Genomic DNA, 144,179 nt, shown 5'->3' with positions numbered 1-144,179 from the left:
GTTCAATGCAACCCACAAAAGCGTTAATGCAGCTGTACCGATGAAAGCTTCAATTGATTTTTTTTTTTTTTATCGAATTTCGAAATACACAATGAACACTTAATTCAATAGCTCCGCCGAACAAAGTTGCTGGCGGCAATTTCTGCCACATTGAGATTTTAATTTAACAAAGGTACTATAATAGAAGTTCCAATTCTATGTAACATCATTAGATATAGAGGCATAGTTTGAAACTGAAAAAGTAAATTTAAAGCCTATACATAATCAGCATATAGTTTTTTTTTTCGATTTCTTTAAACTTGGATTGTTGTCACCTGCAACGTTGTTCGGCGGAGCTATTCAATTAAAAATAACTGAAACTGTGTTTCAGCCTTTTCGAAAATCCCACTGCTAAAGGGAGGGGGTAAATGAGACAATTTCTCTGATATTCAAAATTACCTTTTTACAAGCGGTCTCGGTGGAGACATTCGGTCGAAAAGGTGTAAAAGTTTTCCAGGCCAGGCATCCTGAATGAGACTTTCCTGGGTTTTCCTCATTCACACCAGGCAAATGCGGGAATGGTAACTAACAAATAGGTTCCAATCCGCTTCCTTCACTTTCCTCGGATAGTGTGATTACCGAGGGACGTTATAACTCATAAGTGACGGGTTAACGTGGCCACAGATACCGAAAGCCCAGAAATCTAATTCTTAAATCCACTACAAAATTACCTTTCTTCACTCAGGAAGTGCTCAGTGTAAGGATCCACTTAATTTGGAGATGTGAAACTTGATTTACAAATTTTTCATTACGAATAAGTAAACACGTATTGCAACGTCTCCGAAAATTCAGCTTCAAAAGGGGGAAAGAGTAAGTTCTACACTATTCAAATTTCCAGTTTTATATTTATTAATCATTATTTTTCCCGTACGAAGAACAGGCATTTCTGCTGGTTCCCCATATCTAACTAACTCTATGGCCTATGAAACCCCGGAGGTTCAATGTCGCGTTCACAATAGCTCTGCATTGACTTCTATCCTTAGCCAACTGGATCCAGTTTCTACTTTGTATTCTTATTTCTGCGAGATCCATCTTAATATTGTCCTCCCACCTGTGTCTCGATCTTCCTTATAGTCGTTTTCCGATTGTACTCCAGTTAAAACTTTGAGAGCGTTCTTACTTTCTTTCTTTCTGGCTATATGACCTGTTAATTTGAGTCTCCTAGATTTGATAGCCCTAACAATATTTGGTAAACGGTATAAATTATGTAGTTCCTCGTTATGAAGTTTCCGCCATTCTCCGTTCCGGTTCCACTATATTTCCATTAATCCAACATTTCAGCTACTGTAAGTTTATGAGTTCAGCATATCATAATACTTACGTTAGTGAAAGCAAAAAGTATATGGAAAGGCAGTTTGCTAGAACTTTTGTAGTATATTTACGAACCTGTTCAATACTTTGAACACATTAGCAACTTCTAAAATAGTATACGATTTGCCTACATGTAATAAACAAACATAAATGTGTGTTTTTCGTAATTTCAGAAAAAAATACTCCTACTTCCTTACAGTCAAGATTTATTATTACTTTTAACAAACTTGAGAGATTGCAACAAAATTCACTCCTAATAAGTTGTACTGGTTGAAAAATGCTATTTTGCAACAGCTAAATAGTTTCAGTACAAAAACATAATATATGACAAAAGTCTCTGAGTATATATAATACATAGATGAATTACTTTTCTTTTTATTTTAGTTAACGAGAACAAAACAACTCTTGAACGCCACACACAGGCTAACTTCTACAAAACTACCCAAAAACTTTCCGACTTCTGTTGCAACAATATATTCTAGTTTCTGTCGCCTACATATATATCATCTGTTAGACAAGAAGACCAATAAACAGAACATATGGTAGGCAGACTACATGTTGTATGGTATACGGTCTCTGTCCTTTCCCCCCCTGTCTCTTCTCTTCTACCACCCAAGACAGTCAACTTCTCAAAAAATTAACTAATTTTCTTTTCTGTCTCTGGAGTCTGTACGCTACCAAAAGAACATTTCTTTCTCATCTGTATGATTAGGTGGAAGATTGTCCAACAGATGTTAAACAAGTGCAAAACTATGTATGGACATTCCTATCTTTGAAATATCATGTAAAAAGATCACTGTTTCTTGCTCTAGAATCTCATCATTAGATGTGTTTTAAAATTTATCTTTTTTTTTTTTTTCCTCTGTGCGTCATGTGGTAGAACGTTTTTTGTTTATTTTTTTCAAAATTTCTCACCAAATATTTCTTTTCTCATATAACTTCTATGAATTTTCTACTCGTAATCGTAGTGGTGTGCAGTGTGGAAGGGAAGAAGGTATGTTTATAGAAGATAGAGTTTACTTCTTATGTTCTATCAATTTCCCTCCAATGGAATAGAGATGATTGGGAAAGTTTACAAGAAAACACGCACTCTCTTCCACTAAAATCAGATAACTTTTACGGAAGCTGAAATGAAACCAAGGACTCCACACACCAGAGATAAGCCCTCTACCGCTAAGATACAACATACAGTGGTATTAGCGTGGGGTCCATTAAAAAAGTGTTCAAAGATGAGATAATCTCGTTGAGCTGAACAAAATGGCAATTACGTAGTTTTCGGGAAATTCAAATTTAAAAAATGTTTGCCGCAAAAATTATGTAATTCGTAACTAATAAGGACCGGTTCAATAACACGCCAACTATTAAAGCGAAACTAATTCTAAAACATAATCAATCAAACCTTTCATTATGATACTAGCAAGAGTAGGATATAAACTATGATTAATAAGAAACAATAATCTAAATTATCATGGACTTTCAAACCTTAATTTTAAATATATTTCAATTAATGTTTTGAGAGTTGTACGAGTTTTTTTTATATATATATATATATATATAACACTAGAGTGTGCTACTAAAAGGGTAGTTTGATAAAGAGGATCAGTTATTCTAGTAAAAGTTTCTGGTAGGGAGTTCAACGATTTTATTTGTATCTTATACATGATCATTTCAGTATTACCTTTACGATATGACATAAATCATTTCTATCGGTGAGTAGTTCACAGGTGAGGTGACTTTTACTCAGAAGATTTTCTCAGCAATGACCTCAACGATCTTCACAAATCTTTCACAAATGAATATTTATTTAATAACTTTGAAATAATTTGTTTCTCTTGGGGAAAAATCTAGAAGAGAAATGATATTTTTCCAGATGATTTTCTAGAAGACTACTATAATGATTTTGCTCATAATGATTTTGCTCAAACAGTCCTCTTGAAGAAATCCAGAAGGGATATGTAGGATGTTCAGAGCATAAGGGATTTATGTGTAATTACCAAAAGTGTGAAGAAAAGAGACATAAAGTTTGCACACTTCGTATAAATATATGGAAAAGTGAACGCTTTGTTTAATATTGTGAGAGTTATTTACAATAACTGGTCATAAACGTTTTAAGGACTGAAACAAACTTCAGGTAGAGACCATAAATATGAATACGTCCAAAATGACTAAAATCGGTCTTAAATCGCTTGTGCACTGGACGTCCCATTTTATTGATAAGAATATTTTTTTCTTTTAAGATTCTGAGTGCTCTAATGATTTTGTTTATATTGTGTAAATAATATTTCAGTCCCAACAGTAAATACAAAATATCTAGTAGGTCAACTTTTTAATCCATTAAGAGTATGGAATAACGAACTTCTAAATTATGCAAGAATATCTAAGACACTGGCCAATTTATTTTCTGTTATTTGTTCTAACAAGTATACTATGTTAATAAGATCATGTTGAAATGTACTTTTCAATTTTGCACATAGGTTAGTGTTTTAGTTAGGTTAGCTAAATATATAATAGATATGCTTTAAAAATAATTGCAAGGTTAATTGGAAAATATGCAATTTCGGAGATAATGTAGTTAATAAAATTTTCTAATGTTAGTTATTCTGTTTGCCACAAATAACAATATTAATAGTAATAATTTAAAATAATGCTATGTAATGTCATTTTGAATGCAGAGATACGTGACCTTTCTATCCATCAAGACTTATTCAAAAATACTTACGAAAGATTAAACGGGACTTTCCAAATGACTATCCAAGTAGCTAGGTTGGTAGATTGGTTTTGAATTTAATATCTCTTTTCAACATTAAGGTCTCTAACATGTTGATATTTATTTCTTGTCTGCTCTTTACAACGCTGACAATATTATTCTCAATCAAACTCGTATGGTGATACTTGTAAAATGAAATTGAATATGACACATACACACACACACACACACACACACATATATATATATATATATATATATATATATATATATATATATATATATATATATATATATATATATATATATATATATAAGACGTGTTTCTAGCGTAAGACACAAATTTTAACGTTTTGTTAACATTCTTACTCATAAATTTACTTGAAAGGTATTGTGCATGTTTTAAAAAGTAATATTTCGGTATTACTAATATAAAAGTATTATTTTGATAGTAATACTTTGATACTTTGTACTACTTCATACGAAAGATTTTATACGTGTTATAAAAAGAACATTTTCAGACTTTTGATAGTTGTTTGTGGGTAATGAAAAAGTTTTATGGAACAGTAAAATAGTCTAAACTAAAATTTTTGATCGAAACTAAGAAAAATATATTAAAACTTCAAAATTTTAAAATTCTACGGTGTTACTAAAGTTTAACGAAAGTTGTCCAAGGATGAAACATATACCAATTGATAGATGTTAATCAGCTGAACCAAATGATACCGCTGCGTGTAATGTTTTCGAGAGTAATTCTCGGGAAAATCGAGAAAAGTTTCTTTTTTATATTGTAAATCTATAAGTTGATGCTACACATAATCAAGCAACATTCTAAAGATAAAACTGATGCTGAAGTATACAATAATCCTACCAAAAACTATAAATGTGAAAAATAGAACCAAGCTCTTGAACATTTATAACTTCATTTGGCCAGAAGAAGAATAGCAATTCGAAACGATTATAAGTTCTATTGAAATTAGAAAAATCAGAATATGAAGTTTGCAGCTTTAGTGATGACAACAACTTCAAAGGCAAAACCTTCTCAAAGCGATACTGTATAGAACTTGTTCCCAGATTAAAGTTACAAATTTCATTTTCTAATTTTCTGTCTTAAATGTAACTGCATCGTCTCAGAATATTTATACAGAAAAGTACTGTACTGAAAATCTATAGATTTTGAGTACATAAGAGACCAACAAAATGTAATTTTACAATTTAGCTCCTAAATTTCCTTCATGAAGGATAAAGTTTTGAGGCTTTGAGCTTTTCCTTTTAGTTGTACCACAAACTTACATTTGTGTCAAATCTCAAGTTTACATATCTACAGAAAGTATCCTATAGGTTTCAAATCGTTGTCAAAAGTGAGATGATAATCCCCTTAATTTTCCTCCTTTCAAGAAGAAATTTCGAGTTTTCCGATTTTTCACCCTTTACTTGTGAATCATACATTTGTGCCAATTAACAAATTTCAGTGTTTACTAGAAGTACCCTAGAAGTTTTCAATCGTTTTCGTAAGTAATACAACGCAATCTTCTTTTTTTTTTCCTTTAGTCCCCTAATTTTCCTACATGGGGGAGGAAATTTCTACTTTCCAGATTCTTGTTCCTACATTTGTACAACAAATCCTACACTTATGACAAATTTTATCGCAAGCACTCTATATAATCGCAAGCACTCTAATAGGTTTTGAATTGTTGTCATAAGTGATATACCTTATGTAATATTCTCATTGTCCCAATATTTTTCCAATTTTCGGATTTTTTCTTGCGGATCTTTTTCCATTGATAACTTGTGTATCAATGGGAAGTGCTCTATGAGTTTTGAATCAAGTGATGTACCTATATGCAATTTTGCTTTTGCCCCCTAATTTTCCTCCCTGGAGGTGGAAATTTTCGATTGTAGAGTTTTCTCCTTCATTTGCATACAGTACCTACATTATGTCAAATTTGAAGTTTCCATACCAACTGAAAGTACCTCATAGGATTTTAATCAAGTAATGTAACTATACATGCGCGCCGACTACGTGGGGGCTCCGAGGCTCCAACACCCACACAAATAATCTTGTGGGTGCGCTGCACACACAAGACTTTTATTTTGGACCTGGATTTGAACCCGTTTCTCTTGCGTTTAAGTCAGCCATGTTACCGACTGAGCTAGGGTAGCCCCAACTTATCCTTATATTACCGGCATATTTTACTTTATCACAGTACGGCTATTTATGACAGTGTTCATAAAGATTTTAACTAAACCTCAACCAATCAAATATCAAAACTTCCTCGAAAACATATAGGCTAACACTTCCCGCCATTGATATGCACCTACATAAATTTTGGAAAGTCGACGCCGTTGTAACTATATAATAAATTTGTCCTACCGGCTAGTTTTCCTTCTTAGAGGGATAAATTTCTAGTTTTTGATATATTTCCTTTGCTTTACCACAGATCCTACATTTGTATCAAATTTCAAGTTTTCAGGTTTACAAGAAGTATTCTACAGGTTTTGAATCAAATCACGTAACTATAAGTAATAATTTAGCCCTTGCCCACTTATTTTTCTCGTTGGAAATGAAAATTTCCAGTTTTCGGATTTTTTTCCTTTATTGCCATCACAGATATTACGTTTCTGCCAAATATTAAGTTTTTATGTCTACAGGAAGTACCTATAGATTTTAAGTAAAGTGACGTAACTATGTGTAATTTTGCCCTTACCCCTAATTTGCCTCCTTGGAGGAAGAGGAAAATTCCATTTTTCGGACTTTTTTCTTCATTCGTAATACAGTACCTACGTTTGTGATATTTTGAAGTTTACATGTCTACAAGAAGTAACCTATACGTTTTGAATTAAGTGATGTAACTGCATGGAATTTTACTCCTCTTCCCTAATTTTGGAAGTCACAGTTGGCTTGGAAAATTGTGAACCTGCCCAGACCTAATTCGGGATATGTGCTTCAATGTAAAATGTACATATACCACCAAGTTCATCCAATGTAGATACACGTATAAATGCATGTATTATGCTTTTAATCGTTATCACAGGAGCTAATCGTACCTGCAGAACAAATAAACGTTTTACGCGCGTTTCAGTGCAGCAAAAATAAATACGGTACATTTTGAAAAATACATTTTGGCCACGTTTCCCCAAATCATTGATATGTTCCCTTTTCCTTTTTGTCTTTCTTTCTCAACATCTTATTTTGAGGACATATAATGATTTGGCAGACAGAGAGAACGTGTAGACAATAGATGGACAAGATAAGGTAAGGCCTGACTTTTTCAAAAGATTTTAATCTGAATGACTTTCCGTTTACTTATGCTTTGGTCTCCCATCAACAAAGAAAGAGAAAGATGAAGAGGACTCAAGAAAGAAATGTTTAAGAAAAGACTTTTGAAATTTTTAAATTGAATTTTCCTTTTGTCTTCCACGACAGAGATCGTTTCTTTCAATCTTCCTCGATACCCTTTTCCTCATTAATGTCTTTCCAGTTTTTCAACGACCATAGGCCAATCAATACAATGGAACGAGGCATTTTGAACAAATTTCACTGTTTAGTATGTCTGCAATTCATTTTCCTCTTTCTCTTTGGTTTAAAGAAAATAACAGTACTTAATCTTGTAATAGTATAGTAGTTGTATATAACGACATTACTTACACAATTTTACCTTGAAATAAAATTTTCGTTCTTTGGGATTCTTAAATACACTGCTCCACAAAACTTAAGCAACCCGAGAGAACGTGGTATAAGCGATGTGTGGGGCCCATTCAGCACTGGTTAGTGGCATGCACATACACAGAGACGCGTCAGAGACACACAGACAAGGCAAGAACACGTTCTATCGCATAAGCAGCACCGTTACAAGCGCGGTGAACAAATTATGCCATGAGGCGTACACTACAGCCCAGTAGTGTCCGAGGCTCCAGCATTGGGTTAGTGGTTCTTGTGTGGGGTACACACCTTGCAATGACTGATAGACGACATTTGAGTGACTTTGACCGCAGGCGAATAATTGGGCGGTTGGAATTGGGTCGATCACAAGTGGAAGTGGCGCAGGAATTCAACGTGAACAAAAGCGTTGTGTCAAGGTTGTGGAGTCGCTTCCAAAATGGAGGTGAAGTCAGTAGACGTCATGGAGGAGGCCGTCCGAAGAAGACGTCGGCCGTCGATGACGAATTTCTCACAATTTCTGCCAAACGTAACCGTCAAGAGTCACGCTCTCAACTGGCCAATGAGTTGTTTCAGGCTACAGAACAACGCGTGAGTCGTGAAACTGTTCGTCGTCGGCTCAACAGAGCAGGACTGTATGCAGGAAGGCCTAAGCTGTGTGCGCCATTGAAAGTGGAGCACAAACGTGCGCGTTACACATGGTGTCAGGAACATGTTGCATGGGGGAACACCAGTGGGCGCGTGTCATGTTCTCCGATGAGTCGAGATTCAGTTTGTCGTCTGATTCTGGTCGGACTTTAGTGTGGAGAGAGCCAGAAACACGCTATCATCCAAACTTCATTGCTGAACGGCCGTCTATGGCGGTGGTTCCATTATGGTGTGGGGTGGAATTATGCTGAATGGGAAAATGGACCTCCATATTGTGCAACATGGCACTTTGACAGCACAACGGTACCGGGATGAAATTCTGAATACACATGTGCGCAATTTCCGCGGAGCATTTGGCCCAGACTTCCTGTTCATGGATGACAATGCCCGCCCACACCGTGCACATCTTGTTTCCGACTATCTGGAGAGCGAAGACACTACGCGTATTGCATAACCTGCATATTCCCTGGACTTGAATCCCATCGAGCATGTGTGGGATGCTCTTGGACGGCGAATAGCGCAGCACAGTCCACCACCACGCACTCTCCCTGACCTGGCAACAGCTCTCCTCGAGGAGTGGCAACATCTGCCGCAAGACTTGATTAACACTCTGAATTGCAGCATGGAGGCCAGATGTCGTGCCTGTATAGCTGTTCGTGGTGGTCACACGTCATATTGACTGCCTATGCCCTCGCACAATCCAGCTTCACCTGTTGAGGTATTGTTGTGCTGAACTTTTTGGTCACTCTGTACATCCTAACTGTATTGTTCGTCTTCACTTGTGTTGCATTGTGCATCTGAACCATCGGTTTGTTCATTATACTTGGTGCAGTGATGGTGTCGTTTTATTTTCTGCCACTTTCTTCGAGTTGCTTAAGTTTTGTGGAGCAGTGTAGTTGTAGATTAAGATTATTCGGTAATTCTCATTACGCTCATGAGGTCATTCTCAGTGAATAAAGACAATAGAGAATTGTCACGGATTATGTTAAACTCATTTATTAAACTTTTGTCTGTGATTGTACTTTTAGTTCAATACTGCCTGCTGACAGTTCATTGAATTGGAAATTCAATAACCGATGTCTTCGAACAAAACTAGAAGGAAGAGGACACGTCGAGAGAAAGTAGACAAAGTCAAGCTACAACAAGGATATAAAGGGAAACGCTCCTCGACTTTTAATTCCGAATTCTAGAATTTGCCCAAGTCTGTATGGGTAACACATTAATTTGCGTATTCTTAAACGAACAACGAGAATTATATCGTTATTCGGAAGCGTTAATGGTATATACAGGTTGGCCCAAAAGTAGGTATACACCGTTGCATTGATCAAGTATAACATTCTAGTTTATGGATTGATTTGCGTCAACTGTTCCGGGCTTAAGTTATAAGTAAAAAGACGTTAAGAACAAATGATAAAATAAACTAGATCTACCTGTTTGATAACAATAAGAAATGACATAAAATACGGGACGGACTGTATACCTATTTTTGGGCCACAAGTTTACGATATAAGTGTGTTGCTTCCATGCCGAGCTTCTATTCGAGCCATCTGGCCGTCCATCACCTAGTTCCATGTTTCTGAAGGAGGACGACAAGACATCGTGAGAATCATCGACAGAGGATTGCGGAATGTTCCAGGCAAGTGCTGTGTAGACTTTTACCTATCCTAAATTCATTCGTATATCTTTTACCCTCTTTTCATTCTCTCACACATCACTATCTGTTTCCGATTGGAAAGCACTCAGTTTCATTTTTTAAGCAACCCACGTCACGAACTCACTACCTTTGCTCTAAAGATTTTAGTTTACAAAATCTTCGGGGTGGTTTGTCAGTTTTAAATCGTCCAACTTCTTAATTTTATTTATGTTATGTCGAGCTACGAGAATTGTCTAGAAAATTCTGCCTACAACATGTACTGATTGCTGCATTTAGTTCATCAAAAATTTAGAAAGTAAACTAATTAGTATCTAGAAAAACGAGTGTGAACTTAGCAGGACCACTTTTGAAAATTATAGATATTTTCACCCCATACGTTCGTACTGCGTTTGTACCGATATTCCGATTTTTTCGAATTTGTGACCAGTACAAACGAAAATGTTTACGGTACAATCCGGTACAAACGCAACACAAACGATTCGTAGAAAAAAATCATCAAATTTGTAGAAATTTATCAGTGGTCCAGCTAAGTTCACCTGAACTTAGTAGGACCACTTTATTTTTTTTTATTTTTTCGAATTTGAGACCGGTACAAACGACACTTTTTACGGTACAATCCGGTACAAACGTAGAACATACGATTCGTAGTGAGAAATCTTAAGATTTGTAGAAATTTGTATTCTGGTCCTGCTATGTTCACGTGAACTTAGCAGGACCACCTTATTTTTCAATTTTTACGAATTTGAGACCGGTACAAACGAAAATTTTTACGGTACTAACCGGTACAAACGCAGTACAAACGTATGGGGTGAAAATATTTATAATTTTCAGAAGTGGTCCTGCTAAGTTCACACTCGTTCTAGAAAACGGTATTTAACGAGCTAATAACTGTTTTCAAATTTCTTGTTGTAGACTAGAACTTTGAGCGTGTAGTTCATATCGTCAAAATTGTTGGACACCCAAATTTATACACTACATGAAAGGTCTTGGTAAACAATTATTATTTCATGTAACAGCATTTTGTTTTCGCTACTTGGTTACTTTATATATATTTTTTATACTCTTCCTTATGCACTAAAATTCAGAAAAGTGGAGGTGAGCTTAGGAAGAGCCTTATACCTCTTCCTTAGCTACGTTCTACCAAACAGTAATTTCTTCAAACTAAACAGAAGAACACACTGAGCAAAAATTGAAAGTCTGATGAAGACACAGTTAGTGTGTTGAAACTGTTACGCGTTTGTGTTTTTATATATTTTCATTTCATAGCCTTGCTCAGTGTGTTGTTCTGTTAAGCTTCACAATATGCAAACAAGGTCTGAGAGAATAGTCAATTTCTTCAAAAACTTGAATATTGTTCACCCATCTGGACAATGATAGCTGCTACAAATCTCTTTGGGTAAGTTCATGTTTCAGCTTCTGTCTTTCAATAGTACACTTTCACACAAGTAAATATTTCACACAAGCAAAAATGAAAACACTAACACTTGCTAACACTGTATATTCAACCTGACATATGCATGTTTCAAAACAATTGATCTTAAATATATATTCGACCTTACAAAATGTAAACTCAGTTCTGAACCTTTCTCTTGCAAGTACATTTCCAAATTCCTTCCAGATGAGTACGAAACAATCTTGTTGTACCTAGTATACTAATCGTCGTACGTGTTTTATATGACAGGCCTCCAAAGCTAGATAATAAGGTATGTTGTTCACCTATTGACATAAGCAGTTTTGCAGCTGCATACTGTATGGCATTATGTCATTACATTAATGCAAAAATTTCTCTTTGAATGTTACTTGCTGACGTTATGTTTCTTAGTATTGTAGTATCAGTTACTAATATTATGTGATATTAAAATAGTTGTTAGTAGTAGAAATGGTGGTTATTAATATACATGGAGTAAAACTATAAACTCTTTTATGCTTTCGCCAGAAGATAATAATCGATTTATTATGCTGATATGCAGTGGCGGCGATTGAACGTTAAAAGTGGGGGGGGGGGCAAGACATGATCTGAATATTTGTATATCAATGTTATTTTTCCTGGTTGTTTCTAACACTTTGTTTGACGAAAGGTTGTATAACTAATAGGATACTATTTTTTTAGTTAAAATACCATATATCATATTTAATATCTCATTAAGTAAATTGACAAGAGCAATAGAAGTAGGTACTAGCTCTTTGTACTCTTAAACAACTAAGTGTATGAAGAAATTTGATTCCTTGCTCATCAACATCTTAACATTCTGCCTGGAAAATTGTTTGATCAGAATTATTTAATAACAAATTTGCAAAACATATAAATAGAAAGGACAATATTAATCATAGTAATGAATAATGAGGCTTGTTTCGGAGAAGTTACATTGAAACTGGGATTAATGCACAACTTTATTTTTAATTCCACACATACTATTAAATGTATGTTATTACTCTTAGAAAATGAAAGACAGTGAATACTACAAGCATATGCTACATTAAAAAAATATATTTACTTTTTCAGCTTCCCGAATCATGTTCTTTGCTATTAGGTGCAGTTTTCACTTTTTTTGGACCACATCAAAACACGACATTATTTAGAATCACTCCACACTCGAATTATACAAAATAATCATAAAACCTAGAATTATGTTGAATTCACTAAATTTAATTGTATATAACTCGTACACGCCTAAACACAACACTTCACTCATATGCTACACTGCAAAACAAGCTGGAAAAGCTGGTTGTTTCATATTACTCTCTTTTTAATCAATATTCCTTACTATTAGAAGGAAGAAAATACATTTTAGGAACCATCAATTTCTGCGCAATTAAAGAATAACTTGTGAAAATTTTCTTTTTTTGCGAAATGTTCTCTCAATTAGTTTCAAAGCGGCTGACTAACATATCGAGCCCTTGTAAGAAGAAGTGAAAGTATGCTGGAATTGTTGTGCTCCAAAAAGCTAATTTTTGGATTTTCGGTGGCAATTGAAACCCAATTCTTGTTGCTTTCTTAACTCCATGGGAAGACAACCGACGCACTCACGCAACGGCAAATACTATATGGCAAGATTTCTTCGATGAACCAGTAATATATACAAAAAATTTACATTTCTAAATGAAACTATAAAACTTAATTGGTTACTTCAAAAAAGTGGGGGAAAACTGCCCCCTTTGCCCCTCTAATCGCCGTCTATGATGATATGTATGATAAATAGTTATCCTTCATAATAAAACATTTATAAACTACTAGATGTGTGTCATTAGGACTATGTATGTCATAGTTAAGTGTCTACGCTTCACTTTTAGGAATACAAGTGTTTCCATTAGAAATAGAAAACAACAATAGAAAGAATGGAGAGAGTTAGCTGGGTCGAGTGATAAACGAAGGAAAAGGTGTTAGAAATGGTAGTGGAAAAAAGAACAATTTTAAATATTATTAAAAAGATTAAGATAAACTGGTTGGAACATTGGCTAAGAAGAAACTGTACTAGAGGGTATGGTGGCAGGAAAGAGAGGGAAGGGTCGGAGAAGACTACAATTGATAGGCAGTATCAAAACAAAAACAAAGAACATACGTGAAGATGAAGAGGTTGGTTAAAGACTGCAGAGCATTTGAGCTTCTCAATTGTGTCATGTGACATACTAACAATGACAGAATACATGTGATGATGATGATGATGATGATGTACATGAATAACCAATCTGTTTCAGAAGAATTAAATTTATAAATTATTATTGTTGTCGCGAACAACGTATGTTTTACCATCATAAAAATGAGTTCCCCCCGATTTCTCAGAAACCACGCATAAGAATTCACCCTCAAAGCATGGCATTTCTTTCAACACGATATGATATATCGATTGCTAGATGTCCCATTTTTAGCTATTTTATTATTATTATTATTATTATTATTATTATTATTATTATTATTATTATTATTATTATTATTATTATTATTATTATTATTATTATTATTATTATTCTACCCTATAGATGTCAGGAGGGGTGATAAGATACAATCTTCACTTGCTAAATAAGTGCATGTTTACGATCTCCCTCATATAGTGTAATAAAAAATATCGACAAACTTTCCAACAGTTATGCACCAGCTTTTTTATTTCTAATCAATAATAATTTTTGAAAGAGAGATTTCTAAACAGCCGCATATATTACAAACAAATATCGAAATTGATGACGTATTTAAATTTATAATACGTCAAAATTATTACAGAAATTGAATCTTTACTTTCTCTAAAATTAAATGCATGAATCCTTATTTTCTTCACTGAATGACATTTATTAATGAGCATTTTAAAGTAAGATTTGCTGCTTCAACTGGCAATATTTGTTAACTCGTTTAATTAAATTACAATGTATTAAGATGTTGAAGTTGTAGTGCTTGTTTTTCACTTCATAAGGACCAATGGAAATTATGATAGTAGAATATTCCATTTGGTTGGTTGATTGCAGTTCGACATCAGTTTTTGAGCATCGAGGATATAGAAGATGTTTATTCACTGCTTAACATGGAATTCAAACCATGTAAGTTCCTGCCAGTAGTCGAACGCTATGCGCTAGAATCTTCAGCGCTGAGGGAGCTATGCTAACAATATAATCACAAGGGAGTTGTAGAATGTGCCAAAAACGAGGAATTACAAATATCTTCTCCATTTATCTTATAAATAATAAGGAATAATTATCAGGTGTGAAATAACAAGTTCAGGAGATCTTGTACACAATACATGTTATGATCAAAACCATTAAGTTGTTGCTGCCAGTGCCGGATTTACGGGGGGGTGCAAAGGTGCACGTACACCCCCCTTCGTTGTAGACACTACCTAAAGTAAGAAGCTAGCAGTGAAAATAGCAGTACTTTCCGAAAATTTTCTGCTGTCATGTTTCCGTTTGGGCTTAAAACAAAGGGAAGTTTTGCAAAATCGATAATTTAAGTCAATTTTCTAAAAGTTGAAAGAAAAGGATTCACCGAGAACAGACACTTAACATTTCCAGAGTATTTCCTCATTCACACAACAAATGCTTGAAGACATTTCTAAAAAATCCAATTCAATTCAAATGTACTGGTAGTTATTGGTGTACCCCCTCAGAAAATCCTGGATCGGATCCTGGTTGCTGCAGTAAACATTTTAAGTATAATATTGAATTATGCTAAAGTAGGAGAAACTAGAGTATTCTCTAATGGGAGAAAACTCACAAAAATATATACAAAATCAGCTTGCGATTTCTCTGTTGAAATCCAAAACTTAACAGAGGTGATAATTATTACCTATTTAGTACTGTTCAGGTGCGGATCTAGGATTTCGTCAACAAGATGATCTGATAGGCACTTTCATTTACAATTTTCTCTATTGTAAGATAAGGCCCTTTGTTAAGTACAATTTTATCCCGGGTAAATTTGAAGCTCAAAGGCAATATAGTTTCTTAGTCCTTCTTGCATTCACTTCTAATACAGCCTAGTTGTGAAAGTTGATCTCATCATCTAACGTTGCATAATCAAAACGCTAGTTCATGTTATAAACATTTACAATACAAGTTTATCTCACAGATTACTATCAGTAAAACTAACGCTGTAACTTACAAACAAACGTTACTGAAGCTCGTATATAAAGATGTTACTTTTTTTTCTTGAGATGACATATCTTGCACGCAAACAAACAGATGATGAAAAAAATCCTTCTTAGTTCAGGCCTTCATCAGCATCTATACTCGTCTTCCTTCAGATCAAAACAACCTCACTAGCTCTCACGTGAAAGGTAGGACATCAAAGCCTATTCTTTGCAGAAGTAAAAGAAAATAATATAGAATTCCTCCCCCAACTGCTTCTCTTCCTTTTTTCAACTGTTTTTCAACTTTCCAGAGGGAAAAACCAGAAATAGACCGAAAATGACGGAAACATGATGTGAAAAAGGATTGTGAAGCAAAGAGGAAAAAGGGTAAAGGGTTATGATTGAAAGGGGTAGCAGAGAATGATTTTTTGAAGCCATTTTTTTTTTCAAAATGAAAGAGGCCACACACTTTAGTAGAAACTGGACGTATGGAAGGGTTGAGTTGAAGAACTCAATAGCTTCCATAACGTTGACTGTCCTAATAGAAGGGTTGGTGGTCGTTTATAGAATTGTACGTTTCCTACAGGAAATGGTGTGTTTGCGTGAATATGGGGGGAAAAGAGGTGAAAAGAGAGGAAGATTGTAGGAAGGTTGTGTCAAAACAGGATTCTGTCATTATGTCGTCTCCAATATACCTCTTCAGAATTTGCGTTTTTCGAAATATGGAAAGAAAATCCATCTTTCCCCCATAAGATCCACGCTATTGTGTTCTTTTTCCAACACCTCTTCAGTACGAGTCGATTCATATATTGTCCAGAGCATAACATTGTATACAAGAAAGAAGAAGAAGAAAATGAATCAGAGAATATGTTTCTGTTCTTTGAAATCTTCCTTCTTTCACACAACAGCTTATTCAAGATCTGTAGAGTGCCAAAGCAATAAACAAGTTTCGATTGGTTGAACCCTTTCCTTTTCGCATCACTACCTGTTAAAATTACCAAAAGTTCAGAAAAAGGGTTGAAAATATACGCATACACACATATACAGAGACCTGAGAAAAATTTCACCCACGAAAAATACGGTAGCACACTAACCTGATTATCGATCAGCTTTGCAAGAGCTTTTTTCAACTGAAAAGAATTAGGTTAAGTTAGCTTCTTATTCCAGCGTTGAAATTTCCGCGTTTTTGATTTCTTGGAGATTGAATGTGTATCTGAAAAACATGTTTGTGCGCTTTTCATAAGTAGAACGAAAGAAAGATTCTTCTAAGCACTGCAGCTCGAGGACTTTCCTTTGCTGATCCGATTGGAAATGGTTATGCCAATGAATATTATGAAAGGGGAGGACTTTGATTTTTTTTTTCTTTTTGACAGGAAGTTACTCGATTTAGGGGCAGGCACAACATAATAAATTGTCGAGAGGAAAGAAGGGATGAAAACGTTTTGTCAAGAGTTTCTGCTCCAGATTTCCTGTAGTACCTTCTGTTACCAAAGCAACTCAAACAATTGGAAGTAGCCCTCGATTTTAGTGCTGGAAGAACAATTTTTAGAGAAATGAAAATATCAGTTGTACACCTAAAACTCCACCTTGAATTACCAACGTAAGTAGATTGAATATGTAACAGCACGGACAGATGAACTAGTTCAAAACACTAGAGAAACAGTAAATGTGATCATTGTTGATTTAATCAAATTCACGTGAGAACACAATTATAATACGTATTACTACAATTGTTTGATTCAGTCAGATAAAAAGAAATTGGCTTTTTTATTTCGTAGAGTTAGTTTATACCCAAGCAAATAAGTTTAAATAAGGGTTCCATTAGGCTAACCAAAAGTCTAAATGGTTGATTTATTCAAGTAGTAATTGAATTGGGTTTCTTTAGCACAAAGATGGAAGTATTTGACAAATGTTCGATAAGAATAATTGATTCAAACTTGTTTAAGAATTCGTGGACCTGGCTCGAAGTTAGAACAAAAGAATAAGGTGACAGTAAATGGTAGTTATAAGCGTAGCTATAGGGTGTGCCGCGTGTGATTGTGCACACTCTAATAAAATTGTTTAATTGTTCCCTTTACTTCTGTTGTGATTCATTCTAAAATTTTGTTATCCATAAATCTTCAATGCATTTACAAAATATTTTGTCTGATTTTCAATGCACTTAGAATTTAAGAAAATGATCACATGAGAATGCAATAGTGATGATAGGAGAGATATCTCTGTGTACGTACACTTAGACGCAAAGTTCTTGTTTAATCGTTTTTGTGCACACCCACTGAGAAGTTCTACTTTAATTGCCTTTGTCCACCTTGCATAATAAGTTCTGTATAAACTAATTATACAGCAGCAAGCCAATAGCCAATCAGAAGAAAGATATCTTAGCTATTGTATGTATATACGATTGTACAGTTATCCTGTATCACATAGTGTCTGATGAAGCCAAAGAGTTAGTTGACGAAACTGTAAAACGTGTTGAATTTTAACGAAAATATATAGTTTTGCTCAGCAAATAATTAGTTTATATTTAATTATAACAAAGCAAAGCTTCTACTTATGGAAAATATCACAATAAGTTCTGGTTTAATTGATTTTGTGCACACCCACATAAAAAGTTCCGGTTGCGCTTATGGTTGTAATAATCCAAACATGATGCTCTTGGCCATCCCGAATACGTTATGGAGATTGTTGAGAATAAATAGTGTGTTTACTTTAATGTCATGTGTAATCATTCCAAACCCCACACAACCAACTGTTCAGGATAATAGAGTTGGACTGCAGATGTTAAATGTCTGTCTCAAGCATTGCAACCCACGGTCGTTGTAGTTCATCAATGATTGTTGCCGAATCCTCACTAGAAATCAGACACCATCCTACCATGTCCACAGGTGCTTAATAAGACTTAGGTCTGTAGACCTGAGAGGCCACGGTAGAAGGTATATACAAATTAAAGTAAGCTGTACTTTCCTGCCAGTAAGGATTGTGTCTTCTTTATGATCACACCCTCAAATATTTTAATGGATTTTAAAATTGAGTATACATGGTAACTCCAAACAGTTTGTGGATTTTTTTTTTTTTTTTTTTTTTTAGACAAGGAGAAGTGATGAAGGGTGATCTCTATGGGCAGGGACATGGAGATAATGTCATTTATATGATACGAGTAGGACTCGGTTCAGTTGTCTCTAAGCCTTTGCAAATTGTGGATCGCGTCCGGAGTGAGTAGTCGTTTTGTTATGTCGTCGGAATCCAGGTGTCAGACAATTTGTAGAAGAGGAAAGTTTGTTCCAAATCGGTTTCATAGGTCTTGTCCGGACATCAGAAGGATACCTGTGTGTAAATGTTTAAACTGTTGAAACGTGTGAACCTTGAACCTGACTTTTTGAACAATGCGATAACTAACAAAGCACAAAGTAACAACGCTGCCTCATCCTTCCTACAGTCTAGACCTGACTCCTCCCGACTTCTTTCTCTCCTCTCGGATCAAACTGAGCCAGACAGGATATCATTATGAGGCGGTACGTGCTTGAAGGAGATCTCGGTTACAGTTACTAGGGGAGCGTGGCGAAGGCTGGGAGTGATGTACGGATATACAAAAGGATCGTAGTTTGAAGAACTCATTGTACAAAAATCTGCAATAGATTTCTTTTCCTGAATGAAGTCCCTATACTTTGTTTGGATAGATCATGTATATTATGTGATCATGTTCACGATTTTCAAATGTTTCGTTTACTCTATCAGCAACTATTCCAATATCGGTATATTTGTACATTAAAAATGAAATGAAATCTTTGAGTTTTACGTCCCACGGTTATGCCGGTTAGGCTAAAGGATACGGTGATGATGAGTAATGAATGAAATGGTGGAATGAAGAAAGTGGGAGGAAACGGGATAACCCCGAGAAAACCCACGCACACGGTGTTTGTCCACCACAAAGTTCACTTGGCGGGGGCTGGGTATTTGTACATTAGTATAAGTGTGTTTGTTTGAACCATATAAAATTTTGTTACTATATTTCGAGAAGAAGGAATCTCAATAGTTTAATTAATACAAATAATAACTGGTTATGTTAAACAAATCCTTTCATCCGTACAAATACTTTTACAGATTATGAAAGATTGGGTGATGCCTTCTTTTCTGAACGATTCATAAGTATATTCGTGATTTAATTGATCAATTTATACTTGGTGTTATACTTGGTGTTTATACTGGTGTTCATTTCTCACTAAGGATCTTTTCTAGGGCTAATATCTTAAATTCTATTTCATTTTTTGAGTTTAGTATTCTTCTTAGGCACCAAGACTATACAGATATTTATCTGGAACTTAATTTGTGATCCAAAATACATCAAATTTCACAAGGTATCCAACTCTATCCATCATGACTCTGGAACTTACTAAAAGAATAATAAACACTTCTGACCAGAATATATACACTTATTTATTAAAAAACTAAATTACAATGAGTTAGATGAAGATAACGTTAAGTTGTCGAAACTGTTACACTGTAATTTAATTTTTAACAAATAAGTACACATACTCTGGTTAGAAGTGTTTATTATTCGTTTAAGGAACCGAACATAGTTATCTGCACCAAAAGCTACGACACTAGCCATTTCGTCATGAATTTCCAGGGTGCTAAGTGGCCTAAGTCCAAAATTGAAATTTTTCAGGAGAGAAATTTGAAGTTCAGAGCTTCATGAAAAATTCATATTTCTGTTATATTGACAACCAAACCATAATTACGAAGCTTATGATCTATTAATATACTGATTATAAAAATAGTTAAAAAAAAATACACATGTATTAATGATGGCATTAGCCTATTTCTCCATTTCGGGCTTGGCATCCAAGTGCCTCAAATGTGAAACTCTTCTGATATGAAATATTTATAATATAGATTTAATAGGCAGTAACAGTTCGAAGTAGTAATGCTAATATAGCTTTAAATCTAACATTACGTTCAATTATAAGCAGGCTCGCAGCCAACAGCAAAACCTTTGAGAAGACTGTAAGAAGTTTAGAGTGGATTATATCGTTTCAATGATTACATGATATAGTTTTAAAATATGATAAATCAACAGAAGCCATGTTTCTGGTTTCTCCTGTTTGTCGACTTGACCGTCTAAGCTACTGAGATGGTTGAGCAACTTTAGGCGAGATGCTGGAAGTACAGTAAATGTAAAATGCTTAAGGGTCTTCACTACAGCGAAATTAAACTACCGGTAATTTTAGAGTTTTTCTGTAATAACTTCAAAACAAATGAAAATATTCTAAAAGCAGAAACGTAGTAAACTAGACAATATGATTTTTCAAGTGATATAGTTATCACAATTCATCTATCTGCTTTCAATTTGTAACTGTAGATAAATTTAGCATTTTTTGCAGGTTCTGTAAATAGCGGCATACCAAAAGCAGATAGGTGAATTGTGGTAAAGATATCACATGCAAAATCGTGTTGCCTAGTTCACTACATTTCTGTCTTTCGAATATTTTTTTTTCTATTTGTTTTGAAGATATCACAGAAAAACTTTAAAATTAAAGGTAGTTTAATTTCGGTGTAGTGAAGACCCTTAATAAATGTATGTAAAAGGAAAGTTGCAACCAAGTTCACAGCCATTGTACTGTATTTTCAATGTAATTTCTGATTATTCCCACACGGCGAAGCATAATTTTTTTTTTTTTTAATACACGAACCAGTATCAATGTAAGTATATGAAGAAATAATAAGGACACTCTTCTTCTGATATATTTTGTGTATCTCTTTCTGGTACACCAATAATGAAGAGAAATGATCTTTGGTGAAAAGTACGTAAAATATCCTTTTTAAATATTTCGTAAAACGGATGCTGATGCAAATACATTCACAAAAGATAAACTTTACTCTTCTGAAAGTATCTTCAAGATAATTCAAGATAATAAAAATTGTTAAAACCAGTTCTTAATTCACATTATTAACAAAATTATAAAGACACGAAGTTTATGGCTGGTGTAGTGACAATGTACACAGAAATATGTCCAAAAATACAAATCTATAGATCTTATTGAGCTGAAAAAAATGATATGGGTAAATGTAAAATTTCGTGTATAGTTTTCGAGAAAATCGAGTAAAACGTTTTTGTAAACCTAAAAATTGATACTGTACGACAACCACGCCACCTATCAAAGTAATACTGATGATGAAGGTCTTATGATAATAAAACAGTTACAAATAATATAAGTTCAACATTTGTGTAAAAGCGTACACTTCTCAAGTTTGTCAGTAGGAAAGGAGCAAGACAACAATACACAGTATGGTTAATTATGTATGTATTTTATATATATATATATATATATATATATATATATATATATATATATATATATATATATATATATATATATATATATATATCAAGTATTCTAAACGGACAACAAACAACGGCACCAACTGACAACAGACCGCTATTCTACATTTCAAAATAAAGCAAAAATTCTATTACGAACCCATCAAACAGTTACATCGATTATTATGCTAATAGATGGTGCTAGTGTCAACTTTTATCGAATTTAACTGCCAACTGGAAATAATCGATGTAACTATTCGACTGGTTGGTAGATCTATTTTATTGTCTCTCTTGAACTCTATTTTTTAAGTACAAACTAATTATTTGCTGAGCAAAACTATATATTTTCATTAAAATTCAACACGTGTTACAGTTTCACCAACTAACTCTTTGGCTTCACCAGACACTATGTGATACAGGATAACTGTACAATCTATTTTTTTTTTATTATTTTTTTTTTTTTTTGTTTAACTATAATATTATTCAAAGATGGGACAGATATCAATCAGTAGATGACATTAAGCTCAACAAAATTACATACATGAGTTTAAGTCTCATATGTAGTTTTCGAAAAAATCGATAAAAACAATTTTTTTAGAGCTAAAAGAGTATGTCGTTCCCTGCTACAAATAAGCTATTGTGTTTATTCTTCTGGATTAGATTGGTTATTTATCAATGTACTGTATAAATGAAAACAATACAGTGTTAAGTAGCATATCGCATGTTGTTTATCTTCTAATGGGTGACACACATGCTCTAGCAGTGGCAGACATACTGCTAACAGTGACGCACGCATTATAGGTAATAATAAAGTGCGAATCATGGTTCCGAAACAATCATGCTCTGATCACTATTATTATTGGTCGAGATCTTTTTTTTTTTTTTTTTTTTTTTTAAGAATAGGATGAAGTCGTTGACAAGATAGAGATCTGTTGGAGGATTGTTGACGTATGAAGTGTCTCTGTCAAATTGGTTTGAAAATAAAAGCTCAGTTGCTTCCCATGTATTACCCCCTTTTCGTATTTGTTTCGTTCTGAATTTCCCTCCTTTTGTAAAGACCACCCTCTTTTTCTCTTCAACCCTTACTGAATATCCTTCACCCATTAGTTGGTTGGTTGTCCCCTTTTAGTCAGCCTTGGCCTTTTTCCCACACGAAACTATTTTTTTTTATTTAGTTTGTCCGAGCTTACATTATATACATACATGACGTGACGGAACGATGATTTTTTACAAATATCTTCTTTACAAAATACCCCATTAGTTCCCAATCCCTCTTAAATAATAACCAACCACTCACACATCAATGCACTCCCAAATAACAGGACTATTCTTTTTATTTCATTCTTTCATTCTCGCTTTGATGTTCCTAAATGTCATCAAGCACATAACTTGGGTGAAAAGTATTGTCATCTTCATAGGGAACATGATGCTAATTTCACATATCAAACCATCCATTCACTCTCTCTTTCGTCCTCTTATTACCATCTTTTCCTTTGTTATACTTCATAGTTATTGATTCTCTATAGTCGGCTTCCTGACCTACATATATGATGACATGAAACTATTGTTCTCCCAAATCGTGTTTACTTTTATTTTTTATTTATATATATATATATATATATATATATATATATATATATATATATATATATATATATAAGCACTTAGTATTGTTTCGTTTTATTTAATCTTACTCATAAAAGCAATGAATTATGTCCTTTTCTTCCTAATTCTGTCAAGTCATGGGGTTCATAATGGAATTTTGAAAAACAATTTATTGGTAGATGACAATAAAGCAGTTTTGTTTGCTTGAAGATTGTTGTAATTAATTCAGTAATATTTTAACAAAAAATGATGTTTAGTCTTAATTAAAAGTTCTACAACGTAAGAAACTAACGAAATTCATCGCCACAGAAGTAAGACGTACTGGAATTCTGTCCATGCCAATCTATTCCTATTAGGTATTTTGGTAAGAATACGTTAGTAACGGTAGTTTTATGTGTATGTGTGCAGAAATGTCTATCAATTGAGAAACTAACCTTTGTTTCATACATTCATTTCTATAATTTTGTAGTTGAGCAAGTGTGCTCAAGATAAAATGGAGAAAGGGTCATGTGGGTATAATAGGCATAGTCACCAATCCATCCAACCCCACCCCCAAAGTTTATTAAGGTGCCCAGAATTTAGATATCTCTGCTTAGATTGTTGCTTGGATACCTAACCACGAAACGAGCGTACCTGAATATACCTCTCCCCGCAAAAAACTGTTATACAGAAATCGGCACTGCTGGAAGTAGGTGTAACTTTTAGTATTTTTATTTGGTTTTTGATCTCTTTTTTAGTCAATTTGTTGATAACTCATCACATCAGTAGTAAATTTCAATACAAGTAATGTAATATAATAACGAGGGTAACTTACAATCAGGAAATAACTAAAAAGCTGAAACATCCAAGCTAGAAGCATTTGAAATGTGGTGTTGGCATAGAATGCTGCGCATATCATGGACCGAAAAGAAACGGAATGAAGACGTACTAAAGGAAGCAAATGAAGGACGACAGATCATGAAGATAATAGGAGAAAGAACAAACAGCATGTTTGGCCATCTTATTCGACACTCCGATTGGATCACTGTGCTAATAGAGGGAAAGGCAGAAGAAAAACCAGGAAGAGGAAGACCAAGGGTAGAACATCTAGATGCAGTTACGAAGAAGAGACGTTATCAAAGTGTAAAACAGCTCTCCCAAGCGAGAGAAAAGTTTTAAAGTTTCCATGTTGCTCACCAACCTATGGTTAAGGTGAACGAGAAGAAGAACTACGTAAATAAGTAAAACTTTCTATATCATTAAGTTTTTAATTTAGGAATAAAATACTAGCATGTTAATACATACATTTTAATTTCCCTTGTGCTCTTATTGTAATTCTCAAACCTCGCAGAAACTTTCTCTATTTATAATTCCTACTAAAAATTTTCCGTTCTTAAAGTGGCTGTGCATTACAGTTCAAGAGAAAATTTCAGCAAGCAGGCTTCTTGAGCCTGTCAAAAACAATTTTAACAACAAATCTTATAAGACGCTTCTTTTTCTTAACCCCTTCTAATCCGGATTTTCATGGTTTTCCTTTCACATTCCCTGCTTTTCAATGCCTTCCTTCCTTGCAGAATATTCTTGACAAGAAGCACTGTCTATGGATTCCTTAAAGACGGAAAAAGCACTGTACAAATCAGTTTAGTGACCCTGCTAAATTTGATTTTTCAGTGTAGAAAGAAATAATATTGCTCTGTGCTAAAATTCTTATGCACAAAACATTATAATACTCTTGTGTTAAGTTAGTATTTTTGATTTGAATGGTATTAAACACATTAGGCTTGTTTACTGGAGCCAGTAAAAGAGCAACAATTTCACCATTACTAAAAACTATCTTTCAAACTCTTTATTTTTTATTTTTTTATTTATTTATTTATTTATTTATTTATTTATTTATTTATTTTTTGGAATATATACTTAAGTTTTTGTACTGGGTACAATTTCCAAGGAAGTTCACAGCGAGATCGACGAATTATAACATTATCACAGGTATTACAAGATGCTACTAATTGATTAACGTCTGTCGAAGGTATAAGCTCATCCGTGGCTAAGTGGTTAGTATACATGCATTCGATACAGAAAACGGCGGCTCGATTTCCAGTGGGAGTTCACGTGATTTGAATCTCACAGTAGTCCGTAGGCCCAAGTCATTCTCGGTAATGAAAAAGGGTGCTAAATTTTAAACCAAGCAAGCAGTCTGTCAGTTTTTCTTTTTATTATAAGAAACTAAATTTCCTTACATCGGAATAGTAAGTCTCGTACTGAAACGAATGTCTATAATGAATAAATAATTACATGTAATTGTAAACGCCATATTACGCGTATATAAGAATTACGGTGCGATTATATCATTTGAAGCATTAACATGCGTTATACTTTCGAACTATTTTGTAATTACAAAGGCCTGTTTTATATATATATGTATGTATGTATGTACGTATGCATGTCCCCGTATGACCTGAATTATGATCTTAATTGGCAAAAAAAATAACGAGTTGGTTTAGCTATAATGAGATGCAGTAATACAAAAATTGTTCAATTTTTAAGAATAATGTATTTTCCTTAGAGATATAGATATGTTGTTCTGAGGCAACAATAGGCATTTACAGTAATACATATTATTAGTATGTACATAGTTGAAAGTAAGTAGTAATTTGACGCTCATTGGACAAAATTAACAGTACGTTTACATTTTTTAATTATTTACCAGGAATGCATATTTTATGTTGGAGAAAGCAATATTTTCCAAGATATATGCAAACACAGTGTTTAATGTGAGAAAACGATTCCTTTACGGTATAAAACATAGAGTTATGTTACATTTTAGACATTAAACTTTTGTGATGATACATTTTGGATTCTTACACCGTCGTTTCTTTTACACAAATGATGGCCAATGACCAATGTTGTCAATTCTTACACCGGCAACAGGAATAGACATAGTTGGTCTTTTCTTTGTTTTCTCCTCTTGATAGAGAACCTCACTTGTACAGTAGATGAACTTGGTCTTCCTCTTTTCCTCGTAAGGTCTCTCCGTTCCTTGCATAAACTTTGGGCAACTTTTGATTTGAATTCAAGAAGTGGCATTTGCTTTTTTTTTATATGCCCATAATATTAGCATCCCTTCTGTATAGCTATGCATTGACACATACAAAATCCAACATGTGAGGGAATATGCTCAGGAACACTTCTTTGACCGAATATCATTACGGTACAAGCCAATTAGCGAGTCAATCAAATCTACATCCTCATAAAGTATGTAGTAATCATTGGATTGCAAAGGACATTTTTTTTGTTTGTTTCTGAGATTTATCATATCTCTTTACAGTACCGATGGGTTGTGCAGAACAGAATGAAGACAACAGTGTAACGCAGCGGTTGTTGTACCATTTGAGGGCACGTAAAAGTAACTCCATCCAACACTGCTTCCTGTTCATCATATGAACCTCGAAAATTTTGTTCAAACGCTTTGAGTCTTTGAGTCTATTCTCTCTGACTCTCCCAAGAGAGAATATAGCGAATTTAGCAAGTTCAACTTCTAGAGCTATTAGAGTAAATCAATTTTCAAAGAACACAAGGTAGTTTTTGTACGAGGCACAGATTAACACATCTTGAGAACAACATTATCACTGGCACCTACATCAGGCATACCAGGTGGAGTATCAATTTTGCCTGTGTATATGCAAAAACCATACAATTCCATTTGTGTCGTATAGCAAAATTTCTTTGTAACCTCATCGTTTTGTTTTTTTAAGGAACATACTTTTCAAATTATGTCTGTCTTTGAATGGTATTATCTGTTGCAGAGACTTCGGAATTTCTTTTTCAGTAAACTAGTGACGGATCCATGTTTAACCTGTGAACAATAATTTACTATAAATATGAGTGTGACATAATAGGATAACAAAGTAAATGCAGAAGGTTTTCAAAACTGAAAATGTATTAGTCCCCAGTGAAACTTTGGTAAGTCTTACAATGAATTATGTACACGAAAAGAAAACGTAACTTCAAAATTGGCATCTTTCTTTGGAAGCAACATGAAAAGAATGTTGCATGTTTTAGCCTTCTACTAAAATGTCACACGATTGTCGTGAGATATCATGTTTTATGAAGAACTTCAGCACCTATAGTAGGAGACCAGGCAGACTCCTACTCTGACTCGCATCTGACTCGCAATTACCTAATGTTGCTTTGAGGCAACATAATAAATATTACAATTTCCCTACAAGCTGTTTCTTGTAGTTATAAAACACGGATATCTCTATGTTCCAAAAGTACATACCCCTCCTAAATATATTTACGTAATGATTCCGTCTTCAAAATATCTCGTTCAATGGCATTCAAATACATAACATGTACCGAAACGCGCGAATACACAGAACAAAATTTTGCACCTCGTGTCAAGCCTCTATACTTGGAATAAAGTCCACTAGAGACGCTCTAATTCATGAAGGCTCTTTCTACACTTCAAGTAACAACAGGCCGTTACGATTCGAGTGATGCTATACTGAATCGAGGGGGATGACGTATTGCTTCAGGTTAACAATAGGTCATACAGGGATAGATAGATAGATAGATAGATAGATAGATAGATAGATAGATAGATAGATAGATAGATAGATAGATAGATAGAGAGAGAGAGAGAGAGAGAGAGAGAGAGAGAGTACAAGTTTGCTTTTCAAAAATTCGAAATGTTTATATCCGTTTGAAATTTCATAGTTTGAGTTAGTTTATGACAAATTATTATTAAATAGTGCCAATATATTTTTGTCTAAGTGTTCTCTGATGTTAGAGTAAAATCCACATAGTCCTTAGATCACGGGTAGGTTGCCTAGCTTCTGTTCTGGTTTAAAGAGTATGTGGAAGTTTGGAACGGCTGAAGCAATTTTAACAGAAATTGGTACACAGATTACTTACAGTCTGGAAAACAGTACTGGAAAGGACTCTTAGCACACCAAGGACGAGTAGAGTAAGAAACATATTAAAACAATCGATATGTCGAATAAATAGTTTTCGCGGTCCATGCGTTGATTGATGACAGTCAAGATGTTCTTTAAATCCAAGTCCCCAGTAAGGATAAGATCTCCTACTGCTAATAGGAGACATAAGAAGTAAGGAACGTGTAAAAATAATGAAAAAATGACCTATGTGAGCAATGAGCATGCAATCTATAATTTTCGGGGTATTTAAGACAAGCACACCCCCAGTGTGGTGGAAAATATTACAAAACGACCGTCGAATCCATAGTTCCCCATTTCGCAGAGATTACTGTGGATAGTGTTAAAGTCCAAATTAACTCCCCCCCCCCCATCGGAATTGGGATGAGAAAAGATTTTAAAAAATTAATTGTCTCAAATGACCGGAATTAGTGTCGAATCCATAGTTTTCGGGTTCGTTATGGTACTAGCTTACAATCACGATGACATTTAATCCCAAGTTTAATTATGAACGAGTATGTCAGTCACCCGGATTGGGAATTCACAGGAACACATAATATAGACCTATATATTAGAATCTCTGTATGTTTTCTAATGTATAATAAACAGTACAATGTACCTTATTTCATTGTGTATTATAGATCCTGTTATATATATATAACAGGATCTAGGATCTATACTACACAGTCCAATCAGGTACATTGTACTCTTTATTTTATATATATATAACGGTTATTACCCTTGTACTGAAAAGATGGGGTTGAGTGTTTGAACCTCCCTTGATGAATTTTTGGGCGCACCACTGATCCCAACACTCCAGATGAAATCGAACCATGCGAACTCTGTACACTATGCGACAACACCCCTGAATTATGGCGTATGTATGTGAACTGGCTTTATAATTCATAATAACCATAAGATGTCGGGCAATTACGTGCCGAGGCCGTTTGATCATTTACGTCGACGTTTTCATCTTTCCACGAGCCACCGATTTCAGATTCACACCACTGTGGCAATAACACCGTCCAATCAATTTTGCAAAGGATATCTCCAATCTTGATATGTCACTATCATTTCTTGATTAAAGTCTAAGACCTCCTGCTTTGGTTGTTGCATTTGCTAACTAAAAATATTTCAAGCAAGCATACCTCCATTTCGTAACTGTGCCAGGTAGTCCCTTGCATACTCCCATCGGCAGGCATGCCTGACATATCTTGTGTTAATTATGTCATTGTTATTCTCTACTCTATATATTCTGCATACGTTGGGTCTATTGGAAATATTTCTTGCTGTTACAGTTTTAATGACAAGCAACTCATATAGCATCTGGTGGCACTAGAATCCCTGCACTGCGGGATCTACAGGGCTCCGTCTCTATAAACACACTACTAGGCTTAAATTTTCTAGTTATTTTCACTTTTGTACTTAGTTTTCTGCAGCAGCATAGATGGATATTGTTATGAAAATCACAAGAAATTTGAGAGATCTGTTGTCCAGTGAAGCATGGTTTACTGCTACAGAAAGATCCAGTGAAGCTTGCATAGCCGCTGACAGACAATAAGGTTCTGCTTACATAGCCATGAATTAGGCAAAACGAAGTTGAAGAAAGAGCGACTGATAAAGAATAGAAGAATTATCTACTGTATTACAAAGTATATTATATAGCATTATCCGCCAGAAGGAAAGAATAGAAATGAAGAAAAGAATAAAAGATAGGGATAAGAAGGGAAAAAATCCTTTTTTTGTAAAAGTAATAGAAATAAAAAGAATAACTTAAGAAAGGACTTACGTCAAGTCTAGATGTTAAGGAACAAGATATCTTGGTGTGCAGAACTTAAGGACGTAAGTTAAGTTTCGCTCACTTACTACCGTCTAAGTCTTCATTTAGCTTCCAGTAGTCTAACTAGCCTTAGGAATGAGATAGACATTTGAAAATTTCTTCCAAAGATAAAGTATTTTATGGATTTTTATAATTACTTTTATTGCAATACTTATTATAAGAGGGAAAGGAAGCATAATATTTTGTATAAACCTAATTCCCCGTGCAAGAAACGGACATTTCAGCTGGTTATTAAATTTAAAAAATAAATCTTTCAGTTTAACATCAGATTATTATTATTATTATTATTATTATTATTATTATTATTATTATTATTATTATTATTATTATTATTATTATATTGATCATAAGGATAAACTACATCATTACTTTCATTGGTAATGCAAATGGTGCTTAAGACATGCTATGAATTTGAAGGCAAGATAAGTATTTCTTAATGCACTAATAAAATATAGCAAGTTCATAAGTGTAAAATATATTGAGAATGCATTTTATATATATATATAAGGCGGATCCAGGATTTTCTGAGGGAGTGCACCAAATAACTGCCAGTACATTTGAATTAAATTTGAGTTTTTTAAATGCCTTTAGGCATCTGTGGTGTCAATGAGGAACTGCCCTGGAAGTGCTAAATATCTGCTCTCGATGAATCCTTTTCCTTCAACCTTCAGAAAATTGACTGAAACTGTTGATTTTGCAAAACTCACTGCTAACTTCTCACTTTAGGTAGTGTAAATTTACAACGAAAGGGGGTGCACGTGCACCTTTGTACCGCCTAAATCCGGCGATATATATATATATATATATATATGTGTGTGTGTGTGTGTGTGTGTGTGTGTCTGTGTGTGTGTGTGTTTTTGTGTGCGAATTTAAAAATCTACATAAGAACTTTGTTTCTTCGTTAGTAGCAGTAGAGCAGTAAATTTTAGTATTTTGTTGCCAACCATTTGACATTCTCTTCCGAAAAAAGATATGAACTATCAAAGCATGGTGCGAATTACGTGGTACGGAAATGGCAAGTTTTGTTTGCTTAGGGCCTTATGGAAGGTTTATGCACTGCAATCCCCGTTTCCCCGTGCATTTCATGTCCCCAGCTGGACGAATTTTCCAATTCGTACGATGCCTAGAAATTAAATTGCTAATAGACCTATAAACTTAGCACCAATATTGCCTGCCTCGCTTTACTGGTTAATGAAAAATATCTAGCCATTTGGCAAAATGTTCCAGAAAATAATTATTTAATTTTATTTAATACAATTATTTAATTTAAATAACAAGCGTTTGAAAAATTAAAATAGATAGAAATTATAAAGTGTTTCAGTATAGGTTTGGAGATAAAGAGGAAAATAATACCGTGAATATCCAAAGGTGTATACACAGTTTATTCCGCAAGGAATCCAATGACCTTTATACACATGCTTCTTATATCGAAACAATATGAAAGGTTTTATCTTGCAGCTTTCTAACGTAAGAGCGTAAGAGATGCATAGTTACGGAGACATGTACTTACGAAAGTTGTGAGGTAAAGTTCATTCCTCAAAAACAAACTGGAGGGAACTTTTTTTTTTCCCTAAGGACTCTATGGGACGGGTACTGAGAATTTCTGACTTCACTTTCATAAAATTATGGAAGCACACGAATCCGAATAAATACATTCAAGTTTATCACTACATGAGTAGCGATTATAAATATCCACAGAATATTGAATACTGTTTTTTTAATGCATTCTACAAAATCATAAGAAGTCTACAATGCTATTAGTGTTTAATTTTAAAAAAAAAATAATGTTCAAAGATCAGACATATACGAATCGATATAACTCATGCTGCTAGCAGTAAGTAGTATGGGTGAATGTCAATCCTCATAGTAGAAAATCTAGAAAGACGATTTTTTTTTTTTTTTTTTTGTAAAGTTAGAAATTACATTAAATATTTCAGTTTAACGTCCAACAATCATGTCCTTTTAGACTAAGGGAAATAATGATTAAGACAAGTGAATGATGATAGGAGAATTGGTGGAATGAGAAAGTGGGAGGAAAGGGGGTAACCTGAAAAATCCACGGACACGAAGTTGTTCACCAGAAACTTATTGGGCCGGGTATCGAACCAAAGACTAAAGGCACCAGTAGTGAGCGCTCTACCACTGAGCTGCTATAGGCCCTTGGCAAATCTAGAAAGTTGATGATATGCATAATAAACACGTGACCTATTTAGATTAAACTGCCACTAAAGTAGAAACTAATCAAGCATTTCATTATGACACTAACAAGATAACGGCATATATTATGGTTAATGACATAACCTAAAGTTATGATTAACTTTTAATTTTTGTATAAGTCAAATGTTGGATAAGGCATATATAAATTGATCTATCTCTTCATGCTAAATAAAAATTACATACATGAATGTATAAATTCAGATGCGTATTTTTCGAGAAACCGTATTGGCTTTATAATATAGGACTATGTCATTCATTATCAATAGAATGCAGTTGATAGATTTTGTTCTGTTAGAATATATTAATTGTTTATTTATTTATTTATTTATTTATGAGCTGCATATGAAAATTGTACATTGTTAAGTACCAGATTGTATCTATTCTTGTTTTGATTTGTCCTCACAGTAACATGTATGCTCAGAACAGTGAATCATATATTACTTGTAAATAAAATTAAGAAACTGGTTAATTCTATTCAAGAAATTTAATTTTCTCATATTCATTAATTGCAATTTAATATAGAAATAAGAACATAAATAAAATAAAAATGCAGTAAATGAGCGATATCTTCATTCAATTCGCGATTACTTCTAAAACAATACTGTTGGAAATTAGTGCAGGCGAATTCGAAATGAAAATTAAATGAAATATTTAAGTTTTACGTCCTCCCACGGTTATGCCGGTTAAGCTAAAGGAGACGGTGATAATGAGAAATAAGTGAAATGGTGGAAGGAAGGAAGTGGGAGGAAACGGGAGAACCCCGAGAAAACCCACGAGCACGGTGTTTGTTCACCACAAAGTCCACACGGCGCGAGCTGGGATCGAACCAGGGACCCCAAGCACCGGAGGTGAACGCTCCACCACTGAGCCATCGCGCCCCCCACAGGCGAGTTCGAGATGAAATTGTTTAGTAAAAGAGAATACGTCAATTTGGAAATGAAATGAAATATTTCAGTTTAATTTCCTATGGTTACCTATATCCTTTAGGCTAAAGGGAGACGGCTAATTAAGGCAAATGAGTGATAATGGAAGAAAAATCGGTGGAATAAGAATGTTTGAGGAAAGGGAAGTAACCCGACAAAACCCATTGACACCATGTTGTCCACCACAAACTTAGTTGGCAGGTAATCGACCTGAGGCAAACGCTCTACCACTGAGCCATCGTACCCGCCTAATATGCTGATTTGGATTGACTATGTAGATAGTAGGTGGAAAGGAGATTGAGAAGTATAAGAAAATATTATTTAAGATCTTTTGCTAGAAGTTCTTAAGTAGGATATCGTTTTAGTTAACAAAGAATATTGATAAACTATGATCGATAAAGAGTGTATTCTGCAGGCAATAAAGCACAAAGTCAAATAAGGGTAATAAAGCCTCAGGTATGAGTGAAAAGAAATTAAATAATGAAGAAAGTAAGTCATTATCTGTATAGATACCAAGTAACTGACATAAAACGTAATGGCCGATCAGTTTGGGACTGTATACCTAGTTTTGGGCCACTCTGTGTTATATCAAAAACTGTTACGTTTATTGATAAAGGGGGGCGCGGTGGCTCAGTGGTAGAGCGTTCACCTCCGGTGCTTGGGGTCCCTGATTCTACCCCAGCCCCCGCCAAGTGAACTTTGTGGTGGACAAACACCGTGTGCGTGGGTTCCCTCGGGGTTCTCCCGTTTCCTCCCACTTTCTTCATTCCACCATTTTACTCTTTTCTCATTATCACCGTCTCCTTTAGCCTAACCGGCATAACCGTAGGACGTTAAACCTAAAGATTTAATTTCATTTCATTTTTATTGATTAAGATATACATAATAAAGAATTATGGAACTAATTACGACTATTATGTATAGTTATATATTATAAAATAATAACTACTACTACAACAAATAAATAACACGAATATTCAAGAAACAACAAAAACTAACCTGTTGACGAAGTTAAAAAGTACAAATGTATTATATAAAATTGAATCACCGCAAGACATAAACTATTCGAATTTAAATTTGCATGAGTAGATTCACTTCTGTCAAACGTCTAACACTAATGTCATTCTAGTCAATAAAAATTACCAAATGAAGAAGATAGGTGAAAGGACACTTTGAATGATCAACACTATACTTGTGGTGAAAAATTCATCTATCTCATGGTTTATTTTTACAGTTCTTAATTTCATTTTTCACAGAGTTCAGTGGTATTATATATTATAAAAATTCAATCGAACTAATTCGACTGAGATCAAACTTGGCATTGTGGTAGACCTTTCCTATTATATAATAGTGTGAAATATTATGTTGTGCAGACTTTGGTTCCTGAGTTGTGGGCGGTAAAATTTTCAGTTATATTTTCAAATTAGAAAACAAATCAACGGAAATCATTTGATCAGAATCAAACTTGTAATGGTAATTGAACTTGTTTTATTAGTATGTGAAATATTATGTTGTGCAGACTTTTGGTTCCTGAGTTATGGGCGGTAAAATTTTCAGTCCTATTTTCAAATTAGAAAACAAATCAACAGAAATCATTTGACATGGAACTTGTTCTATAAGCATGTAAAATTTTTGTTCGCGAGGGCGGTCATATCTTGAGAAAGATTTTCGAAAGTAAAAAACATCAACGGAATTCATTCGATCGAGATCAAACTGGGTAGACCTTGCCCTGCTATATAAACTTATAAAATATGGAATGTAGTCTTTTGGTTTCTAAATTATGCACAATGCAAGTTCTAAATAAGTTCACTGGACATAATAAAAACGTAATAAATGCTCTATAAACAGTAATTAAAGATCAATCTTCGACATAATAATAATAATAATAATAATAATAATAATAATAATAATAATAATAATAATAATAATAATAATAATAATAATAATAATAATAATAAAACGGTACACTTGCCGAATCATATCAAACGAAACTCTGTGGCGGATTTGCCGAGCTTCAGACAGAATTTTATGTTCGCTTGTCGTTCTAATTTACTGTCCATGATGAAATCGCAGACGTGGTGCACACGTGGTCAGAAGAGCACCAGTTACACAGCTCCCGATGCACACAGGACGATGTCTCTTGGTACACTGACTTATGAAAATTGGCGCTTTCTATGTCTATGCGCATAGCCTTGTGCTGCCAACTGTTGGTGTGTTACAAAACTAGTCCCGAAACTTTTTGAAACCACCTCGTAATAATAATAATAATAATAATAATAATAATAATAATAATAATAATAATAATAATAATAATAATAATAATAATAATAATAATAATAAATAATAATAATAATAATAATAATAAAATGAAGGACGATTTTACCACTATGTGTATTTCATTTGTAATGCAAATTTAAGGATAGCTAAAATTATCATACCAATATAGGAATTTCGTTTCTAGGGATGGGCACGACCAAGTTCGAGTGAGTTTTCATTGAGACTGGACTGGACTCGAAACATACATCTTTGAGCTCGACTCGTGAACTCGGCTCGAAAACTTTCCTCTAACTCGAATCAAAACTCGACTCGAATTTGACTCGAGTTCCGAGTCGAGTCGAGATAAAACGAGCCATATGCTGCGTGTAGTTTCGAGTACTTTCTTCAAGTATCCTACATAGGCAATATAATTATTATCAATGATATTTACTACAATATTACAACTTATTATTGTTATTATTATTATAACAACACCGTGTGTAAACATGAAAGGTTTATATCTAAATACTACAAAATGGTTGACTGCTGATCTCGGTAGTCGTGAAATCTAGGAGGCAAGGACATCGTTCACAGTTCCGGAGAAGCAAGTATTCGGGGTCGAGCCAAAATTTGTTAAAAGTTAGAGGGCGCCGGCCAAACATGTTCAAAACTGCTCGGCCCGGGATTAGAGTTGTCAACGACTGCGACTCGAGCGGCTCGGTTCACAGCTCATTCATTATCGAGCCGAGCCAACAGCTCCTCAACCGAACCGAAACGAACTGAGCTGATGGTTCACCTCAACCGAGCCGGTTCGAGCCAATGGCTCACCTGAGCCGAGTCAGTGCCTCATCTCAACCGAGCCGGCTCGAGGTGTTCACTCAGTTGAACCGAGCTGAGCCGATTGATATCACTACCCGGGTTGAGTTTAGGCTTGGGCTCTAAACTTCGACCATGTAGGTCACAGCCATCGTAGTGAGAACTACAGTATATACTTATATCGGTGCTCACGGCATTTGATGCTGTCTTGTTATGAAAATCAATTGTCGCCTTGTTAATCAAGACGAGGCGAAATGCGAGTAGTGTCCCATCTGGTGAGCAACAGTAAAAATATTCCTCATTACTGCTTACATTTCTCATAGCTTTCGCTTTCCAGTCTAATCAAGCAATGATTTCAAAACGAGCTAAATGATCGAGCCATTTATCAAACTCGATTCTGCTCGAAACTCGACCTGAAAACAGTGACTCGACTCGAGAAAATTACCTTTGACTCGACTCCAAATTCGACTCGAATTCGCTTCTAGTTTCGAGTCGAGTCGAATTTTAGCTTGACTCGTGGCCATCCCTATTTTTTTTTCTAATAATGCCGAAAAACTAATTTTTATAAAAATGTGGCTGTTACATTAGCATAAACTGTTATTTCTTATTCTACTCAATATATTATATTCAATTTTGGTTGATTTGTAGGTTAGAGTTTAGCGTCCCATTTTAGCATCGAGGCTGTTTGACACATGGACCTACAGCTGGAGGTCGAATCAGAAACTGTAATGTATTCAAATTTAAAGTGGGAAATCAAACCCAGTACCTCCTGCACCAAACGTGCATACACTAGCCACTAGACTAGAGGGGGAAGTCTAGTTAATTTTATTCTTTCATAATCCTGTATGCACTGGCCGTAAATGTATTTATTCGTACTAACTGAAATAGTTTCTCTACTTAAGTAATATTTGATCATATGAGTTCTAACCAATTTACATAGCGTAATTATGCAGTCTAATAAACCAGCAAAACATTAAGCAGTTCCTTTCTCCTATGATTCAAAAGGCTTATATTAAATATTTGAATTTAGGGAACTGGACTAAAGAACATTTGTTAAATATTACTGATAAAAATATCACATCACATATCTAATAAACACACTGAATAAAAATAGCTTCATTACACGGATATTTACTTGTTTAGAATTAACATGATTCTGATAAAAGGCATTCTGGGAGCTCTCTTGTGACTGGCTACTATGTGGATAACGTACAGGTCTTCGGAGTGGGAGACGCGGGTTCGATTCCAGGCGGGACCTCATATGGTTCGGATCTCACGTTAAGCTGTAGCTCCACGCCTTATGTTGCCTTGGTGTTGAACATAACCAATCCAAAAGAAATTCTGTTAATCCTATAGGCTCATCTTTGACAAAAGTTATTCTACTTATACTGAAAAATATAATTGAGTCTGTGTCTTTTTACGGCCTAATTACATTGCATTCTCTCACCTAGTCGTAATACTATATGTTTGTATTTATTATTAACTTTAGAAGGTTATTCATCCTTAATAGTTTTATTTTCTTGACCTTGACCGGGTAAAGAATTAGTGTTTATTTTAAATTAATGCGTTCCCCACCTCAGGCTTCTATAAACAGGTTCGGACTTTATCCGTTATAACTTCAATGGCGCTGATGTCTATTAACTTCAGCAAAGAGCATGGGAATACAACCTCGGTAATAATCTTTCTCATACAGGCGAGAATGTTATTTAATGAAATTTTTAAACAATTTAACGTTCCGGATTCTGCAGTTCAAGTTCAAGGTAAAGTATATTATTCCATATTATCTGTATATTTATTAAGGAATAGTAAATACTTGAGGATTATATAATAATAATAATAATAATAATAATAATAATAATAATAATAATAATAATAATAATAATAATAATAATAATAATAATAATAATAATAAAGATATTTAAAAGGGTTAAGTTTTAAATCTTCTTAAACCTATAAAATTATTACATTAAGAGCAAAAGTTCTATTCATTTCAATTTTTTCTCTAATTTTTTAATGCTTTGTTTAAAGTTTTCCGTACGTTTTTAGTAAGTTATGGTTTTCTATAATACCATAATTGAACTATCACTAATTGTATTCCATATTTGTGCTATATAATTCTTACACATATTGGCCTAAATTTTATTGTAATAATCACTCAAATGATAATTATTAAAACTATAATCAGGCCCAGATTTGTCCACTGGCTTGTGGACTGGTGCATATTTTCAAATATATCTCGCTCTGCGTCCCCAAGCAGCTCTCAAAATGCTGTGACGCTTTCGCACGTGAATATGGTTTGGGAATCTGAAAAAGTTATGCATCAAATGTGCCTATAAATTGATTCACAAGTACAATACTGTATATATTGTGTAATGTATGTGTAATGTACATCGAGCTCAACAAAGCTTATAAATACCTCTTGATAGTTCTTTTTACTCAAGTAAGTTGCAAGAAACCTTTCTTAAAGCTAAAGATAGTGAAAACGAAGCTTAGCTCTTCAATGTTTGGGGGAAACCTAGAGGCATTTTTCATGACGCAGTCCGAGACGGAATCATTTACAGCATTTTATAATAATGTGATCATAACTCTGTCTTGAAAGTAAAGAAATGCAACGCTTGCTCTCTTACTGAATACCAAATTATTAGTTACGTCCATTGTCTTCCACATGATTCTGTCTTCTATTTCTTGTAATATGAATTTATAAATAATATATATATATATATATATATATATATATATATATATATATATATATATATATATATATATATATATATATATATAATTAATTCTAAGATGAAGTCAAAAGTTGTATGTACAATTCGAACGTCTTCTGTTCGCATTGTCAGATATGCGTACTCTAGATTGTTCATAACTTGAGACATGGAGCTAGATTTAAACAGTCTCTAAAATGATATAATTGATCTTTTCACTTGTTAATGATTATGCCGATACTGCATAAGAACCCGAGATCATAACTGTAATTGTATATTTTAAATATATAAGAAGTTGTGGCTTATGTATTATATAGAAAACTGTAGTACACTCACGTCCAAAATGATTGTCGCATATCTATAACTGTCTTCTTGTACAAATATAATTTAATAATGATTTTGCAGGGTACTTTTAATACTTATACTACGTGTATAATCCGGACATGTATATTTTTGGTAAATTTTATCGGAAAAGAATTATAAATACGAAAATTAGAATGAGTGAAACAAAATGTTGCTAAATGGACAACGAAGTTTTATTTCCGTTTTATTGTTCTTATTTACTGCTCTTTTAACATGAAATTTGCTACATACATGTATTTGTCGATTATACACATACTAACATTGTAAGAAAGACCGGGTGAATTCGTTATCAAATTATATTCCTACCACAACATATTTATAGACATGCGACAATAATTCTGAACATGAGTGTACATCCATATGTTTTCCCATGGGTCCAGTTGAGTGCCATTGATTGGTTGAACATTTATTATGTTTTGTAATATTAAAGATCATATTACTGAGTCTTGGAAAAGATTGTTGCAATCAGCTATGGTTCTGTCTTGATAAAGACTGTTTGTATTATGCATTATCAACAAGTATATTATTGTTATTGCCAAATAGCCATTTTATCAGAAGGCTATGTATTCCTAAATGTTAATAGATGTTAAGTAAAACTAGGGATGCGCACGAGACGAGTCGAGACAGGATTTTCCTGACAAAATTCGAGTCTAGACGCGGCTCTTCCAATAAAGAAATATACATTTTTCGAGTCTAGACATCACTTTTACAGCATATTTTCGAGACGAGACAGCCACAAATCTTGTCTCGTGCGCATTCCTAAGTAAAACAATAAATACGTATGTCCATTGATCAGCAGCGTTTATAATTATTGTGTTATATGTGTTATTACTGGAGGAACTATGGTTAATAACGTATTATACACTAAACTGATGTTTGCTAAAAATACTCTTATTAGTCACATTTGTACAATTTTGAATAAATTACAGCTTTAACACACCAATACTGCAGGCTCTAGGTATTGTAAAAAGTTCTTTCTTACTGCTGTTTTTACTTTATTTCTATTTTGCTGTTATATCTACAATCTCCATTGATTTTATTTCCAAGTTAGCAAAATATTAAGTAAGAAGCAATTTAGTAAAGGTTTTATAGCTTGTTTTTGAAATCTAGCTAGACTTGGATCATAACATTTTCTTAAAGTTACAGTTTCCTTACAGATTGAACTTAAAATTTCAGCTGTTATATTTTATAATTTATTGTTAACAAAAATCTGTGTAGAGTGTCTCTTTTACTAGCTTTAATATATTAATTTCAGTATTTTATTTAAAATGCTGGTATGAACTTGTAAGTAACCTTTAATATATCTTGTACCTAGGTACACAAAAATGTAGTGTTACGTTTGACTTTTAAGACATTTTCTTTATGTACAAAGGTATCAATCAAGACTTTGCCTCTATTCAAAAATAATGTTCTATTTTTCTTTCTTTTTGTTGTAGTACAAGCAAACATATGTAGCATATAACATACGTTACTTGATTAAACAAAATTCCTATTTAACAAAAAGCTACATAGAGTAGATTTTTACTTCACTACTTATTATATATTAACTTCGGAGTTTTACTTAAAAGTTTAGAATCGTAAAGTCTTAAAAGTGATATTGATATTTTTTGAGTCTTAAAAAGCATTTTATAAGGCTTCAAATAGTCAACTGTTAATTCAAGGTCACACAAAAATTGTATTTTTTTCCTCCTAAAAGCTTCTTTCGACATTCTTATTCTTTTATTTCACATTCACAGTTTAAATCATCACTAATCATACTACCAAGGTATCAAAAACTAGTCACCTGTTCTATTTTCTCCGCTCCTACTTCTATAGTTGACACCGACCCCTTCGCTAAAATCACCATGGCTTTTGTCTTTCATTTTCATCCCATATTCTTCACAGCAATTGCTCAAGTTTTCTAACATCTTGTTGACAATTTTGTTTAGCTCGATGTAATGTATCAGTTGATATGTCTCTTATCTGTGAACAACGTTACACGTAAACAAAAAGTAAAATTTAGAAAGTTAATCATAATTTAAGTTATATGTAATTAACCAAACTATTTACTGCTGAAACGAAGAGTTTACTAAAGGTATTTTTCAGTTACTAGGTACAGCTGAATAAGTGTCATGGTTTTCATACAAAATTAGTTTTTAGTTTTACGAAGAGAATAATTTTCTTGATTTTCTCGACTACGTACGAGGATTTATCAGTGGCGTATTTAAGTGGGGCTTAAGCCTCCCCCGAAATTTTATTTACTATATTAAATTAAATGAAATATTTTGCGGAATTTTCACATTTCCAGGAATAAAGTTAGCAAAGCCCCCCCGAAACAAAATCGTAAATACGCCACTGCTTATCCATCTCATTTTGTACAACTTAATGAGATCCATTGATTGATATATGTTTCCTCTTTAAACACTCTTTTCTGTTGAATGCTAATAATGTTGAAGAATTTATTTCACCTGACGTTTCAAAGGTGGCTTGACTGTCCTTTAATTAGTGCTACAGTAAACTATGTTATTCTGGAACATCTTTGTAATATTTCTCAGTACGTAAGAATAAGAATAGGGTAATAAGATTTAGCTTAATTCAAGTTTAGAATAATAAGTATTTTGTTATTTCATGTTCATGTTTATTGTAATAGAATATTTCAAATTTCGACTCAATCTTAAACTGTCTTTTCTATTTACAGCCAGGGGCGTCATTTAGGGGGGCAGGAGGGGGCAATTGCCCCCCCCAAGAGTTTGAGGTATACATATACTTTAATCTGTTGTCTACTAATATACTAATACACAACGTGAAAGTCTTATGTCATTTCTGCTCTTGCACCCCTCAAGTGAAGTCTGAAATGACGCGCCCCTGTTTACAGCACTATTGTTTAACATAATTTCTATTGCATTTTTTACAAGCAGTGTTTGTAGGTATCCTTACGAAAATTTCCCTCGACTGACACAAGATTTCCCCCTGTTCTTATCATATTTTCCCTAGTTTGTTGAGTGCCTAATCCTATGATAGAAGTTATGTGATAAGATTAATTTAACTATATTAAAGGAAGTGCCAACCATATTTGTTTAATCAATTTGCCTTTTGCTTCTTCTTCTTTTTTACTTATTGTTTCTTTTTTTAAGCAAAAAAAAATATACACAAATAAACCTATCCAACAATATTATGCTACTTTGAACACGCAAACCATTGCTATTGTATTGCTTCATTTCTGAAGAACAAAGAAAAGTTTAAGCATTTATATTGTTCAATCAGTCAGTGCGAGAATTTCCCTGGATTTTCACGTTTTATTGAAAAATTCCCTATTCCCTATTTTCCAAATTTTCCTCTCTCAAACTACAAACACTATTTACAAGTAATATCCGTTTCACTCTTTAAAAAGAGTAAAACAACAGATACAATTTGATATTTAATAATTCATATTTTTCTTTCATATTATTATTATTATTATTATTATTATTATTATTATTATTATTATTATTATTATTATTATTATATTTAATACAAAGTAATATTAAAACTCTTCCAACAGAGTAAAACCATCAACCGGATCAGATTGACAATGAACAATATAAATTTTAACGCTATTAAAATTTGTTTCTCTCGAAAACTAGCCATAATAATTCACTTTCTAGCATGCCGCTTTGTTCATCTTGATGTGATATATCACTGATATATATATCTTGCCTTTGGACAAAATCGTACTATAACAAAAATAAATAAATAAATAAATAAATAAATAAATAAATAAAATAAATAAAATAAAATAAAATAAAATTTAGGGCTATACCTGTTTAACCATGGACAGTGCCGGATTTACGTGTAAGCTAAACAAGCTATAGCTTAGGGCCTCACTCCCTTGAGGGCCCCAAAAAAGATTAAAGAAAAAGCTAGTGGTAATGTAATTTCAAAATAATAATTTAAAAAAAAAAAAAGCAAATACGTTAAAACCCACACACAACAACGGTGTTTTGTATTATGTACTAGTTTGTTATTTATGGGGCCCCTGTTTACCAGCTCGCCTTGTAATTGGAGCCTGTTTCTCAGTTTTGCTTGTAATGGAATAGGGCCTCGTTAAACTAGCTTCATTTGTAATAGGGCTCCATGAAACTTAAATCCGGACTGACCATGGGTATTGTATACTGTCGCCTTTCCAGTGTCATAGTGAGAATCTTGATTAGTTTATACTTCAGTGTAAGTTTCGTCTTAATGGCATGGGTTATTTTTTTATGTTTACAGAAAAGCTTGAATTTTTAACTTTAGAAAAAAAAAGTATTGTTATCTACTTTCCTGAAAACTATTCGAAGGATTTACACTCACCCACATTACTTTATCCAACTCAGTGAAATGTATCGATTGTATTATATATTTCATCTTTGAACCTTTTTCCGTTAAAGTTTAACAATATTGTAGAGTTTCCAGTGCGATAATTTCATGAGTATAGAATTTCCGTTTGCTTTTATACATACCAAGCAGTTGGGAGTGTTAAGCCCCATCTCGTCCTCTTCTAGAAAATAAACTTGCTGCTTGGAAGCCCTCGTGTATCAGAATCTTAGAAAAAAAGAAAAGAAAGATAAGAAAAGAAAAGAAAGGTAAGAAAAGAAAATCGCATTTCTGCAGTAGCCTACAACTCAGAAATTGGAATAACTGGAGAAACATACAGTGTAAAATATTTTGAGCTTGTTTATTATCCTAAATTTTTATGGTAAACAGATTAAATTTTAACCCATTGTAATTAGACCTCGAAAAACTCAGTTTTGTATTGTGCAGACGTTTCTTGGAACGAATTAACCGTGTTATACATAAGCCTTCCTATACTCCAATTATTATATGTATATTGCATTCTGATTTTTGGACAGAAAAGGATATACTGAATCAAATAAGGAACTAAGGATAAACAGCTTGGCTTATGGAAGGAAAATGGAACAAGTTTGATTAATTATTGATTCACGTATAGTAACCTATGAAACGTTTATCGAAATAAGAGAGGAAGTAAATATTAAGTGTATTGATTTAGAGAAGTCTTTTGATCGACTGAGCTAAAACATTTGCTGAGGGTAGTCCAGAAGTAAAAGGATCGAAAATTAAAATAAACAAACTTACATATTAACCAGAGTAAGAGTTGAAAAAAAAGAACAGGTGATGTAAATGAAAGTGTAATTGAAATTAGAGTTCGACAGGGATGTTGAAATTCTCCAATATTATGCACTTTTTTTTAAGAGTAAATAGTTGAGAAGAATCAACATTTTGAATATGAAGACAGTATTTTGGTACACGGTAGAACTAATTATAAGTAGCTTTGGAGATAAAATGGCTCTTTTTGAGAGATCTGAAACAAAAATTAATATGAAGTTTCGAAACTTCAGGAGAAGCTGTGAAAAATATAATTGAAATTAATATTATAAAAGACCAAAGCAAGACGGAAGCTGTGTCAAGTATAAAAGTTAGCGGAAAGAAAGTAGTTTTGGATACCTAGGTGGCATTATTACTACTGAAGATCTTGAAATCTTAACGGAAATCAGAGGACGAATAGCAAGAGTGAAAGAAATCTCTAGGAAGAAGAAGAACTTCTAGAGAATGGGTCACTAAATAAAGAGTTACGAAAAAGACTTTATCGAATGTTCCATGTGGAACATTGTACTTTATGCAGAAAAAGTAACATTTCAAAACAGTAATGAAAGATTCACGGTGACAGGGACGTTCGAAATGTAGGTATAAAGGAGAATAGAGGAAATTAAATGGGTAGGACGAAAAACCAATGAAGAAGGGCTGTATTAGCAAAATTTGGGGAGGGAAGAGTGATAGCGAAAATAATCAATAAGAGGGAAAAACTGAATAATATATATTTAAAAAAAGAAAGAAATTGTCATGTTAGAGAGAAAATTGAGACTATGACAAATAATAAATTAAGTGGTGGAGGAGAATTGGAATTTATGCACAATTATAGAGAGGGCAATACTCGTACCAAAGCGACGAGATTAATGTTGTACCTATTTCATTGAACTTGTAAATTTGAATACATGATCTAGCATAGGTGATAGAATATCTATGGTGGTGACGATGAATGAGGCTTTCGAATCAATAAATTAGTCAAGAAAAATATATCTTCGTTAGTTAAACGTTTCATTCAAATGTTTCCCGTTGACGTTAGACGACGAAAATTCTCTCTTGAATGTGAAACATTGAGAGTTAACGAGACTTCACTATTTGTCTGAAAAATTTGAACCAATAAATTAGGTACAGAACATTTCTGTTAATGCTCTTCGTGCTGGTACGGTGGCTAGTGCAAATGCCTTTGGTGGATGGGGTCTTAGGTTTGTTGCCCGTTTTAGATTCCACCCTAGACTGTAAGTCGACGTCTCTATAGCCTAGTTACTGAAAAAGAGACGTTAAACTTCAATGAATAAACAAACAATATCTGTTGGTAGCCAATCATTTACTAAATAGATTTGATAATGATGAATTAGTCAATAAATTAGACACGAAATTTACACAAGCATATTTGATTTAATCTCATTCAAACAAAACAAATAAAATAAAACAATCGTACAACACAGTATAACGTATAAGAAGGAAACCGAGCCTCATTAATAACATTGAAGTTAGAAATTTCATAATAATCCATTTACATTAACGGAACAGAAAATGGTCTAATTGCCACACTAGCCATATTCTCCTTTACCGAGAGATTGAAGGTAAATGATTAAGGTTCTCACTTTCTCACTTAGAGGTCCAAGTTTCAATCACAGTTTTTCTGTATTTTTCTGGGGGTTATTCTTAAGTGCAAATAAGTATTGTTACGAGAACGCTCGTATAAAACATATAATATATGTGTATCCACAACCTTGCATTATCTCCAGTTTAGAATAATAGCCATAGCTGAAATTGGTCGTTAATTTATAATAGTATATCTAGTCTGCAACAAGCCAATGGATCGTAACAATTGCTTATTTACATCAAGTTAGATATTTATGTACTTAAAAATAAAAGTTTTTATATTTGGGTCTATGGTGACACTGAAAAAGAAAGAAAAAATGGCAATAGGATGAAGAAACCAAATTAAATGATGAAGAAGACGAATTAAGCAAAGAAAAAATATAGAAGGCCGAAACTAGTAGTAATAATTGTACTTGCCACGCGAGTAAAGCGTGCCCAGGACTGCACTTTCCTAGTTTTCCTCGTTGCTGTTGTGATTAAAAAAAAAAAAGTATCAAAACAAGTGTTTAAGATAAGAGTTTAGCAATATTCATATACACGAAGGCCAATGAGCTGTGGTTATTAACTTTTTTTCTTCTTTTTAGAACATACTTACACCTGTTGGAATGCTACTGCTACTGACAAAATATGTCAGATCACATTCAACCTCGAGTATATAGAAAACTCGCCGTCCCTGAAATTAAAGATCTTATTAAATATTGTTTGAATATAAAAATAAAGATGATTAAAAAAATATTTAGGATAAATAAAAATCATCTGCTAAAAGAACTTGCAAGAGGAAACACATGAGCGAATACTTTGGTCATCTTGTAACAACTGACTAGTTGTTGAACCTGATTGTAATAATTTCTTTAAGTATTTTTTTTTTCGTCTTTTTCCCTCTTGTGGTTACTTTCAAAAAAAAAAAACTATTTGTAGTATCTGTTACAAGTATCTTGTTGCTTGTCGCAAGATGAAAGATTGATGTCTGTTTCAGAAGTAGAGTTACTACAAAAATTTAAACTTGTAGGAAGAAGTAGATAATCTACAAGGCTGCCATAATGTCGATCTTCAGTGACAAGAAGTTGATGGCCTTTTTGTGCAGAAATAAAGATGGTCAAATCAAAAATTTTCAATATTTGTAATATACACTTAAACAACATAAAAAATTGCAAACAAAGCTTTCCGGAAGAGAATAGAACCTTCCGGTGTTGTCTACATATACTTTTTACTATTATACATACTACTTGTTTTGACACTAATAGTAACCTTGGACTTAGTAGATTCACATGCTTGGTTTAGCATGGTATTTTGCAAATAAGGTTTTAATGCAATTTTATCACCTTAAGAGGACTTATTTTTAATTTCTGTGAAAAATATAACATTTTATCGTTTAAGGAAATTATTCACGACGTAAACAAAATTTGAATCTTCTAAAGCAGTGCTATTCAACCGGGGGTACATGTACCCTTGGGATACGCCAAGAGTTTTCTGGGGGTGCGTAATCCTAAAATAAGCAAATTTTTTCCAATATTTATTGAATGATCATATTTGGAGAATTTACTGAATGATCAGTGCTATCTGACAACTTCTTCCATTTCCATTGACATATTTGTGTGAACAAGGTTTCTCTGCATTAACGAAGAACAGAAACGAAGCACAGAAATTGCTTGAATTCAGAATCATCTCTGATTCCCGCACTCTTGAAGATTCGACCGAATATCGAGGAGTTGACGTCCCGGAAACAAGCTCAGTCATCTCATTAACAGGTTAGTTCTAAAGTTACTTTTAGCTTTGGAATTTTTAACATTGTACTATCAGGGAGGATGAAGAGAAAATCCTCCTCAGTAGAACTGGATATCTCCCGTACGTTTTGAAATTTCCCATGTTAAGTTTTTCGGATATGCATTCTATCCCCCCAGTAAATAGTCTTCTGATTGGCACACTGATTGTCCTTTTTTTGTTGGGTCTCTATTTGCCCATCTTTTTAATCAACAGAACATATGTATTAAGTTCATTTGGATTTAATTTCCTTTAAACAACTTCAGGGGTATACACATTTGGATGGCAAACTGTAACTGTGTCTAGGAGTACGAGAGCAAAAAAAGGTTAAATAGCACTGTTCTAAAGCATGTTATTTCTATCCATAAATTATTTCTTTTGAGTAATGTTTTTTCTTTTTTTTTTCAGAAAGATTGACTATTTATTCATTCATTTAACGATCACTAATACAGCTCAGAGGCCATTTTATACTGGATATCTAACAACAACAATAACATTGGAAAGGATTTGGGAAAGTATAGTCCAGGGCCTGTTTAGCATTTACCATCTAGGCATTTGCCTGGTAAAACTGAGGAGAACCCTGGAACACCCCAGCCAGGATGGTCGGCAGCAGGAATCGAACCCACGCCCTCCGAATGCAAAGCCAACGCTCTACCACTTAAGCTGTTACTCTCGCTCAGACAGTCATTGACCTTAAAATATAAGAAATGAAAATTATGTAATAAAATTAGTTTGTAACGAATATGGGAAACTAATGAAAAACTGTAGACAAAAGACAACAATATTGAAAATAATATTAAAGAAAAGAAGAGAATGGTAAAGATTACTGCTAGTAAAATTATTCTAAGAATTATTCGAATTACAAAAGTTTACTCAAATGTTCATATGAGTATTCGAAGAATCATTTACACGACTATCCGAAAAATGAATTATTTGAGTAGCGAATTTTACTCGAACATTTGAATAGCAGAGTCATCGACTCGAATACTCGAATAATAAATTATTCTAATAACGAATTTTAAGACTAGAATATTCGCATAGTCAGTATTCGAAGAATCAGTTAGTAAAATAGCCAAATAATGAATTATTCGAAGAACAAATTTCTTTTAAATATCGAGTATCGAGTATTCGAATATCGAGTATTCGAAGCATTCATTATTCGAATATTCGATTAATGAGTATTCGGAGAATCCATTGTTCTAATATTCGATTAATGAGTATTAGAAAATATCCATTATATTCTAATATTCGATTAATGAGTATTCCAAGATTCGATTATATTCTAACATCTGATTAATGAGTATTCGAAGAATCAATTATATTATAATATTCGATTAATGAATATTCGATGAAGCAATTATATTATAATATTCGATTAATGAATATTCGAAGAATCCATTATTCTAATATTCGACTAAAGAATTATTCCAAGAATCCATTGTATTCTAATATTCGATTAATCAATATTCGAAGAATCCATTATATTCTAATATTCGATTAATGAGAACTCGAAAAATCCATTATATTCTAATATTCGATTAATTAGTATTCGAAGAATCAATTATATTCTAACATTTGATTAATGAGTATTCGAAGAATCAATTATATTCTAATATTTGATTAATGAATATTCGATGAAGCAATTATATTCTAATATTCGATTAACGAATATTCGAAGAATCCATTATTCTAATATTCGACTAAAGAATTATTCTAATTTCAATAGCACTAACTCTCTGAGAAAGAACTGTAGACGTTGAAAGATATGGTGAAAGGAAACAAAAGGAGATATAAGCAGATTGCAAATAATAATGGACGATATGAAGAAAATAATTTTCATCTGAAAATGAACAGACTCAATCGCTGAGGAAGCATTCATACAGGAAGCCTCTCAATGTGCATCAAGTAATCTATGAACATTATTCCAGAATATTTACTAAAACAAAGGTGATACGTATTTGACATAGTTTTGCAATCAAGGCTTTTTATATTCTATTTTTTTTTAAAAAAAATCAATAGTTTAAAATAAACAAAAAATTAACAATACATTCTAGCAGACGCAGCCCAGCCTTCTGTCCCTTGCGATTATTTTAGCCTAATTTAAAGATAAATAGAAAAATTAATTACCTTGCAATATTTTACCTAATTCTTAAGTCACTTTCCTTGAAAATGAAAGCTGTCGCCAAACTAATAAAATTCAAAAGTGGGTAGATCGGTTTCAAAACTTGTTATTCCCCATCAAACGAGAAATTTGAGAAATCGGTGTGACGATATCACAAAATATAAAGAAGTGATCTGAAGAGAAACTATACATAGTAATACCTGTTTAAAGCAGTGAAATTGGATTAAAATAATTATATATTTATTATATAATATATAATAAAATAATTATATATTTATTATATATTTATTAAACATATAGGTACTAAATTTTCAACTAACAGGTTTCACAATCTTACACTAAAGTTAATTCATTTAATGTTACTCTATGATCACCACTATTGTTATAGAGTGCAAACCGTGTTAAGTAAATATTGAGTAAATTACCTTACTTATTAGAATTTTATTTTTCTTAAATGGAAGTTATAAAGATTTGAAGACCAATACAGCATAAGATCACGTTCATCAAAATCTTTTTATAAATTATTATTGAATAATTTACAAGAAAAATGACCCTTAATAATTAAGCAAGAAATGTTTTCTCTTAATCTTCACCTGGTGGCGGGCGTAGGTCTCGCAGAATCCACCAAGGTATGGAGGATCGATGCCAATATAGATCCGAAAAGAAGATTAAGCCTTATGCCTTATTATGCCTTATTTTGTGCATAAGCCTAAACGAGGAGTTATATTATAGAAATTCTCCAGTTAAGGTTATTTTATAAGCTTTAAAATGACAAAGTCGGTCCATTTCTATGAAGCTGACGTGTATTTACGTTTCCTGATGACTATAGAACACCTAACATAATTAATAGATTAATTTGATGCATGCATTCCAAACAAAAGAAATTAAAGAAAAATACATCTATTCAGGCACGTACACAGGAATTTACTTCGGGGATCCAAAGTTTTTCGAGAGGTAGTCGAAATACAACATAAGAATAAATAACAGAAGGTGTCCGAGAAGTCCTTCCCTGATTACAGAAATTGATAACTCAGGCTAGAAATAAGATAGAAATATGAAACTGGTGTTGAATTGTTTACAAACTATAAAAGTTTTTGTCTGTGTTAGGTTTGTTCTGTTTTACCAAGTCTCAATTTTGTTTGTTTTAGGTTTGTAGTACGTAAGTAAGAAGCCCAAGAAGCCATGCCAATTAACCAGGAGAAGGCACAGTGTGTCCTGTGGTACCATGAGACACGATCACCAACCACGGTGCAGAGACAGTTCCAGACAACATTTGGGAGGACTCCACCTGATGTCAAGAGCATTAAAGCCTGGTATGAGAAGTTCAAGAACACAGGGTCGGTTGCTGACCTTCCGAGGTCTGGTCGACCAAGAACCTCAGCAGACATGGTGGAGGCTGTGCGGCAGTCTTTTCTGAGAAGTCCTAAGAAATCGGTGCGCAGGGCTTCACGTGAATTACAGATGCCAAAATGCTCTATCCATGACATTTTACACAAACGTTTATTGTTTCGTGCTTACAAAGTGCAACTCGTTCAGGCCTTGTTGCCCGACGACGGTACACGTCGATATGACTTTCCGGTCGAAATGCTATCACGTATTGCGGACGATAATGGTTATCTCAAACGAATTGCCTTTTCCGACGAAGCGACATTCTTTGTCAGTGGAGTAGTGAATCGCCATAATGTACGCATTTGAGGTTCAGAACCCCCCAGGGAGGTCAGGGAGTTCACCAGAGGCAGTCCAAAGGTGAATGTTTGGTGCGCGTTATTGCACGATCGAATTATCGGGCCATTCTTCTTCGCTGAGGATACCATCACATCTGCAGTGTACCTGGATATGTTGCAGCTGTATGCTGTTCCTCAGCTGCTTCAGTATTGCCCCGATGTCGTTTTTCAGCAAGACGGTGCACCACCTCATTGGGGTTTGGACGTTCGTGCCTATCTCGATAGGACATTTCCTGGGCGATGGATTGGTCGTGATGGACCAACAGCTTGGTCTCCACGCTCTCCTGACATAACCCCATTAGACTTCTTTTTATGGGGTTATGTCAAGGATGAGATCTACCGAACACGTGTACCAGATCTTGAAACCCTGCTGCAACGAATAACCACAGTCGTTGCATCGATCCCTCCAGTGATGTTGGCTAATGTGTGGATGGAAATTGAATATCGCCTAGATGTGCTACGTGCTACCAAGGGTGCTCATGTGGAAGTGTACTGATGTGACCAAAACTTTTATAGTTTGTAAATAATTCAACACCAGTTTCATATTTCTGTCTTATTTCTAGCCTGAGTTATCAAATTCTGTAATCAGGGAAGGACTTCTCGGACACCCTATATTTTTAAAAAATTGTAAAATTACCGGTAAAACTAGACTAAATTTACAGAAAAGTCGGAATTTCCAAGGAGGTTCGGACACCCAGCACTCATTTTTTGTGTACGGCAGTGCATCTATTGATGTTCTATCTTAACATTAATGAAAGAGTAAATTAACTTTCGATACCTCATTTTAGGTTCTGCGACGGATGCCAAAGGCTCTGAAGCCCTTTCTGCCTAACAAAATAACATATCGTGAGCACAGTGATATCAACCTCGAATCTTATAAAATCCCATCTTGAAAGGCAGAAATTTACATTTTGCTCTTTCATTTCCCACGCGCTACACTACTAATTACAAAATGTTATAAATGTATAAAATATGAAAATTGAAACGAGTGTATTTCACTTATTTTTTTTAACATTTCAGTGAATTCCGATCTTTTAAATTCCTAATTTCCTTAACTATTTTCCTTAATTAAAAGAGACTACTCAAAATAATAATAAAAACAAGTATATTTTCTTGTCAGAATTTAGTATTTCCATCATATTTTTGTGCCATAATGTTGTACCGAACTTAATGAAACTGGACAAACTTCATTCTCCAATTATTTCATATAAAATCTTTTAGAAATTGAATGTTTCTTGTTTGTAAATTTATTCTTTTCTGTTCATGATTTTTTTAAACTCCAGAGTACAATTTGCATTCATTCCCTTTACCCCTTTCCGAAAAATTAATTGCGCAAAAATGAGGTTATTTCCATATGGTTGACATCACTGCGTGAACATTGACAAATTTGAGAAAAGTAGATATTAAAAGTCCGTAATGTTTTTTTTTTTTTTAAAAAAAAGAAAGAAATAAAGTTCCATTCCCGTCAATAGAGGGGCGGACCACAGAAGGTAACGTCTTCTCTTGGGCCAGTGACATCAATTTAAATGTAGAAAAAGATATTAGGAGTGGGTATGAGGAATTATTGATTTGTTCTCATTAATATATAAGAATGCTATGAAAGATGAGATGATGGTAAAAATTAAGTGCTGTTCACTTAACAACACTTCATTGCTACCATCACCTCATCTCTATCACATTCTTATGTATTAATGGCAACAAATCAATAAAGACTGCAAGCAGTATTTCGCTTTATAATCAGAGTTATTAGCGTTTAACGAAAAAACAATTGTCCAAAGATTATATATATATATATATATATATATATATATATATATATATATATATATATATATATATATATATATATATATATATATACTATGACATTAGCAAAAAATACAAATTTATATATACTTCTTATGTATGACACATGTTTAAATAACATGTACATAAACAGAACAATCCTAAAGCAAACCACATAGTAGAGGTAACTTTATATACAAATCAAATTTCTCCTTCTAGTATAAAAAATCGAGTATATATACACTCGATAAATCTCATTGAGTTAAAAAAGATAGATATGTATAAGTACTCATGCGTAGCTTTCGAGAAAATTAAGAAAAGATATTTTTCATAAACCTAAATATTGATACTGGATGATAATCATTAGGAATAGGCACAAGTCGCGCTAAAACTCTACTCGACTCGAAACTCTATTCGAATTGGACTCGGGTATCGAGTCGAGTCAAAGGTAATTTTCTCGAGTCGAGTTCCGAGCAGAGTCATTGTTCTTGAAGTTGAGTTTCGAGTCGAGTCGAGTTTGATAAATTGCTCGCTCGTTCAGCTCGTTTTGAAATCATGGTCTGATTAGACTGGAAAGCGAAAACCATGAGAAATGTAAGCAGTATTTTGGAATATCTTTAGTGTGGCTCACGAGAGGGGACACTGCTCGTATCTCTTCTCGTCTAGATAACGAGACAATATATATATATATATATATTTGTAACGGGACAGCCTCAAATTTCGTGACCATCAATATGAAGTATATACTGTAGTTCTTACCATCAAGGCTGAGACCTGCAGGGTCGAATTTTCGAGCCAACCAGATGTCCAACCCGGGTACTGACATTAACTGGCTCATCTCGATTCAATTTTTGAGCGAACTGCTCAGGTGAGCCATCGGCTCGAGTCAGCTCCGTTGAAACGAGTCCTTCTGTTCGGTTCGACTCGGTTCAACTGAGTCATTGGCTCGAATCGGCTGTGTTTGGTTTGTTTCGGGTGAGCAATCGGCTCAAGCCGGTTCTAATAAATGGGCTGTTGGCTCTGCTACTTCCCGGTTCGGCTCGATAGTGAATGAACTGTGAGCCAAGCCGCTCGACTCGTTGGCAACCCTAAACCCGGGCCGAGCAATTTTGAACATGTTTGGCCGGCGTCCTATAACTTTTTAACAATTTTTGACTCCAGCCCGAATTCTTGCTCCTCCGGAACTCAAACCCAGAATCTCGTGAACAATGTCCTTGCCTCCTGGAGACTTCTCAATGACCCAGATCGGCAGTCAACTAGTTTCTAGTATTCAGACACAAACCGTCTATGTTTCGTAGTTATACACAGTGTTGTTATAATAATAATAATAATAATAATAATAATAATAATAATAATAATAATAATAATAATAATAAGTTGTAGTAGTAGTAGTAGTAGTAGCAGTATCATTGGTAATTGTCTATGTAGAATACTTGAAGAGAGTACTTGAAACTACACACAGCAGTTAGCTCGAATTGGCTCGTTTCGGCTAGACTCGACTCCAAATTCGACCCAAATTAGAGTCCAGTTTGAGGAACTTTTTCGAGCCGAGTTCTCAAGTCGAGCTCAAAGATGTCTGTTTCGAGTCGAGTCAAGCTCCAAAGAAAACTCGCTCGTGCCCAGCCCCAATAATCACACCATCTATTAAGGTGAAACTGATACCTATTTATACACTAAAAGCTTTTCATGACACTGACACTGGCACTGGCAAGACGACAGTGTACTGTTTGTCTAATGGGACATAGCCCAAAATTAGGATTAACTCTTAAACTTTATTTTTATTTATTTTTTTTGAACTGTAATATTGCCTTAAAATAAAACATATATGATATTAGTCGATAGATGGAAGTTTTGAATTTAGTAAAAAGCCAATCATCTTTGGATTATTGTAAATTTAGAATTGGGATCATAGAATAGAGCAAGATAAGTGTAATCAGCGCCGTAACTTAGATTTTTTTCTGGAGGGACAAGCATTACTATTTGGGCCCCCTAGGTAAAGTTGTTTTGGGCCCTGCCGCAAAATTCGAAAATAGGCCCCTTCTTTCCATCTTTATCTTACTCTTTGTGGTCCCCGGAGCCTATGGGCCCTTCCCTCGCCCCTGGACCTTTCAATACATGACAAATTAATTAAGGGAACAATATCGACAAATCTCAAAGCCATACGAAAATATATTATTTCTAGGGCCGCTAATAGTAGTTTTTTTTTCTGAAATGGGCCCACGACTCATGTTTGTTTTATTTATCTTTTGTGTGCTGTTTGGTTTATGTAATGTAGTGAACCTGTTTGATGCTTCATTTATAATTTCATGTTCGTATCGTATATGGAGTAAGAAAATTTTGTCTTAAAGTGGGACTCCCTCGAACGGCGGGGAGCTTCCCTGGAAGAACAGTTGTAACTCCTGCCTCTCCCCACAAGTTACGGCCTTGAGTGTAATACAAATCGAAAATCAAATATGAGGAACAGAGAGTGATTGTTTAATCTGTCATCTATCACTGTACGAAGATGTAAAATATGAACTTGTTTGAGGCGAGTATTGTATGATACTATGTTGAATGTTTTCATGATAGTTTCATTACTTGACTAACGCAGAACAAACCTCTGTGACAAACACTAGCTAGAATGAAGTTAAGAACAATGTCGAACTTCAAAGATGTGCGGCACAGGCTATAGACTAAATAGGTGAGCAGGGGCCTATTTCTCGAAACACCTGTTCTTGCAACACTAGTGTAGGGCTATGTTTAGTTAAAGGGGTCCAGAAGTACGTATAAGAAAAAAGATTTACAAGAGAAATGAGCTGAAGTAACGGAATTGTGATTGATTTCTGTCATTTAAGAATGAAATCATATTACATGTTGTAGAAATGAGAAATGCAAAATGCTATACTTATCGGGCTATATGTACTTACCGGAAGCGCATACAAATATGCAAGTAGTACGCTCTAACCTGACGTAACCAAACCTAACCAACCTAAACTAACCTAATAGTAACAGAAAAAAGCGAAATTTTTATCATTTTTTGAAAAATAAAATTGGACCCTTCTAACTAAACATAGACCTTAGTGTAATATTTTTTCAAATCAAATATTGTACCATGAACCGTGAAATCATGACAAATTAGAGATATCAACCTTAGTATTTAAGAATAACTTTTACTATTATCTAGAACTTTTAGTTCATGATATTTTACGACTTGTAAAAGACATATTACAAGCCTTGTTGCTTTGAAAAACAGACCCCTGTATTCCACTACAAGAGAACTCAAGTTTAATCACTTTACAAGGAATTCTAAATAGGCACCTTTAATTAGGCTTCACTGTATCATGCTTCCACAGATAATAGTTACATTTACCGAGGTCTAAAACTTAGAGATACATATATCATTTTATGTGACAATCTATTTAATAAAATCTTTCCACAGACATGTTTATTTCCCAACCCATTGAACAGCTGACAATCACTTTGGTGGTTTGTTCACCCTCTAACCATTTCTAAAACATTTATAATCCTTTTTAAAAATTGCATTTACTTTCATTCTTAACGATGTACTTTTTTGTAAGGAATTCTTTAAAAGTATGCGATCATATGCCAAAATTTAAATCATAACAGGATAATTGACTGAAAGAAAAAAATTATTATTATAGAAGGAAGAAAAAATCAGGAAATCCTTCACATTTCTTAATGTTGTTCGAATATAATACAACAATTTCCTTGTCAAAAGTTTGCACCTGTTGGTCTTAATTCATTTATCAAGAAGGTACTTCCGTAGCTTAAAGTTTGGCACACGATACTAATGACGTAATATCCTCTTTCTTTCTTACGTAACATATGTCTGCTTTCCACAATTTAAATAGCAAATGTGTACAGTATATGTATACATGTATAATATCCATTCATTCCTTGCTATCATCAAACGCGGATATATATATATATATATATATATATATATATATATATATATATATATATATATATATATATATATATATATATATATATATGTGCATGTGTGTGTAAGATCATTTGTTAATGTGTCTCTTAATAGTGCACCAAGCGCTTCCCCACTCCAATTTACAGGGTGTGACACATGTGAAGAAAGGCGTTGAGGTTTGATCTATAGGCAGGTGTTTCCATTGGCAGCGTCTACCAACAGACGCTATATATAAGCATGCAAATCTTAAATTTTGTTACATCCGATGTTTCTAAGTTTGGTTTATTCTAGCATCACATTTAATAATTAATTAATCTCTAATTAATTTCTAACCGTCTTTATTATTAATATTACTATTATTGTCCACAAAACTGCGGAAAACGCCATACATATGGTTAGGAAAATGGAATGAAATCTTTTAGTTTTACGACACACGTTTATGCTACGTAGGCTAAAGGAAACGGGATGATTAATGAAAATGAATGATTATGAAAGGAATTGATGGAATGTGTATGTGGGAGGAAATTGAAGAAACCAGGAACGTTATGTTGTCCACTAAAATCTCCCGTGGCTCCGAACCGAATGAAGGACTCATCGCACTACTCTACTATTGAGTCACTGTTATCCACTTTGGTTAGGATGCCAGATATGGAAATATCAGTATAAAATAGTACTTATTGATCTTTCAATATTTTTCAATATTACGATATTTTTCGATAGTTTGATACTTTTCTATATTTCAATATTTTTCGATATGGCAGTATATTGATTAAGTTTTGATATTTTAAGGTTATAAATTTTTGATATTCAAAATCCGGATATATATTGCAAAATTCTAATTTTAGTCAAGTAATAAAAAATTTTGAACTTGCGAAATGAGTTGTAGCGCCAGATCTCTATATCAGTAATGTTAATGCTGGGGAACTGGACGATACTACATTTTTTTAATGCCGTGTTACTTAAAACTTAAGAATCGAAAGTGTGGGGAGTAAACTAAAATAATAATAATAATAATAATAATTATTATTATTATTATTATTATTATTATTATTATTATTATTAATAATAATAATAATAATAATAATAATAATATAACAATGGAAAATAAATGTCTCAATCTGTGTGTCACGTCAATCCTAACAGTAAATAATTACAATAATAGCTGTCATTACCTTCACTACTACTTGCCTGTATAAGGAAGTCATAGAATAGCTTCATAAGTATGGTGTGAAATTTGGGATGAATGGTGGAGAAACTATATATATATGCGCGTGTGGGGTGGGGGGCTGGGGATGTTAAATGTAAATAATTAAAGCTCTTAATTAAGCATGATTTTAACTTACGGTGTACAGCGGTCCAAAGGCTTGGACATAACAGTTTTATGAGACACAAAGTATCAATACTATCATATATCATACATGGATATTTTTAAACTATGTGTAATCATGAAAACCTCCCTTAGCCTAAAGTTCATACTCGTGAGACTTTAAACTGAAATACTTCATTTCATTTTTGTTTTTCAATTATGAAAAGATTATTATTTAAAAGAAAGAAGATAGGAATATTTTAATCTAACTACAAATATATGAGTGGTGGATATAAAAATAGGAATTTTCTCTGTTCATACTTGAACAGGGAAAATTGGGAGAATGTTGGAAAAATTCCTTCCAGAAATCTCTCCCATCAAATTTGGACCCCTCTGAAGTGGCCCCGGTTAAAACCACACAATCCAAATGCATCTCAATAAGGGGATAAGAAATGTGTGTACCAAGTTTTGAATTGATAGACGGAATAGATATAAGAGAAAGGCTTTGTATACCAATACACACTTTCCCCTCATACCTATTCTATCAATATAAAACTTGGTTCACACATTTCTTATCCCCTATAGTAATTTTTGAATTGATAGACGGAATAGATATGAGGCAAAGGCTTATATACCAATACACACTTTCCCCTCATACCTATTCTATCAATATAAAACTTGGTTCACACATTTCTTATCCACTATAGTAATTTTTGAGATACATTTGGATTGTGTGCTTTTATCCGGGGCCACTCCAGAGTTAATATCCTCCAGTTGATAGGAGGGATTTCTGGAAGAATTTCCCTGTTCAAGTACGTTACGAGCCCCAATACATAGCACCTCTGGAAAGCTTGTTTCATACTGAAGAGAATGAACTATAAACCATGACTTTCCAATGAACAGTGTTGATGCAATAGCTATTTCACTCCGAGTTTACAATTTTCTTTATACCAACAGGGTTAATGAGCCCCAGGGACTTACTCCGTTGACCATGGCACATAATTTTTTGTACACAAACATATCTTTGTTATGTTTATCGAATGAACGAGACTTGATTCGGATGTTCGGATGATAGGTTCATGTCCGTTCCTTGTAAAAATTTGACACTAATATCCGTTGTTCTGGGTATTTATCATCTCCCTTTATCCATACATTTGACCCTCCGTAATACTTTTTATGCCGATATTCGAGTAAAAGGCTTCCTAGGTGATTTAATCTCGTGAAGGTCTATTCGCGCACCAAATTTGTATTGGTGGCTCTAAGTCCCCTTTCTATGCGAAAAACAGACAACCTTAATATATAACCTTGATAGGTATTAAATGTGGTACTTAACGAATAAAAGACAAATTCGACTGCCATAGATCTCTCTTAGGGTCTATTTGTTACGAATAAATATCGTATTAAATATAGTCATCTGCCATACGATTAATATTGTAATCTAAATGTACAGTAACACATACACAGTAAAACGTGTTAATTTGGCTACATCCCTAACTTGTGCTCATTTCTGTAGAACCTGCATTTTCCTGTAATAAATATCACCTGTAAATTGGACATCTGTCTATTTTGGAACTAGACCTCATTAAAACAATGATATTCCTAAACTGTTAATGTTAAAAAAATATATATATACTTTTGTACACTTCTTTTCTGTGAGTTGGCTACTTTTCAATAGAACCAATAGTGGCAACATCTACAAGTTTCACAGTAGTTTGTCCTTATTCTTTTTAAAAGTATAATACCAGCGTATTAACTTAGATATGTAAATTAATGTACCTGTTTAAGGCTTTTCTAATTGTTTTGTAAAGCTCAACTTTTGCTATTCAATTCTCGCTTAACGCGGTTCATCTTTCTGCGTTCTTTTTATATATTAAACGACATTGTTGTATCTCCTCAACAAATAAAAAAAATAAAATGAAAAGTTGTGTTATCCTGCTGAAACTGTAAATAGATGATGTACTAAATGGACCTCTGTTCAGTTCAGAACGTCTTATCTCTGTAACTCGTAAAAACGAAGCTATCTTCATCTTCCTTAAAGATGTCTACAATGTAACAACTAAGTTCTCTGTCTAAAAGCTTATGCAGTAAAGATCCTTCCTTCTCCTCCATTGAAACCGTCACGTTTCATGTCTCCGTTATCTTAGATAACATACTAACAATAGACATCTTATATACATTAAACTCTTCTATTGTCAATGTTTTATTCAATTTGTGACAAGGACTGGAAATTTAAAGAAAATCCAATAAACGAAAAAGTGTTTGTTAGTCAAAATGGAAGTTCTAAAGAGTTTTCGACAACGAAAATAGTTGTTGTTTCTTCATTTTTTTCTTTGAGATATAGGACAAGAGACGAACTAGCGGAGAAGGAATCCAAAAGAACACAGACCATTGCCGACCTGTTATGTATCAAAGACACCGGACGTCTTGTAAAGATAAAAGCCCTCAGGTGTTTAGCTGGTGGGTAGGAAAGAACAACGTTAGAATAATCTCACATGTCTGTGTCTCTCTGTGTGTGTATATATGTGTAATGTGTGCATATCCAGAACGGAAGTTTACATGTCTCCCAACTTTAAGATCTTCAGCAGAGGTCATAGGGGAAGGAGAGGGGATATGTATCTCTAGATATGAGAAATAACAAGATGATGTATATGTCTTGAGTGTGAGAGTTTGGTGTCACCTACCAAAAAAGAATCATCCATCATATCTTGACTTTTTTCTTTCAATAAAAGGAAAAGTTTCCTGTTTGAAATGAAAGTCTGGAAAAGGTGGTTTCATCCTTCACATGAACAATCTGGCGGATATTTACCCAATTAATATGATTTTAAGAGATATGTTTTCTTCTTTTTGTTGTGGATTGAATTACAACCTTTTGTCTTGTATATGCTAAAGTGGTACTATTGATTAAACAACTTTCGACTAGCATATGGCAAAAGGTTCTCAACCTCTTGACATGAGGCATAAGCATGGTTCCTCATTTTTAAAAACACATTTACTTATTAAAACAAGACATATACATAGCTTAAAGCTTTCGCTTAAAGGTTAATATTTTATACCTTAAAGCTACGCTTTCTATACACGTTCCCAACTCTGATGATATTATAATTTTTCTATTGAAACATTTCTTATTTAAACTACCACACCTTGATTTTTTCTTTTTAATAGCAGCTGAAAATGATCAGTTATGTTAATAGGTTTCAACTTCTTGTATTAACAAAATCGAAAGAAAGTGCGTTTCAACTAAACATGTACCTATTACAGGTACCTCTCTCTAACTTATTTATTTGATTTGTGGGATGATGATAAACTTAACAAACTATTGCATATAAATTTTTAATTTTAAATTTAGAGAATTTGAGGGAAAATTCGTATAGAATATTGAATTAAAAGTAACGCAAAATGATAATCTTAAGGAATTTCCATAAATTTGATTGGAATAATATAAATTTAAAAAATATTAATGAAAAGCTACAAAGAAAAAGTAAAAATCAATAAAATAGCATTTTAAATGTGAACATAAATTATAAAAAAGTAGAACTTAGATGGAAAATCAATGAGTAGAGCTTGGGAAAAGTAAAGAACTTCTCAACAATGTTAGAAATAATTAAAAAGAGAAAATATATTAGCTTGTACAATTATTTAAACGAGAGATGGGATGAAATACATGGTAGAAAAGTATGAAAAGATGGAAGAAAATATTACAGTTGATAAATGTTATTTAAGATGATAATAATCAGATGATTTTGTTTTTCTTCAAATTCTATCATAAACACAAAACATTATTATTATTATTATTATTATTATTATTATTATTATTATTATTATTATTATTATTATTATTATTATTATTATTATTATTATTATTATTATTATTGTAAACTATTCTGCCTTTCGGCAGGTACTAGGACTAATGCGTTTATTTTTCAATTTTAGGTTTGAGCCTGGAAATGTTTCTTCCACGTTTCTCGATTTCAGCTTCCTCTTTAAACTCCCAGTATTTTCTTCTATTTTTCAAATCGTTGATCGAACTGTGTTCTTTTTCTTTCTATTCTTCGCTTTCCTTTCATCTTTTTTTCTAAGGAGGTATGAAAAAGACAATTTCCTCGCAAAATGTGTCCAAAGAGTTGGCCTTTCTAGGAAGGATGCTGACTAGAAGCGTCCTCTTCTCTAATATCCATTTTAAAATATCTTCGTTTATTACTCTCTCTCTTTCTGTCCATTGTATCTTCTCCATCTTCTTCCAACATTCCTTAGTTCAATATAAAGCTTGCAAGTTAAGAGTGGTCTTTTTTTGTTGAATGCTTCTTTGATTATGACAATTCTTGACCTAATCACTGGTGCAGTAACTATCTATCTTCGAAATACTTCCCAGATAATTGAATTGATCCACCTCTTCAAGTTCTCTTTGTTCTACTCTGGCTTGTAAGGGTGCGTTTTCACGGGATATTCTTATGACTTTCGATTTTTTTATGTTGATTTCTATTCCATATTGTTTTCCAGTGTCAACTATTTTGTTAATCATCTCCTGTAGTCCTTCTTCGGTTCTAGCAATAATAACCGTATCATCTGCGTACTTGATCTTGTTAATGTTCTGCCCTCCAATCTTGAAATTCCTAATTCCCATTAATGCCTCCTTCATTAAACATTCACTGTAAATGAATAATTGGGTCTACATACTACATCCTTGTCTGACTCCTCTTCCAATCTCTACACTTCTTCATTCAAGCTAAACTTCATACATTGTCCTATGTACAGGTTACGAATGAGTCGTCGGTCTCTCCAGTTGACAACAATTTCTTTAAGGAATTTTTCCAAGAATTTTGTCCAATCGATCCGGTCGAAAGCTTTTCCCCAATCAATGAAGCACACACACACTACTACTTCCTTTACATCAAGAACTCGTGCTGGTATAATTCTAATCAAACCAATAGTATCTCTGGTGCCTTTTACTTTCCAGAATACAAATTGACCTTCCCCTAATATCTGTTCTGTCTTACTTTCTAGCCGTCTGTTCAGTATGCTCGCAATTATCTTTCCAGTGTGGGAAATAAGGCTAATGGTTCTGTGATCGCTCACTTCTTTACTTGCTTTTTTTAGGTAGTGGAATCATTATAACATTAAGAAAATACTTTAGCCATTCTCCACTCAGGTAGATCTTGTTACTAAATAATGTCAGTACTTTCATTGCATTGTCTCCCAATCTCTTGAGCAAATCTGCTGGTATGTCGTCATCTCCAGTGGCTTTTCTCCTTTGCAAGTCTTCGATGGCTTTCACTACTTCACTTTTCAATATATTGTGTCCTTTTCCTTCATCATCCATCTCTTCCTCTACTTCAATCGCAAAATCTTTGGTTCGGTTCTTCTCATCATACTGATCTTTTATGTACTTCTCCCAAATTCTAAGGATTCTTTGATGGTCAGTGTCTACGTACCTTGTAGTTCTTCGATTCCTTTTTTTTCATTTTTAAGCTTTCCATCCTAATTCTTGAGCTTTCTGATACATCAGATCACATCTGTTCCGAAGTTGCATTATTTCTTCACATATCCGTTCCAGTACTTTTCTTTGGATTTGTTCGTCTCTTTTCTCAATTCATTATTCAGCTTTCTGTATTATTTCATGTCTGTGGTTTTCGCCCTTTTGCATTCCTCCAACTTCTTAAGCATCGCTTTAGTTATCCATGGTTTTCTCGGTGCTCTTTCCGTTCTGCCAATGTTACGGTGGAGTGTGTCAAGTAGAATCTGTTTAACTTTTCCTCAACTATTTTCTATATTGTCTACCATATCGCCCACTGTACAGAATATTTCTTCAATCTCTTCTTTCACATCACTGCTCTTACTTCTTAGGCACAATAAGTTTCATTTTAGATTTCTCCTCCCATTTTTCTTGATCGACTTTAACCAGGTTTGCACTTCCGCCACTAGAAGATTGTAGAGCTTGTTTCTTTTTTTTTTTTTCCTTAAACCACGCGTTCGTCACTACCATATCATGTTGCCTACAAAAGTCGATAAGCATTTGGCCCCCAATAAGTTGTTATTGTTCAAAGCGAACCATATTCTTTATGAATTTTTCCCAGGTAATTAATGTTATTGGGTTTTATATATGTTACTTTTTTAAAGTGGTAGTGGAGAAGGAACATGATGTCAATTGAGTTCGAAATTCTTCAAGACAATGACACAGATATTTTGCAGACAAAAAGGCTCGGAAGGTTATATTGTAATTGTGAGGCGCTATAAACAAATATATTTAAGATTGTTTAATTTGTTGCTAATTTTCAGTAGTAGTTTAACTTAGCTTTTAATTTAGTTTTTCTTAAGTTTTGTTATGCTATTAATTATCATGCCTGACGCCAAAAGTTGCAAAATTAGGAAAACAGCTTGTGTAAATTATTCAAGATATTAAGATACTCTTTTTAAAGAAGAAAAGATATGAACGCTTTCTCATAAAGTTCCCTAAATTTACTAAATGATGATCGATATTGTTTTTGTTTATACATATTGGTACATAAAATTAATAACAATAATAAATAAACACAATGTAATTGATACCATATGTATATTTTAAGTACTAACTATACCTATAAGCTTATCATGTATTTGAGTATTAATTTTTCATTTTGAAAAATCGGTTTAAAATACTAAAATGGCTGATTTAAAATATAGGCTAGGACTAGGGGGATACCAAAAAGTCACTTTGCCCGGGTGAAAATTTTGTCTTGGACCGCCCCTAACACTAATTCTAATAAACACTCGTTGATAATAGATGTAACTATTTACACTATCAGGTGTTAAATTGTGCATGCAATTTGCTAATTTAAAATTACTAGTTATCATTAATATAAAATATGCAATCTATACCAACAAATAAACATTCATTTCATCAAATAAACATTTATTTCATCAAGTAAACATTCATTTCATAACATGTATTAACTGAAAAAATAAATCAAAAGTCATGAATGCTTATTTCTTTCCACATACTCTGGGCAAGTTAACAGTATGGTATTTCGTATGAGTATTTTATGTGAGATATTAACACAGAGACCCTTGTACATAATCATCATTAGGCACTTAAAGAATCATGAAAAAGTTCTCTCTTGTTTTTTCTTGTTTGGTAGTTTTAAATGATTTCTTAAACTTAGAGAAGAACTGACCTCCAATCTGTTCCTTGTAGTAAATTAAGCCTGAAGTAAAAAATGGAGAAAAACAGAAGACAGATGCAACAATGCTTTTACCTGATAAAAATATCTAAATTAAGATGATATATTAAGTAATAATTAAAGGTTTAATCCTTTCTTCAGTCCTTAATATGACTTCCCCAATTTTGCTTCATCTTTGTTCCTTATTATTTTTTTTTCTTTTTTAAAAAAAGCAAAAGAAAAGAAAAATGTAACGGACGTGATTTGTTATTTAAAAGTGTTCGACATTCAAAGAGTTGTTCACTTGGAAAAGAAGAACATATATATTTAACAAAAAAATCAAAAGAAAAAGAATATGTGTATAGTAAAAAGGAATCCAATTTAGCTAAATACGAAATAAATAGCAGTTTAAGAAAGGGAAGATTATGTTAACCATTGGAATATTAAAAGTGGGAGGCCTTCGTGTTACAAACTATTTTTTCCTAACTTTAGACAGCGTTGACACTAAAGATGCAAGCAACATTTTAAGACTAATTATGAACTTGAATCTCCCCAACAAGTTATATTGTTCTCTCTCTGTAACGTTTCTTATTTCGGCAGAAGATAGTGGGAAGGGGTAGAAGATGAGAAAGGGGTGAGCACAATTAATATCATGAATTCTACAAGAATATGAATAGAACTCAAAATTGGTTAGATTTATGTCTTATTTTTCTTGGTTTCCTCCTAGTCTTGGTGCCTATATATTATATATATAACATATATACGGGTCAATTAGAGAAATAACAAAGCAAAACGGGCAGTAGTTTCTACAGTACCAGCTAATTGTAGTGGCAGTAGTTAAGCAAGTAGGACTATATACCTGTCGTCCTTGGCGGGAAACCCCTGCATATAAGTTCACCCTCATCAGCGTCATTGCCAGACACTCTTACCTAGCGCCCTTATTGTTATATTAAAGAAACTTCTTAGCTATAGGTATAAGGGTTATGGATGAGGTAGTTAGCTCACAAGAGAGAAAAAGAGTTATACATATGGAATAAAAAGAAAAAAAATCTGGGGAAGATCTTGAGGTTACGTCGAGAGCTCTTAAAACACACCATCAGGCGATATTTAACCCGTATAAGTTAAGAATTATCATTTCATACGTAAACGATTCAACATCTTGTGGTAAACCCTTTTAAAAACTGCTATACATGAGAAGAGCATATAACCTATTTAGTTCACGTTGTTTGTGGTACGTGTAAGTCTTTATATGGCTTGGATTAATTCGCATAAGAAACGAATGAGGAACACTCTCACATAGAAGTGTTTCAAGCTTTAAAAAGTATAAAATATAGATATGGGTAATTTTGTTTTGTTGTCATATGCACGATTCCCTTCTTAAGTAGAAGTATTCTTCCACTTCTTTCTTCTTGAAGCCATCTTTAAAGAGCGGAAAAAACACTTTTATTCTGTCTTTATATTTATGTATAGGTAAAGTCCTGAGAAATGCTTAGCTACTCGAACTCAAGACGAACGGTTTACTTGTGAACTGGTATTGTTATATCTCTGTTCCTCAAATTACAATTAGAAAGAAATTATATAACGTTCTTACCGTTTAACGAAAACAAAAATTTCCAAAAAAAAGACATATGCTAATCATTGGATCTCATTGAATTGCACAAAATGGTATCATTATCATCATCATCATAGGTAAGCTTCCATTATTGGCAGGTCACTTGCCGCAACTGAGAAGCTTCCATGCTCCACGGTCTTCTGCTAACCTCTTTCTCTACACGTACGAGTTTTCTGTTTTGATACTGTCCATCTATTGAAGCTTCTTTCGCCCCCTCCCTCTCTTTCCTGCTACAATACCCTCTGACAAGTCCCTCATTATATAATTGCTTTTCAACCAATGTCGTAACGAGTTTCTCTTCCTCTTCTCATTAATATCTAAAATTGTTTCTTTTCTCCTCACCATTTCTAACATCCTCTACCCAGCTAATTCTCTCCATTCTTCTTCACACTCACATTTCCAATCGTTTTTCATCACTTTTACGTAATGTGCATGTTTCTGCCTCAAACAGTACAATACACAAGCATTTTATGACTCTTTTTTCTCAATTCTTCATTCAAAGTACCACAAAATACACTTCTCTCCCTCCTAAAGGCTTCTTTAGCCATTTCTATCGTTGTTTTTATTTTACGTTTACACTTCATACTATCACTAATAATACTATCCAGGTATCGAAAACTAGTCACCTGTTCTAATTTCTTCCCTGAGTCCAAATCCTCATGTATAGTTTCCGAGAAAATTGAGAAAAACCTTTTTTTTTCATAAATCTAAAAATGTGATGCTGTAACCACGTCTACTAATACGTATGAAACTGATACTGATACAAGCACTCATTTAGCTTTTTGTTATGATAAAAGCAAGAAGACAGTATATAGTATAGGCCTATAATTAATGAGATATAGGCCAGAATTATGATTCACTTTTACTCTTTGAACTTTGTTTCGCTATAATATTTTTCAAAGATGAGACACGTCCCCATCGAAAGCACACATCAAGCTGAACAAAATGACATATTTGACGGCAAATTCTAATGCGTAGTTTTTGAGAGAAACGAACTTTTAGGACGTTAAAAAATATGTCATTCGTTGCTAATCTGATGCAGTTGATAGTTCTTATTCCCCCACAATTTATTTCTTTATTTATGTACCGTATGTAATAAATATAGAATTAAGTAGTAGATGGTATTTATTGTTGTTCGATTTCTTCTAACAGTTACCCACATAATCTTATCAATGACTCACTCTACTTTACTTTTGTAACAAATTCAGACGATGTGAGTTATGGATTTTACAAGCATTAATCGGTCTAATAGTTCAACAATAAATAACCTATATATCAATAACTTTAAGGCGTAGAATTCAAATATCTGATTCGGGGGCCGCAGTGGCTCAGTAGTAGAGCGTTCACCTCTGGTGCATGGTGTCTCTGGTTCTATCCCTGCTCGCGCCAACTGAACTTTGTGCTGGACAAACGCCGTGTGCGTGGGTTTCCTCGAGGTTCTTCCGTTTCCTCCCACTTTCCTCATTCTACCATTTCATTCATTTCTCATAATCATCGTCTCCTTTAGCCTAACTGGCATAAGCGTGGGACGTGAAACTCAAAGATTTCATTTTCATTTCAAATATCTGAAAATATCAATTATCGCAGAGAAGCCTCTGGTCAAATAATAGCTACAGAATAATGACTAACCACGCGCAAATTATTGTAGGAGCACCTTTCTTCCGAGCTTCCTCGGAAGAACGATGTCCCAGGTTCGATTTCCGCTGGGAGAGAATCAACATATAACAGTGGTTCAGGTCCCACTTTAAACTACAGGAATTATTCTATACAGTTTCTCTGCTGACAAAGAACGCAACTACGGATCAATTAATCAACTATTTAAAGAATGAGGTTATATTCAAAAATTCATTTCAAACGATTTAGCCACTTTCTTGTGATTCGATCACACTCAAAATCAGTTTCATCCGTATACTAGATTATTATTATTACTATTATTTTGAATAGAGCAATATTACTGCAGACTTATGCTGTGAAATTCAAGGAATAGACATAATTGTAAATTAATAATAATAATAATAATAATAATAATAATAATAATAATAATAATAATAATAATAATAATAAAGCAAGTGGCTAACTACTTTACTTTGACTACACTTCACAGCTAAACCAAAGTAGATTTTAATAGAATTCTGAAGAAAACCCTGTTTTCTCGGAAAAGGAAAAGTGGAGAAAGAGTTGACCATTACATTCTTTAGTACGGGTGGGCTAGCCCCACCACCACTTTCTTTCCGCTGTCTTTACCCGCATCTATACAGTTGTGCTGTCGGATCTACGATTGATGATTTTGAAGGCAAGTTGATGCGGGCTGTGGCAAGGTCGACCGACTCCTGCTTCCTCTGCGCTTTTCCTTCTTCAACTTCACCTTTCGGTCGTCTTTATTATGACAAAGTATTTTTCTATCACTTTCCACCATCTTATCTGTCGTCTTACAACAATACGTTGTATTCTATTTGTGGTTTTCTGATACTAACACAAGTTGTAGCGGAGGTAACATAACGACGACCTTGACTTCTGTGTCCTATATAATGAAAAAGAAATAAGATAGTTTACAACGGACTATACGAACAGACAACGATGACTCCGCAATATGCGTGCTTCCCATTTCGATTCCCGGTGAAACCCTGACTTCCAGTAGTGCTTTAAAATTCCAGTAATTTTAACAGTTTAAGTCTTCACTAGTCTGCAAGTTCACAAAATTAGGAACACAAAGAAAAGAAGTCAAACTGACTTCAGATAATTTTGCTACTATCTATGCCTTTTCACTGGTTGCGCACGCCATTGGTGCACAGGATTCCGGATTCGTTTCCATGTGAGAGAGCATTGAACGCAATACAGTGGCGCGCGACTGTAGACTGGTTGGAGGGCATTAGGTTAAAGGAGATGAGAAATAAATAATAATCAAATGAATATGAAAAGACAATATGAAACTCCAACATTGTGAGACTAATTCGCATCAAACATGGGCAAACTATTGCTCGCGGGCTAGGCTATGCCCTTAGAAAGGTTTTATCCGGGCCGCAACTTGATTCCTAATGTGACAAATGGGAAGAAGAATAAAGAAAAAAAATAATTCTAAATTATTTTCTCTTTTTCCCTCTCTTTTGTGTTTTAGCTTACTGACAATTAATTTATTTAGTTATTCAAGATATGGAAATATGTTAGCATTTGAGAATGAAGCATTGACTGTCATCAGTGGCGTATTTACTATTTTGTTTCGGGGAGGGCTTTGCTAACTTTCGGGGAGATTTGCCTGAAAATGTAAAAATTCTGCAAGATATTTCATATACTTTACTATAGTAAGTAAGATTTCGGGGGCTTAAGCCCGGAAGCCCCCCTAAATACGCCACTGACTGTCATTGTTGTTTTTAATAAACTATATTGACCCGTCTATTTGTTTTTTATTCCTCCTGAAAGAATTTGCTTATCACTTTCTTAGACCGCTTGATCATGCCAGCAGGCATTGAATTTGTTGAATAAATGAATTTTTGGAATTTATGTATTAAAATCATGGTAAAGAAAGGCGAAAGGTTAATTTTCTTCATTCTGAGAAAATTGAATTCTAAACTTTGAACCCGCAGCTACTTAGTAAATACCAGGGGGAAAAAGTACTGTAAATGACGTATGTACTTTTGTCTATAATATTGAGATAGAAGATCCTACTTCTCAAGGCGTGCACACTGATATTCATAACTTAATTTCATCCAAAAAGCGACATTTCACCTTGGTTCCCTGCGGTCTTCTTCATATAGCCTACGGAATGTCAAAGTATACCTTGTAATGGAAAGGGTTAGACAAGAAAATTAACGCATAGAGTGGCATTACGGAAATAAAACTGCAACTTTTTTACTATGTGATGTAATAGTCAAGCATGGGCGTCGATCCTGGGAAACCAACGGCCTATCAAATTATTTTGATCCTCCTTATAATCTGAATATTTTAACTTGTATCTTTGCTTGGATACTTGACAATGAAGAATAAAGTAACCTGAAGCACCCCCCCCCACACACACACACACATACAAAATTATGCAGAAAGTGGCGTTAATGGTCTCACATAACAACAGCAGTTGCATTTTCTATGTAATGCATGTTTGATGATAAAATATTTTGATCAAGCTCAGTTATCTATTTTCTAATTTTTTATGTGAACTTATTTACATGTTGCGAGGGCCTTGCAGAAAAAGATGAACATTTTGGTGTGAAACTCAAACAATAAATAATGTGTGCAGAAGATCTGTGATACAGAAATTACATGTCTTACTTAACATTTCAATATTCAAAATATGCTATACATTCTCTTATGTCATGATACTAGTTTTTCTACACCGTTGTTGTGTTCTTTTGCCGCCAACGTAGTCAAACCGTCTTTTAGTTCACCAGCAGGTACTTTCCAGACAAATCTTATCGATTTCTGAGACAAGTGAAAATCAAAAACCTCAACTCCGCGCCTCACAGTTAGCACGATTCTCAATGGTGTTGCACATGTTCAGGCTCACAACTCATTATTGTTCATGTTCCCGTATGAGAACCATCTCGCTGTCCGAGTTAAACTGAAGGGTTTTAGGTGGAGTATGCTCACTGCTGATGAACTCGAAGACGCTGTCGTACATAGTCAAATGGCGGCAGGGCCGTAGCCTGGGATAAGGGAACGAGCGCCCCGGGTACTGATAGCAAGAGGGCGCCGAACGAACACAAAAAAGAAAAAGTGTTGAAAATGAGTAAACCACATGTCGCCCCGAAAATGTATTGGGTCCCTATTAAATCAATATTTTGTTGGTTTCAAAGAAATAGGTTTGTTAAAAATTTTCTTGCTCGCTCCACTCGCAACCCAAATGTTTCAATAAGAGTCATAATAAGTTTTTACTTACTATTACTTAGAGAAAGTTATTATAATGATTTCATAATGACGATGTGATATATATGGCGCCAAGTAATGACTTATAGTGTACGCAGAAGCGTTTTCAAAATCAGAAACGATCAAAAAATGAATGAAATGAAATGAAAGTTTTACTTCCCACGGTTATGCCGGTTAGGCTAAAGGAGACGGTGATGATGAGTAATGAATGAAATGGTGGAATGAAGAAAGTGGGAGACCGCATTATAAGTTGAAATTCTACAAAGAAAGCCTATGAAAATATGAATGAAATCAGAATACAGCTACCAATATTTTTATAACTGTTGAAATATTGTTCGTAACAAAAAAATACTGTAGATATAATGAGTCTGAAAGTATATATTTCTATTTAGTTTTAGTCAGACTCTGCAGAGGCTGTGCATATGTCCTCGCAATCACTGTCAAATGCATCAGTAACAGCTATATGATGCTTGGACAACAGTTGTAAAACATCTCGAGGAATTGCTTTGGATTGTCTTGACCTAATTTCTGGTGATATAAGGATCTGAAGAAATCAAGAGTCTATAGAAAAGATATGTCATTGTATCCTTTCTTGAAGTTTTTCGTGTAAGCAATTCTCTATAACGCCTAATGTCTTGTTTCTTGTCTCTTGTGCTTCCTCAGACAGTTGACCAATTGGTAAAATGCAGTGTTCAATTATTTACTCCCCACGAATCAACAACTTGCGTGAAGTTGCTGGCATATAAATCCACAGTGTACAGGCCAAATGCTTCTTCATTAATGATATATCCACTTGATGTTGGTTCTATTAGTATCCATAAATGTTGTATGAGATCGATATCTATGCTAGTTATCTTGGATGATAGGGAAGCCTCCCTGAAAAATCTCCTAACTGAAGTCTCATCATTGGAGTTTCTATTTCCTTGCTTTGGTAGATCACCATACAGACCCATTTCTTCTCTGAACTGATCCTGCATAGCCTTCTTCCTCGTACTAACTAATGCATTTCCCCTGTCCCCTTTTATTTGCCAGTTACATACGTCTAATCTATACGATATCTGTAGCAGGCATTCAAAACATCGAATCCATACATGCAATGGCGATATCCCAAATTTCAAAGTAGAATGGTCATATTCTTTGAGTCACTTTAGTGACGTTATTCATTTCTTTCGGTGTTGCTTCACATACATAATATCTGTGAGCTGACTGGGAAGACAAGGCACTGCAAAACTTCCCGTCCAACATTGTTAAGTGCAGCTCAAGTTCAACATCAATTTTGAGTTTATCATTCAAACTATCTCTGTTGGCGACAGGATTGGAAAAAATACAGTTTAAAAAAAAAGAACAAAACATGTGTTTAAAACATGAAAAAGATGTTCAAAATGTTTTAAAACATGTTTTAAAACACACACGAAAAAATGTTTTAAACATTTTGAACAGTTTAAAACATGATTTTAAACATATTTCAAAATCATGTAATAAGGTATTTATTACGACGTTTTTGCTTTTGCAACCGATCGTTTCATATATTTTATTCTCGTTAAGACTACACTGCGTTGGGTACAGAATATTTCAGTATAAAGTAGTAATTATCAACTTATTTCATATCACGTCCCCCTTTTATTACACTCTCTTGCCAGTGACTCTCGTAAGTACTTTCTTGGTTGTAATAAGCTTTTGAGGTAGATTTTAAAATCTACCTACTATCGAGATTTCACACAATCTATCAATATACGTGGTGAAATAAAAGTCCTCACCACTCTTGTGCGTTGAGAATGGGTTGAGGAAGAATGATGAAACTTGGAAGTGGTCTGACACATCAGATGGTGCTATCAAGAATCATGGCGGACATCTTTGCTCTGTATTCGAAATTTCAAATGCAAAGGAAGTCATTTTACATGTTTTAAGGCTGGAATTTTACCAGAAATACGGTTGTGTAGTTATTTTTAGCCCTAAAGCAAGTCATGTCGGAATTACCGCTTCTGAAAGTTTTCTAATTATGCCTTCAGGAGCTAAGCTAGCATTTCGTGGAGGTGGGTGAGATTTTAGTTGTAAAATTCGATTACTATTTCAGAACACTGATGTTAGTAAAATTATTTCAAAATAATTAATTTTCGAAAAGTAATGTTTGAAGAACACTTTTCGTTGTGCTAACTTCAGAATATTTTCTGCGCGCCTAGGTAATCGGTTGTTTTTGAGTCAAATTTATTGAAGTAAGGTAACATTTGGGGTGTTCAAAGTACAATGGATCCAAATCCATTTTCAATAAAGTTCAGTTTTTTTTTCAGCAAATGAATTCTATTTCAAAAAGTAATATATTCGAAGTGAAGAGTCCAAAAGAAAATGTAACAAACCATGCGAAAGGACGTGAAATAGTTTCATATGACAGCCGCTAGACGGTGGCGTCAGTGGGACAGGAGGGCAATCGCCCCCATCCCCATCCTGAATTTCAGATTTTGGGGGCATTAAGGCAGTTCTAGAAATCTTTTGATAAGCAAAGTCCAATACAAAAAGGTTGAGGTCCTTACACCGAATAAATACGGAGAACATACAGATGATTAAAACTGGAAAATCGTTTAGGTCCAATTTCCAGAATTTTAAGCAGACCCAAATTCGAAACTAGAGCAACCTTCGGAATCCTTGGGCCAAAAAATATACAAGAAGCAGTATAGGTCAATAGCTCCTTACGGCCAATGGAAATACATTATAACTTATCAAAATCCGTATTTATTCGGTTTAAAGACTTCAAGTTTTTTAAGTTGGACTTTGCTCAGCAAAAGGTTTCTAAATCTGCATTACTGGTCTCAAAATCTGAAATTCAGGGTAGTGGCGAAGGACCTCTAAACGAACGTTCTTCTCTAGCGGCAGTCATCTAAAATTCTAGATTGCATCTTGTTATGTAGTTTTTCTTTCTTTCATCTCGGATACGTGGTTGTGAAAATAGTATTCTTTTGGACACACCCTGCATTTATTTAACGGCATAATTGACTGTGACATTCGGAGCTTGACTTCTTAATCATTCCCACGCTGCAGCGCACACAATAGAGATCTGCACGGGCCGGGCTTGGACGGGCCGACTCTGTTATTTTTTGGGGCCGGGCAGGGCTTGGGCGGGCCGACACTGATTTCTCTTCAGGTCGAGCCGGGCTGGGGCTGATTAACACTTTGGCCGCCATGTGCATAATTCTGATGCACAAATAGTGGGGTGCAAAATACCCCCAAAATATGGCTTGGCGGCTAACTTGAAATTCTTTGATAATTATTGACTTTCGTTAAACGATAATTGGAATAAAGCCAAACGTTGAAGAAATGTGCTCGTGAAAAATGTTACAAAGAATGCAATAGCTATTTACAGTTTGTGTTGCTTAGCGGCTCCACTTTCACCATAGAGGAGTGCAGGCATTGCGTGGTAAATTGAGCTCCTACCTTAACTTTCACTGAACCCACAATATGACAAGAAGGGATGGGAAAGTTTTGCCTGTCGCGTCGCTAAATAATATTGCCATCTTCACTTTATGCTAAAAATCAATTAAGTTAGATTTTTGTTACAGGAAATGGAGTTTTTGTTCTCTTGATGACAGGCAAAGTTCTAGGAGGCAATGGTACCATTCGAGAGGCAAGCGTCAGGTTGTGAACCAGAGTTTAGAAAATGTTTCTGAGGGTTAGGTCAAGTTTAATACTAAATTTTGAGAAAGATTGAGGCTCGAGCTAATTAAAAAAAAATATATATCAGGCCGGGGTCGGGTCAAAAACTTTTAAAATTTATCGGGTCCGGGCCAGGCTTGGTCCAAGAATTTTAAAAAACTTATCGGGCCGGGCTCATGCCAAAAATCTCCAAGACTTTTCTGGCCCGGGCTGGGCAGGGCCTAGGTACATTCGGACTGGATTGGGCTCTAGGTATCTAGCACACAATATAATGTTAATATCTTAAATTTATAAGTAAGGAGGGGGAAATTAGCCCTCGTCCCCATTCCACCAACCCCCTTGTCTAGCGGTTGTCCTAGAAATTCTAGTTCACACCCTTTCACGTGGTTTTTGTTTCATTTATTTCGTACCCTTGGCTACGAAGATACTACGTTAGCTGAGCAAAAGTGAACCTTTCTGAAAATAGACTTGGATCTCTTGTTTTCTGAATGCCCCATATCTAAAAATATTTTATAAAAACTAAGTTAGAGCCAAATTTATCCTGTAACCCAAGTTTGTTCGAAACGCCTAAAATTAGTTTGTTTAGTTTGACTGATTACAGTTTTGCATCAATAGCAAGGCTATATGAGACAGGCCTTTTTGTTTAAAGTGGGATCCGAACCACTAATTTTCAAAGTTTACGATGAATCGCAGTAAAAGTCTATACAGCAAATTCCGACGTCTCGTGCCTCTACACGGAAAAAAGGTTGGTATATTTGTTGTACTCTTTTAAAGTTATAGTTACAAATTTAATCGTAATTTATACAATTTTTAGGTCATTCTTCACAATTCTCTAGGTCATTTTTCCATGTTTTTAAGAACATTTTATAGATCATTTATCTATATTTTTTGGGTCATTAACTTCTGCCCCTATTAATGAGAAATAACCCAAAATCATACATAATTAACTCTTAACATTTAATTTGAAGTACAATTTTGTCCAAAGATAAGTCATATCAATGTATCAATATATGGATCACATTAAGATAAACAAAACTGCATACCTGAGCATATGCACTGTCTTAAGTTTTTCAATGTGTGCTCACACTTCGGTACTTACAGGATAAATTACAACCTCTCTCATTTTATGTTTAGTTTAATAGGTCTAATAAACTAGTGGTGCCCAAGCCTGGGACTTTTCCGTCAGAGTCGTAGAAAACCATCAAGGTGACATAGATTACTGAAATGAAATGAACTGTTAAATTATGTTCAAACTGCAAAGGCGTCAGATTGTTTTATAACTACTTAGTATTCAACGAAACTCAAACTAAGCAAGCCCTGAGATTTTGTATTTCCTACTCAAACGTGTTTACCAATATTGGTCAAAGGAAAGAGACAGAAAAATAATAAAATAATAATGATTACAACCAATCTTCTAAAAAATTCGACAATATTTTGTGTGAAAGCTGAAAAATTAATCTACTGTATTGTAATTTATATCAACTCAATTTAAAGTAAGTGCTAGGGGTCCCGGGTTCGATCCCAGCCCCCGCCAAGTGAACTTTGTGGTGGACAAACACCGTGTGCGTGGGTTTTCTCGGGGCTCTCCCGTTTCCTCCCACTTTCTTCATTCCACCATTTCATTCATTACTCATCATCACCGTCTCCTTTAGCCTAACCGGCATAATCGTGGGACGTAAAACTCAAAGATTTCATTTTCAATTTAAAGTAAACACTTTCCACATTTCTTGAAAACACAAAATCGTGGCGTCAAACTGCGCAAGTTATTTAAACTGATAATTCTACAAAATTACAGGTGCTTATGAATATGAATATGAATATGAATTCTAGACCTCTATTATTATTATTATTATTATTATTATTATTATTATTATTATTATTATTATTATTATTATTATTATTATTATTATTATTATTATTATTATAGTACACAGAGGTGAAAAAGAACTTTCTCGATTAATTGTTATCACAGTTTCAGAGGTTCCGTCGTGTAAATAAATTATATTCATTGATAAAACCCACTTTAAATTACCTAATTTTTGTTTTTCACGGCATGAAACTGTCATTTCAAAATTAATTCCAAAGCAATGAGTGCTAAGTACATATTAAAACTCTCCAATGGGTGCTTCAGCCTGGAGCACCCGTGTAGTCGACGCCTATGTGCCTGAAGGTAAATTTTCATGTAGAGCCTTTCAGAAAAATCGAAAAAAAAGAATGTTTATGACGTTAAATAGTATGTCATCTGTTACCAGCTTGATGTAGTTTATAGTTTTCGGTCTGAATTTATTTATTTATGTACACTATATGAAAAATATACACTGTTAGGTAGCAAATTGCATTTATTATTGCTTGACTTTTCCTAACAGTGACACACATACTTGTTATAGTGATGCACATACTTAAATATATCTTTCTAATTCTATATCTTTCTCCTAATGGAATGTTTTTTTTAAATGATGGGACAGAACGTTGCTAGCATCGTTGTAGAAAACCTTCCAAACAAGGTTATTTTCAAAGAAGTACTTTATTTTCCCGTCCGTCTCGAAGAGAAGGCACAGGAAGAACTATGTGATGATCACAACATGTAAACCTCTAGTGCATCTGTCCTCTATTTAATGTCCGTCACTATCCTGTGTACCATAAATACTGTGAGTTCTGTGACTCGGAAAGGCTACCCTCGGTTAAGGTCAATATGTGGTAAGACTAACATGGATTTTAGACACACTATAGTGGATAGGTGGACAGCCATTTACGCAATAGAACGAGTATTGAAACTTCTCGTTCTCATGCATTTTCTACACTCGCTTACGCAATTGAAGTCAGTATTTACTTTAACTTCTCACTAATAAAGTTGAAGAGATATATGCCATTTGCAACTCAATTATAATTGAAGACTTGATTGAATGAATTTGGTGGCAGGAAACGCGAAAATCCCGAGAAAATCCACACAAAGTGAAGTGCTGTTTCACATAATTTTAGATGGAAATGCAGACTCTTCGGAGCAGATGTTTTATCACTGCACTGAGATAGAAAAAAGACGTGTGTGGCGTACGTATAAACTTAGAAAAAAATGAAATCTTTGAGTTTTACGTCCCACGGTTATGCCGGTTAGGCTAAAGGAGACGGTGATGATGAGTAATGAATGAAATGGTGGAATGAAGAAAGTGGGAGTAAACGGGAGAACCCTGAGGAAACCTACGCACACGGTGTTTGTCCACCACAAAGTTCACTTGGCGGGGGCTGGGATCGAACCCAGGACAACAAGCACCAGAGGTGAACGCTCTACCACTGAGCCACCGCGGCCCCTCGTATAAACTTAGGTTAGATGTATAAATCCTGTAGTTTTTGGACTTAACGTGCAGCAAACGTATAACTGAAAAAGTATATTTTATACGTGCTTTCCGTATAAGTGTTCCGAATAAACGTACTTCCCGTACGAACGAAAGAATTGTATATAGTCGATCAGGGTCTCACGTACAGATGGAATATGTAACATATAACTGACGTATGTAACATACGCAGGCCCTACTGCGTTTTACTTTTAATTTGAAAATTATGGTCTTCAAATACGTGTTCTATGGTTTCAAACTTTTCCTTATATTTCCTGTTCTCACTTCGTATATCAGAAGTGTCATTTATTATTATTTTTTCTGAAGTTTAATGTTTATGACTTAATATTTCAGAAATTACTAGTGTGTGTCCTTCTACTTTCTAAGGAATGCTTTCCATCTCTTAACTACCTATTGATTTCTTCTTGGTCTTTTATTATTGATAATCAAGTTTGTGTCACAAATATGAGTACCTAAATTGAAGTATTAGGAAAATTCTCAGTCACTAATGTCAAATATACATAATAAAGCTGTAAGATTCTTGGTCCACAAATTACCCAAGCACTCCACAGCTTTACCTTCTTTTATCCTCCTTGAATGTTGAAAAACCAGTAAAATAATTAAGCACTATTGTGTTGCTTGTATACAGTAGACAACTTATGTTAAATGTGATGAGCGTAATATAGTATTTAAATCATAAAAGTTACAAATTACACTGACAAGGAAGGATGCTACTTGAATTTCCATCTTTGACTGACTTTTTTTTTTTTTTTTTTTTTTGGTACTATTCTTCAATCTTATAAGAAATAGGCCTAATATTTTAAGGATTGGAAACGGTTGACTGGCATTATGCCAGTTGATACCAGCAGCAAAAGAGGGAGCCTCAACAGTATTTAGAATATGGAGTCATTTGCATAAATTACCTAGGTGAAATGAGTAACTAAGTGGGTCTTTCAGGTGCTTAGCAGCAGACATTATTTACTATATCAACTAGAAAAGCTGCTTGATATACTTTCCTGCTTGCCTTGATACTCTTCCTCATTTGCCTCCGGTGACAAATCATTTAAGACCTTCTCTATTGCTATGTACGTATATAAATATATATATAAAAAAGGGAAAACTGTCACAGACGATGACATCTACATACATGTAGCGTTACATGAAATGCAAAACAAAGAGCAAAGAAATGTCAAGTTCCATGTACTACTTGTCTCATCATTTTTCTAAAACATGTTATGCATTTGAATTCCTGTATTGCAGTCAAATCAAAGGTGCATTTATACAGCTTTAAATTCATTGAATGATTATAATTATTCATTATACAAAAGATTAACAAATCAGTAGAAGGGGTTTGTCCGAAGTGGGGCAAACTCAAAATATGAAGGGGTTATATAGTACCTAGCACAAGACTAATATGAAATCGCAATTTAAATTATCTGGGCAACTTCGCCAACCGCCCCGGAAGTATACCTGGGAGAAACACTTCTTCCATGAGGCCCTGTGGCCCTTCTTTCAAATAAGGTGCCAGATCAGTACATCGGACCTGAATTCAACTTCTGTCTTTCTAAGTTGTGATTCACTAAAAACTTAATTTTTACACTACACATGCAACAAAATTATATATTCGAATTGATAATTCAAACGACCTGGAAATATAAACGTCACGGTGTTAGTCACAGGTGGGAGATATCTGAAAAAAGGGGAAAATAATCATTATTACAAGTTGCAGCCTTGTAACGCGTGTTTAGAAGTGTTTGTCAACCGATGTAGAAGGAGCACAGTAAATGTTTCAGCGGAACACTTAAGTGGCAACAAGATAATACGTGCTCCTCCATATGAATTTGTTTCTTATATTCTCCGACTATAATTATATTCTTATATTCTCCGTCTCTAATATTCTTATATTGTTCTCCACTATAGTTCCACAATGGCTTCATGAGTCAGCATCGAAATTTCTGTGTCCTAACCGCGATTTAAACCAAAGACTACACATAGCAATTTTTCAGCTACATTCGAGCTTAAGTGCTCTATATATGTTCAAAAACGCTTCATACACTACGCATCAGCATTGATTTATTTATAGAAAGATTCAGTGTTAAGCACGAGGTCATTTGATTCTGAAGCTATAAAACAAATTATGAAACAATGTATGGGAAAACTAGCTCAAATGCCCATTCTTCCAAGAACAGGTTGTGGAAAGTGTATGAACCCATTAAAATACGCATGCGGGATGAATTTGGACTTAAACGACATCGGAAACGTCACTATTCATCTCAGCGGCCCTAAAACTACGAACTGGACACTAATATCGATCTTCTTCGATTAGTTTACATGTCAACCTCTTCCCAACCCCACCTCTCACCTCTCATGCCTATGAGCGATGAATTTGGACTTAAACGGGGTAGCGAGTGTCACTGTTTATCTCAGTGACCCTAATACTATGGACATAACACTAATATTGATCGTTTCTGATTATTGTACATGTCAATCCCTTCTCAGCCCTACCTTTCACTCTCATGCTCCCATGAAGATGAATTTGAACTATTCATTCCAGCGACCACGAAAATTATGTATTGGATACTAATATTGGTCATTTTCGATTAGTTCTACATGTCGCTCCCTCGCCCTTTCCCTCACCTTACCGAAAATTTGCTAGAAACCTAAGTTAGGTCAAGGTGCAATTATGTACCAAAAATCATCAAAATCGGTGCAATGGTCCGGAAGAAGTTAGGGAGTAAATACTCATTATTAATGACAGCCCGCGGCGGGGACAAGCGGGCTAGTTGTCTTCACTGGACTTTCGAAACCTGTTGAGTTCTTTGAAGTACATTCCAAGACATACTAATTTGCTTACTCACATGCAATGTTGAATATATTTTGAATATATTTATACAATATGAATATATTTATACAATATGAATATATTTATACAGTATTGAATTTATTTAAACAACATTAAATAAAATACTATAGTTTATTTAATGTAGTTAATATGAATATATGTGTAAATCACTTATATATATATGATCTGTTATGTGCACATGTGCATCAAAGTGTTTGTTTTCGCGATTGCGCTTGTCGGTCAGTTTTTTGTCGCCCTGGAATGAGTGTTTTGCCCGTCATTCGAAAGAAAAAAATCTGTAACGTAACTGATTACATTTATTTTTATAGAAAATAAAACATAAAATAACAAAGAGTAATACCTGTACAGTACATGTTCCAGAAAACGCGAATTTTAAAAATACACATTTTTAAAATATATCATCAAAAAAAATTGGTCCTTGTTATAAATACAGAGTATTTCAGTTAGGAACTACTATTTAAGGTTAATTTATTATTTGCACAACTTATACGGGTTTGAGTGAAACAAGTATGCTAATTAGCCTATATAACTATGAGGGAGTTCGAATTTATACGAGATCTTTTATTCAATATACATGCAAGTTTTAATTTCCTTATTCCTCGCAGTAAAATACTACGTAATGAGTAAAATCTGGCAAAAAATGGTTTCTTTTAAACGTAAAATCTTCTCAAAACATGATTATGAGGTTATTTATTAAACGAATCTGTTTCGAAATCAAATACACAAAACGACTAGAGATGCCCTGGGAGGAATCTGAATTTTTAGAAACTTGAGTATATCAAAGGTGGCTAGTTTATTGATATACGAGCACAGTGAGTGTATGGTGTGACTATTTTATTAGGAAACAACTTAGGGAAACAATAGCGAGGCAATGGATACAATTCTTGCCTCGAAATCTGAAGGTTCACGGTTTGTATACGATGCCCAGCTGTTCTAATAGAACTTTTTGCTAAAGTTTTTCCTCAGTTGAACCTAGGGAATGCCAAGATGGTACTTTTTAATATAAGCCCAGGCTGTTTCCTTTTAATCCTTTCTTATCCTTCACATTGATTTTTAATGATTCCAATGTAAATTTGTATAGCAGACAAAATCTTCAAGTTTCTTTATTACATAATAAAATCGTCTTTGTGATATGTTGTAGTACAGGTGCCTTATCATTTGAGTAGTTTTCTAACTGCAAAAAATTAATAATAATTAAGACGTTTAAAAGGACCAACTTGACCATTGTTATTATTTTTCTTTTTTTTTTTAAGGAATATGATAACAATAATCGGTTGCATTGTTTTAATCTACATTTCCTAGGTGATGTACAAGTATTTATAATCGTTTAACAAGATTATACTTCATGGACTACAGCGAGCTGCCAGGATTGAAATTTTCTTTGGTGTGTGGCTATCATTTACTTATTAGGTAAGTTAAAATTTGATTTTTGATAAGAATATACAAGTATACTCATTAGAAATTACAATCTACTAAATAAATTTTAACACTTTTGAAATAATGAGCAACAAAGCTAAAAAACTACATACGTATCCTTCAATGTCTCACATTGAATAAAATCTGTGTACTTCCAACTTGTTGTTGGATGTAATATAATTAATGTAATCGCATTAGAATCGAACTAGATTTAAAGTAGATTCTTGAAAATTGCACAAATAGGGTAACTGTCTCAATAATTGACAGTATAAGAACAGTGTTTGACAAATTGCAAGTTTCTTCACCCTTTAAATGAGCCTGGCTTACTGATCTCTCGTAGAGGTACGAAGGCATCCTTCCTTCATCTATATAGACCATCATAAAAATAATAGACTAATAATTATTATTTTTTACAATATGTATACGAAAAGTTGATCATTGTACCAGTAATTGACACCAAGATTTGTGAGATTCACCAGTAATTGACACCTTGTGACCCAGTAATTGACATCTCCTAATATCTTATTCTAATGAACCATATAATTTTCTACCAACTTATCAAGCTGATTTATAAGTTTCCACCTGGATAAACATGTTTATTTCTTTCGCTAATATAGCTATTATAGTACTATTTTGCACTGTCCATCGATTTTCTGTTTTCTTTGGAGAACTACTACTTAGAGGCAAATATTAACAGTGGTGTGGGATTAACAACACTGCAAAGGAAGAAAAGGTGGCAGCATTTGTCTTGTACCTAGTCCCGCAGTCTTGTTGCGTCGGAAAAAAGACGACAGTGTCAATTACTGGTACACTGTCAATTATTGGGACAGTTACCCTATATATCAACTGATCTTATAACAATTATCTCTAAAAATGAGAAGATGGTTCAGAAAATTTTTGTACAGCTCAGGACTACTAAATTAGGCTTTCTAGGGATTTTCTTGGCTCCATTAAGTTCTCCGTAATAAGGAGTTTATTCATTATGAGGATAGATCTTTACTCTCTCATTTTGTTAATTTCAATCAGTTGCACCTGAGTTGGGGACAGGACATATATCCTAGTTACCATCCCTCACATCTTCTTCCGGGCAAAGATTTCTGCCTTTCTTTTCTTTACTTAGGAACTCGTAAAATCAAAAGGAAACACCGAAGATGCATACGCTAACCACACAGTCACGAGGGAACTGAACTAACTCGATGAATCTTATGTGTTAACTAACTTCGTATAAAGTCATATTGGCCTACATGTTGACAATTGATTTTTCATATTTATTTGAAATATTTTGCTTGGTAGATGAATGTTCAGAATTATACAATATGTTTCCCTAAATTGACAATTGCTATTTAATTAAACAGGAAATTATATGCTTATTTGTATATTTTTATTCTCTTGATAGCTTAATTTTAGAGTTTAATGCAACTTTTCAACATGGAGGTTATAATAATTGCGTTTTCTGAATAATGTGAGATTCAAATCCAATGAGTACTTACCGGGGGTGGGAATCCGTGTCTTCCGCATTAAAGGTAGTAATGTAAAGGTAGTAATTACTCTTTTAGCCACCAAAAGGTAATATTACTATTTTCTTATTATAATTCCTGTAAGATTAAAATATATCCACTTCAGTTGCTAAATACCCGTATAGGTTGATTATTTTTCTTCAAGTGTGGATAAGCGCACAATACACTTGTTACTAATACGTACAATTATAAGTACTAGTTGTTCCCCAATCTTTCGGCTTGCGTACGCTGTAAGTTAAAATCGGCTGTTTGCTTAAAATTTCTAATTGTTTATAACTTCTTGTTTACCAACTAACGTGAGGTTATATAAATACAGTATGTTTCAAAATGAATATCGAGGTTTTAAGGCGTTGTAGTTTTTATTATATTTAACGGACAATTATAAATAATATATTAAATGATAGAGCAGCTCACACAATTTTTGTTTCAAGTGTTCAATATGAGCACCATTCGTCACACGGAATACATCGAGTCGATAGGGGAGAAAGGACCATAAACTTTCCGCCGGGATATGGCACAAAATATATTGAATTTAGGGAAGACTCGTTGCAATTGTACTACCTCGTGGAAATTTGCTGACCCCCAGATGCGAACGTTCTGAGGGTTCACATCGCCACTTAGCTGAAATGTCGATTCAGTTGACGACGACAATCCAGAAAATCTCCATCATCATGTAGCAACATTTCATTTACAAAATTGGCACGTAAAGCGTAGTCTGTAGGCTTAAGAGCTTGCAGTAATTGCAAACGATTAGGATGTCGTTTTAAGCGTTTCCTTAAAATTCTCCATACAGGTGTTGCACTGTAACTACAGATTCAGTCTTTGCAACATGTGGAAAAAAGAAAAAAAAAGCCTTCTACTCACTAGTCGCCGTGCATGCACATGTGTGCATACAAAACTGTTTGAGTTGTTCTTTCATTTGTCGTATTACTTGTAACAGTAATAAAGCCCTAAAACCTCGATATTTATTTTTAAACACACTGTATTTATGTTCAAACTTAAATATGGTTACCACCTTTGTCTTAATAATGAACAGCAAAACATGTACATGTTCAGCATTATCATTATCCATTTTCAAAAATAAATAAATTGATATATTACAGTTAAAGTTGCAATATATTACTGCAGAAATATGCACATATTAAATTTCAAATCTAAATGAATGTATTTAATTCCAAAATGCTAAATGTAAACATTTTGGATATAATCAAGAAACTATATATATATATAGTTGGTCCTCTAAAACAACATAAGATGACTGTTCAATTGCTTTGCATTCAATTGCTTTGCAATAGTAATTATACATATGGTAAGCTTCAACTTCCAGTTATGCATTCACTATGCTTCAGTGTTGATTAACTTTTTAAAGTTACAAATAAATTAATAATAATAATAATAATAATAATAATAATAATAATAATAATAATAATAATAATAATAATAATAATAATAATAATAATAATAATAATAATAATGTAGCACTTAGCTCCTTAAAACTAAATACACTGAAATTTGGTTACGGTTATTGTCCTATTTTGAAATAATTAAATTCGAATAATACAGTTTTTTTTTTAATTTCAATTAAATTTGACATAACAGTTTGAAATCTGCAAATTGCATGAGCGCTAGCGCCATCGCCGTCAAAAGTAGGTAGTAAGGTAGCGAAATCTATTAGCGCGACTCTTACCTATACGGAATTATCGTTAGTCACAGACCAAGATGTTTCCCTTTTATAAAAGTACACTTTTTGTCAATTATTTGTTTACAAACTAACTACAAACTAACTTACTGTAGTCCTTTTTCAGTTTGGTAATATTTTCATTTAATTTTCTTTTGTTTCGTATTTTTGTAACTGGTGTTTGTGATGCTATTTGTAGTTTCATTTTATATTGCGTTTTATTAAGGATTAGGTTATATAATAGTATTTAATCATACTTTCGAGGTCGTGGTGGCTCAGTGTTAGAGTGTCACATCTGGTGCGTGGGGTCCCTCGTTCGATCCCAGCTCGCACCAAGTGAACTTCGTAGTGGACAAACGCCGTGTGCGTGAGTTTTCTCGGGATTTTCCCTTTTATTTCCACTCTATTCATTCCACCATTTTCATTCATTTCTCATCATCACCGTCTCCTTTAGCCTAGCCGGCATAACCGTGCGACGTAAAAGTGAAACTTTTCATTAAAAAAAAATGTCCATTTCAAATCGCTATTTCTGACACATTCCTTTCAGTTACGTTGAATATTAAGAAATGACCCCTACGAATTCCTGTGGAGAATATTTTGAATTCTTCCTTCCACTTTTTATGTAGAATTCGTCTGAGCTCAAAATCTCACACAAAATTCAAACGTCTCGCATGGGGATCTTTGGCACCTCCACCCCATTTCTTTCATTCTGGCACAAACATTTAAAAGCGCTGAAAAACATACATGAAAAGTCCAAACATCAGCTTTCATCCAATGCTGGTAAAAGTTTAACCATCTAAGGCGGGTCTAGAAGGCAAAAACTGGAGGGTGGCAACCAGAATTCAAACTATGATAGGTATATCATGAGTTTACTATAAACCTTAAAAGTATATAAATAATAGCTTAAATTATTTTGTTACTTATAAACTGGGGGCCTATTCCTTCCGGCCCTAGGCTAAATCCGCCGCTGCTAAAGATCTGCCTTGAACCCTCTAACTCACTCTTATTTTTATGAATTTACAAACCAATACATATACTAAAACAACATTACATATATACAATATTGCAATTCTTACCTTTATAAAATAACAGAGATTATCACAATAGACAATACTGTAAGAAATGAAATTAAATCTTTTGGTTTAACTTCCAAAGATTATTTCCTTCAGGTGAGAAGGATGATTAAAGCAAGTGAATGATGATGGAAAAATTGGTGGAATGAGAATCTGGGTGGAAACAGAAGTATCCCGAGAAAACCCATAGACATTATGTCCACCATGAAGTTACTTGACCAGGAATCGAACCAGGGTCCCCACACACCAGAGCGCTCTACCACTGAGCTACCGTGCCCTCAGACCATACCGAAACACCAAAGTCACTTATAAAATTTTTAGAAATGTAAATAATTAAGTTATATCCGTTTCTAAAAACGATAAAACATATTAATATGTATAAAGGTGATTATCCAAGAAATGGATCAGGTGATTATCGGACGCTGCAATGTCCGGGAGTATGGCGGATGCAATAGTATCTCCCATCCAAGATGTAGAATGATGTCCCCAGTCATCCTAGCCACGTGTGGGGCTTAACGTTGTCATGTAACAGGAGGACTCTTTTGCGATTCAGAAGTGTTGGCTCGAGAGTTTTGATTTTTTTCTTGAACACGGCTCAACTGCTGACAATACACAGTTGCGTTGATGCCCTGACCATCTGGTAGCAGTTTCCGATGCCAAGAGCAGTTCAACAAACACACAGGAGGACCTGTTTCTGATAGAGTGCTGGTTTCGGCTGTTTTGGAATCAGTTCATGGGATGCTAACCAATGATGTCGGCACATTGGAGCTTCATACAGGACCCACTTCTCACTACATGTCAACACCCTGTCCACAAATGGTTCTTTCCTCAGACGAGACAGCAGAGAAACACAAGTTGCGTTGCCTTCTGGCCCGGAATCAAATCATGTTGAATCCATTGACCCAACTTGTAGTGCTTCCCAAGTTGATGAAAGTGCTGCCGAATGGTTTCTCCCTCACACTGTATTGTAGTCCCAGTTCCTCATATGTCTGGCCACTGTTCGCCTCACTTGCTGCCTGAAGATTTTCCTATTGCACATGTGCGTCTTAGAGTATTTCGTCACCGTCCTTAAACTTGTTGCACTGTCCGCCACCATTGCACTGTTCGCGTAGTCACGACACCCTCACAAAAGCCCTGGTATATCTTCCGCCCCGCTGCAGCGACGTTTGACCCCAGTTTGAACTCGTACAGCATACACGCCCTTATGACTCTCTGTGGAGGTCTCATGTTCACTCTGTCCTTACGCAAGTTCACGGTATAACTGAACTGCTACAACCAGGCAGTATGTTGGATATACTCACACCAACAACTGACCTTCGCCTTATCTCCATTCACATTCAACTTACGTTGTGCGGGCCAATTGAACACATGCCTCCACAAAAAGCGACAGAACTTTTTTGATTACTTTTATAATAATAATCTCAAAACTTTATTTAAGATATTTCGTGCCCTCTTTCTTCTCTCCTAGGCATACACCAAGAAAACCTTAAACACGTTAAATTATTTTAAATCAGAAGTCCAAATGACAAATTTCTATGCCCTATTGTTAAGGAATTTCGAGTTATAGAAATCGCATCAGGTCGGACCTCTTATGTCTGATTTTCTAGGCTGTAAATCTATGTGTAGATAACAAAATTAAATTCTTGCACACACACACACACACACACACACAAAATCAGTAAAAAAAAAAAAAAAAGTGCTCATAATTCTTCTAAAGCAAACTGCACGTCAGTGAATAATCGCTCTTTGAAAATGCCATGAAAAAATAGAGAGAGGTAAAGCTTTGCAAAATTATAATTTCTTAAGGAAAGGTTTCTTGTAGCTCCACTAAAGTAAATCTACAGCTTGATAATAGTAAAATAAAGTGATAAACTAGCTATTAAATAATAATATTAAGTGCTAGATCCAACATATCTCATTGTTTGAGACTGACAGGCAGGCTTTCATTTTATCATACGTAGTTATATACCATAGTCATATGTAGTTTTCAAGAAAATGTAGAAATAAAAAACAATTAATTTGCCAATTAATTAACAAGTCTAAAAATTAATGCTGTGCGTGTCCGTGGGTTTCTTTGAGGTACTCATGTTCCTTCCACATTCTCATTCCATCAGTTCTTCCATCATCATTCACTTGTTTTATTCATCATCTCCCTTAGCCTAAAAGGACGTTAAACTGAAAGATTTCATTTTTATAAATAAGGGCATAATGAGAATGTATTTCACTATATCAATTTCATCATCATAAGTGACCTAGTTCTCATAACTCGTACAGCATCAATTTTAGACTTACAAATTAATTGTTTATTATTATTATTATTATTATTATTATTATTATTATTATTATTATTATTATTATTATTATTATTATTATTATTATTTCTACATTCCTTGGAAACTATCAAGTATATCATTTCGTTGAGTTTAAGATCTATCGATTTGTATATATCTCATCTTCGGACATTATCTTTTCGGTTAACGCTAGTAATACACAGTGTTTCAAAAAGAATAACCTGATTTTGAACGGTAATAATTACGGAACATGGGACGTGCCGGCAAGGAAATGAATGTTGTTTAAATGGGCGTGACCTAGAGTTTCAGAAAATCCTCATTAGATGTCAGTCAATGCGTCTTCACAGTTTGCAGTTAGTCAGAAATAAGATGGAGTCCGCTCATCAGAGGGCGTTTTGTGTGCTACATTTTGCAAAGACTGAGTGAGTGATTTCTGTCCAGCGTGCTTTTCATCGGCGTTTTGGCATTGATCCACCTGCACCCAAAAACATTCGTCGTTGGTATCGCCAATTTGAAGAGACAGGATGCTTGTGGAAAGGTAAGAGTCCAGATCGACCTCGCACTTGCGATGAAATGATGAAAACAATTCGGCAAACGCTTGAGCGAAGCCCGCGAAATGATGGACACCTAAAACTTGAAGATTTTGTAAGAACTATTTTAGTTTATTCCATTTTTGTAGCATGTTTTTATCAGTGCATATGGACTTTTAAAATCAAGTCATTCTTTTTGAAACACCCTGTATTGTAGAATTATTGTAGCTTTTTTTAAAATTGAGACAGAATTGCTCTGTAATACATACATAGCTCAGGTTTAAAAAAAAAAACTAAAATCGTGGGAAATGTCTTTTTATTTGAATATGAGGTCGACTTATATTAAAATATTTGACAAAGAAACAAAGCTGTTGTTCAAAATGTACGGTAAATTTCAACATCCAAAAGTTTAACATCTTATAGGTTAGATAACAAAAACTTAAAATGATAATATCGTACATGAAACGCTACACAATAGTATCACATTTGCAATATATTAAATGTAGATACTATCACATATCTTCCATTAGAAATCGTTCCTGAGATTATGGAAGTTTGATAACACTGCAAGTAATAACAAATAACTAATAAAAAATTGATTAAAAGGAAACTAAAATTTATCTAACTAGCAGCTAACATCGTCTCTAGATGGCGCGGTCACTTTTATGTACTAATTATATAGAAATGACCGCTACTTCCAAAGGGGTCACATAAAACGTAAACGGACGCTAAAACGGACAAGTAACGATCAAAATTTCCCGCCTTTTCTTGCAATCTTTTTCTCCCATATGTGCAATTCTTTTTTGAATAATTTCTCATGTTTCATGGTTTGGTGCTTTTCGTGTTGTTAGTGTACATAGCATCAATCAGAATGACGTGTAATTAGGTGAAAACGAAAGGGTAACATTATGAACTTCCGATCCAGTGTTTGGTCACGCACTTTGCATTTTCGGTGTCAGCTGCTCACTTTTCTTTTTCACTCCCCACTTCTTCCCTAATTGTTATCGTGTATCAATCTACAACTTTGTTTTCTTTGCTTTGCTTCCTCTTAATCTCTCTCCTTCTTTTTCTAATTCCCAGACACAGATTGTGACCAGATTTATCATACGCACCTAATTCAATGCAGACTGATTTCAATAAAAAAAAAAATAAAATAAAAAAAAACTTCCTCGCTATTTGAAGCATGTCTCAATTCTATGGCGTATTTTCACATTTTTCAAAACACTTCGAAATATTAATACGTGTATTAACACTTTAAATGAAACTGTATAGCATATTCTACACGACACATAGCATATTCGTGAGCAGAACTACTCAACATGAAGTCGCAAAATGAATACTCTTTGGCACAGAGTGAGTTGCAATGGCAGCTTTTCAGGGAATTGATATCGGCAAAAGGTTTTAAGTTTTACGTTACTAACCAAAGCAAGAAAACTTCACTAGCTTTAGAAAACTATATGCATTAAGTAAGATTTCTCCCATCGCCTAAACTGATAAAATTTAATTTTTTTACCGACGTGATTTCGCTCAAAAGCCGCAATTGGCTGCGTTATTACACAAAGTTTGAACAGCAAATAAGACTGTACAAGAAAAGTGAAAAGTATCTGCTACTGATTACTTCTGCACTGGACTACTGATTACTATGATCTCTCTGTGTATTGCACCTGATTCTATTTTCGATGGAAGCATTAAAATTGTCTGGTATTGATGTAGCATCATGAAGTAATAATTGGGGAGTTGCCTGAAATATGAAGTAGAAAACTCTGATCTAGAAAGAGAAATAATGTGGTCTGGAAATTGATACGCTGGTTAAGCACCACCCAGTTGAATATTAGCCAAATTTGTGACCATAGCCTTTTATAAATTATAGCGGCGGGAAGTTTATTTTCTACTTTTTACCAAATTTCATCAGCATTTCAAGACTATGTAGGCCACGTAATTAAAGAAAAGTGAAAAAAGTAACTTCTCTCTTATCCGTCTCTCCTGCAACTCTCCTCACCTCTGTGCACTGAACGAAAATACTAAACTTAGTGTCGTAAGAGCTCATGAAGTATTCTGGCCAACTATATAATCCACAATTCATGCTCTGAGTGTTTTTCAGTATCATGCTTTAAGTATGTTTTGACTTTAGTTAATTTTGTGTGAAGACGTTGTGTGTGTTTTAATTTTTGTCAGTTTTCGGGTGCACAGAGCATCATACAAAGTCAATTGTCACAGTACAGGCCGTTTCCCACCACACAATCTCGCCTACAAGAGACCTAGATTACAGGACCACGCTATTGGTCCCTGCAAGAGATTACGACAATCACTGCATATCTAAAGTATATAGACAATTTCGAGGAACTCACCTTGAACGCTATATCATATACATTGGTTGAAATTTAATTCTGCCTACCTACCTACAATGTTATAGAAAGAGGAAGAGGTGTTCAATATTCTTTTTTAACATAATTGTGCTGTGGAATACAGAAAGATAAATTCAATGTTTCTTGCTAAACCTTGACTCTGTGTGTAATGGTTACCGTTAGTAGATCCCTTTATTCTGGGATCATATTTCACAGATAGCTATATGGGTTGTTAATATATGTTTCTGGAAAACTGATCGTTTTTTCCCTCTAACATCTGACACCTTCTCTCGCTGAAAAACCCGTTACAGCATTCCCCAGTCTTTTCTTTCAAACTTTAATCCGAAGGCAAAACCCAAGCTTATAGAGCGTGCCAAAGGAACGCCTTCATTGTGCAGAGCTTACATTGTAAGAGTTCTCGTATTGTCCCCCTTTTCTTTCACTGTTTGAATTAATTACTAGCGGTAGTATAATACAATATGTACCCTCTTCTTTCGCGGAGGCCTTTTCAGACTCCCACCAGAGAGATCTTTTTTTATGTGTCTACCGTCTACAAATCTCTTGTTTCGAATGGATACAAGCGACGTGAGTTGTCTGGATTGTTTGGGCTGTTCTGTATAGTCGGCGCCAAACTTTGAGTTTTGATCGTAGGGGATGATTCGATAAAATCATTTGAGATAAAATTAGTGATACCAAAACTCATAGGTTCAGAATTTTAAATTCAGTTCACGAAATTCAAAATTTGGATACATCAATAATTTGATGCTAAATTTTCGAATGAACCATGTCTGGGAAAGGAGATGGGACGTACATGTACACATGCCAGTCATTTTGACTGAAAGAAGACTAATTCATATATCTAAATCATACATTTCCTACAAACTTATTTTCTAATGTTGAACAAAACTATTATTATTATTACTTAAAGTAGTCTAGTACCCACAATATTTGAGGCCAATTCACACTAGAATCGTTAACAATCAGTAGCAATGGAAAGTTATGGAACGAAATCGGGCATTTAAAAGTACAATCACCGCATTCGCCTTATGAAACGGAAAAGAGCGTGAATAAGCCTTAGTCAGGATTCAAATCCAGCATATCTAGATAGCAAAGCAAGAAGGCAACCACTACCGTACATTCATTTGAAGAAGCTACGGGAATCATTTACAAACATACTGTTGTGACAGTATTTGTTAAATCACAATCCAAAATAATACGAGTTACTACTAGGAGAAAAGGTAATTTTTAAAAACAGTAAAACTGACATGGAAACAACGTAAACACTCATTGATGATATTTTCACTGTGATTTTCTTTCCCTTTTATAATTCGGGAATCCATAAGCATATATCCCTAGTTGACTAAATATGATACTAGATATTGATGGCAGTATTTTTGAATATATATCTCTTGAGTCAAGAAAGTTTCCGTTCTTGCATGAAAACAGCATTATATACTAAGAGAAGTGTTTGGTATTCCCAGAGGGCACAATGCAGTTTACTTCTTTTCTGATTCTCATTGTTTTATGTTGGGTTATTTTCCACTTAAAAGTAATTCATACTAGAAATTGATGCTACACATTCGGTAGCCTCCAAACACCTTTATTTAAGTAACATCAGAATTTGGACTTCTGCACTTACGTACAGGAAGCCATGCTATAAATGAATATGTATATTATTGGATTGCATTTATAACAGAATGAGGAAAGGGAAGTAAGTTCTTCTTCATGGTTCATTTTCCAATTTTGGTTAGGATTACTCGCAGACTACGCTGACTACTTGGTTATGTGAAGCACATATTTCCATCATAGGTTATTTTATTCCACAATCACAAACCCAGCAGTTAAGCTTTGTCTCTCAAATGTTATTACCTAGCTCTAATATACATTGATTGCTAGGTTCTAATTTAATAACGATGTCTTGTCAAAATTATGCATTCACTCCAAGACAAGATTTTTTTTTCCGCTGGGTCTACTAAAGCTATAGCTAAATATACTACTTGAACAATCTGTCCAGAGCCAAATAAGGAAAGCAGTAAATAGAAATAATTCATTCTCGATCACCTGTTGTAAATAGATGTCAATAGAACTTCGTATTAGTTTATAACTTCTTGCAATTTCAGTCTCTCAGATATGAAGTCATTCGAGTTACATTATTGGGAGTTCCACCTCAATTTTCTCATTCAAGTGCTTATTTTTTCTAAATTTTCTTGTGCTATCATATAACCTAACAAGTAGTGATGAATCGATCATGGGTCACCAGGTCACTTGGATAACTTGAGTCAAGACTTTTGTCCGTGTCATCCGGGTCTCATGACGCTTCTCAACCCACTCAGACCAAGAAAACCTGGTGAACCGAACAGACCTAGTGACCCAGACAGAACCGGTGACTCAAACAGGTCTGCAGACCCAGACAGATCTAGAGACCAGAAAGACTCAGTGACCGAAACAGATCTGAAGACCAAACAGATCATGTAATCCACATAGATCTGAAGACCCAAACAGATTCAGTGACCCAGACAGATCCTGAGACCCAGAGAGACCCATTGACCCGAACAGACGTGGAACTCAGACAGACCCAGAGATTCGAACAGACCTGGTGACCCACAAGCAGCCGAAATGTCTTCTCCGCAGCATTACTGCAGAATTTTATAGGGATCAATGATGTTCAGTACTCGAGTCCAAACATTGATTTGTTTCATTCTCGGTGTGACATTTCTTAACCAAGATACCATATTTTGAACATTTCATGTTTTCACAAATACAATTCCATGTTTATTCGTTTTCCCATATGTGGTTTTTGAACATAGCCTATAACAAAAGAAGTAACAAAACACTATTTGGGCTCAGCAGTATCTTTCATATTCTAAACGACAAGTTTTACAGGATTGATTAAACATTGTCTATCCTTCATAATAGAGAACTGTAGCTTATCTCTTCTGTGATTCTGTCACATTTGTACTCAGATAAACTTTGTACTGATCACTCAGTGCAATCTTTGATACATAAATACAAACAACAAACTAGAAAGAAAATAATATTTATTGAAAAGGCATTTACAGGAGAGACAATCATATTCGTTAAAATTGTGTAACTAGTCCCACAAAAACTCCTCATATACGTGATGAAGTTACGTCTCCAGTTCCTACCGGGGCCACTCTAGGTCGTGTGTCTGTACGGGTCAGACTGGACAACTCAAAGAGATGAAGTAATCCGCGCTACACCGACTCTGTTCGGATCACTACGTCTGGTTGGTGATGGATCTGACTGCTTCTGGGTCTGTTGGGTCACAGATCATAAATTTCCTAACTCATTCCATTACTGGTGTACATGCCTGACTGAGAGTCGGTGTGTTAAAGTTTGATATATGTATATACAATTGGTATTGAAAGTCATAACAATCAATATATTGATTTTTAAATTTTCGATATTTCAATAGTTCAATATTTTCGTTACTGTCGATATTTTCATATTGATTTTTCAATATTTTTGACTTCATGGATATTAACGATATTTGAAACTTTCGATACATCGATTGAATTTTGAAATGTTATCGATTTCGATTTTCGTTATCCATATCAGAATATCGCACAAGTTCGGAGGGTCACAAAACATTTTTGCCGTTATATATATATATATATATATATATATATATATATATATATATATATATATGTGTGTGTGTGTGTGTGTGTGTGTGTATAAGAATAAATAGCACATGGACTAACAGTCTATTGGATGGCAAATTGAAGGTAACCAGAAAAAAAAAAACAGAAATAGTTTCTCGATTATAGCTACAAAGGATAAGCATATTAACAGTATTAAACTAATAGCACAAAATAGATTATTTCATATTTCTCGCTAAATGTTGAAACAAAAAAAAAATGGATCACGAAGTTTCTACATTAGATATAGACAGTTCTCGAGTAACGCTCATTGGACATAATACGTAAATCCATGCTTACGTATGAAATTTCCGACGAACGGTACTTAGGTTTGAAGTAAGAAGTATAATAGTATTAAACTTCTAAATTATTTTCGAGACTTATCTAGTTATCATTGGTGTTTATAAAGTATATTATGTAATTTGATTTTAGTATTGCAGTATTATTAAACAGTTTTTACTTTCGATTTTTTTATTTCGTATCTTTTCCATATGTGTTAGGTTATGCTAAACAATCGACTGAGCTCTGCAATACGACAAAGAGTCCTGAAATGATTTGTTCACGTAAGTAGAGGGCTGTCTGTATTTTTTTTATCATTAGAAGATACACTATACTCCGGTGTTTATTTGAAAGTAAAAGCTGACGTACAGAAATACGTTACATATCGCAGTTAATTATTTCCAAAGAACATCCACACTCGGCAAAACCGTGTTTTCCGAGGTTATTTGTAATTGGTTTTAATGGAATTTGGTCATCACAAAAATTTACAATAAAAAAAAGTTGATTTTTTTTTAAAATCTATAAATACAGAAAATATTAACCTCTTTTAAATATATAAAAGTTATTTTAAAATGTTTACGTATTTCCTCTGTCATATGTGAAAAATGAAGTCATGGAATTTTCCGTCCACGCTTATATTCTGTAGGCCGGGGTTTCTTAATCCGGGGGTCACTATCCCTAGCGAGATCACAAGAAGACAACTGGGGATCGCGAAGGAAGGTGAAAAAGGTAAATGTAATTTGGATCTAGCAGCGGAAAATACATCTTTAAAGATTATTTTGAATTTCTTATTTTCATAGATATAATTTTTATATCCATACTCATTGACAAACTGTTATTCTTCTTCCTATATTGGCTTACATGTATGAGCAGTTCGTGGGAAGAGAATGCTAAGCGCTACTTCGAATGAAATTGAGTTATTAAGTGGAATGGATTGGGATCGGACCGTAGTACAGTGTGTAGGTAATTTAATTTCAAGAATGTACCTGCAGATGGCAGGGAAACCCTTTTGTATGTGTCATTGCGTTGAATTGCGTGGGAATGTTGAACTTTCTTTTCCACTGTAGTCAGTGATCGAAGTGAGGCGGCATGCGGTGGTATGCCATATCGCCTCTGGTTTTTCAGTGATGAAAACATACCGTCTCTGGTTTTCCAATGATTAAAACATACCGTCACTGGAAAGTAGATGCTAAATACCTTCAATAAATCCATTTTATACACAATAATTGACAAATAGTCTAAAAGGTTTCATTTCTTATGTAGAAATAACTTTTAAGTTGACAATATCGACATTTTTCTTACCTTTTGTTTTTAAAATGAGGTGTATGCAAAGAAGTTTACTTAGTTTATATTTTGATGTGCCATATTGAAGTGTTTCTTAGGTATGTATGTTTGTATGTGTGTGCCTTCTTGCCTTAATGCATATAAATGCCGTGGTTTGAGCATGAGTGGGTTTACGAGTTGTCTGCTGTGGGAGCGGACCTTGGGGTGTTTTGAATACCCCTTAGTCGAGTGGAGGATCGGTAGTTTTCCCGAATTCGGTTTTTGAGCATTTTCATGTATAATTCTCTATAATACAACATAAAGGGATTTTTTTTCAGAAAGTTGGAGGGGATCAAAGTTTCTCCATAACCCCCCCCCCTTCCGCATTACTACAGAGAAGCACTCCAGTGGTTTTCAGTCATTATGTAAATAGAAATGAAATCTTTTAGGCAACATACCCTCATTGCATTCCAACATTTAGCTAGCCGGTATCTCAAGTCAAAATCGTAATAAGACATACCGCCTCTGCTTTTTTCTCCACTTCGAACACTGACTGTAGTCGAAAGTTGGAAAAAGTGACTCATCATTGTCGTTCCCCAAGTCGTTTATATACACAACTGTAAGCGATATCAGCAATAATCAAAAAGGTTCTTACACACTGGAAACTACTTATGGCGTTTGCTGACAAGAAGATGTGATAAAGTTGGCGTGTGTTGAAATAGATTTTTAAAAGCCTACTGTAGCCTATAGAAGATGAATGATTAATAAGGCTGAATTATTATGAAAGGAATTGATGTAATGAGAGTGTGGGGGGAAACGGAAGAACTCCTAGTAAACCTACGGATACGATGTTGCCCTCCATAAACTTCACATGGCTTCTGATTGAATCAGGGACCCACTGCACAACATGTGAGCGTTCTATCACTGAGCCACTGTCACGCTATTTTATATCTAGTGAATATCGTCATATTACAAGCCAATACTCGACTCGTCTTTCCATTTATACATGCATACATCTTATTTATCGTTTATCTTCAATTTTTAAAACTTACTACCAATTCGTGAATTTGTGTAATAACAAAAACTGCATTGAAATAAAACCGACATCTTCTAAAATTGTGCTATCCAAAGTGCTACTTATGGGATTAGATTTCTGGGCTTTCGGCATCTATGACCATGTTAGGCCGTCACGTATGAGGGATGATGTCCCTTGGCGATCACATTATCCGAGGAAAGGGAAGGGAGAAAGGATGCGGGAAGAAATGAAGCGGCTTGGGATCTGTAGGTTAGTTACCATTCCGGCATTTAGCTGATGTGAATGAGGGAAACTTCACTCTGAACATCGGGCCTGTAAAAGCTTTTTACACTTTTATTGATCGAATGTCCCCACCGGGAATCGAACCTAGGACCTCTCACACCAAAGAGAAAAGCGTTATTAACTACGCTACGCGGGACTACTGTGTAACTCTTATGAAAGAAGGATTTTAATATTAGCTACTACTGTTTAGTCAGCCCTTTTACTTACATTAGTATTGTAGAGTCTGTAAAAGACTCCGTTACTTCTCTTTTTCCTTCTTTCACAAAGGACCTTTCATATGTATTGTTATGCAACATAAATCCATATCCATATATATATTCTTCTCTAAATTATAGCTTGCAATAGGACCACACAAAGATTCCCCCTTTCGTTGCTTGTATTTGCCAACCATCAAGAAAGGATTACGTCCTTTGGATATGGTATGACAGATGAAGCGTGCCTGCATCTCCTATAGGACTTTTTTCTTTTGTTGAATTCTGCTATTAGTATATATATATATATATATATATATATATATATATATATATATATATATATACTATGTATGTATGTGAGTTCATATGAGAAAAGTTCAAGCGGGGTTTATAACAAATGTGATATAATCCTTCAATTTGAAAGGGTTCTGCGATTTGTTCATTGTCAAAACTGTCCTTCCCGTAAAGGGACATCATGGTTGAATAGAAGGATTAATAGTCAGAATATCTCTTTAGGGTTGGTTCAAAAATATTTATATGGACTTAGTGTATGAAGTTTCGAATTTTAAATAGCTTTAATATTTTGCATTCATTCCCTTTTGAGTGAAATAAAAACGCGTTGCAAAGTCCCATCTAACAGTAAGTATTAAACTATATGGTAAACAAATGTGCGTTTGGTGGGGATGACTCGTGTTCCATTCCCGCTGGGAACTCATGTGATTCAGATCCCATATTAAACTGTAAACCAATGTTTCATATAGTCTCAGTGCCGAAAAAAAAAAGACTCCAAATTTACCGCAAATAACACACAAGTCATTGAGCTTTACATGTCGTAAGTTCTAATGTAATGTATATTATCAACTCAACAACAACAACAACAACAACAACAACAAAAACAAAAACAAAAAAGTGAAAGAGAGAAGGTAAACATTGAATATGAAAATACTGTACTATCATTGGCAATACAATATTTCCTGGACCTTGTCAGATTACGGATTTGATCAATCTCTCTCTTTCAGACACCAAGTGGATGGTAAGATAAAACATGTGGAATTCTTATGCAAACCCTGTGTCTGCAGCTAACTAGACATACAAACGAGGCAAGTAGGCCTACGTCGTTGTATGAACTATATAATATTAATCAGTTTTTAAACATGACATTCAAAAGTGTTTCTCAAGAGAAACAAAGATTACACATATTTCCATTTAACAGCATACACATATCAACAGTAGGAATTTCCATCACAAAGGAGGATTTCTTACACAATAGCTAGTTACTGTGTAATGGTATTGTCATTTATCTGAATTAGCTTCTTTCAGAAATATGGATCCCAGTCTGGAAACAGCAAAAAGATAGCAACGTCCAACATAGATTTCCAGTCATTTAGATCTTAAGGTCTAGATTCAGCTTAAAGGTTTTTTGTTTAAGCCAGCACTGTCCTGTGGAGTGAAATAAGGTATGAAACAGCATTACGTGAGACTTCCGTGATTCATATGTATATGTTGGGTGAGGAGAATTGAGTGTTATAATGAAATTTAGAGCTGTGTCGGCAGTAGTTCAAAAGAGTCACCCTTACCGAATTGATCTCAACTGAGCAGCCGTATCAAGAGTGTCTTAGAGGAAGGCAGTAATTCTTCCAGCATAGACTAAGTTGAAGGAAACCATAGTAGCGGCATGACAGTAGTCCCAGGCATAGGTGCCCGAACTCATGAGCTTAAAACTTACTAGTCCAGAACTCACGTTAACTTGACCTTGATTTCATAAAGTAAGGTCGAAATAATATTGTGAGGTTATGTGTACATGATGTCTGATTGATCTGAGCGTAATTTTAGATAGATTATAATAAATTAGATAGATTTGAGTGATTTTGGATAGAGAAGATACACGTTTTTTGCCCATAAAACAAAATTGACAGTCATCATCCTAGGGTTTCGAAATTTGGATTCTGTGTAACAAAATACATTAATCCATACCGTGAGGTCTGCTGCACAGAACTTTGTGTGTGTGTGTGTGTGTGTGTGTGTGTGTGTGTGTGTGTGTGTGTGTGTGTGGCTATGTTACATGTATCCTCTCGATCCAAAATCGCACAAGTTTTTGCCCATGAAAAAGAATTGACACGGCCAATCGTCCTGGGGTTTCCAAATTTTGATTCTGTGTAAAGAAAAAAAAGTACATTGAATCCATAACCTGGGGTCCGGTGCACATATTTTTGGGGGGGGTCTATGGCTATGTTATGGAATAATTCGTGGAGTAAGAATGTGGAAAGAAACTGGAGAATATCGAGAAAATGTGAAAATACAGACACACAGAAATTCACATGGTCTGAAATCAAACTGATAATCTGTCGTGAGAATCTTAGTACTATACCAATGCCATAATAAAATTTCAACATATAATTTCCTTTTTGAAGGTTTATCTTTTTCCTTTCTCGTCTTAAAATAACGTTCATTAAAGAAAATTAAACATGTCAGGCAATCAACATTACTCTAAGAAATTTCGGTTTAAACTTAAAAATAAATAAATAAATGTATTTTTAAACTTCTTCGTTTCCTAATTAAGTTCGACAAATAATTATTTCCATCCCTTGCAAACAAATGTTTATTAAAGTCATAAAAGTTTATTAAGGGGGCAGACTACTAAATATTTTTGAAAAACTAATAATTTTTCTTTTGCCCGTTTTTCGTAAGTGGAAAGAGGGAATAAAATGTAACTTACCACAATAATAGATAATGTTATTTTATACCCGAAGATACGAATAGGAAGAATGTTCAGTGTTGCCATCCATAGAAATTACAGTGTGACCAGAATTTGAATTACTCAAAAATCTAGGTAAAGGCAGCGACTAGAAAAATGAACTCAACTGTAATTGATGACTTATCATGTTGTCCATGTTTCTTGTTTACTACATTTTAAATAATGCTTCTCTTTGTTTTGTAATAACTTATTTATTTTGTAATAATTTATGGAATGTTTATAAAATAAATAGAAATATTATTTAAAAAGTAGTAAACAAGGAACGTAGAGAGCATGATAAGTCACCAATTACCGTTGAGTTCATTTTTCTAGTCGCTGCTACCTAGATTTTTGAGTAATTCAAATTCTGGTCACACTGTAATTTCTATGGGTGGCAACACTGAAAATTCTTCCGATTCGTATTTTCGGATGTAGAATAACATTATCTATTATTGTGGTAAATTACATTTTATTATCTCTTTTCAACGAAAAAGGGCAAAAGAAAAAATATTAGTTTTTCAAAAATATTTAGTAGTCTGCAGCCTTAATACTTACGTTGTCTTGCTTGAATACACGATGTCTATCTTTAAAACACATATTGCATAATTTTAATTATGCATCCTCGAAAATGCATCAATTCAAATCATCACAGCGTGAGTCACTTGATTGATATCTTATTATAAATAAATAAGCAGGAACTTGCTTGGTTGGATTTAATTTTCCCGTCCCTTTCAGCAGTGAGGCAATGTGGAATGTCAACCTACAGTTGAGCTACATCATCCTCCATCCAAAATCGAAGCCGAGGCTCCCGCGCCAAGGAAACTTGCTGTTGTTATAGTCTAATGGAACTAATTAGTAAAATGTATCGAATGATCTTGAATATTTTCGAAATGAAATGAAATCAAATTTCTAGTTTTACGATCCGTTTAAGACAATTTAGACTAAAGGAAACACTAAAGGACTAATAAATGTGAATAATTAGGAAATAATTGGTAAAGAGAGAAAAGTGAATGATTATGAAAAAAAATTGTTGATGTGAGTAAAAGTGAATGATTATAAAAGAGTTGGTGAAGAGAGAAAAAGTGAATGATTATGAAAGAATTGAGGAAAAGGAAAAAGAAAATGATTATGAAAGAATTGGTGAAGAGAGAAAAGGAATGATTATGAAAAAATTGTTGAAGTGAGAAAAAGTGAAAAATATGATAGAATTGGTGAAGAGAGAAAAGTGAATGATCATGAAAGAAAGAATTGTTGAAGTGAGTAAAAATGAATGATTATGAAACAAAGAGTTGTTGAAGTGAGTAAAAGTGAATGATTATGCAAGCGAATTGGTGAATAGAGAAAAAGTAAATGATTGTGAAAGAATTGATGAAGAGAGAAAAAGTAAATGATTATGAAAGAATAGGTAAAGAGAGAAAAAGTGAATAATTATGGAAGTATTGGTGAAGAGAGAAAAGTGAATGATTATGAAAGAATTGGTGAAGAGAGAAAGTGAATGATTATGAAAGAATTGGTGAAGGGAAAAAAGTAAATGATTATGAAAGAATTGGTGAAGAGAGAAAGTGACTAATTATGAAAGAATTGGTGAAGAGACAAAGAGTGAATGATTATAAAAGAAAGAATTGTTGAAGTGAGTAAAAGAAATGATTATGAAAAAGAATTGTTGAAGCGAGTAAAAGTGAATAATTATGGAATTATTGGTGAAGAGAGAAAAGTGAATGATTATGAAAAGAATTGGTGAAGAGAGAAAGTGAATGATTACAAAAGAACGAATTGTTGAAGTGAGTAAAAATGAATGATTACGAAGGAATTAGTGAAGAGGGGATAAGTGGTCGATTATGAAAGAAAGAATTGGTGAAAAGAGAAAAAGTGAATAATTATGAAAAAATTTGTGAAGAGAGTAAAGTGAATGATTATAGAAAAATTGGTGGAGAGAGAAAACTGAATAGTTATGAAAGAAAGAATTGTTGAAATGAGTATATAAGTGAACGGTTATGAGAGAAAGAATTGGTGAAGAGAGAAAAATGAATGATTATAATAGTATTGATGAAGAAAGAAAAAGGGAATAATTATGAATGAATTGATGAAGAGAGAAACAGTGAATGATTATGATAGGATTGGTGAAGAAGGAACAAGTAAATGGTTATTAAAGAATTGATTAAGAGATAGAAAATAAATGATTACGAAAGATTTGCTAAAGTGAGAATAGAGAATGATTGTGAAAGAAATAATAGTTGAAGTGAGTAAAAACGAATGATTCTGAAATAAAGAGTTATTGAAGTGAGTAAAAATGAATGATTGTGGAAATATTGGTGAGGGGAGAAAAGTGAGTGATTATGAAAGAATTGGTGAAGAGAGAAAAAATAAATGATTATGAAAAAATTGATGGAGAGAGAAAAGGTGAATGTTTATTAAAGAATTTTTGAAGAGAGAAAATGAATTATTATGAAAGAAAGAATTATTGAAGTGAGTAAAAGTGAATGATTATGAAAGAAAGAATTCTTGATGTGAGTAAAAGTGAATGATTATGGAAATATTGGTGAAGAGAGAAAAAGTGAGTGATTTTGAAAGTATTAGTAAAGAGAGAAAAAGTAAATGACTATTAAAGAATTGTTGAAGTGAGAAAATGTGAATGATTATGAAAGAACTACTGAAGTGAGAAAGTGGGTTAAGTCCGAGAATTGGATATTTTTAAAATATAATATTTAATTGGCACATTATCCCTTTAGACAATGACCAATTCTTTTAGGGAATGTGAATTATGGCATTTGCCTAAACCAGCTTTGAAGTAGTGAGTATATTTTAAGTATATTGGAGTTATAAGTTGATCATGTTGAAAAATAAGCATATTCTTACACTTTTTAATATTTTCCCGGAATATGACTTTTCAATGGAGGTTAATCTTTTCTTCTATTGCGATAAATTTAAGCTCTAAATTTCTCTTTTAAAGGAAAATTTCCCTTAGATTTGAAGTACTGTAGATTTCATCTTCCTTTTCTTGCTTCTACTACGCGTACAATGTGGTATGATCTACTCCGAGTGCAGTACTTTGTACCCACCCGTAATATATCTAGATAAACTACTGAGACACTCACCATTCATTCTAATGCGTATTCTAAACGACAGATAACAATACTCTAGATAAGGAGCCAGTTTTCTAACTTCAGTTACATTCTCTGCTGCTGTACCTACGTACTTTGTTTCATATTAGAATACATTGTCCAGCATAATGCAATGCAAATACCTTGTCACTGATAGTTTTCTGAAGGTTCAATCAGCTAATTAGCTTACAGATGATGTTCATTAGTAGTCTAATGTTCGCACTTTATGTTGACGTACAGTGAAAAAGACATATACCGGTACAATAGAGAAAGACTTACTACTCTTTCAAACACCTGTCTGTGGTACATTTTAGTACATTATCTATTAGAAAGAAAACAAGTGCTATGTATTAGTATCTTCATACAATTAAAGAGTACACACAGATATAATTCTACAGCCATGTTTAGAGAGAAGTGTTAGAACAATTATTGCCATAATTTCTATGCAAATTTCTCGTGTAAACATTATAAATATTTATTAGCTTGAAACTTAGGAACACGAGAAGAAGAAACCATTTATGTAAAATGCTTAGATAAATGCATTGATAAATCTTTAGGATGTTGGAATCTCTATAGTTGAATGATCAAAAAGACATTCAAAAAAGAAATGACATGAAATCTTTAATTTAATATCTCGCAGTTATGTCACTAGGGTGAAACGAGAATGATGATTGGGGAAAGTGGACAATTACGAACGAATTGACGCAGTAAGAATGTAGGAAGAACAGAAGAATCCCTAATTAATCCACAAACACGATGTTCCTCTCCATAGAAACTAATATATCCTGGGCTCCAACGAGCTACAAAAAGCATTTAAGTTGCTTTTTGGGTCATATGTATTTATTTCCTCTACAATAAGATTACATTGACTTTACTATCTACGAGGATAAGTCAAAAATTATCCGTAATGTAGCTAGAACTTTTCTGACGTTGTTTATACTGACATCTGTCCTCGTTTATTTTATTATTATTATGCTATTGTGCTCATACTATGAAAGTTTGATCCTAATTCCTGCATTTGTCGTCCTTTCGTTGCAGAGACATCATGGTCGCTCCATTAGAAGTTTACACCTGCAAGGCAAAAACGTGGAATCGTGAATGGGAAAGGTCGCTGACTTATTTTTAAACTGGATATCTTTTAATTATGATAATTTAGCCAAATATGAAATTTAAAAAATGAATTTTGCTTCATATGAATTATGCTTTTAGGATTAACTAATTCATATCGGATTTCCGAAGAGAAACATCAAAGCAATTTAATGACCGTGTCTATAGCGACAACTCCCAGTCACGACCCCTCTCCATTTTTATTAGAAAGACGAAAGAAGGAGTGAGAAAGAAGAGAAGAAGGTAGGAGAAAGGTGGAAAAGAGGAAGAGGAAAAGGAGAAAGGAAGAGGGAACTAGAGATAAAGGATTACTGGATAATTATGGAAATATGGTAAAGGAACTTGAATAGTTATTAAAAAGGTGATTCATACTCGAACGTTATTACTTGAAGATCGTTTCTGAAATGATCCTGATGAGACACATGTTCCCTCATACTACCCTGACCAGGATCCAGGCAACTGCACAAGTGGGAGTTACCCTAACCCAGCCCACGTAACGAGAACTTTTAAATTAACTGTTTGTCTATTATTATTTAGAAATGTTAAATAAGTATCCAGTATTTGAATTTTGATAATGGAGATCGAAGACACATTTGAATTAGCCAAGAAAAAAATAAATTAAAGAAATGTATATATTTTCCACAAATAGAAGTTTTGAGACTTCTGAAAAGACTCAAGATTCAGGCTCATCCTGTTATTTTGGCTTTCTCCCAGAGCCGATTTTGATTATTTTATAATTAGTTTTCTTTCATAACCTCATTAATACATATAACATGCTATTATACACTTATTATAAACTCTATCATAGTAAATCAACATTAAATTCTACCACTTAAAACTAAATTTATTATTTACTCACACACACTCACATACATACAGGACAGCGTATCGACATGGGTGAAAATAGTTTAAAGAAACCATCTAACTACAATTGGCGAACATTTATTACATCTATTAGGAAATTAAACACAAAATTGTATGAACATGCAATAAGCATACATATTAATATATTACTCCAGATACGAAATTAAACAATAGCGATGTAATGATTATATATATACGGTGTCCATAAAGTCCTTTGCCACCCTTAAAACTCGGAAACGGTGAAATATATGTCAAAACAAAAAAAAAACACGTATTTCATCATTTCAAAAGTATCACATATTGAGTGAAACAAAACTGCCCCAGGGTCCCTCCGAGGGTCGCAGAAGGGGTCCAACTCAAAATTTTCAAATGGAAAGGAGGCTCAAGTAGTATATCGTTTGAAAGCAATTTACAAAAGAAAGACGATGGAATAAGTTACGATGTTCTATGGTGAACATGTACAAAATGGCGGCAAATCAAAATGTTAATGCAGTTTGCATTGAAAAGTCTTTGGCCACCCCTAGAAATCTGAAATAGCTCAACAGATATCAAAACTGAAAAACACGTATTTCATCATTTCAAAAGTACCATGTACTGAGGGAAACAAAGTCCGACAATCCGAGACGGGGTCCAACTCAAAATTTTCAAATGGCAAGGGGGGCCAAGTATCGTTTGAAAGCTATTGTTAAAAGACGGAAGACGGAACAGGTCTTATGTTTCAATGCCAACCATGCTTGCAATGGCGGGGAATTAAATGTTGATGGCGTTCATCGAAAAGTCCATGTCACTTCTAATGATCCGAAATTGTAAAATATGATATGTCAAATCGCTAAAAGGAGTGGTTCCTTATTTGTAAAGTACACCTTTTCGATGTACAAATATTTGTCCCAGAATCCTTGCAGGTTTCTAAGAGGGGAACAACTTAAAATTTTCGAATAGGAAATGGGTCAAGTACCATATTGTTTGAAAGTTATCGGTAAAAGAATGAAGATGATACAAGTTTGGAACGGCTATGCAAGCCGTGTCCGAAAGAACAGGGATTGGGTAGATTGCGAGATATGTAAACAGTCACATTTATTAAAAGGCTTAATTAACTGGATGCCATGTCTGGATTACTAATTGAGACAATACTATTTCAGGTAGAAGTGTGCCTACTACTACTTCTGACGTTATTACTAATATTCCTATTACAAGTAGTAGTACATTGCTTTACAAGGCTGTGTTAACATTTTCAGTCCCCCGCCATTTCACAAAGGGTTAGTATACTCACAAGACTTGGTCCATCTTCCTTCTTTTAACACTTGCTTTCAAACGGCCATTTACAACTTTTGCGTTGATCCCCGTCTCGGACCCTATATGGTACCCTGGGGCAACTTTGTTTCCCTCAATAGGTGGTAGTTTTGAAATGATGAAATACATGCTTTTCAGTTTTGATATCTGTTGAGTCATTTCAGATTTCTAGGGGTGGCTAAAGACTTTTCACTGCAAACTGTATTAACATTTTGACCTGCCGCCATTTTGTACAGGTTTGCTATAGAACATCGAAACCTGCTCCATCGTCTTTCTTTTGTAAATAGCTTTCAAACGATATACTACTTGAACCCCCTTGCTATTTAAATGTTTTGAGTTGGACCCCGTCTGGGACCCTCCAAGGGACCCTGGAGCAACTTTGTTTCCCTCAAATGGGCTGCGGTGGCTCAGTGGTAGAGCGTTCACCTCTGGTGCTTGGGGTCCTGGGTTCGATCCCAGCCCCCGCCAAGTGAACTTTGTGGTGGACAAACACCGTATGCGTGGGTTTTCTCGAGTTCTCCCGTTTCCTGCCACTTTCTTCATTCCACCATTTCATTCATCACTCATCATCACCGTCTCCTTTAGCCTAACCGGCATAATCGTGGGACGTAAAACTCACAGACTTCATTTTGTTTCCCTCAATACATGGTACTTTTGAAATGATGAAATCTGTGTTTTCTCGTTTTGACATATTTGACCGTTTCCGAGTTTTAAGGATGGCAAAGGACTTTATGGACACCCTATATATATATATATATATATATATATATATATATATATATATATATATATATATATATATAAACAGTCACATAAAACACTGGTCAAGTTTGAGGATTCGTATGGGAGGGATGGAATCTAAATGTAGTTTTACAGAAGAATTTCAATTTACTAACTTGAGGTAGATTTAAGGATAATCCTTCATTAGGGTTACGGTAAACTGCCTTAATCCCATGTTACATGCAGTTAGTGTATTATAGGCGATGTTAACTGTCACATAAGTTACTTAATATTATTACAAAGATTGAGGAGAATATCTAACATACAGCGGTATCTTTTAACATTCACATTTTATATTTGTTGGATATTTCAGTACTATAGCAACCAAGGAGCGTTCGAGGTAAAGTACCAAGACGCTTTACACATATTTATTTATTCAATTCACCATTATACATTTTACTTCAATATCATATTTATATTCCACAAATATTTATATCTTAATATACGTATATTCAATAACTATTTAAACTTTCAAATTAAAAACCCCGACAAATTAAATTTTCTAGGTTTCAACACTTCATCTAAGAAAGAATCCGAATATATCATACGTTTACAAATAACTAACTGACCGCACATAATAATAAGATTAATATCTCAAGCATTTCATTAAGACTAGTAGACACTTAATTCACATGGCAGGCATGTAAACAGAAATTTGTATAACTATATGGTTCTAAAAGGTTAACAATACTTTTGGTCTCAGAACAACTACGACAACATTTACTTTTATGGTTACCAATAGAAACAAAAGTAGAAATGACTGATGATCCTAAGAGGAATTTCGAACGAATAATGAAAAAAGGCGTATCGTGTACTGAACCATCGCTCGCTATCGCAGTAGGTCGAAATATGATGCAGAAAAGTTTCCGCAATTTTCCACATCAACGAATACCTCTACGAATCGTGTCTTGCGACATCTGAGTTAGTAAATCAAGTTCAAATGATATATGTTGAATGGTTGATATAAATCAAGTTCAAAACGGGGGAAAGGAGATAAAAATCTTGAAAAAGAGAATAGAGAAATATATAGAGAAGAGGAAGAAAAAGCAAAAGCGGCGCGAAAGGAATAAGCTAGGACACTAAAAGTACAAAGGTAAGTGGTCGAGTTTAGACATAAGACAATCCACAGCCAAATATACTTTCATATGCCGGAAAAGATGGCCTACTAAAATGCGTAACCTAACGGGGTCTCTGAGTGCCTAAGTACAAGTCCGTGCCCTTTAGGCAACCATCTCACAGGAATAAGTCCTGTGGAATGATTGACTATTAACCGTTTCCGGTACCAATTTAGTCAGATTACGGCCGGTCCAGCCGGAAGGTTGGGGTAGTCTCTTAATTCAGAATTTCAAAAAAAATATTAAGCCCCTCAGAAACTGAAAAGAGTTTCGAGTAAAGTATTGAGGTGTCATATAATTTCAAACGTTATCTAGTTGAAAACTAAGGAAAATTAATATATTTGGAGGGGAAGATCGACACCTTGGTACCAAATAACGAAACTCCACTGTAATAAACTTTCTATATTAATCAATCCTATCCACCTCGTCACCTCTGCGAATAGTAGTGAACTTAGCTTAATCAGGTGACGTGGAAAAAATTTCAAATTTGCAAAGTTTTATTTCAAATGCAAACTGAACGCGTATTTGTTAAATGGTGTCTATTCCGCAAACGGTTATTCTGTTCTGTGATTAACTGGAAAATATCTGGAATCGTTTACTATATGACCATTATTCCTTTTGTCATGCCGGTTGATTAGTTGACCTGTATGTTTACTATCAAATGTCAAGCCACAAAGTGAAAATACCACCCATCATTTTACATAACACACTATCCTCACACAAATATCCTGGCGTGAGGATATTTATTAATATACTAGATATTTATCATTATGTAAACACAGTCCATATCTCGTAGTAAAATTCATAACAGAGCACATATATACACGGGTGTCCTATTATTTATTCATACTCTCTATCATACATGTACATATATCATTAATGTTATTACTCAATTACATATATATCTATTCATTTCTATAATGTCGATTTTTTTAGACACCCTATACTCTACAATTACGCTCAAGACTGTTCAAAGAAGTCTTATATATATATTAAATAACCAAACCACAACATAAACTGTTGTATACTGATCAACACGCGAGAATTTGTATGAACCGAGAATGATATCAGATTCTTTCAAAACAAATCATAGTATATTTTACTTTACGGTTTCGAATTATTTTCTACGCAATAAAAACTCAATATTCTTAACTACATGCAATTATATGTCAGCAAATGTCAACAATGAGATCGTTCACAGAAAGCAACGGGAAGAGAGAATTTAAAACTCCATCCTGACAACAAAATAATGCCATATAGACAACTTCAAGTTAAGGGGAAAAGCAAAATTGACTATTATTAATAATTTGATTATCGGATTATATAAATGACTGTGCTTTTCAGGAAAGTTACTTTACAATGTAAATTATTTAAATACCTATTCATATGGGCCAGAACTAATGTTTATTCATCATTAATCAAAAAAGAAGGGTCATTTTCATTTTGACCAGTTTACTAAGTATCAGAGTAACAAAAACCTAGCGGTGAATAATTCAAAACTCGGCGTGAGATGGCATTAATAGTACGCAAACTAACTTTGCACTAGTAAATGAAATTTGTACTTCGTCATCTATAACTATGAGTAATCTATGGAGTAATTACGGTACAGTGTTACTATGAATTTGAGTTGCGAATTGGTTTATCGCTTAAACTGACCACAAGAGACGATTAATTAAACAATACACTGTCCGTAAATAGATTAGTTATACATGCTTCCACACAACACACTAAATTACGCATATGCATGCTATATCATAAATGAAGTAAGAAAACAAATACTAATACATATCACTACATATGTTAAACCATTTTATATAGCATGCATAGTGCATAGAGCCGGTTATCACACAGTTCAACAATACGTAAATCAAACAAACTACTGAACTTCACCATCCTAAACCGGCTCTATGCACTATGAAAAAGAAAGGAATAATCAGAGCCCAAAGGCCCTACTATTAATCAAATCATGATTTTCCAATTACAGAATTATTCTCAATGCCCCAGAAGGGATATTTTGAAACTACTAATGGTAAGGGTCCCTTTCCTGAAGGGAAAAAACCCTTATGAATTATTGACTTAGTCCGTTATCGTTGGAAGCTGTGATCAACTCAGGAACATGTGAGAGTCCCTGTGCTAAATTACACTGACATTGTGAAAACTAACCTAACTATACTAGAACCTATGAATACCGCCATGTAATAAAAAATCACATTTACTATGTATACAGGAAAAGCTATATATTGGCAGGCCTATCGAACAGTGACAAGAAATTTTAGGGGTGGAAGAGTATCCTAAACGTTCAAAATTACTAAACATTTGTTTGCAAAATCACACAATGCAGAAATTTAATCACTAGCACTTCAGGATTGTCTTAAAGCAATATCAGCTTCAAACATTTAGATCGTGACTTGCACATCCATATCTCACTGTTTTTGTCTGTTTTTGGATAAAATTTCACAATTCTAGGACTTCCATCGGCTTTCAGATTACTTATTTCTTATCTTGTACTAATTTTACCTTGTTATCTTATGAAAAATCCCGTCCTTTTCTAAACTTTACTGCACCACTTCGATATGTACGTTTTTCCGGGAACGGCTACCAGCCAAAGACGAAGTGAATCGCACCTTAATACTAACGTCGGAAATATTCCAATCAGAACAAAGAGTTTTGGAGGCGAAAAAATATAAAACGAATAGAAAATAGTAAAAACTGGATGAAGCCTGATTTTGGGAGGATATGGGCATCTCAGAGGGACGAAGGGGGTCTAAATTATTCTGCCATGGTGAATAATTTCAAAAATTTCTATCCAATTGCGGGCCTATGTTTCGGTATAGCAATAAAGGGTATAATTTCAATAGTCGTCCATTTGAAATGACCATATACAGGGTTTACATTAAAACAATGTATAAATAAAGATATTATTTCTCAAAGTATAATTCCTACTGGGTTATTCAAAGCTTCCACATTAATTTTGGTTTGAATAAGGAACAAATGAATATACTACATGGACCGAAGAATATAAATTGAAAAATCTACAGTATACAGTACGTTCAAAAAATATTTAGCCCCTCCAAACAAAAATTTCATTGCCCCCACTGTAATGATACATTACACGCCAAAGAGGAACAACGGGCAGTGATCTGGTTTTTGTGATCGGAAAGTATATCAGAGGTCTCAATCCATAAATGACTTTCAGCACAATCCGGGAACAATGTATTGCCATAACGGAGTATCTACGAATAGATTGCAATGGTCGCACTTCAATCTTCTTCATTAACGCTCTACTCAAAACGAAAGTAGTTCAAATTACACATTTCCAGTTTCAAAGTTTATCGTTGTAGATCAAAAACATTAACAAATAGAAAGACACGGTTTTTGCCAAAGATTCAGCGTCTCAATGGAACATACCTAGACTTTCCGCAACACTATAATAACCGGAAGTGGTTAAAATTTACTACTACTTCCGGTTTTAATAAGGAAGTCCATAGAACAAAAACGGTAAGAGATATTCAGATGTGGTTTTCTGCAATTGATTCACTGTCTCAAGAGTGGCATCCACTTTCTCCGTTAATCCTCTATTCGGATAGGAAGTTGTTCAAATTAGCCGTTTCCGCTTTCAACGTTAATAGCCAAAGGTCATAAACGGCAACGGCCAAAAAGAAGTGTCTGTTTGCAAAGATTGAGCGTCTCACGGTAACACACCACGACTATCCGCAGTATTCTAACAAAACCAGAAGTGGTAAAAATTTACTACTACTTCCGGTTTCAATCAGGATTTCCACAGAGCAAAAACGATAAGAGATATTCAGATGTGCTTTTCTGCAACTGATTCACTGTCTCACTGATTCATTGATCCACTTTCTCCATTAATCCTCTATTCGAATTGGAAGTGATTCAAATTAACCGTTTTTGGTTTCAACGTTAATAGCCAATAGTGCGGGAGCAAATGGTCATCCGTGGAATTTTGATGGTACAATTGTGAGACATGGTTTTTCTGATTTGTTGTACATAAGTTATGACAAATTTAGATGATGCCAAGTGAAAAAATTCCGCAGGCCAATATGGCGACCATTTCAAAATGCCGGCTGAGCTATACATAAAAGTGTTCGTATCTCGGTTATTTTTCATCCGATTTGGGTCATCTTTTTTTTTTAATTGCAAGTCTACATTGGAATAATATTTTTAGTTATTACACTTATTGCGCTACCTGTAGTGGTTTTTCAGTTTTAAAAGAAAAATATTACTTTTTACTCCCAAAAATGTGGACAATATATGGCGCTATCTAATGTGCTCCAAGTCATTGATGATTTAAAATGTATTAACCAACATTTACATTATATTGTTTTTTAAAAATTGTTTTAGTTTATGTTTACATTATATTGTTTAAGTTTAACGTATTAAAGTATTAAACCGATTTTAGTAGACGTAATAATATTTAGGTTAATTCACATTTATAATCTTGTGTATATAAACGCTTCCTAGATCATTGTTACTGTAGTGTCTTAAGTTAAAGTCCTTGATTTAATAACAACTCGCGAGAAATTGAAATGTTGTGTAGTGTAGTGCAGGGCAGTGCAGGGCAGTTCAGTTCAGTTTAGTTCGGTGTCATGTAGTGGAGTGAATAATGATGGAGTTTCCAAGAGGAGAAAGTTGTTGAATCCAAAAAGTGTGGATAAAGGTAAACACCAAGATCGTTGGGACTTGGAAAGAAGTGGAACTTAAAATCAGAAAATTACGATGGATCAAGAAACACTTCCTTTAAAAATTCCGAAGTTATAAACTGACATAAATCATCTCAATCCATTTTCAGCGTCTTGGAAAAGTTTGTGTGTATGTTGTACATCCCCAATGCCAAGAATTCAACTGTTAGTGATGCATGACTGATTGTTTTTCAGAAAAAGTGTTTTGGATTCGAGAAAATGCCTCCAGCACAGACAACTCTTAATCTTCCCATACTACGAGCACATTATCAATGTACGTTGTGGTAAAATGATATTGTGTGTAAACTTCCTTCCCCTGATAATCGTTATGGCAGAGCTATTCAGAATGATGTTTTCGTTCCTATGATGACTGCAGCTCCTCCTGCTCCATCTACTGTAGTTGAACTAGTGAAATGTTCGTGTCATAAAAGTCAATGTTTTACTAAATAGTGCTCCTGTCGACAACACATGATTGTGTGCGCTGATCTGTGCATGTGTGGAGATGACATTTACATTTGTGAGAACAGTATATGCGCTGAACATTCATCAAATGATGAAAGTGATGGAGAGGAGTTTCAGCTCCTCTCAGTAATGTATCTCAAATTATGCTATATGTGAGAACAGTATATGCGCTGAACATTCATCAAATGATGAAAGTGATGGAGAGAAGTTTCAGCTCCTCTCAGTAATGTATCTCAAATTATGCCATATGTGAGAACAGTATATGCGCTGAACATTCATCAAATGATGAAAGTGATGGAGAGGAGTTTCAGCTCCTCTCAGTAATGTATCTCAAATTATGCTATATGTGAGAACAGTATATGCGCTGAACATTCATCAAATGATGAAAGTGATGGAGAGGAGTTTCAGCTCCTCTCAGTAATGTATCTCAAATTATGCTATATGTGAGAACAGTATATGCGCTGAACATTCATCAAATGATGAAAGTGATGGAGAGGAGTTTCAGCTCCTCTCAGTAATGTATCTCAAATTATGCTATATGTGAGAACAGTATATGCGCTGAACATTCATCAAATGATGAAAGTGATGGAGAGGAGTTTCAGCTCCTCTCAGTAATGTATCTCAAATTATGCTATATGTGAGAACAGTATATGCGCTGAACATTCATCAAATGACGAAAGTGATGGAGAGGAGTTTCAGCTCCTCTCAGTAATGTATCTCAAATTATGCTATATGTGAGAACAGTATATGCGCTGAACATTCATCAAATGATGAAAGTGATGGAGAGGAGTTTCAGCTCCTCTCAGTAATGTATCTCAAATTATGCTATATGTGAGAACAGTATATGCGCTGAACATTCATCAAATGATGAAAGTGATGGAGAGGAGTTTCAGCTCCTCTCAGTAATGTATCTCAAATTATGCTATATGTGAGAACAGTATATGCGCTGAACATTCATCAAATGATGAAAGTGATGGAGAGGAGTTTCAGCTCCTCTCAGTAATGTATCTCAAATTATGCTATATGTGAGAACAGTATATGCGCTGAACATTCATCAAATGATGAAAGTGATGGAGAGGAGTTTCAGCTCCTCTCAGTAATGTATCTCAAATTATGCCATATGTGAGAACAGTATATGCGCTGAACATTCATCAAATGATGAAAGTGATGGAGAGGAGTTTCAGCTCCTCTCAGTAATGTATCTCAAATTATGCTATATGTGAGAACAGTATATGCGCTGAACATTCATCAAATGATGAAAGTGATGGAGAGGAGTTTCAGCTCCTCTCAGTAATGTATCTCAAATTATGCTATATGTGAGAACAGTATATGCGCTGAACATTCATCAAATGATGAAAGTGATGGAGAGGAGTTTCAGCTCCTCTCAGTAATGTATCTCAAATTATGCTATATGTGAGAACAGTATATGCGCTGAACATTCATCAAATGATGAAAGTGATGGAGAGGAGTTTCAGCTCCTCTCAGTAATGTATCTCAAATTATGCTATATGTGAGAACAGTATATGCGCTGAACATTCATCAAATGATGAAAGTGATGGAGAGGAGTTTCAGCTCCTCTCAGTAATGTATCTCAAATTATGCTATATGTGAGAACAGTATATGCGCTGAACATTCATCAAATGATGAAAGTGATGGAGAGGAGTTTCAGCTCCTCTCAGTAATGTATCTCAAATTATGCTATATGTGAGAACAGTATATGCGCTGAACATTCATCAAATGATGAAAGTGATGGAGAGGAGTTTCAGCTCCTCTCAGTAATGTATCTCAAATTATGCCATATGTGAGTTGCAGTACACTTGCTGAAATATTCTGCGGTAGGGAGTTCGAAAATGAATGAATATATGCTTTATAATATGAAAAAATACTCTACATTCTATCATTTTTATGGGTTTTCTTTGTATTTCTTACATTCATTGCTTTACAAACGTGCATATTGCACCCTTTAAAATTCGAAAAACAAAAACTATATTTAAAGTGAAAGGTATGGCCTAGTGGCAATAAATATATTCTAAAACATACATGTAATTTTAAAAATACAGTTACCAAGATACGTTGACAAATAACTCAGATAGGGAATACAAAAGGAATTTTAGAGGTAAAAATGTCTTTCTATAAAACTAGAAAACTACTATAGATAGCGGAATAAGTGTAATAACTAAAAATATTACTCCAATGTAGACTAACAATTTTAAAAAAAAAAAGATAATCCTAATCGCATGAAAAATAACCGAAATACTTTTATGAATAGCTCAGCCGCCATTTTGAAATGGTCCCTATATTGACCTGCGGATTTTTTTTCACTTGGCAACATCTAAATTTGTCATAGCTAATGCATACCAAAACAGGAAAAATATGTCTTACAATTGTATCATTAAAATCGCACGGATGTGCGATTTTATACCACTTGCTCCCGGACTAATATGAAGCAGTCACCATTTTTTAATAGAACAACCTTATTGGTTTTTATTGGCTCAAGATTTTTGATCATGTAAACAAATTCAATTTTGAAAGTGAAATAATTAGTTATGCCCATTTCACATTATAAAATCAGATAGATCAATGTCCATATCATACTTATTTTGTTGAAGAATTTTACGCTAATATTTGTAATAAACATATACGTTGAGGAAGACAATTATTATTGTTCATTAGGTTTAAGAGATGCGTAAGGTGTTTTTGAGAATTAAATTAACGTTTTATCCGAACAATATTTTTAAAGAAAATAATCGAATTAGTGAAACTATCTCTCTTTTACATGCCTAACGTAATTTGTAGTTTCAAATATGAATTAACTACTTCGTTAATGTAAATAAGAATATCCAGGCCCTCACATAGTAAGTTACTGTTGCTATTATTCGTTAAGATTTAGGTAATTTGCCGTATCCGACAAAATCAGAGTTGTTTCAAAGTTAGGTAGCAATTAATTTCAAAATTACAGAAGTCTCAAGAACTTATTTTCTCTTTTATCTACTTTTTTCTCTCCAACATCCAATTATGTCCATCAACAGGCTCAGAAAAGACCATCAAGGCCAGTACCCACAAAAAGAAAAGAATAAAATAAATAAAACAAGGAGAAAAAATAAAGACGGTAGTTGGGTAAGTAAGTGGATCTTTTTATTTGGGACTTCCTCATCATCAGCTGCTACCGAAAGGTGACAGAGGGTAAAAAACACACTCACAACAATTGTTCAAATATCAAATGTTTGACATCCCTCGAGCAAACTTCCTTTTCTTGTCCTGGACATTTAGTTATGGATATTTGATTGATGGACCATGGGAATTTACTTTTTAAAAAAATGAAGAAAGGTTGAATGTGAGTAGAACAAGCAGCAAGAATAGGTAGGTGAGAGATCTAAGTGTTAGAAGAGCAGTCATCAAAGATATATGAATGAATATTACTTCCAATCAATGTTACTAAATCATTCTTCATGCAAAGTACAAGACTTTATCCAATGTGTAATGTTACAATATTATGCACAATTCGAATAACGGTATGGTGAGTTTGTATTATGTAAGATTTTTAAATTAAGTTTCAAACAATATTTAGTATTATCATTTCAAATAATAGCCTTTCAGAAACAAGAATATATAGATGTAGCTGCTCTGTATATAATAATTAGAGAGATAACGACAATGAAAACATATTGGTTTTAGTTACCAACAAACCACCGTGACAGGAATTGGAGTCATATGTAACACGTAAAACAGCAAAATATCGATATTTGGGGTGTGAGAGAATATAAATTCTCACATGCCTGGGGTATAAGATAATATATAAAGCCTAGAGTATTGGTGTTGTTTGACATCAATTTGATCTCAAATATAAAGTATTTTGCTTAAACATAAAAAATATTGGTGAGATTCATTTTATTGTTATGCTGTTGTGGTCATGCCATGAAAGTTTGATCCTAACTCTTCGATTGTCTTCCTTTTGTTGTAGATAGATCATGGGCGCTCCATTAGAAGTTTGCACCAAAGAGGAATAACGAACAGTGATTCGGTTCTTATGGTCGAATGGTATATCAGGGGCCGCAATCCACCAAAGACTTTCGGCACAATATGCGAACAGTGTCTTGATGCAACGGAGTGTCTACGAATAGAATGAAAAATTTTAAAAAATGGACGCACAAGGAAGAAGTCATAATGGTCATCCGCCTCATTCCTTGTGCATAACACTTGTGCGACCATTTTTATTTACTTTTAATGTATTTCATGAATTGATTGCTGCTCCTGATACGAGTACATCTTCTGACCACAAAAATTGATCACTGCTCGTTGTTCATGTTTCGTGCAAACTCCTAATGGAGCGGCCATGATTTATGTGCAACAAAAGAAATACAAATGGAGTAATTAAGATCAAATTTTCATAACATGACCACAATAGCATGACAATAAAATAAACGAGGACAGAGGTAAGTATCAACAATTTTGGAAAACTAATAGTGACATTGCGGGTAATTTTTGACTTACCCTCCAATATATCAATATCATTTACTAGACATTTTAATATTTTATAAAATTCAACGTATTGTAGCATCAATTTAAAGTTAACAAATTAGTTAATCTTACATATGAGCAAATAAACTGAGAAACTTGACGATTATTAAGTTAATTTATTGAAATTTATAATTAAAAAACTAATAAGTTCAAATCTTCAGTACTTATATATATATATATATATATATATATATATATATATATATATATATATATATATATATATATATATATTCATGGTTGTTCTGTATGCTAGTTGTTAGAAAAAATAAACCAAGTCTTGTTTTTGTAATGTCCTTCTATACAAGATATGAGTGAACTGGCTTGGTACGTACTTCCTGTATATATTCTACCATAAGAAATAGTTAAAAAAAAAAAGAAAGAAAAGAAGAAAAATAGACAAGGTGCAGAGACTCAGAAGTTCTTTTCCTTCTGCCTGCTGCACTGTTTTATTTACACGCAGCTGATCTGGAAATTGAAGGTTTAAGCTTCATAAGACAAGTTCCGTATGGAAAGAAACACATTATTAGTTCTGTTTAAATAAGAACAAGAAATCTAAATTGGTAAAGGCAATGACATAATATATAAATTGGTTTTCTATCCTTTGTTAATAGGACATATTATCTAATACCTTACATATATATATATATATATATATATATATATATATATATATATATATATATATATATATATATATATAGATACATGAAACCATTTATACATTTTGTGAACAATGCTTCCAGCTGCTATTACTGGACTACTGCATAAAAAACGATACACGCTTCTGTGTTTATTAATGACCAGGTGTATTTACTAGTAGCTTCCAGTACAGGAGGTCCTCTACATACATACCCAAGGACCTATGAATATGCCTACTTCTGTTACTGATAAACAAGAACCTTCAAATGTTCAAGCAGAAGGTAAAACATATATCTATCTGGGTATGTGTACATCTGAGTGGTGTGTGTGAGTGAGTAAGTGTAAGATGCAAATAAAATGCAATACCTCAGGAACGATAATAAATTTTAAAAATGAGACAAGGAATAATATAAAACCAATTGAGTTGAATGTGAGATATGTATATGGTGCATCGTTATGAAGTTGTTTTCTTTTATTTTTACTTGTCGAGTTCAAAACCAGTTTTCTTATATTTTGTTGTGTTTTGTTCTTTTTCTGTCTCCTTTTTTCTTCATAATATTTGGCACTGATAATGCTTTTCCTTCGATGTACATTCATCTTGTTAATTTTTGTTGATATCTTGTTAACCTTCATAACTGTGTGGCGCTAATTAACGCTAATGCTCGTGTAAGTCATAATGACTCAACCACCCATTCATGAAAGAACAGGAATTAGTATATTGTACCTGTAGAGCAATATTGCACAAGAATTATATATATATATATATATATATATATATATATATATATATATATATATATATATATATATATATATATATCAAGTGTTCCAAAAATAGCGCCCACGAAATACAAAGTAAGGTATTCTACAAGTCAAAATAAAGTGAAAAATATTTATAATTGTATTTATTTCGGGTCTTCGTCTGAAGACACGAATTGAACTATGTGGCAACGTTGAAGTTCAAGAACTATAGATTAGATCTACCAATCCATCAAACAGTTGCATTGATTCTTTCCAGATGGCAGTTAAAGTCGATAAATGTCTCATCTTAGACCAGGCAAAATCCGCCAAATTTAAAATTTGGCAATATTTTACACATGCAAGGTTTTAATGTAATCATTCAAACTTCATCCAAGTCCAAGACAACAATTACGAATTTCTATTTTTTGATAATTTCTAAATTTAAGGCTGGAGCAAATGTACCCCTTCCGAAATATAAAAATAAAGTCTCAAGGTACTCGTGTGCATTGAACCAAAATCAGACCTTGTGTTAATTCCCATAATCATATATTACAAGAAACTCGTATCTTATAGAATAAATTAAGGCACAAACCTCCGAAATTTCAATTTTTGACAATTTTTTCCCATAGAGAAGGAACAAACATATACTATCCCAATTCATAAAATTATATACCTTAGTCCTAGAGACCATATACTAATTCGACAATTTACACAATTTAAGAGTGGACCCTTCCAAAATTTCAAAGGGCTGTATCGTATTACCCATTTCCTATGTAAGAGAAAAGACCAATATACTCAATCATATGATCATATCTTGCAAGGAAACCAATCTTAGTTGATTTTAAGGCACTACATTCAAAATCTTGTTTCGTGCTAATTCGAATTTTCCGCGAAAATATAGGGTGTTACTTAGTATGCATTTGGTATTTTTAATCACAGAAGCATACAAAGTGAACCACTCACATTTACAGGTATCAAGTTGAGACCTAGGAAACATTTATCAAATTTCATTTTAGATAATTCCTAAATTTATGGGGTTGGCCAACACACTCCTCTCAAAATTTGAGAGGAGTGCATCAATATACTTACGTTGTATGAAAAAGAATAGACACCTGTACTCAACCATATATCCATATGTTATAGTAGAGGTTTATCTAGGAAGTTAAGTTAGATCAATAACCAACCACGTGGTGAACATGTAGCAATGTGAATAATTTGGCAAATTTTAGCGCACAAAAAAGGACATGCAGTATCAGTGGCGGATCCAGGATATGATCAAGGGAGGGGCTAAACTATAGTTCGCCGCTTTATCCAGTGTAAAGCAGGATTCAAGCCCATTTTATCCTGTGTATACCTGAGCGTCAAGGAGGGGGGCTATAGCCCCCCTTGGATCAGTGTTTGAGCATGTTCGAATCTTAGAGAACATTTACAAAATTTTATCTTTTGACAATTTCCAAATTTACATGGTAGACCAACATACCCCTTCCAAATTTTGAGAAGAGAACATCAATGTACCTATGTAATATGAAAGAAAATGACACATGTATCCAACAATATAACCACATAAAGTACTAAAGGCTCATCAAAGAAGAACAACTATGTCAATATTGTGGTGAGCACATTGCAGTTCGAAAAATTTGGCAATTTTTGAATCTCAGAAAGGGATAAGCAGGCCCACCCAAATTTACAGATTTATATATTCAAGTCCTAGTTAACATTTACAAAATTTTCTTTTTTTGACAATTTTCAGATTTAAATGGTGGGTAAACAAATTTTTGAGAATCATTGTACCAATGCGTTATGAAAGAGAATGGACCTCTGTACTCAATCATAAAATCAATAACGTGTTAAAGGCACACCAAAGAAGAGGCCTTACATCAATAATCGACCACGTGGTGAACACATTGCAATTTGAATAATTACCAATTTTTTTTATCGACAAAAAGAGATAAGCAGGGCCACCCAAATTTAAGTCATATATATTAGGGTCATACGGAATACTTAGAAAATGTTTCTTCTTCTTTTTTTGACATATCTCAAATTTAAGAGATGGACTATCACAACCCTCAAACATTCTAAGAAGGTAGCATCAATGTATCCATATCCTATGAAAGAGAATGGACCGCTCTATCCAACCATATAACGTGATAAAATTGCATCAAAAGCAATAAAATAGGTGAAAAACCTCCGAAATATCCATTTTTAGCAAAAACTTACCCATGAAAAGAGACAAATCCCGGTTCTATATTACTATACCAAATTTTTAAGTTCGGCAGGGCTTTTCCTATGCATCCTACCAAAATTTAAGGTGTGGCACAAGGTAACTATGTCAAAATTTAGCGGGGGTGTTCCTATGTACCTCTAGGTCATTGACCCTACGCCAGGGACCAGGATCCTTAGGCAGAGCAACCCAAAATTTCTTGCTGACGAGACGTCCAAACGCATGTCTATACTACTAATGTCGTATAATTTTTCCATAATTCATAAAACAAAAACAGTTTAGTGACTTATTCAGATGGTTCTTGCAGCCTGTAGCTGATTTCGAATTCACTCTTTACTAGTGCTGTTGAATTTTTGTGACATTTGCGGTTTTCGGTTTTTGAGAAAACCGGTTTTCTGAAAACCGAAAACCGCAAATGCGGTTTTCAAAACCGAAACCGCAAAAGCGGTTTTCAAAACCGAAACCGCACATGCGGTTTTCAAAACCGAAACCGTAATGCGGTTTTCAAAACCGAAACCGCAAAAGCGGTTTTCAAAACCGAAACCGCAAATGCGGTTTTCAAAACCGAAACCGCACATGCGGTTTTCAAAGCCGAAACCGCAAAAGCGGTTTTCAAAACCGAAACCGCAAATGCGGTTTTCAAAACTGAAACCGCAAAAGCTCTTTTCGAAAGCGAAAGCCCCCCGAAACCGTGTTTGCGGTTTTATAAGGGATTGCCCTTTTCAAAGCAGAAACAATGTTTGCTGTTTTTAATTACACCTTTTAACAATTGTGAAAGCATCTATCGATCGAGACAAATGAATTGATTTATATGTGTTTTAACTTTTTTTTTTTTTTTTTTTTGCTCCAAGGCTATTATGGTAATATGTGCAGCACAGTGCGAAAGGGATAGTTCGATGGTTGTACAAGTCACAGTTAAATTAGGGTTGCCATATTTTAAAATCAGAAAAGTGAGGGTTCTAAACCGTAAGTATTGATGTGAACTTCCGTGTTACAAATACTGACCTGCGATCCTTAGTACTTTTTTTTTTTTAGTTATTTCTTTGATGACACTTCCAATGTACTTTTCGGCTGCAGGGAGCAAACTGGATCCCACCTGATTTTCATATATGTTGTAAATTAGACCACAAGGAACACGAATCTGAAGGAATTTTGACATTTCGAATGTCGGAACTCGAGATATTCGAACATAAATTGACCATGGAAGCAAACTGGACTTTACCTGATTTTTATATTTGGTAAATTAGACCACAAGAAACACGAATATGAAGGAATTTTGACATTTCAAATGTCGGAACTCGAGATATTCGAACATAAATTGACCATGGAAGCAAACTGGACTCTACCTGATTTTTATATATTTTGTAAAGTAGACCACAAGGTACACGTATCTGAAGGAATTTTGACATTCCGAATTTCGGAACTCGAGATATTCGAACATAAAGTGAACACGGAAGCAAACTAGACCCCAATTGATTTTTATATATTTTGTAAACTAAACCACGAGGAACACGAATCTGAACGAATTTTGACATTCTGACTTACCGAACTCGAGATACTAGAACTTATACAGTAGTTTTATGTAATATGTAAAAAAGTAACGAAGAAAGTTTTGTCGCTTTTTGACCTATGACTTAGAGCATCGATATATCACCTAAGACGTACCTGGAAGAACAAAAACAGTACCCATCAGTATCAATGACCTTCTGCCAACGTTCGGGATGGGCATGGATTCCTTCGCGGTAGAACTTGGTTTGCCGTGAAGCGAAGAAGGTATCAAGTGCATTTAGCACCTCTACTATGGAGTTGAACTGGAGTCCTCTAAAGTGAGTGTCCAAGGAAAGGAACAGGTGATAACAGGACGGTACAATGTCCGGACAGTATGGCGCATGCAATAGTGTTTCCCATCCAAAGCGTAGGATGGTGTCCCGGCTCATTCTAGCTATGTGGGGTATAGCGTTGTTCCGTAACGGGGGAACCCCGTAGCGATTGAGAAGTGTTGGCTCCAGGGTTTTGAGTTTTTCTTGAACACGGCTCAACTGCTGACAGTAGACAGTTGCATTGATGTTCTGCTCTGACCACCCGGTAGCAGTTCCCGATGCACGATGTCGTGAGCAGTCCACCAAACACACAGGAGGACTTTCTGCTGCATTGCTGATTTCAGCTGTTTTGGAACCAGTTCATGGGATTTTAACCAATGATGACGACGCCGTGGAGCTTCGTACAGGACCCACTTCTCAACACATGTCAACATCCTGTCCAGAAATGGCTCCTTCCTCAGACGAGACAGCAAAGAATCACAGGTGTCTGCATGCGTAGCCTTCTGGCCCGGAGACAAATCAGTGCTTCCCAAATTGATAGAGGTGCTGGCGAATGGTTTCTCCACTAACATTGAATGTTAGCCCCAGTTCCTCACATGTCTGTCCACAGTTCGGCTCAACTGCTACCTGAAGATCCTCATTTTGTACATGTGTTGGTCTTCCGGCACGTGTGGTGCGTCTTTCGTGAGTGTTTCGTCACCGTTCTTAAACTTGTTAAACCACCCTTGCACTGTCTGCGTAATCACGACACCTTCACGAAAGGCCTGAGGTATCTTCCGCTCTGCTGCAGTGGTGTTCGATCCAAGTTTGAACTCGTATAGCATACACGCCCTTATGACGCTCTGTGGAGGTTCCATATTCACTCAGTCCTTACACAAATTCACGTTGTAACTGAACTGCCACAACTAGGTAGAATATTGGATATACCCACACCAACAACTGACCTTCGCCTTATATCCATTCGCATTCAACTCACGGTATGAAGGTCAATTGAACACAGACCTCCACAAAAAGCGACATAACTTTCTTGGTTACCTTTATATATCTCACAGGACATAATATGTTTCGTATAGAGAATATTGTGTTTTTTCATATAGATAGATAGCGTCTATATTAAACTTTAAGTTTTAATATCTCGAGTTCCGCAACTCGGAATGTCAAATTTCCTTCAGATTCGTGTTCCTTGTGGTCTAATTTACAAACTATATAAAAATCAGGGGAGGTCCAGTTTGCTTCCCTGCATCCTACTTTTCAAACGAAACAGTTTTCCAGAGTGTACATTTTGCTTCAAACTGAGTTCTGCCCTGGCTAAGAAACGTAAATTCGCTTCTATAAGAGTCTTGAAAGTTACACTTGAAATTGTCGTTCGGCATTCTTGTAGCTTATGAAGGCATGATTAATTCAAGTATGTTTGTCACAACATCTACAAACGAATATTCATTCGTATAGAACTTCCAATACATTACATTAAAAACACATGAACTACACAAAGAAAACCATTGTGCATTAGAGCAGATCTCTTATTAGCAAATGATTCTGCACACGCGCACTGCTCAGATAGCCCAGAGCCTGAGCCTTAGCCCGAGCGCGAGTCTAAATTTAACTCAATCGCGATTGAGATTGTCAGAGGTGTAACGGTTTACGTTGAATGTACCATACCAACTAAGTCCTCTTAGATTTTTCTCCAATCCCAAAAAGCGGGTGGTTTTTCGTGATTAAGATATGTTTAAGCGGGGGACGAATATAGAACCTGAAAATCGGGTGGTACCCGCTAAAATGGGGTAATAAGCCAACACTAAGCTCAATAGAAATGAGGTATATCCCTATACACATGCAACTCATGAAATTCAATTTGAAATATCATCCACTTAGACAGACATCTTTTATATTATTATTACTCTTTCCCCTTCTTTTTAAAAATAGTACTGCCACTCTTTCTTTTGTTAACAAAAAGGCACCACCTAGCTTTCTTAATAAAAAAGAAAAAAAGAAAATCTCTATCTCAATACACAATTTTATTGTTGATTTGTTGCCACTATGATAAATGTGAATGTTGTGGTTTTGCATGTGTTGACTGGCTTCTTATCGCAAGTCCCAGACACCTGCAGTAGTTTATACGTGAAGGAAACACCGATCATATTTTATTCTATCTTTTTACTTTCCAATAACGATAGCCGTGCCTCTTTGAGAAATTGCAACTTATTTTTTTATTCTGCCAATTGTAAAAGTATATTCACCAAGAATTTTCCCACACTTTAAGACATTTTAAGAAAAAATATCTTTTTTTCCTTCTGGAAATTTTGATCATTTTTTCCCTACGCCGAGGGAAATTTCCCTCCATCTGGCAACTGTGAGCCGGAGTGGGGACAGATTCTTTGCTGTTTTCTCGTCGTTACTTGATATTAGTGCTGTCGTATTTTTGTGACATTTGCGGTTTTCGGTTTTTCAGAAAACCAATTTTCTGAAAACCGAAAACCGCAAATGCGGTTTTCAAAACCGAAACCGCAAAAGCGGTTTTCAAAACCGAAACCGCAAAAGCGGTTTTCAAAACCGAAACCGCAAAAGCGGTTTTCAAAACCGAAACCGCAAATGCGGTTTTCAAAACCGAAACCGCAAATGCGGTTTTCAAAACCGAAACCGCGAAAGCGGTTTTCAAAACCGACATTTCGGTTTTATGAAATTTCACTCTTTTCAAAAACCGGTTTTCGGTTTTTTCAAAAACCGATTTCGACAGCACTACTCTTTACCACTCGGAAATCACCCAAAACTCTCCACGAGAAGGTGGCTGTAGCTCGAGTTCCTTACACCTTCCCTAACCTGCTGTTATTTGCTCTTCTGTTAACAAGCTTGTTCGTCTTCAAATAACATGCTTCGTTTCAAATACTAGCATATGCTGGCGTGAGGGCAGTTTTGCAAGGATGTGACTGTCTCTTCTCTTCGGTGCGCAAACTGCTTCTAAATCCTCAATTAGTATACATACGATTCTCTGGAGGGGGCTTGAGTACGGTACGGAAATGACCTAAAGTTATAATCGGTATTAACTGCATTCTTGATGCTTTCCCCAAGTGGTTCGTCGTTATTGACTTAGTCCTGTTGTTGGTTACCTGGGTGGGAAATCAATCGACCATGTCGTAGTAAGCAACTGATGTAAAACTGATTTCGGGAAATGTGAACTTCTGTAAGCAACAAATCTATTCTTTTCTGTTGTCGGCACTTCTTCATACATCTCCATCCCAATGTCCTAATGTCCATTATCATGAAAGAAATTAGATTTTGAGGATGAGAGTAATATCCATTAACACGTATATATACATAGAAAACTTGCTTCGTGTCTTCTGGAAGAAATATGGCCAACTCAAGGATTTTCCATAAGTCAGTATCTGTTACAGCACGATGGTGTAACAAAATTTCGAAACACACAGGGGCGTAGACTCGAACTACGTACTGAACCACTGGTGGGTCCATGGATATAGCCAAAGATTTTTATTGGCACAGATATGGATTATTGGATAATTTTATTCAAATTTTATGTATAATTCCATATTTTAAGCTACATTAATTGTCCAGGAGCCTATATTAATCCGCCCTCTCCAAACAAGCCTTCTGGATTCACTACGTAAAGGTAGAACTATCTTGACGAAAGCAACCAAGTTATTAACCAACAAGACTATAAAATGAGTCAAGTGCTTTCCTTTGATAGGCCTGGTGAACATGTACCACTAGAGCACCTCGCCAATGGAGAGCCAGTCTTACATTTAGTTTAGATATCTAACTAAAACACTGGCAACTGAAAATGGAAAATAAAAAAAAAATATATTTAAAAAACTTAAAGAACTGATTTCAAAAACACGCTGAAAAGCAGAAAACGAAAAAAACGTTTTAAAAGGAAAGCAACCAAGTTCGAAAATGCGCTAAAAAGGAAACATATTAAAAATGGTTATAAAATATGAAGAGACTTAAAAAAAGAACTAGAGAGCAGAAACTAATATAAGCACTAAAAAGTAGATAATAATAAAGTACTTAACTTAAAACAGAAAATAATTTTATATTATTATTTTTATTTTTGAAAATCTTGCCAAGCCTAACATATTAATGCTTCATAAAATTGCCATTGAAATTATTTTATAGTAGACATTAAGTTCGACTTTGCACGACTTCAAACATTTTTATAAATAAATATTAATAAACTATTTTTTTTTATTTTAAGTCTTTAATTATTATTGTCTATATCTTAGCGCTTTTATTATTCTTTGGCTTCAAGTACCTTTCATTGAATTCAGTTCAGACTTTTTCAAAAATAAGTTTAAAAAAAAAGTTTTCCCTAAGCGTTAAAACATCATTTGTTAAAAAAGAAGTGTATGTGTGTAAGAGAGAGTGACAGAGAGAGAAGGAAGATGTGCAAAATGGCAAGAGTGGATTGAGTGATGATACATAAAATGCTAATATGTCGGATGCTTCAATAGGAAAGAGTCATTATAATTGCGGAAGAATATCTTGCTAAGTAACAACTCAATTATTAGCATCAACTGGAATGTGTGATTTTCCTTTCTTCTTCTACTCCATTTATTTTTTCTTTCTTGCTCCTTTCTTTTTTGTTTTTTGACACTTTTTGGCTACAGAAGGTACGTATACGGGATATGTTTACTAAGACTTGTTTTCTCTAAGCGGAAGGGCAATTATTCTCTAGACATAGTCATTGCAGCTTTTTTTTTTCTCCTGGTAGCTTGCCTTCCTTCAAGCAAGATGTAAATAATGACAGAAAAAATAAAAGAAAATAAAAAACAAGTTATTGGCGTCTAGGACCAGATCTTATGTTGCTATTCTTGTGCAATGCACCCAGTACTGCAGGTTAGTGAAGACACTTCACTTTACATAGCAGAAATTGGCTCCAGACTTTGGATGCTGTAAATGTATGCAAATATAGTATATACACATTTAAAAACTTATATATATATATATATATATATATATATATATATATATATATATATATATATATATATTTAAACGCGTGCTTACTAGTAGAAACAGGTGCAACTAATTCTCTTGTGGCACACGTCAAAGCACATACATACACATACATAAACACATATGAAGTACAGCTGGACAGCATTCTGTCTCTGAGTCACGTGACTGTTAACCTACCTGCATGACCGTGAAACACACGCGTCACTGTGTAGCTATTTATTTTCCTAAAGTTTTCTATCTAAAATTTCTTCCATACATGCCCCTATTGCTAATCTAAGTATACCTATCTTATTGGACAATAATCGCAAATCTTTTATTAGGACAATACTTCCTGGAAGCAACTGATCATTACATTTATATTAAATGGTAGGAGCAGAAGTGAGTGTACTAAAAGTATCTCGAAAAGAAGAGATTAGATGATTGGGCATATTATGAACCATAGAGAAATTATACTATTAGCAATGGAGGGAATGTCAGAAGGAAAAATAACAAGAAATTAGATGATTGGGCATATTATGAGGCATAGAGGAATTATACTATTAGTTATGAAGAAAATGGCAGAGAGAAAATTGATTGGATAATTGGGCATATTTAGAACCATGGAGGAATTATACTACTAGTTACGGAGGGAATGGCAGAAGGAAAAATGTCCAGAGAAAGGCCGTGATTGAAATATACGGACCAAATGATACAAGAAATTAAAAGTCTAACTGAGGATAGGAAGGAGTGGAAAGCTGTACCATAGTTATACACAAGCTTTCTACTATCAATATTTTCTTTTTTCTTTTATTTTCTTTTTCCTTTCTTTCTTTTTCTTTCAATCTTTTCTCACTTTCATCTGTTGAAAATCTAAAAATTTACCAGTATCATCATTTTCAGTTTATTGTAAATATATTTAGCATGTGTATGAAACTATTACTATACTAATTAAAACGAAGTTGTTCGGGGTAGTGGTATAAGTTTCAAGTGCCATATTCTCGAATCGTCACTGTTTCTTCTTTCACCATTTAATAAAATATAAAACGCCAAATTTGACTAGTGAACAAATGGTAGAAAAGTGTTACCTATCAGGACAGTGAAATACTTATGACTTGTGCTAATTTACCATTAATTTGTAGGTTTTTCTTTTTCTTTTTCCTTTCTTTTTCTTTTTTTGTATTTCTCTATACGTAGAAGAATAGGAAAGAACAATGTTCATTTCCCCACAAGGAAGTTGATTGGTTTACTAAATAGTGTTTCTGGAGCATGTGTGTGCATTATAGTATCCCAATTGACTTGGGACTTCTGTTCGATGTGGAAATGTCGTCGATTTAAAGTCAACCAATGAAATTAATCCCTGTCGAAACAAAATAAAACTTCTCATAGTAGTGGCGTTTATAAGGGAGATTAGGGGTTTTAACCTCACTTGAGTAAGATATTATTCAAAAGTCAACATTTATCATATTAAGAAACACCAGAAATTATCTAAACTCGAACCCCTCCTTCCCTTGACGAATTGCATACACAACTGTCTCATAATATTAACGGTATGGAACCATATAATATGTTCCAATCACATTCAGAATGTCTGTGTGAAAATAAATATTTCAGTGCATAAAATTCTGTTGATAGAATGGGTAACATTCGTAAGACCTAAATGGCATAATACCTAAAAATATAGGCACTAGACCTAAATATTAGGTCTTTGCCTTATTTGTTTCACATCTAAATTTTTAACTTGCTTTCTCTCGAGAAAGAGCTGCGTCCATTTCCGAAATATCAAGTGAAGTTTGACAAGCATATACCACTTTTCACATACATATTAAAATATCTTAGAGTATTACGGTAGAACAGTCTGTTATCGTTTACTAGAATGTCTCAATATTAATTCAGTGCAAAATCATACATTTCTCAGAAGGGCAAGTTTACATCTCTCCCCCAAGTTTACATCTCCCCCTTAAAGCCGCCCCGAAGTCAAAGTGCATGAATGTAGTTTTGAACTTGTTTCTGACTCATTCTTATTCTCCAGACTTTACTCCCTCGAACATTATCTGTTCCCAAAATTTAAGACCATAATGTCTTTTAGACTGATCGCAAAGCTTGTACATGTATGTAGAGGATGATGAAGTTACACTCAAATCTCGCGATTCTCTCAGTATGAATTGCACTGTAAGAGTATCATGTTCTATGTATTTTATGGTCTCTACCTAGGTACAAAATAATCATTAAGAGATATCTACAGGTAGTTAGTTGTGCCTGGATAACTGTCTTAATAGGAATTTTCCAGTAACCAATGACAGTTTAGAATACTTCACAACGGGACTGTAAATATTAATTTCTTATGTATGTACATGGATATTCTGTTCCAAAGAAAGTTCTGTTTACTATAGTTATTTGCGTAGCAAATCTAGATATGAGTATTTGGCAAATAAATCAGTAGTAGAGAGGCCAGTTAATTTCCTGTATAGTTTAAAAGAATACGAAAAATTAAAAAAATAAAGGAGTACACAATAAAAAAAATAGTCCTGTCAACTCAACACAATGACTCTCTGCTATCCAAGTTGTGTTAAATTTTGACACAAGTCTGGTGTTACTTCAACTCTATTGCGCTTTGGAGTAAATTGTTAAAATCATAATTGCTAAGTGGAGTATATCACATTATGAAGCATCATTTTAGGGTATAAGGCGAAAATCTTGCTGCTAAAACATCACCGCTCAAAATATCGGTGGCCAAAAATCACCTCTCAAAATACCGGGGGCAGAATATCACGTGGGCGAGACATCATCGTCCAAAACTTTGCGAGTCGGAATCTCGCTTGCCCGAAACTTCGCAGACCAAATCTTGCTAAATCAAAACTCGCAGACCGAAATTTCGACGAACAACACCTCACAATAACAATATATAAGTCCCTGAGGTCAAAATAATGATAACAAGTGAGTTTCGTTTCACAGTGTGACTACAGTAGACTTCCAAACTATCCGAATTCAAGACTCAAACTTCAAGCACTACATCTATAAGTACTGGTTACAATAAAGTAATAAGATTAAAGAAAGAATCTGTTCCTTGCATACTGAATCCATATCAAATAGCCATTACTAGCAATTTCTCACTGTTTTTACTCTCTATTGATAAAGGTTAAAACCAGAAGTCGTTATTGTCAATATCTTCCGGTTTGAATAGAGGATTAAGGGAGGAGGTAGAACTTGTTCTTGGGGCGCTGAATCGATTGCAAAATTCTGCTTCTCGATATCTATTACAGCTTTTGCTCTACCGAAATCAGTACTCAAACTGGACTTAGTAGTAAATTTCATACACTTCCAGTTTTGTTAGAATATTGCGGTAGTCGTGGTGTGTTTCCGTGAGACGCTTAATCTTTTGCAAACAGACCACTTCTCTCTGCCCGTTACTGTTTATGACCTTTCTACTCCGGGAACAAGTAGTATAAAATCGCACATCCGTGCGATTTTAATGCTACAATTGTGAGACATATTTTTCCTGCTTTGGTATGCACTAGCTATGATAAATTTAGATGTTGCCAAGTGAAAAAAGTGGCCGCAGGCCAATATGGCGACCATTTCAAAATGGCGGCTGAGCTATACATAAAAGTATCTCGGTTATTTTTCATGTGATTTGGATGATCATTTTTTTAATTGTTAGTCTACATTGGAGTAATATTTTTAGTTATTACACTTATTGAGCTATCTATAGTGGTTTTACAGTTTTAAAAGAAAGACATTTTTACCTCTAAAATACTTTTGTATTCCCTATCTGGCTTATTTGTCAACGTATCTGGGTAATTCTATTTTTAAAATTACATGTATGTTTTAGAATATATTTATTGCCAGTAGGCTATACATTTCACTTTAAATATAGTTTTTGTTTTTCGAATTTAAAGGATGCAGTATGCACGTTTGTAAAGCAATGATCCCTAATGTAAGAAATACAAAGAAACCCCATAAAAATGATAGAATGTAGAGTATGTTTTCATATTATAAATCATATTCATTCATTTTCGGATTCTCTACCGCAGAATATTTCAGCAAGTGTACTGCACTGCTCACATATAGCATAATTTGAGATACATTACTGAGAGAAGCTAAAACTCCTCTCCATCACTCTCATCATTTGATGAACGTTCAGCGCATTTACTATTCTCACAAAGGTAAATGTCATCATCTCCACACATGCACAGATCAGCGCACAGAAGCATGTGTTGCCGACAGGAACACAATTTATTCAAACATTGACTTTTATGACACGAACATTTCACTAGTTCAACTACAGTAGATGGAGCAGGAGGAGCTGTAGTCAACATAGGAACGAAAACATCATTCTGAATAGCTCCGCCATAACTGTTGTCAGGTGAAGGAAGTTTAGGATTGGCCACAATATCATTTTGCCACAATGTACATTGATAATGTGCTCGTAGTATGGCAAGATTAAGAATTGTCTGTGTTGGAGGCATTTTCTTGGATCCAAAACACTTCTTCTGAAAAATAATCATGCATCACTAACAGTTGAATTCTTGGCACTGGGGATGTACAACATATACACAAACTTTTAGAAGGCTCTGAAAATGGATTGAGATGGTTTATGTTCCAATCCCATTTCCATAAAAACACTAAAATATGAGGAGCTGCACGTTTGGAGAGTCTTTCTACAAGAGATTTTGTCTTTTCCCGCAAATCCACCAGCTCTATCACAGCCAGTAAAGGCATGGAATCCTAGAAGTTCATTGACTTTTGCTGATCCTAGAGCTTCATACATTCCTCATTTCTTCTGACCAGTTCCAACAATACACGAAGCGTCAGGACAAAGCATAGAGTAACTCCATAGAGCAAGAATTACAATATCGTTATCAGGTGAATAGATGTCAATAGAAGCTGTATCTCGGGTTGTTGCATCAACAGCATGAAGTATGATCTTATCTACTTCTTTCTGGGAATTAGATAAGTGCTTTACATCACAGTGTGAAGAAGCCACTTTGTTACTCCATGCAACAATAGTTTTTAGATTGTTCTTAACGCACCATGCTATCATCGTATGTGCTAAATACCCTTCATTTCAGATTTAGTTGTCATCATGTGACAAGAGCATCTTTATAGGAACGCTGTTAATTCTGTCGAATCAATAATATGGTAATCGGTTCTCGCACCATCAGCTAAACGCTTCATCCTTGTCTGATTCTTTAGTGACATTGGTAAGTCGCATCTGTCAAACACAATTTGAACTTCATCATATTTGTGGAAATAATTTTTCATACAACTGATGAAGTGATCAGCCAGATCTTTCTATGTCATGATAGATGATGGTTTATTAAGGCTTTGCAGTAGTACCACTTCATCGAATATTGCAACCACATTCCAAAATGAATCACAGGACTTTTGTATTAATCTGCAGCAGTCGAAGTCTCCAGAATGCATAAAAGATTGGTCTTCTTTGGTGGTAACAGCATTTGACCTTCTGTGATATACAGCACGTGGAACAACACCAAGTTCGTAGTTACTGGTTGCATCCTTAAGGTTCACAGTTGAACCTCATGCTGTTCTTAACACATGACTTATGTTGTTCGTCCAACATGGCAGATGATATTGCACATCTATGGCATGCCCATCTTCTTGGTTGATGGCTGTATTAATTTTTATTTGTAGTGTTTCGTTTCCCCTTTCTTTATTGCATAACTGTTTTTTTTTTCTGAAACTAATCACATGATAGTTTTCTGAGAGAATGTTTTCCGGTGTGAGATTCATTGCAAAAGAAAGACTAACTTTTACTAAATGGAACTCACTGAGAACGTGTCAACCTGGAAGTGCTGGATATGTATAATTCCATTGGCTCAGACAGAGAAGACAGGTTCTGTTTTTCAAACCTTTGCTTTAAACGGTCAAGATTTTTGAGGTTGGTGGTGGCTTGGAAGCAATTCCCATGCAATGAAGCTTTTCGCTCAAGTAGCGTGTCGGATGTTATTCCTCGGAACCTTGCAGCTGCAGCCATACACTATTCGTCACAGTACTGAGTGCGTTCTCTAATATAGTTTAGCATTTGTTCATGTGAGATTGGATTTTCAACTATTTTTTCTTTGGTATTGGTTTGGCAAATTAAGCAGGAACTATAGTCAGTTTATAACTTCGGAATTTTTAAAGGAAGTGTCTCTTGACCCATCGTAATTTTCTGATTTTAAGTTTGCCAAGTGTTTATCTTTATCTCAATTTTGGGATTCAACAACTTTCTCCTCTTGGAAACTTCATCATTATGCACTCCACTACAGAGATGTTCACCCTCGCGAGGGTGGCCCTCTCGAGGGCATCCTCACCCTCAAGTTCCCTCGCCCACAGTGACGCGAGGGCGAGGGAGCGCGAGGGCGAGGACAAGTTTTGGCCGCGAGGGCGAGGGTGCGCGAGGGCGAGGACAAGCTTCGATGGCGAGGGTGAGGGTGCGCGAGGGCGAGGAAAAGCTTCGATGGCGAGGGTGAGGGTGCGCGAGGGCGAGGACAAGTTTCGGCAGCGAGGGCGAGGGTGCGCGAGGGCGAGGAAAAGCTTCGACGAAGAGGGCGAGGGTGCGCGAGGGCGAGGACGAGTTTCGGCAGCGAGGGCGATGGTGCGCGAGGGCGAGGACAAGCTTCGATGGCGAGGGTGAGGGTGCGCGAGGGCGAGGATAAGCTTCGATGAAGAGGGCGAGGGTGCGCGAGGGCGAGGACAAGTTTCGGCAGCGAGGGTGAGGATGTGCGAGGGCGAGGAAAAGCTTCGATGGCGGGGGTGAGGGTGCGCGAGGGCGAGGAAAAGCTTCGACGAAGAGGGCGACGGTGAACGAGGGTGAGGGCCAAGTGTTACTGCGGGAGCGAGGATGCACGATGGCTAGAGACAACTTCCTTCAGGAGAACGAGGGCACGCGAGGGAGGAGGACAAGCTTCCTTAAAAGCAACTGTTTTGGAGTTTGCTGTTTGACCTCTTTTGGAGAGAGGCAAAATTTAAAATATGATCTGCCATGTCCCCTAGATGAAAAGTTAGTGTCATAGCAAGGTTATACATTAATCGTATTTTTCCTTTCAATTAATTGCAGTAGACAATTTCTCGTGTGTACGTACATAATTATTAAAAATAATAATGCAAATAAGAATAATATTTGATTTTCCCCATGAAAGTTTCCGGGTAGAAATAGCGCTACATTAAGAAGTAAGTGTGCCTCATTGTTGCCCTCCCTGTGCTGGACACGTTTTAGATAAGAAGTGTCTACTACACTGTCATGTTTAAAGAGTGTTGGTAGACAGACAGACAGTCAGTCACGTCATTCAGCAGTAAATGACAAGAGCGCTGATATCTGAACAAACACAATCAATGAGAGAACCATCAGAATGCAGTAGATCAGATGGAAAAAGACTTAATGGAATGACTTTGGTTCATAGATGGCCATTTTGCTCTGGACTGTCTCGGACTCGGGCTCATTTTTTCAACTGGGCTCTCGCTCATTTATTCCTTTGGGAATCGTGCTCGGGCTCACTTTCCTCAGTTGGACTCGCGCTGACTTATTTCATTGGCGCTCGGGGTAGCGCTTAATTATTGAACCCGAGAACGGTTGAGCGCGAATGCCGAGCTAGCGAGTGTTGGGCTCGTGAGTTTGGATGCCCATGAAATGGGCTGATTAATAGCATACATCCTCCTCCAATGTCCACCACTGATGAAGTTGTTACAATTTATCGGAATTTTTAACTTTTCATAGTTTTGTGACAGCCCAAACTATTATCTGAATCGATATTTGTTAAAATAATGTCAGTCACTATTGTATCGATTTTCATTGTTTCTGCTTTTATAATCTACGTGGGTAGAGCTATCATTTAGTTACAAAATAAATAATATGTTTTTTCTTGTCCTTAAATAGAAATATCTGACACGTTAATACTGAAATTTTGTTAAAAGAGCTGCTTTAACAAAATAAATTTAATAAGTTCCCCAAGACATAAGTTGTTCATGCAGCCGAAATTTGCAACTGTTGACTGATTGCCATTTAGCGTCCTCTTTCGTCGGCGAGGCTATATGAGAAGTGGACCTATAGGTTTAACGCGGAATTCGATCCACTGTCGTTCAATGTTCTCCCACTCGGAATTGTCCCCATGACCCCATGCACCAAAGGTTCGCGTGCAAGCCAGTGAGATAGGGTTTGTATGTTGTGTTGTTCAATGATTTTTATTAGGAATAAAATACGTTACAGGATGATATACTGATTGTAAATATTATAGTGCAAGTATTGAACGATTATGTGGTAAAAGGAGAAATATAAATTTGGACAAATTTAAAAAAAAAGGCCTGAAAAAAACTGTAGGATATATGAAACATATAACACTTAGGAAAAGCCACTTCAGCAAAACGAGCAGGATTTTGTTGTGGGTAAACAGTTTAATCATATTATTATTAATTTCGCACAAATGTGCCACACATCATAGCATGGGCGGCGATTAGGGGGGCAAAGGGGGACAGTTACCCCCCCCACTCTTTTGACCCATTAATGTCGCTATATAGTTTCATTTGGAAATATAAAGTTTTTGTATGTATTAAGATTCATAGAATGAAAATGGTGCCATAAAATATTTGCCGTTCCGTGAGTACGTATTAGTTGTCTTCCCGTGCAGTTAAGAAAGCTACAGGAGTTGCGTTTTAATTGCCACGAAAAATGGCTCAAAAATTAACCTATCCGAGTGTACTTTCATATTCATTTCTTCTTACAAGGGCTCGATATGTTAGTCAGCCGCTTTGGAACTAATTGAGATAACATTTCGCAGAAAAAGAAGTCCTTCATAAGCAGTGTTTCTTTCAGAAACAATGTTCGGGGGGGGGGGGAAAGGCACACTTAGTATCCCGGGGCGGCACTGCAGGTACTATTCTATTCATTATTATATTATAGACGTATTATTTTGGTCTCCTTCGGAAGGCTCTCAGAGTTTCAGGGGGCAGTACCCCCCCAAAAAAAACATGTCTGGAAGAAACACTCTTCATAACTTATTCTGTAATTGCACAAAAATCGACAGTTCCTGAAATGTCTTTCCTTCTTTCTAATAGTAAGGAATATTTCATTTGATTTTTTTAATATCCCTTCAGCAGTGAGACTATATGAGACGTGAACCTACCGATTAACGTAGAATACGAACCACATGAACTCCCGCCAGGAATCGAACCCGGGTCTCCCACGTCAAAGTTGCGGCATTGTTTTGCAGTGTAATATACGAGTTCAGGGGTGTACATATACAATTTTGTATATACAATTAAATTTAGTGAATTCAACATAATTCTAGGTTTTAGGATTATTTGGGATAACTGGAGTGTGGAGTGATTCTAAGTATTGTTGAAATGAAATGAAATGAAATCTTTTAAGTTTAACGTCCCATGGTTATGCCGGTTAGGCTAAAGGAGACGGTGATAATAAGAAATGAGTGAAATGGTGGAATGAATAAAGTGGGGGGAAACGGGAGAACCCCGAGAAAACCCACGAGCACGGCGTTTGTCCACCACAAAGTCCACACGGCGCGAGCTGGGATCGAACCAGGGACCCCAAGCACCGGAGGTGAATTAGTGATCCACCGCGCTCCCTTAAATATTGTTGAGTTTTGATATATTCCAAGAAAGTGAAAACTGGACCTAATGGCAATAAACATGTTTCGGGAAGCTGCAAAAGTATTTCTTTAAATGTCGCAGCATATGCTTGTAGTATTTACTGTCTTTCTAAGAGTAAAAACATATAATAGCATGCGTGGAACTAAAAAATATAAATTGTTCATTAATTCCCAGTTTCAATATAACTTTTACAAAACAAGCCTCATTTTTCATTACTATTCGATTAATATTATTCTTTCTGTTTATTTGTTTTGCAAATTTGTTATTAAATAGGCCCCTAATCTGATCATACAAATTTCCAGACAGATTTATAAGATATTCATGAGCAAGGAATCAAACCTCTTCTTACACCTTCGTTGTTTAAGAGTACAAAGCGCTAGTATCTACTTTGCGTTGCTCTTGTAAATTTACTTAATAAAATATGAAACACGATATATAGTATTTTAACTGGAAAAGACAGTATCCTAATAGTTATACAACATTTCGTCAAGAAAAATATTAGAAGTAACCAGGAAAACTAACATTGATTTACAAATATTGAGATCATGTTTTGCCCCCCTACTTTTAACGTCCAACCGCCGGCACTGCATCATAGCCCAAATACTGAACATATTTACCTCTTCTGGGATGCTTGTCTATCAGCAGACAATTATCCTGGACATAAATGACATCAAACATTACGCATAAATATCTCTTGTTTTTAACTTTTTTTTTTTTTTTTTAGAAGACAGCTTTATATCATGAGATCGAACCTTTTGAGTTATAATTAGAAATTTAAGGAGACTTTACAGGTATTCAACATTCATGAAATTACAAAACTTATAATCACAACTGCTAAAGCTACATGACCAAGCGGGGGATCAAACTCCGGTCTCCCGCACCACTTAGCCACGAGGGAGGGAGTTAGGCTGTATTTTGTGTAATTTAATATATCCATATTTAAAAACGTTCTGTGTTTAGAAGGAAAAGAATGTAACTAACAGGTGAACAGAATATTTTTTTTTCAAAGTGTAAAAAAATAAAACTGTTGGGTGTCACACTATTCTTTGTTCGTGGAATTTTCCAATGACTCGTTTGAGTTCAGAGGTACTTGTTTGTGTCGCTTCCCATCTCAGGTAGAAATATCTTAATAGTAGCTAGCAGGGATTTGCATAGGTTTATGCCTTTGTCGGAAATATTTTTAGCGATCTGATTAACATCTCTGCAATTCATTCTTCAATAGTGAGACTGAGACTACCAAATGTGTCACTTTGAGGATAATTCAATTCCTAGAATTTGCCAAGACCAAATAATTCTGTGAATACAAGTGCTTCGTTTAAAAGTACGTCCAAGCGTAAAATCATGTGATGCTTGTTTGAATACAGAAATTTCAACAATTAGATATTCATTTGATAAGAAAGCTCGTTCTTATTTTGTTGGATGGAAACAGATACGTTGATCATAAACCACAAAGCAATGAAGGAAAAGAAGGGTTATATTTAACTATGTGAAGCTGTCATACATAACAGAGTAAACCTTCAAAGAGGTCTCGCGTTCAATTCTGACTATGATTTTTTTTTTCCTAGTCCTACCAGTTTACCATTGTTTTAGGTACATCCGTCTTTTCAATTTCCATCTCACCCCGTTCTATTCTTAGAAGTGCAGCCAATGAGTTATTAATTGGATGGCACCAACACGGCATACAATGGCAAATTTTACAAACAGGCTGACAGATTGGGTTTACCTATTTAGAAATAGATCTTAATATTAAACCAGTTGAGAATGCTCGAATAGCATTGCCAGAACAAACGAATTATTTTTTTCGAAATTTATATGAAATTGTATATTAAATGTATTTGATTAAATTCAATAGATAATACAATATATATAATTATATTAATATAAATTATAATCGTAATAAAGTAATTAGAAAAATATCATACAAATTGTAGGCAATTAATTAAATGAAAAATATGAAAAATATGTAGCTATTTAAGTTATTTAAAAGTTTAAATTGAAATAACTAATGACGCAATAATTTTTCGATCAATAACAATATTGGTATTAAAGTGACGCTAAAAATGCCTCACTTCTTTTAGATATTTTTTGATGCTCCATCGAATGGGGGGCTCAAAATTGAAAAATTCGCAAATAACACACACACCAGGGGCGATCGGGGCAGTCCCCCCGCAGAAGAGGAAACTTTCTTATTTTACATATATGAATAAAAACCCATCCCAGAGTTTAGAGCCCTTAAAAGTAGCAATATGAATACCCCCCCCCCCAGAAGTCGGTCCTGGATCCGCCCCTGACACAAACACACACACACAGACAGAGAGAAAGACATATAGAATTCAATAACGAACTTTTTAAATGAATGAAAGGTAGACACCGTAAATTGATAACACTTAGTGTATTTCACTTCATCAAAGTCTGTTATTAGTTGATCAATAATTTTAATTGATTTTAAATTAGGATTATCTTATAAATCATTAATGTTAATAGTTTAATTGAATTGTCAATTTTGTAAATAAAATCTCATTCTAAGATAATTACGTTAAGTGTAGATCGCAACTATCTAGGCCAGCCCACAAACTGTTTTTAATTGAAATCCTATCCGTTTTCCAAGTACCCAGTTACAAAACTATTAAGTCAATACTGAAAACTAAAAACGAAAATATTTATTGCAATTAAACGATTAACACGATTGGTATTATTGGACGGGAGCACGTTGGCTCAGTGCTACAGCCAATCTCTGGTTTCAGGGGTCACTCTTTCGATCCCAGGCCAAGTGAGTTCGCGGAGGACGATAGCGTATACTTGGGTTTTCTCGGGATTTTCCCGTTTCCTCCCGTTTTCTCATTCCACCTATTCTTTCATCATCATTCACTTGCAATTCCAACAGTCTCCTTTAGCCATCGATGGCATAACCGTCGTATGTTAAACTAAAGATTTATTTTTATTTTATTTTATTTTATTTATTTATTTATTTTTAAGATTGGTATCTTTGAAAGCCTTTTTATAGTGTAAGAATATGCAGCGCACAGTCTTGAAAAGGGAGACTATTTTGGGCGTCCAGTAGGCTTCTTTCTGTGATCTGTTAACCTTCATTATCAACGTTTTTATTATTATTATTATTATTATTATTATTATTATTATTATTATTATTATTATTATTATTATTATTATTATTATTATTATTATTTCGCTAAATAGGATATTAAAATAGAATGTTTTGGTTCTATATCGCAAGTTTTAAAGCTACCTGACAACTGATAATTAGTCAGCAAAGCATAGGAAAACTTAGAAAGAAATAAAGAAGCAAAACTACCTGAAGTATTCGGCTATGGTTCATCTAATCATGGGTGTCGTAACGAGGGGCTTGGGTGGTCGCGTTCCTCCCAGATTTTCGTCACAAGAAATGTAAGCAAACTAAGGAAATAAAAGCATATATTCAGGGGTGTAGTCGAGAGTATACGAAGGTGTATTGCTCAATCTTAGTCATTTGCGCATACTCTCTGCTTCAAGGCGTGTAGTACTATATTCAAAACTAGCATATATAACCTGTGAACATTTTAAGACTAGCGTATACTCTGTGAAAATTTTAAGACTATGGTGTACGCCGTGTGAAATTTTAGGACTGGAGCAGGAAGTTTTTGATAGTCTATTATTGCAACACAG

The sequence above is a fragment of the Thermobia domestica genome, chromosome 3 (assembly GCF_964235325.1).
Source record: "Thermobia domestica chromosome 3, izTheDome1.hap1.1, whole genome shotgun sequence".
Classification (NCBI taxonomy): domain Eukaryota; kingdom Metazoa; phylum Arthropoda; class Insecta; order Zygentoma; family Lepismatidae; genus Thermobia; species Thermobia domestica.
Note: the sequence above shows the minus strand (reverse complement) of the source record.